General features: G+C 34.3%; 2 long non-coding RNA genes across 2 annotated transcripts; one reads left to right on the top strand and one right to left on the bottom strand.

The window, feature by feature from the left end:
• Window positions 1-67423: 67423 nt before the first annotated feature.
• Window positions 67424-99796, bottom strand: LOC141451378 (uncharacterized). The gene is made up of 3 exons (XR_012456729.1): window positions 98974-99796; window positions 97588-97775; window positions 67424-67793 (listed from the first exon to the last, which is right to left on the bottom strand). It is a non-coding gene; the product is annotated as an uncharacterized lncRNA (long non-coding RNA).
• A 1892-nt stretch (window positions 99797-101688) lies between these two features.
• LOC141451372 (uncharacterized) lies at window positions 101689-109351 on the top strand. The gene is made up of 4 exons (XR_012456728.1): window positions 101689-102027; window positions 105112-105222; window positions 105699-105791; window positions 109014-109351. It is a non-coding gene; the product is annotated as an uncharacterized lncRNA (long non-coding RNA).
• Window positions 109352-144179: the final 34828 nt, after the last annotated feature.

The following is a 144179-nucleotide window of genomic DNA, read 5'->3' as shown; positions in this document are numbered from 1 at the left end:
ATTTTAAGTATTTTTTTTTTTCTTCTTAAAACGTCCTAGTTAAATAAATTCTGGTTGCGTTCACCATCTTAAGGTTGGACACGTTTACCGCCTAAGTACATGAGTATTAGCTTCACAGCGCAAGGCGGCATTCCTTTGAGAAATCCAAGCTAGAAGGAGTTAGAATTGAGAAGGGGATTAATGTAATGAAGTTTAGAAGCAACGCTATCTGTCAGAGGGATGCTGTACTGGAGCTCTAAAAAAGAAGAAGGAAAACAGAATGTACAAGTAAGATAAAATGAAAGAATGGAGGGAGTAAGAAGACAGCGGCAAAGAAATCTTTTCTTATAAAATAAAATAAAACCAATCCTCGTGAGATAAGGATCAACAGAGCTATGAATTAACAGGTGGCGCGCGTTGAGTAAAAGCTATGTTGCCAGGCTCAACTTCATCTCGTCACAGTTACTTTTATCAAAATGTATGTCAACTGCAATTTGACATTTGAGACGTGACGTCATAAAGATTAATATACAACCCGTCGTGAATCCTACATGTTTCTATGTGGCTTGCTTTCCCTACCAGCTTAGGTATCACATTTAACTGACAGAAAGACGCCCCTTTCTGTCGGATCACATTCAGATAGCTGGCCAACTGTACACTTTGTATTCCTTTTACAAATTAGTTTATTTTCTTCTCCACTCACTCGGTCTCTCCCCTGAAAGAGGTGAAATTTTAAGATGATCATCTGCTGCATTAAGCTTAACACCTTTTGAATTATTGATCTTTAGAATAAACCTGAAAAAAATAGGCGATTACTTTTGTAAAAGAGGCGTGTTGATAGAAGCCAGTCTGAGCTGGACTGGAATTGTCTGGAGAGGAATCGGAAACCAGGAGTTTAGGACAGGATGCGCAGGCAAGATCGGTTTAAAGTAACAGAGGATTGTCAGGATGAGTAGATGTAGATAGGTCTTGTGCAAATTCAAGAAGCGAGAATGGATTAGTTTGGTTAACGAATGGGATATTAAGAGCTGAACTGGAGACAGAGAGCGTCGACAAAAAGGACGAAGAATTTTAGATTTGAACTATTGGATTCTCTGAATATTGAGAGTATCGTTTTGCTTAACATTTCGGTTCCATAAGTCCAGATCATCTCAAAAATGTTTTGTACTCAGTTTGTATGCTTTTTTTACTTACATGGTCGATCTTTGTCCCAACAGTCGTCTAAGTAGTTCATGATCTAAAAGTGAACTATAGGACAAAATTAAGAAAATTAGCAATTAAACAGCTATAACTTGAAAATATCTGACAGCTGAAGTGCAAATCTATCGCCATACAATAAACACATTTAAATATAGGTATAACATTTTAGCTTTAGCAGTAAACATACGCAGTTTAATTGTAATAATAATAACAGTACTCCCGGATTCGAATCCATCTGGCGGGCTCTTGGATTTTCTTTTTCTAGACGTTTCTTACATTTCCGGTGATAAAAAACGCCTGTTAACGTCAATTTGTTTAAAGGGTGTTAGTCGAAAGATTAGAAAGTTGGTCGAAAGCGCTTGATAACTTTAATTCGTTTAAATCGTGTGATCGGGTTCCAAGTCAATGCTTTGTTTAAATATGGCCCAAGATAACGGACTACATTAGCAGGAGGATTTGAAATTGAATCATGGAAGATTGAGTGAAGAGGAGAGTGAAAGTAATATTTTGAGATTTGGTTTCGTTTAACTTGATTTTTCCATTTTTTGAACCATTCCTCAAGAAAGAAGAAATTCATTAATTAGAACGGAAATTTGAAGCACATTCACAAATAATGCTTTAAAGGGAACCTAAATTGACTGCAAGTGTGTAATGTACATAAAAAGTTACTTGACGATCGTAATAGGCATCTTTATTTTCAGTTATTTATCAAAATTTGTTAGCGAATAGTAAACATTAGCTCCAAGAAGTGGAACGAAACTTTGTGAAAGCACCTGTTAAGTTGGATTGCATGAAGTGCAATTAATAATCAGCCAGGGTCTGGAGAAAAGATTTTTTTTTTTAACAAATATTGATTTAACAATTGCCAGTTTAGTTTTTTATTGCGCTTTTTTAACAGTACAGCCTTTGTTAGATGTTAGATCCTAGACTTTGTTCAGCCTTAAATCATACAAAAGGGGTTGTTTATTTAGCTCCATTGTGATAGCACATGTTACTAATTGTTAGACACAGGTATACACCATCAATTCAGGTCAACAAAAGAACTGCTATTGTTTCCTTTTTACTCCCTTTCACTGGACCACAATCACCGACTAAGGTTGGTTGCGGCTAGATGAACAACAAGAAGAAGCTGAGAATGAAACGAGCCGTGTACTGTTCACAGCGTTGGAAACAATTTGGGCGGCCGGAATCACGCTGTTCAATCAACCGCATTAAAACTGACCTTCCGTCATTACTTTAATCCTGTAATAGTCTTCAGATTGGTGTAAATGGAAAGTTACTCCAGCATAGACACTAAAGTAACAAATCGCTTTTAGAAATACTTCACTCTGCAGTCATTTGATTGCCCCATCGAATACCATCCCACATTCTTTGCTCCTCTCGTGAAAGCACATTTCTCATTTTGGCTATGCACTTTATGTAATTTTTTCATCCTTGCTGCCACTCTCTATCCTGGAACAAGATTAATATACTCTACTCACATAAACATAAACTCGATAACTTTCTCGGTCTTTTGTTAAACCTTTCAAATTTATTCAAATTTTAATTTTTTTAACAGGTATTTTTATTTCATATTTGATTTTTAATTATTTATAATGTAAAGTAGTAAAGTAATCGCCTATTTTTTCAGATGGGGCTTAACGTCCAACTACCAATAAGGTGTCGTGGACGGAGGCGACTAGCAAACATACTTTACTGTAAATTTCTTTTATTAACTATTAAATAAAATCCAAGGCCTAAGACCGTGAATCGAACCCAGTACCACAATACATATTAGCTTTACAGGTCTCGCCTCTAACCGCTCGGCTACCGTGGCGCCTTTTATTTATTTATACCTAAGTTGGTTAATTTATCCAATCAGATGCAGTGCATTTCTTTAAAGTTGATTCTTCAAGTTCTCTTCTATCCATAACCATATTTCGTAGAAATCTTCACAAGGGTAGAAAACTAAAACAAAACCCCTAGATTTTTGAAAAAAAGTATGAAACATATTAGTGTAATTTTTTACTGCACAATTTAAAACTATAGAAAAATATTGCATTTTCTGAACTATCTTCGTGTGCAGAGAATGTTTTCCATAAATAAAGCTTTAGTGTACTATAAACAAAGCTTACTATTGTAGAAATGATGTTTACCATCCAAGCAGGCGTTATAATACAGCACAAAGGGCTATCGAACGATGGACCGTGAAACAAAGCGTCATAATTATTGTTTCTATAATACATCGATACCACCATGTTCCTAGCACCATTACTACGTAGTATTTACAATGTTCTTTGATTTATCGCCTCTTAGTATTTATTAGCCAGTGTACCTAATAAAACGTAATTTATCTCATTATAGTTCAGAAAGGGCGGCAATGTTTTTTGTTAGAATGAGTTAGGTAACAAATAGGTTATTTAAAAATAAAATAAAAATGCTTTTCGATAAAAATGGTTTTGAATTTTCATTTTTTTTATTCTTCCTTAATAATAATAATAATAATAATAATAATAATAATAATATAAGTCTTTATTTACATTTTTATTACACTGGTTTTTCAATATTGAAAAATTATTAATTCGACAAGACATACTCATGGTCATTGACCGTCTGAGGGGTTGTTGTATTAAAAAACAAAAAACAAAAATAAAATAAAATAATTGTACTGAGATATGACAAAAAAATAGAAATAAAAAACCTAATGAATAACCAAAAGAAAGTAAAATAAACTAATCCAATAAAATATAAACAAAATAATCATCTTAATAATTAAATTCTGATACTAAAAAGAACCTGTACTTCCACGCATGAATACAATAATTTATTAGACCAGCCCAATCTTTTCCATCCAAAAATGAAATAAATTCGGCATGGTCTAATGTTGTCTTATTTAAAAATTTTATTCTAAATTCACATAAAATTGGGCAGGAAGCTACAAAATGAAAGACATCTTCAACCTCATTTTTGTTACATAAAGAGCATAATGCTACCGGCTGATTAAACATATACTTATTCAAATACAGCAGCTCACCCCGCACTTTTATTAGCCAACCAATATGGTTAGCCGGCAGATTGCCGTAAACAAATTTATTGCCTGGCTGTAGCTGTTTGAATAAGGTATATCTGCTGCTGTTTAATGCTTTTACCTTAAACTCTTCAGCTGTAATTGCTCTTAATTTTCCTATAATATCTGAGGTGGATACATCGCCATTCAGTAGATCATCTATTGCAACATTACATTTAGTACACAATACCTGCCACTCTTTGTACCAGAATATTTTCTTTTTTATAATTTCTCTGGTTAGCATATAAGGATATCTGGAATGTGGTAATTTGAGACACTTCTTTATGTAATTCAAATGCAATTTGAAAGTATACAGAAATATTAAACTCAGATTTGTTTCCAAATAAATGTTAAAATCTGGAGTATGTCTAGGTAATCCGAAACACTTCTTTACAAAAAATTTTAGAAGAATCTCTACACTGTCATATAAACGGAAACCCCACACCTGCGCGCTATAACACAGGATTGCACGCGAAATTGCCTTGAATACACTCAACTTAGACCCAAAAGGTATTTTTTTTTGCGTTATTAATTTGTTAAAAGTATTCAAAGCAAATTTCGCGCACTCCACTTTCTCTTTAAAATGCTGTTCTAAAGACAGTTTCGATGACAGCGTGACACCCAAGTATTTGTAGGTATTAGGAACCTCGATTGCTTCATTTTTATAGTGCCACTTTTCTCTTCTAGCTATCCTACCCCCATTTCTGAAAACTATAATTTTGGATTTTTTTAAATTAACAACCAAGTTCCACAAATCGCAGTAATCAGAAAGGCAGTTTATCATTTTCTGAAGAGAATACCTACTCGAGGCCAGTAACACCAAGTCATCTGCATATCCCAAAACTTTAATTGTGCTGCCCTGAATTTTAATTCCACCCTCAAGGTTGTCATAAATGTCATTAATAAACAAGGAAAACAATAATGGACTCAACAAACATCCTTGTTTCAGCCCCATCAATGTCTCGAAAGGTTCTGATAAGTTATTCTGGCACCATACCTGGGCCGAGCTACTCTCATGCATATTTTTTAAGACCCTTATCATCCTTGTGGACAGTCCTAAGTTAAACAACTTGAAATACAGAGCATATCGGTCAACACGATCAAATGCAGCAGCCAAGTCAATGAAAAAAGCAAAGACCTTCTGCTTTTTCACACTTAAATTGATTTTAATAATGCTCATCAGGTTATAAAGGTTGTCAACCGTTGAGTAGGATTTACGGAAACCCGCCTGAAATTCTCCCAAAAGATTTTGTTCGTTAACCCATAATGTGATTCTGTCCAAAATGAGACCAGTAAACAATTTGCCTACAGTATTAGAAAAAGAAATCCCTCTATAATTTGACACCTCATCAGTTGGCCCTCTTTTATGAATTGGGAACAAAATAGAATTTTTAAAACATTCAGGTATTTTGCCCGTACGATATATTTCGTTAAAACATTCCAATAATTTTTCTAAAAAACTGTTAGGGCTACTTTTCCAAAATTCATATGATATCCTATCTGTCCCCGGAGCTTTGTTATTTTTCGCTCTATTTAAGACTAATAATAAATCCGTCATTTCAAATGGGGAATCTAAAAAGTCATTAACAATATAGGGTTCCGCGTAGGCAACTCGGGTGGCATTCAGCGGTGGATTTAAAAGATTTTTAAAATAACTAATCCATTCTACAGCAGATATATTTCTGTCGAAAATGTACTTCTTTTCTTTAAAGTGACGTACCATACTCCAGAACTCGCTCGTATCTTTAACTTTACTAAATTCATTAATAATATTCTCTGTATACTTCTTTTTTTTATCATTACACAAAGTTTTATATTCATTCCTGATTTTTAAATAGTATAGTTTCATCGTAATGGAATTAGTATTTCTGAAGATATTTAACAAACTGTATAAATGTTTACGGACTTTAAAACAATCATCATCAAACCAACATTGTTTATAAATAGATACTGTATCTTTATAAATCATATTATATTTTTGCGCCGCACTGGTTATTATTTCTGTTAATTGGTTTACACGTACCACTGGTGCATTTGTTCTTATAAACATTCCATTCATTTTATTTTCAATTTCCTTGCAATAGACCTCTTTAAAACTGGGCCTCCACTTTAATTTAGGAAGTACAGGTAATAAATCATAATGTTTTATACCTTTAAATACATATTTTAACACAATGGGCATATGATCTGAGAAAGGTTGCTTAAAAACTTGAAAAGACTCAACATACGATATTACTTCAACAGATATAACGCACAGATCTATTACCGAGCTACCCCTTGCCCCTATGAAAGTGCAATCGCCATTAGTGTCTCCTTTTACGCGGCCATTTAAAATCATTAAATTAAAATCTTCGAAAAGATGCAACAATTGCTGCCCATTTGTATTGACTACCTGATCTTTAGAATTTCTACAAATGTCTACATTTGAACCAGAAATTAGTTCTTCAGGTACTGTTTGTTCATTACTAATTCTCCCATTAAAATCTCCGATCAATAAAAACTGCAAATTCTGAAACCTGTTTAAAAAATCATAAAGTAAGTTAAAATCTGATTGCCACGAGTTACAATTTAAATAGACCGGCAGAATATAATGGTTTTCAGACTCATTATTAATTTCAATTAAATCGGTACCTGAAAATTTAACAAATTTTATTTTATTTCTAGTATATATACTTTTTTTAATGCCATAGATAGCTCCACCACTTGCTCTTCCATATCTACTTTGCTTAATAGCTGGTACAAAAACTAAATCATAATCATCAAACTTCTTTTTAAAACTTAAGAAAACATCTTCTTCAACTACAAAACATTCAAATAACATAAACAGCTGAAATTTCCGTAAAAATTCTACAAATTCTATATTAAATATTTTTGATTTTAGACCCGCCACATTATATGCAACAATATCTAGACAAATGTTATTTTCCTCACCTTTACCATTGCATTTAGATTTTATTGGAGGATGCGGATGAGGTAGAGCCGCTTCTCGGACGAAAAAGCTCCTTGGCCACAGATGATGGAGGTGTCCGACCCTTTCCATTTCTCTTTCTTTTCTTCACATCCTTTTTATTCGAATTTACTCTGACTTCTTCTTCGCTGGCCTCCGCCCCACTTTTAATCTTCATCAGTTCATGGTAAGGGATATATTCCCCATCAACAATCAATCCATTTCTTCTCATCTTACAGTCTTTGGCCGACTCCCTGAATCGATTTCTCATCTGGAACAGCTCTTTTCTTTGCAATTGGGACTCTTTATCATAATCCTCTGCCAAATATATTCGGCTACCCTTCAGCTTCACTCCATTTTGTAAAATCATTCTTTTTTGTATATTAGACACCAGAGAGACAACTACAGGCCTATTCTTCACGCCAATCTTTCCTATTCTCCTTATATAATTCAGATGATCTCTTGTTAATGACACAGTTAAGACCTTATTACATAAGTCTAATATTGTCTCCTCTAATCTGTCAAAATTCTCACCCTCCATATCCTGAATCCCATAAAATATTACATTGTTACTTCTGCGAGTCATTTCCAGCAATTTTTGTTGTTTACGGACAATTACCTTTAAATTTTCATTCTCTATTCTCAACTGTTCATACTTGTTTGTATGTTCCTCCAACACAACAGCAATATTTAAATTACTAATTTCTTCTCTGATAGCGTCTCTCATTTCCTTAGCCATTTCTTTTTTAAAGTTCTCAAACAATTCCGACAATTCGCTTGCCATATTTTTGTTTGAAACTTAATTTTATAATAATAAGAAAAATATAAGAAATAGCTATTAAAGGTCAGGTTGCTACATAAGAACGAGTACAGTCTATTCATAAGACAACATATTTACAAACAAAGATTAGTTTAAACTTTATGAGAACTCCAATGTTATTTATCAACAATTAACTTAGCACTGCTTTGTATTACTCTAGCGTATAAATACTGAACTAATATTTTCATTAAAAATTGAGTTATTTTCTTGATTTTTCGAGTTCAAATAAAGAAAAAATCAGTAAATAACTACTCACATTAATTTATGAAGTTCTTTTAAGTACAAGTGTCACAAAAATTTATTACGAAACACTGTTAATCACTGCGAAAAAGACAAAAATTTGTAGAGCAAATTACATACATGTTCACTGTTCGAACAACATACCCCTTAATAATAATGGCTACTGCAAAATATAGGACATTTTTTTAAACAGGAACGTAGAACTTAAATATTGTTCAGAAAATGAAGGACAGAAATTTGGTTAAATGATTGGTTGAAGTAAAAACATTTTGTTTTTTCAGGTTACAATTAAAGAACATAATTAATTATATTAATTACATAGAATGTTTCAACCACCCACATGTCTGATGTCTGTCCCACCCACATGAGCATAAACCTTTCACTACTATTTGGAATATCTTTTCGGAAAATTACATTTTGGGGAACGTCCGATACATTTAAAACATTCTAGCCAGTGTGTGCAAATTAATAAACACAAGCTTAATAAGTTTATGAAAGACTATATTTGAGGGAATTCGAATTGTAGAAAATGGTATTTTATTTTATTAGGTCCTTAAATATTTTTTGTCATTTTACTGAAATACGAGGGTCGTTTGAAAAGTCCGTGCAAAGTCAGAGAGATAGCACTACTGGCGCGTATCGAGGTTATGTTTAGTTAGTAGCATCTCTTGGAAGAACACACACCAAGTTTCAGCCAGATCAGTCTATTTCTTTGTGTTTGGCATTCGTTTGAATCGAGGAAGTCGAGTGATTTTCAAAAAATGGACGAAAAAGAATTTCGTGTGTTGATTAAACACTACTTTATGAAAGGCAAAACGCCTCAGGAGACTAAAGAGAAGCTTGATAAACATTATGGTGACTCTGCACCTTCGATTAGAACAGTTTATAAATGGTTTCAAAATTTTCGGAGTGGCCATATGGGCACAAGTGACACTGAACGTTCTGGACGCCCTGTTGAGGTTACTACTCCAGAAATCATTGATAAAATCCATGATATGGCGATGGATGACAGAAGAGTGAAGGTGCGTGAGATTGCTAGTGCTGTGGGCATCTCGAATGAACGGGTACATAATATTTTGCATCAACATTTGGACATGACAAAGCTATCCGCAAGATGGGTGCCGCAATTGCTCACGCTTGACCAAAAACGAAATCGTGTGAAGTGTTGCAAGGACGTTTTGCAGCTGTTCCAAAAGAATCCGCAGGACTTTAAGCGTCGTTTCGTTACTGTGGATGAAACATGGATACATCACTACACTCCTGAGACCAAGGGAGAATCTGCGCCAAAAAAGGCGAAGACCGTTCCTTCGGCCGGAAAGATTATGGCGACTGTCTTTTGGGATTCGCAAGGAATAATCCTCATCGACTATCTGGAAAACGGTAAAACTATTACAGGTGCATATTATTCATCGTTATTGGACCGTTTGAAAACCGAGCTGCAAGAAAAACGCCCACGATTGGCCCACAAAAAAGTCCTTTTCCATCACGACAACGCACCAGCTCACACCTCAGCAGTTGTGGTCGCAAAATTAATGGAAATAGGGTTCCAACTCGTTTCACATCCCCCCTATTCTCCAGACTTGGCTCCCTCGGACTACTATTTGTTCCCCAATATGAAGAAATGGCTGGCGGAAAAAAGATTTTATTCAAACGAGGAGGTGATTGCAGAAACGAATGGCTATTTTTCAGACTTGGACAAATCCTATTATTCGGAAGAGATCAACAAACTAGAGCAGCGTTGGACGAAGTGTATAAGCCTAAAAGGAGACTATGTTGAAAAATAAAAAAGGTTTACCCTAAAAAATTAAGTAGTTTTTATTTTTGCACGGACTTTTCAAACGACCCTCGTAGATTAAAAAAACTAGTTATGTAGTTTTTGCTTGATAATTTATTTCGTGTAGTAGATTGTTTCGAGCTCAAGGAGAGATACGGCATTATCAAGGCATGAGCTCAAGGTATGATAAGAAATTATTTTTGGCTCGATTAAGAAGGCAAGATGAAAGAGTTGGGGTACGAGATAAGAGATACAGTAAGAATTCAACACAGATTCTCAAATTATTTACAACCTACAAACTTGTTTTGTTTAAATAAAAGTTTAAATGAAGGTATTAATTTGTCTGGATTTTGGAATAATCTAAAAGTTTAAATATATGGTATTATTATCAGAACGGTAGCGCACTGCGGAGAATTAGAATATAACTGTTTGCAACTGAACCCAGATTTAAATTTAACCAATTTACTTTGAGGTAGGGTAGGCTGCTTATAACTGCAGACAAATGCTACAAACTGTGCTTATTGGTCTGGGGGGGGGGGGGTTATTTTAGAGATAATGTGGAAATTCCTAGTTTACACTTTATATAAGGCTGCAATAATAAAAGTTTTAATTCTTCTAGCAGAACTCATTACTCTGAGAATTACTCCGAAAAAATTATGTTTACGATAATATAGAATTAGTTCTTTGTTGCGCATGTAATTCCGGATAGGAAATTGTAATTTACCATCCATTGTAAGGCAGAAGAATTGTTATTTGTTAGGCAAAAGAATAAAAGTAATTGTTTATGAAAAGCAAACAAGCCGTAAGCTGTAAGAGAGGTGTTCTACTTCTTCATAAACACAGCATCTACAAGCATGTTGTACATCTATGACGGCTCTTAACGATGGCTGCACAAATGAAAATCTAAATTGATTTGGATTCCAAAAATCAAACAATTTTTCACGATATTTTGAAGGGTATTATGTTATTTCATAAATAAAAAACATATTATTTTTTCAAAATCTTCTTATAATCTTAGTCTTTCAAATATTTGTAAAGGACATTTCGATCGTGTAAACAATCGCTGAAAAATTACAAAAACTTTCAATTTATTTCAAAAAATTTTCACTTCTAAACTAGATTTGTACACATTGTCCATCTTTAGGACCGTAAGTCAGGTTTCTGCCTAGCGGTTTACTATTGCTATGTATGTATATTGATTGCATATATCAAGCAGTCGCACCGGCACACTACTACAAAACACAGGACAAAAATGAAAATTTTTGGGTTAAATTCGTGGTTTTGAAATTTGATAGTGATTGGCTCATAGTAGAACATTATAAATGATTGAAAGAAGCCCAATTAAAAACTAAAATATTGTGAGACAATAAAAAGACCCCCATTTACCCCAGAATATAAGTGTTGAAACGCTTTAATGTCTTCAATGTTGTACTGCAATAAACTTCTTGAATGATTTAGGAGGTTTATTGCCGCGGCTTAAATGATGCTGCTTTTGAGATTTAAGTCAAGATAATATTAATTGGAGAGATTTAAGATTTAATTAAAAGGGTAAAAAGAAATATTACCCTTTACAATCTTAAATTTATATGTTTGTTCTTGTTTTCTACACAACCAAAGCTAAAAGAAGGGGGGTCTTTTTAAAGTATTAAGGGGTAGCAGGTGCTGTCTGATGGGTACCTGTTTATTAGAATGTATGTAAGTATATTTGGAAGAACGGAGCACACTAAAGCAATGAACAGAATAAAAAAGAAAATACTACGATAGGATAGTAACCATTAGTTATTGTTCTGGCCCAAAAAGAGCCGAATACTTGGTGTACAAGGCGTTCTCCCTTGGCTAAATTATACATTAGATGTAGCGTTGCCAGCGCTTGCTGTAAGCTAGAAACCCCCAAGAGAAAAGTAGCTTTTCCATCTGTTCGCTTCAACCTCCATAAAAACCAACAATAATGATCAAACAAAAAACAAAAAACCTTATTGTACCTTCCATTTTCTTTTTACTCATTATTCCATTATTTATGCAAACAAAAAGCAAAAGCTAGAGCTAAAAACAGAATATCTTATGAACAATAGTTATAAACTTGTTAAAGTTCAATAAAGAAGTCTCGAGCAGCTGGCGAGTGTAAAAAAGAACTTCAAGTTTCAACTCAACATAAAATGATATTACTCGCCACAAAATAATTGTTGCAAGTTATGAGATCAGTTATCAGTAACTACTTATAACTACCTAATTAAATTAATTATTTTCATTGAAGTAACATACCCACTTAAAAGACGTTTCGAACTTTGTAGCACCTCTAAAAGCGGAGAGAGAAACAGTCAAAAGTTAAAATATTGTAGAGATGTTTCGATGCTCGGAGTTAGTTAAAGTAGAGGTAGTGAAAATAAGCTCAAATTTATGCTCTGTGAAGTAGTAAGGCTTCTAAGGTAAATGGTTAATGCTGTGCCCATATGAAATGTTACTTATCTGTGAACCAAACAATAAGCCCAATCTAAGGTAGAAATTCTGCAAGGTTTTTACCTGAAATTAGCCCCTAGTGTTGTGGTTAAAAATATTGTATATAATTATTATTATTGTGTAATAATAATTATTTTCAACTTATTATTGTGTATAATTAAAATCAATAGAATATTTTTAACCCTGGCTATGTAAATATGCCGAATAAAAAGCTTTGCAAACTAAGATTAATTCAAAAATGATTATTAGAAAGATTTTACAAAAAAAACGCAAGTATGAATTTGCAATAAGTTTTTTTAATATCAACAACAGCATGACAATCAAGATCGGCGCCATGAGTACAGAATAGCTGTCTTACAAAGCACAGTTTGGGCTCCAATGCAACTGAGGCAGTAATAATATGTACCAACTTGTGCGCCCAGCTGATCAAAATATATATCTCTGTACTTTGTGTCATACCAACCAGTATCTTGCTATTGGACAATTGACGACAGAGTTAGTACTTCTATAACCGACAGATGTTCACTGTGCATAGAACTGTGACTTTTCTATATCTATTTCCATATTACTTTTACACCTTGGGACGAAGAGAAGTTTTCATGTACATAAATATATGAAAACCCTTTTAGATTTTGTAAAATAAAATATATCTTAAGATATAAAAATTTATCTTATGATTACATAGTATGAAATTATGTAACTTGATATATGAAAGATCAAAATACATCCTACAGAAAGGATGTTGTTTGAGAAATTTATAAACTTGAATACAGTACGTGATGTCAGTACGATTAGGTAGGACTGAAATTACATTGTAGTCGATTAATTCATTATAGTAATTCAGAAGAATATCAGGTCCTATCACTTGAATATTTTAAAGAGGCTTTAATTTTTTGCTAAAAACCTCAAAGTCCAAGTCAATTCCTTTGAGAAGATTTGAAAAGATGGGATTCTCTTTAATTTTGAATAGAATTTACTTATATTAAGAAAGCAGAATTAATCTGTTCTGAGTTGGCATTTAGACGAGAGCTAATCTTTCCGCTTCCAAATCCAGAATCCTTGAAAAAAGGTTGTAATTAATGTTATTAATTCTTCCATTACAGACTTAGCTCCATAATATAATATATTTTTAAGACCTTTTTGATAACTCTGCCCGAGTTTAAGAAAAGCCAACGTTTTTCTTCGAGTGAAGCAGTTTGATCCGTTTCCTCCCATCTCTTAATAATTTTGAACCGTAAAACAGTTTCTCAATCACTTTCAATCTAGTTCAGAATCAGAGAAAAAGCTCTAACATCAGCAAGTAACCAGAAAACTTAGCAATTAAACAACACCTACCAAAATTAATAAGTAATGAATACTTTACTTGGTTATATATCATCCGTCTGCGAGAAGACCAAGGTTAGATATGATGTATGTGCAAGGGTGGCAGAAAGGGAGTAAATTTAATTCACTTAACTGTCGTATTTAATTAAAATAATCTGTACGTATTAAATTAAACTCATTTGCATTTCCATTTACCGGATAAACAAAGGTGTGTTGTTATATTACCAACTGATTTAATTAGTGATAACAAATATCCCTTTCCGATAATTGGATTTCCACTAAATAATCTAGATAAATAACTTTCCCTCCTTAAATAAATGGCAGTTATTAATCACTGTAAGCTGAAGTATAATAATGTATTTGATAATACAGTGACCCTGAATATCAAGTAATGACAGGCTGACAGATATAACATTTCGGATATTCGCTTATAAGTAATAATTAGAGATGTCATTTCTAAAATGTATGATTTAATAAATTGGATGTACATGTTTAAGGCAAAAAAATTCAAAAAGTAGACGGTTACGTACACTCCTTTGTTGGTGAGGATGCAAAAGTTTTGTTCTCTAAGTGAGAGAAGAATTTCCAGACTACAATGACTTGTTGGTAGACAATTAATACTGTTAATACCTTTCAACACCTTTTGATGGACTCCTAAGGAACTCCTTCACTGTCTTAACTCCATTCGCTAAGAACTAAGTCCATGATATTGTGATCTACCAAAACTTAGCGCACGCCGGACTACAAGATGATTCATAAGGTTTTCCGTCCGAATCTTTTGGCTTCTTAACTTGCATACTTTCCATTCTACATAGTTTTTCTATAATTTCCTTTTAAAGAAGACAAAAAACATTTCTGGAACTAGTGGTAGAAGACAAGTTCGATTCCATTGGGGAAATCTACTTTGAATCATCCTACCAACTGATCATATCTCTTATCCTAATGAATTTATTTTCTTAATTTCTAGAAAATAAATTATTATTATCATCATTAATTTGTAAAAAGGAAACTCTATTCAAAAACTCTTAAGAATAAGGAACAAAGTTTCGGACAATTTAATAAAAAGTTTCTTGCAAATAGAAAAACTTTGCCAATGGATTAATTTCCATTAAAATTCTTCACTCTTTCATTCCATTTGTATCAATTACTGACTGCGGCGAACTCGCAAACAATACAGATGGGAAATGCTACGCTATAAAGCTGTAACGAGTGTGAATTCAAAATGGCTTCCTCATTGTAAGCTTCTAAAAGTGGGGAATACAGACATCTTACCCTAAATAATTATTGTATATCAACTAGATAGGAAGTGTACTTATTCAGTGCACTGAATAGAATTTGCCTATTGTGTAGTGGAAATTATGTATTCTTTTAAATTTATTATTGAAGACGTGGATTATTAGAGTACAAAGCGCCTTATTATTAGTGTGAACCTAGTCGAGTTTTAGTTAATAAAGAACTCACTTGCACCACTAACGTCTGTTTGGTGCCATCCATTACTCTCTCAGATATGAATCAAATTAAGAAATTTTTAGCTGGTTGAAAGTGCTACGCTGCTAAAGTTGGAGATGTTCTTCAAATTTAAATAATGTTTTGAATCTGTAAATTGAGTTTACAATTGATAAATTGGTTGTTATTTTATAATAACAATTATGAAAATAAACGAGAAATGAATTATGATTATATTAGTTAGTCATAATCGTCAAGATCCGCAGAAATAATGCATCTATCTAGGCCCTTTAGTTGATTTAAGAATAATGTTTTCGAAGGCGAACATCTCCGTTATTGAAAATCTGGTCTCGTCACCAAAAACAACACAGACAAATTAATTTTGTTTGTTTATTTCAGAATGGGCTACAATTGGAATTAATGAATCCTTGTTTATGAGTGTCAGAACTCCCAAACAGTTTCTAATAGCCAGTTCTTTAAGGCAGTTAATAAAATAGTTTAACAGTACCATTTTATTGTAATTAATTTATCTTCTTTCAGAACGTAAAGCTTGGAGTTGGGTTAAAATGCGTTTACCTTTAGAGTTATAGGTGGCCTATTTGTTAGCCTAACACGATGGATGTAGACTCATGCAGGTTCATTGCCATGCAGGTTCTTTTCTCCGCTCAGAACGTTCTGGGTTACCAAAGATAGTTAATTTTTATTGTATTTGTATGTTTGACCATGTATCACTAGTATTAGACACTGTATTGTGATATGTGTAAACGTTACTTGTCTTCAGAGTCAGTAAAAAGCAAGAATCAGCATTAACTTGAAAAATGTAAGTTCATCATGAGCACCTTTTCCATCATGAACAGTTATTTATTTCTATCAATTATCTCCGGAACTGAATGTTGGCTTTTACTGGGCACTTTTTTGGGGGCAAAAAACATCGTTTAGAGCAGAAAAAGCCGTTCAATCGCGTATAATGTTTCTAAGGGTGGGCATATTTCCGCAATCGTAAAACTATAATAAGATCTGGACTAGGAAATTTACTGGCGACTAAAGCTACTAATCTTAATTCAGTGAGATCATCCGCTTGTCGCCTACAGTTGCCAGCAATGGACGCGTTATATTGTCCACCTTAAGATAAGGTCAGTCGCTTGTAATGACGTTGTATACACTCTTTGCATGAACTGGAGTCCAACTAATTTAAAGCAGTGTTGATGAAATTAGAGACACGTTAGTATTAGTATTCCATTTCTTCTGTAGTCTGTCGACGAGGATGACTTTTTGAATAAATTACTGCAAGTCCGGTCCTATGTAGAAGGAAGGAATACTACGTGAGGGAACGCTCCAAGCACTGGACCAACCTTTCATTAGTCAGTCTGCCTACTGTGTAGATAGCCTCTTCAACTTACTATTTTACACGTTTCACTTTATTACAGGTAAATGTCCAGCATTAAAAAACGTAAAAAAAAGCAAACCTTCTTAAATTACATGTGATTGGAAGTTTTAACTCCTCTTCTTTTAGTAATCAATTCTTTATTTCTGTTCAGTTTCGTAATGTTTTTCTTATCGAAGATTTGTGTCATTTGCTAATAGTTCTCTCAATAAAATACATAATTAAACAAAATTCCTTCGTTTTATTTTTTAATGTATTTTTAATTGTGATTCTACCAGTGGGATTTGGAGAAATTTGGGTTTTAAATTTTGATGGCCTCTTTTAATGCCTTTAAATTTAATGAAAATAATTATGCGCCTTAAAGTTTTTATTTATTAGTTATTCTATTTTCTTTCTAAATATTTTTGTTTAATCCAAGGCGCGTCCACATTTGAAGTTATCAGCGCCCAGGAATTTTCCCAGTTCCCTGTCACGGCTTTTAAACGTAGTATTAATTAATAATAAACATAATTCATAATAGTAAAGTACGATAGCAGCAACGCTAGCACTAATAACATAACATTGTAGAGCCATCAATAGTTCATCCCTTTTCCTGACAAGAGACAACAAAGTAGCCGCTGAATTGAGATCAGCCGTCAGCTCGGGTTTTTGCCGATTTCCCGAGTTAAGAACGCCATCACATTCTAGACTTTCCACATAATCGCTACTCAAGACGAACAGGCTCAGTAATTTAGCTCAGCGAACTCAATTCGCTAAATGACCGTAAACCCAGTACATGGTAAAATTGTGATTCATTGTGACAAATGAAGCTACAGTTTTTGGGATAGATCGTCCTCATAGATCGATTACTTCACCTGTATTTTTGTTGAAAAGTAGGTAGAATTGCTGATGCAAGTATTCCAATCAAATTATCTTATGTTAGTATTTTGTTTTCCACTGCCAAGCTTTTATTCATGGCATGATTTACGGTTGCGGATGCCCTAAAAACAATCCACGCACAGATTGTAAAACAATATTGGATTACAAGCTAACAAGTTGTATACACATTAAGTGTAGAGGTGTTCAACTTCTTGGAAATGTTAACAACTGCCAGATATACCTTCTTTAAATAAATTATTTATGCTACTTACATTATTTTTCTGTTACCGTACTTACCTTCAGTGTAAGCTTAAAAAGAAACTTCAGACTTAAACTTTCAGTAGAAACTTTCGCTTACAAAAGTGACAACTTTCTTGTCGAGTTCATTATTTATTCTGGCACCGAAACTCCTTTAGTCTAACTTCACACAAACTAGTAGCCATACTTTTGTTTGTAAATATTTAACATATTAAAATAAACATATAAGTTAAGTATATAGCATTTACACTAAAATTTTAAATAAATTAAACAAAGTCAAAGTTCTTCGGAAAGCTAGAAACTAATCGACTGTTGCGTTTAAAAGGACAACGACTTTTATAGTTGGTTTTAGAAAGATAAAAGATTCGGGTTACTCTATTTTGTTTTGTTTTTTATTTGTGTTATTTTAAACTAGTATATTCTTTTACCAAATATAACCATACTTAAAATTGATCTACCACCGCTTGGTTGCAGAAATAAAAATCTATTTCTCCCGAAGGAATTTTCACCAAAGGAGTAGTTAGCAATTTCGTTTAAAAGAAAGTGCTGGGGATTTATTGAAGAAAATTCAGACAAAAACTTGCTAAAATTTGCACTTCTGTTCGATTAATTTTTTTGAAAAATCCTTAATTTCAGCAATGCTTTAACGAGAAGAATGGAGAGTAATTAGGGCGAACTGACTGATTCGTTTACATGTTAAACATTTGGGGATAGCAAGGGTTTAGGTTTAGGATTTTATAATAAGGTATATTAAAGGTCCCGCTGGAATATTACCTGCAAAGGGTTCAGTTTACGTAAAATAAATACAATAGTTTTTTTTTGGCGTTTATTTTTGCTACAATCAGCGCGTTGACGCTATAAGTAACAGTGATAACAGTAACAATAAATAACAGAAAATACAATAGTTAAAGTTCATTATTTCATATGGCTTCACGAGGGTCGTTTGAAAAGTCCGTGCAAAGTCAGAGAGATAGCACTACTGGCGCGTATCGAGGTTATGTTTAGTTAGTAGCATCTCTTGGAAGAACACACACCAAGTTTCAGCCAGATCGGTCTATTTCTTTGTGTTTGGCATTCGTTTGAACCGAGGAAGTCGAGTGATTTTCAAAAAATGGACGAAAAAGAATTTCGTTTGTTGATTAAACACTACTTTATGAAAGGCAAAACGCCTCAGGAGACTAAAGAGAAGCTTGATAAACATTATGGTGACTCTGCACCTTCGATTAGAACAGTTTATAAGTGGTTTCAAAATTTTCGGAGTGGCCATATGGGCACAAGTGACGCTGAACGTTCTGGACGCCCTGTTGAGGTTACTACTCCAGAAATCATTGTTAAAATCCATGATATGGTGATGGATGACAGAAGAGTGAAGGTGCGTGAGATTGCTAGTGCTGTGGGCATCTCGAATGAACGGGTACATAATATTTTGCATCAACATTTGGACATGACAAAGCTATCCGCTAGATGGGTGCCGCGATTGCTCACGCTTGACCAAAAACGAAATCGTGTGAAGTGTTGCAAGGACGTTTTGCAGCTGTTCCAGAAGAATCCGCTGGACTTTAAGCGTCGTTTCGTCACTGTGGATGAAACATGGATACATCACTACACTCCTGAGACCAAGGGGGAATCTGCGCCAAAAAAGGCGAAGACCGTTCCTTCGGCCGGTAAGATTATGGCGACTGTCTTTTGGGATTCGCAAGGAATAATCCTCATCGACTATCTGGAAAAGGGTAAAACTATTACAGGTGCATATTATTCATCGTTATTGGACCGTTTGAAAACCGAGCTGCAAGAAAAACGCCCACGATTGGCCCACAAAAAAGTCCTTTTCCATCACGACAACGCACCAGCTCACACCTCAGCAGTTGTGGTCGCAAAATTAATGGAAATAGGGTTCCAACTCGTTTCACATCCCCCCTATTCTCCAGACTTGGCTCCCTCGGACTACTATTTGTTCCCCAATATGAAGAAATGGCTGGCGGGAAAAAGATTTTATTCAAACGAGAAGGTGATTGCAGAAACGAATGGCTATTTTTCAGACTTGGACAAATCCTATTATTCGGAAGGGATCAACAAACTAGAGCAGCGTTGGACGAAGTGTATAAGCCTAAAAGGAGACTATGTTGAAAAATAAAAAAGGTTTACCCCAAAAAATTAAGTAGTTTTTATTTTTGCACGGACTTTTCAAACGACCCTCGTATTTCATAGTTTTTCTTTAATACTGCGCTTGGTAGTTGAATAATTTATGCATTATGAACGTAAAATACTCTTCCTAAGCTCAAAACGGGAACAGAGGAACATCCTTAAGCAGCCATTTCAGTGCACGATTGTTTCCATCAATTCTACAAGTAGCGATTTGCTGCAACAATGTATGCTTAAAATGGCAGTCGTTTAAAGAACGTTTACGTCTGACATGGAGTTCGACATGAGTCACGGATTGCAATTGCTGTGCTTTCTCAGGTCAATAGAACTTTAGCTCATCTACCAGCTATAATTAAAACAACTTAAGTTTTATAGGGGGTTATTAACAGAAATTGCCTTATTTTTATTTAAAAGTCAGTGGCAGCCATATTTTATTTTTTCAAGCTTCAAACGAATGGCGTATATAGGCACTCGGTGTATAAAAAGTACACTTTCCTTACTTGTACAGTAAATATTATTTTTTATTTTTTTTATTTTATTATTGAAAAATCCACAATTTTCCTTAAGCGTTTTGGTCTAGCATCCGCAATTATTTAGTAAGATCAGCTATGACTTCTTTTAAGCACATTTACTTTTAAGTAAAGGAATTTCGCTAAATAATCGCTAGAGACAATTATGTAGTCAAGAGCACCTGAATACTAATCTCCTGCAGCATTAATTATATGGCCGTGTATATAAGCAAGAAGTAAAACCTTTTTTATTATTGATTTTTTTTCTTTTGTAAGTAGTATTTTTGCGTGTCTCATTTATTTTTAGCTGCCATGATTACAGCTTTATTCTGAACTAAAGTTAAACATACGCAGGTAGAGAGGTAAATGATAAAAGATAGACTGTTAATAACCTTTTGACAGTTATTAATTTGTACTGCTTAACTATTGACAACTAACACTTATATTGACCGTTGCCAAGATCTTAATCATTACCTACAAGAATACCTGGCTGTTGATATCTACTTGCTTGACTATTCTTCTCGCTCCAAATATTCCAACAAGAGCAACGCTATCACAAACTATTAATATCAACCCAGCGCACTGGATTATACTAACCGTACCTTCAGTCTGTTATTACATCAACTTTGAATATTATCATATGAAATTACAGCTTAGATATGTTAAGCCCATCTTTAAGGGAGTGCTTTCCTTAATTATGTAAAGTAGGTTTATGTTGTTACGTCGTCACCGCAGCTTGGCATTGCCTACAGACCAAATTATAGCGACAATTAGTGGACATTTTCTTCTGTGTTTTTCAACTTTTATATGTATTTATAAAAATAGAACATAATTCTTTTAAAACGTTGCTGCCGCTTCCTTGCCCACAAGATTCTCTCATTTTGTGTTACAAGACCTTAACCAAAAACGTTTCCCCGCCTGACCATAACATCCACACCAGTTCACAAATCTAAACCACTAAAACTACCTCACTGTCTAAATTAAATGTTCTCCCAAGTCATTGAAACTTAAGCTGATGGCCAGACCCCAGATGGGATATAATTACTCTCTGGAATGGAAATTGTTAGTAATTACATACAAGCGAGAGTGGCCGGTTGCAGCTGAAGCTCCCCTCCAAACGCAACACCCTACAGACCAGACAGCACATTGCTTGATTTATCTAACACAATTATTAAATATTTGACTTTACCTATAATTGAGAAAAAATGAATAATGTTTTTAGGTTTCTGGCAAGAGATATCTTTATATTAACATTGTAAATATTTAAAACATTTCAAAGCTACATTTTGAAAAAGACTTATTTATCTTTCTTATTTATAGAAACTCATTCTTTCCGAAATGCATAATTGATTTATAAAGTTGTACTTTCGTACATTGTCCAAGATTTGAATGTCCAACTGTTACCATAATGTTTGGTAAATAAGACTTCTTGCGCTCAGTTACGAAGATATTTTGTTCAAGAGATTTATTTCTATTTTATAACACTGAGAGCAATTGCTTTAAGCTCTACTTAGTTGATGGGTTTTTTCGTCGTTGATCCTTCTACTGGCTACCCTCAGACTATTGTATTCAGAGTGTTGGTTAGCGTACAGCCTTGAGTAAATACAACTGTCCTACCGGACAGTTTTAATATTATGTATCAAGTATATATGAAAACGTGTTTGCGATCTGCTATTTCCGAAAAGTCCCTCTGTTATGTGTCTTAGTATAATCGAGAACCATACTTATACTTTGAAAAGAGAGGTGCAATAGATCCAAAACTCTTTTCAGATTTGGGATTGTAAAGACTGAATTGGTAATTGCTCTGGTTTGAGCTGTTTTCATCGAGTTTCATCTCTCTGGTGACAAGCGGATGGCTCTTATTTGACTTCTCTAACCTTAGCTCATTTATTAATTGCAAAACTTATCCTGTGGAGATACAAGTTTGCTCTTGAAATGGCGTCTAGTTGCTGCGACTTCTTACCAACATTGCAACCTGTCATTATCGTGTAGCAAGTAGTGTACCTTGTGAAATTCAAAACTTTTAAACATTGTTATTGAAGTAGAAACATCTGTAAAGATACACTAATGACGCTCTCTAATGAGGTTGTTAACATGAATGGCGGTTTTCCCAAGAAGTCATCTATAGATGACACTTCAGCCATGTCAGGATGTTTAGTTGCCATCCTCTTTCTCAGTTTTTAGAGATAGTCTGCTTAGATTTCAAATTAAAAAAAAAATGGCGTGGGCTGGACTTTATTTCTTGCTTTCTACAACTTTATGTTTTTGTTTTTAATTTAGTGCAGTAATTTCAATAGTTGAAATAAACTTTTATTTAAAAAAATTAAATACAAGAAAGTATATCGTTAATGTGGCATATTACTTTAGATCGGAATGTCTGTATCCTTAAAAGTTTGAAACATTTGGCACATCCCAAATTTTACAATCGAAGAGCCATTTAGGTTATCTGTGGCTTTGCAAAAATTGTTCGTTTGTTTCACAAATCAAAATATCATTCATCCCAAAGAATCTCTATCTGAATTGCATGAAGCGCTGGCATTTCCCAAAGAAGTGCATCACAGATACTGTTGACTCCTTAATTTAACACCATTGACAAAAAAGACCTGCCGAATTACCTTCGTGTTGGACAAGTAGAGAGCCACAGGTGCATATTCGGTAATCAGCGTCACTAGGTTTCTTAGATCATCACTAATCCAATTGTATTCCAACACTACAGAAATGTTTTCTGACAGGAATAAAAATCTGAATAAGGATTAGAAGATTGGGCCATCAGCTGGTAATTCCATGATTCCGGCAGTACTGTAGCTACCTATAGGGGTAAACACTAAGTTTAGGTCTGCGAAGGGATAAGAAGAGTCCACCTTCGCTAGCTGATCAACTGTTTCCTCACCTAGTTCGAAATCGCTCACTGATTTCTTCTGTTCAAATTCATTCAGTTTTCCTTTACGTTCCTGCACCAATACTCTGGCTTTCTTAGGGCTTTCAAAAACATTCTCGAGTTAAATAAAGCGAAATACTCTATAGCAGCGGTTCCCAAAGTGGTCCCTACGGATCCCCAGAGGTCCCCGGTATCATTCAGGGGGTCCGTGGAAAATTAAAAGCGATTTGGGGGTCCCTGATCAACGTCAGGGGGTCCGCGCAAGGTTCAATATAAAATAATAAAACTGTGATCCATTTTTATTATTATGGAAATTAGAAACTATCAAGGTGACCAATTAAATTTAATCAATACTAAAAGGTAATATCTCCGTTTGTTGCGAAACTTTTTCTGTAAAAACAAAACTTGGGAAGAGCAGAACGTTCTCAGTTTCCAAATCTTTCGAAATTGCAAAATAGAGATGAAGATTTGCTTGCTCACTATCGAACTCTTAACCGGCTCTTCACGCAGACCTGAACCAAAGATTACTCGTGGGGATTTGCGGTTGCTACTCACAAACATTGAGCCGGATACAAATACACTCATAACATCTTATTACGTTCATCCAAATTATTAATTTTTTTAATTTTATCTTAAAGAAAAGTTATAATTTCAATAAATACTTCTTCCACAAAATGCTTCTTTAAATTTGTAATTTTTAGACTATGCATTTATGTAGCTTTTTCACTTGGGGTCCGTGGGCAAGTTTTGACTATAAAAAGGGGTCCATGGGTCAAAAAAGTTTGGGAACCACTGCTCTATAGGGTCGTCATGACCTCTACTTGTTCATCAATAGTCAAATACCGCACTGGTAGGTTAACTTCTATATTCCTACGTTTCGTCTTATTGTGAGAACTCGATTGTCTTGACTTGATCTGCCCGAACCCAGTATATCAACTAGGCGTTCATAGAAACAACTTGTAATGGCAATAAACATCAATATAAAACAATAACTTATAAAAAATTGAAATAAAATATTTTTTTAGCAATTTTATTTTGTTTCCCGATGTTGAAACTTCAAAAACTTAACTTAATGTAATTGCTAAATTCAAGAACCTATCCTTCAGCTGGTGCCATTTTTTTCTAAATGTAAAAGTTCGTATTATGAATTATTGAAACTATTGCAGAAACATTTATCAAGAAAGTGATAAATCTTCCATCTTTTTTTTTATCAATTATTTTTGAAAATAGAGAAGAAATGTAATCATAAAAACAAACTTAATTATTGATGTTTTATTCTAATTGATTAACCACCAGGCATGGAAACAAAGAACAAAAAATGGTCTGATCTAGGCGTGACTGTTCCATTCAGTTTATATACATATCCATTGAGTGAATGCCTTCAATTATATTGCGTGCACAGGTCAGTAGTCCCTGTTGCTCGCTTTTACATCATTTATCAATTGAACGATATAATAAGTTAAAATTCTATCCGATGGTATAGTTTTTTGTTTGTTTAATTTGTCCTGTTTTTTTTTTATTGTTTATTTATTTATATCGTTGAATGATTAATAGGTAAAATGTTGGACCTGTATTAAGGAAGATGGCAGCTTTAGATGGGCAGGTAACAGGTGTGCCTTAAAGAAACGTTCGCTTCTGTATCGGCCCACTAATCGACCGCACTTCGCTCCCAGCAAAGACATTAGCGGTCCCACAACATTCTTCTTGTTTAAATTGTTTATGGAGTACAACACCAGCGTACTTTGTACGTGAAAGGGGGACACGAATCCCCCAGGCTTGGCCAATAAATCATGATAACAAACAATTACGCACCAGTCTATCCCAGACTTTAAAATACTTACCGTGAAAATAAGTGCGAAGTACTTGGGAGTCTTTTTTGTACTTCCGTTTGTGTGAAAACAATTACTCCGCGAGTTCCTTCACAGAAGGCCAGTGCTTCTGTTTTCTCTCCTCTTTGTTTTTATGGGACATCAAGGGTTAAATTGTTCGCAGTAGTAATAAAATGTTAGGCACGCTTATGATTTCCTGTTTCGTTCATTATAATATACCTTAAATTTCTATCTAAAATGTGAGATTGCTTAGAGCTCACGGTCCTTTTACGAACTGCAGAACCTCTGTAAAGTGTCTGGATTACACAAAAATGACTTTTTATAAATAAAAGAGCAATCAAGTAATAAAAAATAATAACTTTTATAATTTTAAATAAAAAATGATGTAAACTAAATCTTAGATTAATCATTTAACTCATTTAGTAAATAAAACATTATTATTACAATTATTAAAATTAATAATTTTATTTATTTATTTAACAAGTGTGGAAAGTAGTACTTTTCCTCACGCGAGGCAGGGTTTGCACGCACGAGCGAGCGAAGCGAGGCAAGTGCAAGTGCAAATTGCTGAGTGTGTGGAAAATACTTAACACTCGAGTTAAATATTATATTTTTTCTGCAACCATTAGATTTATTAACTAAAATAATTAAAAATTTCATTTTTACAGTCTACAAAAAGTAATTTATTTATTATAAACATTTATTGTTATATTACAATTATTTACATTACTTATTACATTTTCTGCTGTTTCTTTTATTGATGGAGGAGTGTTTTCTAAACAGGAATCACTAGAATCCATTTTAAATTTCTCTAAGGTAACACTATAATCTTTTTAACTGTTATAATTAAAAATATCTAATTATTTATTAAAGTATTATTTTTATTTATATATACCTTTCAATTTTTATTTTATTTTTTAATATTCGTTTTTTAATTATTTAGTTACGTTAAATAAGCTTATTAAAGTTTTACAGAAAATATTTATGTTAATAACAAAACTTCTTATATCAAGGAAGCACAATAAAGTTTTTCCACACACTAGTGCGGAAAGTGACAATAATGGGAATTTTTCCCTACTAGTGTGGGAAGTTGGGCATTACACAGCTGATTTTAATTGAGTAATGAGAACTTCCCTACATGGTTGCAGAAAAAGATATTATATACATTATTAATCGAACGTTATGGTAGAATATGGTTCATCATGTTTGATGACTGATTCAATTATCAAACAATAAGAAAGGTAACTGCCAATTTTAGTTAAATTTCTATTTTTTGCCAAACCAAATGTCTAATTCATCTTCAGGGCTGTGGAACTTATTTTAGAGTATCAGATTATATTGTAATTTTTATATCAAAAAACTAAAAAATTAATTTACATTATAATCTGTTACTCTAAAATAAGTCCCACAGTCCTGGAGATGATTTATTCTTAGATCGAATTTGGCCAAAAATAATGGCAGAAATTGGCAATAAACGTTCTTTCTTTTGAATATTGTTTTAAGTACGCCTATCTTGGTGTTCATAATTCGTGATCTAAATTATTAATAAATAACATTTTGTTATTTTGAAGATTAGGCTCTCCAAAATATGCTTTAACACGCACCATTTCTTTGCGCACTCACTTCCCTGGCCGGTCACGTGATTGTTTTTTACTTTCCAATATTTTAACTGCATTTCTCGTTTCCTAATTACAGCCAGTTTACTTTATCCTCCCCCTAGTGAAGGGACACAGTGGAGTTTTGGATACAGGCTCATTTAAAAAAACAATAAAGCTAATGGGCCAACCTTGTGAATGAAAAAAAAAAATTCCCTCTAATTTCTTAGCTTATCTTAAAGATAATTGCAGACTGTTACCATCCAGACAGACTGTTCTAAAATTTTCATAATACTTTGGGATCTTGTTTAATGCTAATTTGAAAAAGTACAATTAACTAAACTCCATGACAAACGGCAATAATAAACTTAATTACATTTATACAATTGCCAGGGTTATTAAAAAAATTTGCATGAAATTACTTTCTGTCAGATGAGAGTGTCGAATTCTAAATGTAGGATAGAGGAATTATGTCACCCTAATGTATTTGGTATTTAATAAAGGGTCTGATGCCCTATCGCCACTTTTCCGATGGAAAAGTTATCTGCAGTTTTGTCTCTCCGTCTCTTGTACAGTCTCTTTTACTTTATTTATTAATTTCTTCTTTAAATAATTTGTCCAAAGGTAAAAATAAAATCTGACCCTGAAAAAATAAAATCCATTTTCGTAACGTATGATAGATAAAACTTCTCGGAAGAAGTTGGTTTGGATATGATCGATTTTCCTGCATAGTTTTTCAGAGTTAGATCCTGTAGATTGTGTATGGAACTTGCAGAAGAGCTCGTGATCAGCCTCCGACTATTCTGATTATTCCCCTGTATAAAAAGAATTAAAAGTTATCCATAATATCCATAATCGTTTTTATTGTTAGTTATTTTGCTTTGAGAGGCACATCCGAATTCTTGGTATTATCTCCAGATTATCAAATTACTATCAAATTGAGTTGGACAACTTAAAATCCCTATAACAAAGAATAATTTAATGATACCCTTTCACTGAATAGTCATTTTACTTTATCATATTATGAGGACTCAATGAAAATAAAGAAAGATCGAGCACATTTATTGCAGTTTGTCAGAATATTGTTGAGCTTATTGTCAGAATATTGTGTAGCTCTGTTCATCGAATTTGTTGAGGAACAACTGAAGAACTGTATCACTTAGAATGCGTTGGCAATCGCTAGATTAATGACAGTATCTTTTATTTTATTTATTTATATATTTCTTTTAATATAAAGCGTGCCAACATCTGGGGTCACTGGCGCCCAGAACTTTCTTCAGTCTATGTTCTCTCGTTACAGACAACATTGTCCATCACCGGAAAGTGAGCTGTAAGAAGCTCCTAGGAAACGAAAATTTAAAGGCCAGCTGCTGGTTTCTAACCCGGGATTCCCGCGTGGAATTTAGGGCACCTTTTAGCTATTCCCTTCCATTACTATCTCTTACTAATTGCGTTTCCAGTAAAACTATATTCATTAACAGTCACAGAATGTTCAGAAAAGAGAATTCCTACAAATGTTGACGGTACTTTAATAATGGCCAAGTGATGGTACTCTAGTTCGCACAAGTATGATAATCAAAGCAGGCGCAAAAAAATATTGCCATAAATGTGAAATAATATATAGTTTTTCTTTCTTAATAACTTAAGATTTTACAAATATTGTGAATGGCAAAAACATCGCGAACATGGTACTAAATGAACCCTGTTACAAACAGGACAAGAAGCGAAAAGGTGATAAATGTTCTTTCCTATTCATGCCAATACTGCCACGAAATGGGTCATCATCTTTAGAGTTAATTCATTTTACAAACTATATTTCATTTTGAATAATGCTAAACGTCATGTTTAACTCAGTGAGGTCGTAGATTGCTATATTGAGCTTTTGTGTAAAACGTTTTCTAATAGTTTTCAAACGTCAAGAGTTAAAAGGTTTTCAATACAAGGTTTATTTCGAATAACTATCTCTTAAAAGGATTTGGAGTTATTAATTTCAGATAATATTTTCAAGCAAAGTTTCTACGGATATTTTAGTTTGAAGAATTGAAAATAACAAAGAAAACTATGCTAACTAAAAAACGTTTAAAGCTAAACTAAACCACTTTTTTTTTTCAATTAGCAAATTTGAAATCAAATAACGGAATTAATTTCTTAGTTATCGGTGAAGCTTTTTCAGTTTTCAACATTTTCATTTACTGGCAGCTTCATAAGGATGTTCGGTTTGGCTAATGCACTGGGTGAACCGTGGAAGTTCATGAGAAATTGAAAGCAATTTATTACAGAAAACATTTTGAAATTGTTCTGCAAACTCTTGTTCCCATTTTAAAGTACGGGAATTTCTTTATTAAGTATTAAAAGAGTATTTAGCAGTAATTTGAATAAGAAAACAAAGTAAATTGTATGTTCATTTTGCTGGATGACTTAAAATTCAACAATTGAATTTGGAAACTGCACATACTAATTCCATCACACGTTTACTCCTATACGAGGGTCGTTTGAAAAGTCCGTGCAGTCAGAGAGATAACACCACTGGCGCGTATCGAGGTTATGTTTAGTTAGTAGCATCTCTTGGAAGAACACACACCAAGTTTCAGCCAGATCGGTCTATTTCTTTGTGTTTGGCATTCGTTTGAATCGAGGAAGTCGAGTGATTTTCAAAAAATGGACGAAAAAGAATTTCGTGTGTTGATTAAACACTACTTTATGAAAAGCAAAACGCCTCAAGAGACTAAAGAGAAGCTTGGTAAACATTATGGTGACTCTGCACCTTCGATTAGAACAGTTTATAAGTGGTTTCAAAATTTTCGGAGTGCCCATATGGGCACAAGTGACGCTGAACGTTCTGTTGAGGTTACTACTCCAGAAATCATTGATAAAATCCATGATATGGTGATGGATGACAGAAGAGTGAAGGTGCGTGAGATTGCTAGTGCTGTGGGCATCTCGAATGAACGGGTACATAATATTTTGCATCAACATTTGGACATGACAAAGCTATCCGCAAGATGGGTGCCGCGATTGCTCACGCTTGACCAAAAACGAAATCGTGTGAAGTGTTGCAAGGACAGTTTGCAGCTGTTCCAGAAGAATCCGCAGGGCTTTAAGCGTCGTTTCGTCACTGTGGATGAAACATGGATACATCACTATACTCCTGAGACCAAAGAACAATCTAAACAATGGGTTACCAAGGGGGAATCTGCGCCAAAAAAGGCGAAGACCGTTCCTTCGGCCGGAAAGATTATGGCGACTGTCTTTTGGGATTCGCAAGGAATAATCCTCATCGACTATCTGGAAAAGGGTAAAACTATTACAGGTGCATATTATTCATCGTTATTGGACCGTTTGAAAACCGAGCTGCAAGAAAAACGCCCACGATTGGCCCACAAAAAAGTCCTTTTCCATCACGACCACGCACCAGCTCACACCTCAGCAGTTGTGGTCGCAAAATTAATGGAAATAGGGTTCCAACTCGTTTCACATCCCCCCTATTCTCCAGACTTGGCTCTCTCGGACTACTATTTGTTCCCCAATATGAAGAAATGGCTGGCGGGAAAAAGATTTTATTCAAACGAGGAGGTGATTGCAGAAACGAATGGCTATTATTCAGACTTGGACAAATCCTATTATTTGGAGGGGATCACCATACTAGAGCAGCGTTGGACGAAGTGTATAAGCCTAAAAGGAGACTATGTTGAAAAATAAAAAAGGTTTACCCCAAAAAATTAAGTAGTTTTTATTTTTGCACGGACTTTTCAAACGACCCTCGTAATTAATCAGTGGAACTTCCTTGGCGAATACCATTCAATAAATATTTTGAGATCATTCCATCAATTCAACCAATATTTAGATTTTTTTATTGATTAAAATGTCTCTTGAACTTCTAATTGGGTATAAAGCGGAGTAATCAAAACACTTACTTAAATCTGTAGGGCAACGGTTTTCGAGTTCTACAACTAGTGATGAAGAAACCCCCTGATAGCTGGGACTTGGTTAGGGCCGGCCGGCAGCCCCCTAGTTATATTAATTAGAACAAGTTTTCGACTCTATTTAAATGTAATTTGTGTGCATTGAGAATTTAATTCGCCAGCGTGAACATTGTTCGATGAAGTCCGGCAAATTTTGGGAGACTTCAAATGCGACAGGATGTTAGGATAACAAACATTATTATTATATTGTCGTGTTCTATTTTACTATCAAATGATAGCTTTGTTGCACAAACAAGGTCGCGGACGAATTATGAATAAATCTTCAAGAAGCACTGCTTGAACGTAATCCTAGAAAAAAGTATTTGGTTAGGAATTTGAGATGAAGTCAATCAGTTAGAGCTCATCTAGACCTACACATATAAAGTGTAAAATTTAATATGCTTTGCAAGAAGGTAATAATCAAGGTAAAAAAAAAATTAAATAATTATTGATAAAAAACGATTTGAGTGTTTATTTTTCAACATTTTAATGGACACCCCATTAATGCATATTGAGTTCTATCCCACAAACCCGTCTTCTACGTTTATAAGTAGTTATTTACTTAATTGCTGCTTTTGGTGCTCTAGCTACGTAGTAGCTTCTTCTTTTCTTTATTTTCTTTAAGTTAATGATTCTCCAATTTTCTTTAACAAAAATCAATTCGTGTTAAAATTACAGCAAATAGGTGCGCATCTTTAGTCTTTGACGTAAAGTATAAACTTATTATAACAATAATTCTGGAATAATGATTTAATTTGCTGTAAGAGAGGTACTTTAGAGTTAAAATTGATCTTTCAATAATTTTTATTTTTATTTTTTTGGGTACAAAATCTAGTTAATATATTAAAATTCCTAAAACAATCATTATTTATATTTGATTTAAAAGTATACACAAAAATTATCAATTTTAAAACCTCCAATATTTTAAAAATAGACATTACAAAGATTTAATATTATTGGTGAGAAATTAATACGTATAGTTGCTGCAAACAATTTCTTATGAAACGCTTTTCTTTCCCTACAGTTTGTCAAATTTCATTAAGATACGAAATTTTGAAATAACATATTTGAATTGAATTGCCCAACAAATTCCAAAAATGGGTTTGCTGACCAGTAACAAATATTAAATAGAATAGACCAGTGTCACTAAATAGAAATTTAGGTTGTGGATTTTTTTTTTTTTTTATGAGAAGTCAAAATTAATTATCCACAAAATGATTTTTCATCTTCCAGCTTATTCATCTGATTCTGCAACTAAAACAGAATACAATAGAACTGTATGATTTGGTATGTTGGTCTCTCAGTTCCAATACCAAAAGCTAAGTTAGCAAGGTTCGCAATTGAATTTAGGTTAGTGAATGGAATCCCTTACAAAACTTCTAGAAATTATACATAGATATCGTCGAAAGTACTTTAGTAAATTCTGAAAACCTTTTAATCGATATTTTAAACTTCATTTAGGCTGATGACTAACCTGAAACACTCGCTAGACTTAAATGTAAAGGCTTTGGATTACAGATTTCGACAGTCAAAACGATTACTGTACTGAAAACCCTAAATAAGCCGATTTAGCATGATACTGATATACGGAACGATAATTTGACTTAAATCACTGTTCGACTGCGATTTTGGAGTCCTTCAAACTTAAACAGAAACAACTAGACCAGGCGTCCCCAAAGTACGGCCCGCGGGCCCCCTGAGGACATTTATCCGGCCTCCACCGCACTTCCGGAAGGGGCATCTCTTTCATTGGTGGTCAGTGAGAGGAGCACTATATGTGGCGGTGCCGTAAAGCGCTGCGTCGCTCATGTGCAGTACTACTTCCGATGATGCGGGACGGACGCGTCATGGCTCCGAAAACAGTGTAAAATAACAGCAGAAGTAGGAAGAAAGGCAAAGCACTATAACTAAACCGGACATTGACCATCTCATTAGCCAAAAGCAGGTCCATAATTCCCACAGAAATACTGGGCAGTTTGTTGATTTAAATTAACTTGTTCTTTATTTTGAATATTTTATTTGTTCCCGTTTTGTTTTTTTTACTTTAAAATAGTTTTTTTTTATGTTCTGGCCCTCCAACGGTCTGAGGGACAGTGAACTGGCCCCCTGTGTAAAAAGTTTGGGGACCCCTGAACTAGACTTAATAATGAGTTATGTTTAGTTCAGTGAATTCAGTTAATTTGTAGAATTAGCTACGTTATATCAGGGAGGTGTGTGTGTGTGTATATACGATGGTGATGCGCATTTTAAGCCATAATCTTTAAGCTTTACGCACAAAACCGTTTTTTTGTGGTGTCACTTTCATGCAGTCAGGCTGGAATTCGCCACATTTAGTTCTTGAAGTTAGCGGTGTCCACACCAAATACCATCGTGGGTTCGCGCAAATCATACCCAACAATCTCCCCTCACAACTGCCGTATCTCTAAGTACCCAGTATCTCTATGGACATGAAATTAGGTGGCAAACATTTCTGACTAGAAATCTATCTATCTATCTCGTCTAAATACTAATTTGTACTGCCATTTCGCGGCAGCACCTAGGTTGTGGCAACTCCCACAGTAATTGTAGGAGAAACTCGAGTAGCTATTTTACGCCAGCAAAATTACTTTTCTCAAAAATTGAATAATTAGAATAAAATAGAAATAATTCCAGAGTATATTTCATAACTTAAATTAATTTAATTGAGAAACTGTTAAATTAATTAATAGCGTTGCTGGTAGATGATTAACTAGGCATAATCGAGGTAACTGGAGAGAAATTGGATCTTAAACCAGATAATCCCTTTACATACACTACTATGAAGTATTCAACCGTGTGTATATTAGCCAGATTAATTAGCAATAAAATAATTGAATTAATTAAATAATAGATATACCTACACGTATTTGAAATTGACTGACTAATTGTTGCATTTTGGAACCTTCACTAGCGAGAATTCTTTGCGACTTACTAACGTACTTTATAAAGTTGAAAACATATAGAAAATATTTTGAATAAATAGTTAATATTATAACTTTAATATTTAAAAATAGAATGAAACAATCGCAGTAAAATAGCGATATAGCTACTTGCATGGGCTGAACGAGTCCTCATTATGTGCCAACGTTACTGTGGGAAATGCGATAAAACTGGAAAGAAGGAGAGCAGTTTATTGACACCTGTAACCTCATTGACATCTGTTTAATTATTCTGCTCTCAAATATAACGCTAATCAGGCTAGTGAAGAGATCAGGGAAGGTTCCTCAGAAGGATTAGATTACCCAATTGTCCCTGACCTACTTACGTAAGTACGTACTAAGGTTTCTTAACAATGTGGTCCGAGTTATAATTGAACAAAATATTTAACTGAACCGGAACTATTTTCTTGAGCGAGTAAAGGGTAAAATTATTAGTGTAATGTGCATATTTATTATTTTCTCTGGATTTAAGAGGTAGGCCACGATAGTCGGCGGTTTATAGCGCGGCTCAAATAGTCAGATGTCTTTGACAGCAGTGGCTCAGGAGACACCTTCTTAATAAATACAAAAACCTCTCGGTCCAGTGATTGTACTCTTATTTCGCCTGAGGCAGTAAACATCTTGCTTGCTTAGAAGCCATCACTTCATCACACAATCGAAGCAACCCTTACCGCTAAATACGCTGTGATTATTCTTAAGATCCTACTTCAAAATCCTCTTGAGCACAATTACAACGGAAAAGTAGCAGTAGAAAAATTGGAGTGTCTCCGAAGCCTCAGAACGTCTAAGCAGGGCATGATTTACTTTGCTGACCAGACAGTACTATCTTGCCAGCCATCTGCACCGTGTAGAGAAGCCGAAAGCTCTATCTGTGTTCTGTGTTTTTTTGCAGTGATTTATGCCAAGGTCTTAGACCCAAGCATTGCACTCTAGAACATCTAGGAATCTCTTAGATATCTGATGATGGCATTTCCAAAAAAGCGAACTGGCATGCTAGTTGCTGGAACCCAGATGAATGCACAGACGAAAAGAAATAAACTCGCGGATTATTAAATATTTAAAAAATATCTTTATATTAATTGATAAAATGGACTGTCCATGTTTGGGTAATTCTTCTAATTAATCCCCCCGCAATATCTTCTTCGTTTTAACACGCACAAGACTCGCTTTACCGTTCTGCATTCCATTTTGACACGATTCCAATGACATGTAGGTATATACAATAGAAGGGAGAAGGATAAAATAAACTTCCTAAAAATTAATTTGATTGTTAAAAAAGTTGTTGGGTTCGAAGTGCTGGGTAATATCCGTCGTAGCAACAATATTTCTTGTATTCCAAACCGGTTTTGGATCTTTATCCACCATCAGAGGTTGATTAATTAGAGATTTTCACAAAGAAATTAATTTATTTGATCCAATTAATTCAATAAAATGGTTAATAATAATATAATGTTGCAAAATAACAAGTATAATTGCATAATTGAAAGGATAGAAAATGGACGAAGGTGAAGCGTTTGAGATAAATTAAGGCTAGAAACTATCCAAGTTTTACTCTTCTTCTGGTATTTTCCCATCACAAGAGCAGAATGAGTCGTGCTAGATTTCAACGTTAAAAGCTTGACATTATCTCTCTAGAAAGCATATTCATCTCCTAAAACTTTCCTATCCTTTCTACTGAATATAAATATGGTTGAAAAAGCTTCCAAACGTAGTTGGAGATAAGAACTATCAAAAAGCGGGGATGACTTAGGAAGGAGTAGAACGTCTTCTTTCCTTCCGCGGTCGATCCTATCTTCTCATACAACACGTATGTACTTAGGAGTATATATATACGAAGAACGTGCAGTGTTATCTAATTCCAAATAATAGAAATTTCACACCATAAACACTGTTTAGAGAAGATGTTTAACAATCTTCTTCGAAACGTTCTAATTGTTTAAAAAACATTTTGCTAAACTTAAACAGTTGATGATTTGGCCTAGTTTTCTTATATTGTAAATTATGCTAAAAAATAAAGTTTAATTTTATAAATGTATCTATATTTAAATAATGAAAACGTTTTCTTGATTACACTTGGATTAAATCTCTAAACTTAGTTTAGAATTAGCCTTAGAATTTACATTTTCTGTTACAGAGTGCACAGAATCGTATTATTGAACATTTTTATTTTGTTTTCTACAACTTTCAAGTCTTCATAACAGCTCTATATCAATAAACAGTTGGTACTTTACATTCATATCTACAATTTTTTAATTTAAAATTTTTGTGTCAATTGTTAATATCTGCCCCACTGGTGGGGTACCTTTGAACACAATATAAAATAGAAAGAAATGATATTACTTTACTCTGAATCTACCTTCTATCAGTTATTTCTCTCACTACTACATTACTTTCTCTTTTAAACCACTGAAATCTAGTTCAAAAATCAAGAATGACTCAGTTCGGGATGTTTACCCGAAGTGATGTGTTTAGGAAGTGTGAACAAAATATTCGGTTTGTTGCGCTTCTTAATGTAGGTTCGGACCACTTACCCCTTCTCTGCGATTAAACAAAAAAAAAAGTCACAAACTTGCAGGTCGATAGAGCACATTTTAACTGTGATGTTGAAATGTGCCCCCTTTCCTTCCATAAAAGAAAATATAATATCCAGCAGTTTTTGCAAGCAAATAGACTTTTGTAATTACTAGATTTAAAAATACGAATTCCAAATGTTAATATGGACTAACAATACTTACACCTTGTCCACTACAATCTTCACAATACACTTCCAAAGCTGCAACAAAACTTTTACTTCCACCTTACAAAATAAAACATTCCTTAATTCTGACTTTACCAAACAATGATTATACAACAGATCTACCACAAAATATGGAGAAAATTACCAATCATCAAAGTTTTAAATATTTGGCGAGAAATTAAAACTGTTCAAAGATGCCCCTGTTCAAATGTGCCCCCTAATCGTGTAATTGGAGAATGCTATATAATCTTCACTTGGTGCTTGAAGACATTATGATGCTCGCATCTAATAGTAAATCGAAGAAATCCTTACTGAGAACAGGTTTTGTTTTAGGGATTTTAGCATTTCTTCACTTACCTTCTCACTTGCTACGCCAATAGCTCGGCATTTTCATCAAATAATTTGTTAATCCAGCTTTAACTGTAATCATTTTGCCGTTTCTTCACACAAGTCAGCAAGTAGTGCGAGATGGAATCATAAGTGTGATAGAGATATTCTATGAAGATGGATGAACTCCGAAAATTGCCTGGGATACAATAAACATGAATGCTACAGGCGGATAAAAACAAAGGTATTACGAATACCTCGTAATTATCCACTTCTGCCAACCTAATATAGGTTCTGGGAAGCGTAGCAGAGGGACTTTATTTTTCCTATACATTTTTGAAAAATAGATAAACTCTACGCGTTAGCGTAAATTAGTTATACAATCCGATCTGATTCGTTTTGGGCATGGTCGCCAATTACCAGACTCTTCGAGCCCAGGAACTTGATGGCAGTGGAAGTGCTCACCGGACCATGTGCAGTTATCTTCTTAGGCATGCTCCGATTGTGGAGGAGAATAGGTGAAAATTGAAAATAAGCTCTCGAATATTTATTAACAAATTATCTATACTCAATACTCAATTGATGTATAATTTTGTACATTGTCGGAATATGGCCGATACTAGCCCCTTACAGGCGGCAATATCTAGGGAAAAATGTGCTCTCAGCAGAGGAAATTTGCAAATATCTTGATGGCAAGGACTGGTCTATGCTCTATAAATATCTAAAAGATGCCCTACATTATAACAAATTGTTGTTGGAAGAGTTTACATAACTAACTTCCATGTTCACCTCCTAAAGACTAAATTTGTTTTACATTCTATTTCTTTTTTCCTTTGTTAATTTCTATTAATTATGAAAAGTAACAAAAAATTAGCAACTCGGCAGAAGGATTCTATCCATGCTGATAAGTGCCACAGCTTTATGTTTAACTTTTTGCCTGTATAATGTATACTTTTTCTAAATAAACGCACTATTATTATTATTAACATTATTATTATTTTTAATGATTTAAGGGCCGTCAACATCTCAGGTTATTGGCGCCTGCAGTTTTTTTTCAGTACACTGCCGGCCTCCGGACAGCGTTCTCTCGTTACAGACAACACTGTCTATCACCGAACAGTGAGCTGTGAGAAGCTCCTAGGAAGAGAAAATCTAAGGATCAGCAGCTGGAATTATTATTATTATTATTATTATTATTATTATTACTCTTCACGGAGCAGGAGCTGAGCTTAGCTATTGCTAGCCTGAAAAGTGGAAAGGCACCTGGACCGGACAGGATCCCTGAGGAGATTCTCAAGGTGGCTGTTGACGTCTGCCCTCGGCTTCTCTTAGATATGTATAATGCATGTTTGAAGGTAGGGGTTTTCCCCCGGAGGTGGAAGAAGGCACGGTTAGTGTTGCTCGATAAAGGTAAGGGTTTGTCGAGCTGCCCATCATCATGGAGACCTCTCTGCTTATTGGACACAGTAGGCAAAGGCTTCGAGAAGTTACTGCAACCTCGACTGCAGAATGCTGTGGAAGAAGCCGGTGATCTTTCCCCACGACAATATGGTTTCAGAACAGGACGTTCCTCAGTAGACGCGTTATCAGATGTCATTAAGGCGTTGCAAACAACGAAGGAAGGTAATCACTTTTCTCGAAGAGTTGGGCTTCTTGTTACCCTAGATGTAAAAAATGCCTTTAATTCGGTGAGATGGGTGGACATACTAGGGGCTCTCGAGGACATTTTTCATGTACCGGCCTATTTGATGAGGATCATGAAGAGTTATCTTCGAGATCAAGAGTTAGCATTCCAGACAAAGCAGGGACAGCAGAGTAGGAACGTCACCGCAGGAGTGGCTCAGGGGTCGATTCTTGGCCCGATGCTATGGAATCTGGCGTACGATGGGCTACTGCTTATGAACATGCCAGAAGATACTTTCCTGGTGGGCTATGCCGATGATGTAGCGGCTGTAATACCGTCGGAGTCCATAGAGCTGGCTCAAATGAAATTAAATCAAGTGATGAGACGGGTGGAAGCTTGGATGGAAGAGCACGCCCTACTCTTGGCCTTTGCTAAAACAGAAATAGTACTGTTCACGACGAGGCGTATTCAAACTTCAGTAACACTGAAAGTGTGGCAGTACGAAGTGGAAACTAAACCCGCTGCGAAGTATCTAGGAGTGACATTGGATACCAAGCTCAAATTTTTCGAGCAAATTAAGAGAAGCGTGGAGAAGGCCGCTAAAATGTCAGCAGCATTAAGCCGGCTAATGGCTAACTGCAATGGGCCGCAACCTTGCAAAAGGAAGCTGCTAATGTCAGTGGTGCACTCCATTATGCTATATGGGGCAGAAGTGTGGGCAGACAGGTTAAGCACTGCATATTACCGGAAGAGACTGACTGCAGTGCAACGAAGAGGAGTCCTTCGGATAGCTTCCGCTTACCGAACAGTTTCGGAAGAAGCAATTATGGTAGTGGCCGGGGTTATCCCGATCTACCTCCTCGCTCAGGAGCGAAAGGCCATATATGAAAGAATAGGAGAAAACCGATGGTTAATTAAAATGGAGGCAAGACAAGATACTCTGAAGAAGTGGCAAGAAGAATGGGAATTCTGTAACAAAGCAGCATGGACAACAGACTGTTGATTCCCAGGATTGCGGGATGGTATGTTAGGAGACACGGTCAAGTAAATTTCTACTTGACTCAGTTTCTAACAGGTCATGGCTGCTTCAGGAAGTATCTGAACACCATGAGAAAAGTGGTAAGCCCTTGCTGAGTTTATTGTAAGGATGTTCAGGACGATGCACGGCACACTTTTTTCGAGTGTAAGAGATGGGATCAACAAAGAATGGAACTGGAGTTGGAGATAGGGAGCATTACCCCAGAGAATATCGTGGGCAAAATGTTAGCCGCGAAGTCCAACTGGACTAAGGTGGACAAGACCGTCAGCGATATTTTAAAAAAGAAGAAAGCTGAAGAGGAACACTTCAGCTGAAATGAGGGAAAAATGACGGAGTGCATAGTGTTCCTGGTCCAGCCCGAAGTAATGTGATAAACGGTCCCGGGCTGGTTCCATCCAGGAAATCGAGGAAGTGAGGTTTTTTAGTGGGTAGGAATCCCACATAACCGAGCGTATGGTACCTTTATGAAGGTTTTCCTCACTTATAAAAAAAAAAAAAAAAAAATTATTACTCAATGTTAAAATCATAGAGGCTTATAAACTATATGGTAACCAACTGTGATACTAAATTAATTGGAGCAACTAACAGTTATTACAAAACTCATGAGATTGAATTAGACGTAAAGGGTTAATTTCTCCTAATTACGGTTACAAAAGGCCATAATTTGCCGGCTGGACTAAACAATATTTCGAAACTGGTTTCCGTTGTTGAATTGTTATGTGCTATATGTGGCTGGAAGTAAACAACAAACAGAGCTTGTGAATATCTATTGGTAAGGGAGGGAATTCCCCGGGTAAATGTTGTATTTTGCTGGAGGAAGCTGGCCATTATTGGTCTGCGAGCCAGTGTAGTATGTAGGTATGTGTGTGGTGGAGCTTTGTTGACCGTGAAGCAGAGACAGAGAGAGTGGTTGGAGGAATGTTTTTGGCAAGGAATAGGCATGGAAAGTGGGTGTAGAGTTTAAATGGGCAAAGTTGAGCGTTATGCCACCAGTCCCAGACCCAGCGGGAGAGCCCACTGTTAGCGCACACTGTATAAACAAAGTTTTAAGCCCTGTCTGGGAAAGTTTGAGACGGCTCGTTATGCTCACAGTCCACTGCTTCCTATATTATTTCTCTTCTTGTCAAATACTCACCAACCAAAACTAACGTCTCTCATTAAATTCCTAAATGTATGGACTGTATTCACTGCCTTATCAATGAAATATTATCTATAGGGAGAATTATAATTTCTCTAATATTAGAAAAATCACTCGCATTGATAGCAACATTCACTTTCTAAGTAATATTTTATTCTTTTCTTAATAAGCTAGTCTTAGGCGTAGTCAGAAACAGATGCAACGCCAGTAAGAAGAAAATTTCAAATACTTAGATTCTGTGTATTTTCTACTGATCACAATTCCAGTTACATCTTCCATGGTATACAAATACCCCCTTATGCCCAATTGTAACTCTCAGTACAAATAAAATCTGGCAATTCTGTACCCAGAGCCATCTCTCCACCGCCCCCACTTGAGATGCCTAACAATAATTCTCTTCTTAACACAGACCTGGACCCTTTACCTTTTAGCGTCATCATAATCATGTCCAAACGTACTCCATAATGGTGTGAGGCTCTAGACCTCTTCCAGCTTACTTTTCCATCGGTTACTCCACGTAACTCTCTTCTATTCGCATACTTCTTTTACACCATCCTCCCATATTGACCATGAATGAGCTAGTCTCTCTCTTTTTATGACTTGTATTTTGTAGCCTAGCCTTGCCGCCTTGTCGTAGTCTAATCTAGTCTCCTTTGGCTAGACTCCCAGGTTGGCTAATTTGTCTTGTCAAGTATTGCTGTCAAACTTTTTTTAAATATCTCATCTCAGTAAACTAAAAACTGGCTTTTAAGTTTGTTATTTTGTCATGGACATCGATGAGATGCTGAGCAAGCGAGATACATGCCAGCAGATGGAGTTTCCTTGTTGTCGAGGAAATCCTTTATCATTGCATTGAATATATTACCTAGACCTTACTTTTACACGTCCGCCAAGTCTTAATGGAAAAATGTTTAACCGATTTTTTGGGAAAATTTTACTTCAAAGACATTGCACCATTGACACTACATTGTGTTGAGCCTTTCTCTCTCTAATAAAGATTGACAGAAGACTTATATTTATATTTTTTTCCTACAAACATTAAATTTAATTACCAACTGTATTTAAATGTTACTAAAGTTCAAGTTTGAACTAAATTTAATCAAATTGATTATAAAATCGAAGTACGGATGAATTTTTGTGGACCAAAATTAAAGAAAAACAGTTAAATGAAATACTCTTCTAAATTTTTTAAGACAAATAACATTTCTGATTATTAATTATCAACATTTTTGAACAAAAATAGATGTTATTAATTACAGAGAAAAATAACCTATGAAATTACAGCAGCAAGATCTGTAGAGAAGGATAAGGCCATGTTAGAAGCTTGAATTAAGTCTGACTTAATACAAACAATCCAAGCGCTGATAGGGTACGCCTACAAATTAGGGCACTTCCTCCAATTTGTTGTCAGAAGCTGCTCATAAATTTCAGTAGCAATTAGAACAGAAGCTCTTCCAACTTAGTAGGTAACCAAATTAAAAATGCAGTAAATAAATTGTTTTCTAATTTCCTTGTTCACTGGACTGAAATTCCTCTTTCTTTTAGTTAAAAATTCATTAACTATTTCTTTAACATTGTTCTATTTTTTCTCTCTTAAATTTAGGTTTATTTTAATGCTCTCCAATAATATGGATTCATTTATTATTCAATGGTCATATATCAAATAATACGCTTCTTTGTTCTAATTTTCAATCCTTAACCTCTTGTTCAAATCTCTCTTTTCCTATTCAGCTTCTTTTTATCGCTTTGGAATCTATTAAGTTCACTGCTTTGTCAGAATCATCTTCCTCCACTAATTCATGCACTGGGTAGACGATTGCCCAGTCGAAATCGTTAAAGAAGGAGCATGAAGAAGCACTAACTTGTACAGTTCATGCCGTATTCCAAATTTCTCTTAGTATTTTGACTTCTATGCCTATTGTGTTTAAATTTTAAGCGCAAGTTGGTCCTTTGAAGGTACTTTGAATTCCTATCATCCCAAATTACAGGAAGTATTACAATTTTGTTATAGAGTTTTCACCGAAAATTTTAAGGAACTAATGGCTGATGTCAAAGCCAACTCTAATTTTAATGTTTTTCTTTTCTGTAAAAGTGAAAAGCTATAAATCGTTACTTAGAACTTTGAAAGTTCCAGCAGGAGATAATTGCCATTTTTAGAGGATCCACAATTATTTTATTTATTATAATTAGTGAATCATAATTGTTGAATAAATCGGCCCCTGTGAGAGGTTAACTGCAAAAGTGTCTGCTGTAATTTTTAACTACAAAAAATACGAACAAAGATTAAAAAAAGTTAAAATATCCAAAAAAGAAGTCATACTAACCATTAAATGCGTAAACATGTAATACTTTTGCGATTGTAAGAGAATAGAAATATAATCGAACAGTAATCACAAGAGCACTTACAGACAAATAAGAAAGAAGAAGAAGAGGGACAGATTGTAAAACAAATCTAGGTGTACACTTGAAAATGACAAAACCTCAGTTCACCAGAGCGGTAAATTGCAAATGAGTAAGAAGCTTTGACAACCACTTGAGGTTCTGAAGGATCGAATATCCAACCGTCCCTTTAGGTAGTAAAAAGCTAACCCCTCACTTTGGGATGTTGTGTTGTCTTTAGGTTAAGTACCAGGGGGGTGCTTAATGGAAACAAGGGTTGAAATACTGTGCCTAACATAACAAGAATGTTTGCTCCAACCTCAACTTTTCAATTGTTTTTAGAAGGAATTCTATTTTAACATATTAACATAGTAATTACAAATTAAAGGCAGAGGTTTTTGACTTTCAAAAAATATGAATATTATTAATAAAATTAAGCAAAACTAAAGAATGTGATTTATTATTTTACAATGACGGTAGTGTATATTCCTTAAAAGTTCAACATTAAGTTTTTTCTGCAATAGTTCAAATAATTCAGGAGGCTAACTGTAAATTTAGACGGAAAGACCTGATAGCTAAAGGCTAGGTTGGTTACTAAATTTAGGCTGCTGGATTAAATTTAGCTTTAAAATTGGCGATTCATTTAATTTTAGGAAAGATGTTTTCAACAAAAATCATTATTATCGCATGAAATGGATGTAATGTTAAACGATATCTCTCAGAAGGTTAGAATAGGGTCTGTTTGAACAGTCTAAAATTTTATTAATATTTAAGGTATACTGTGCTTATAATGTGAATTTTAAAATTAAATTTACTATCACTGGATTTAGTAATCAATGATATTTACGGTACGCTTATTGTATGATAAATGTATATAAGAAAACTTACTAAATAACACTGCATTGCCAATGCTCGAATTTAGTCAGTTATTGCCAATGTGGAGTCACATTGATTCCATAACTTATTTTTATATATTTTTACATAGATTTCAATTTTAATAATAAAATTTGCATTAAAGAATGAGAATTAATAGGAATTAAGAATGAAAAAACTAATTTTGGCGCTGTCCATAAGTCGGTTTTAACATTTCACGCAGAAGGAATTAACTTCAACTTAGGATCGCAATAATTTTAGCATTTTCTAAAATCCTGATTGACTGCCTTCTGATCAGAGAGTTTTTCATTTTTTTTAATTACCTTCACTATTTTTTCAATTACTGTGCGCTGTTGACACGGATCGGAAATTACCCAATTCGCTACAAGTTTTTCATGCAATTCGGACAGAAAATCAATTCTAGAAAGAGGCTCTTTTTTTGTGCCTTGATACTTTCTATGAAAATTATGTAAATTTATCACACAAGCATTTAGGCAATAATCATATTGGTCATATTAAAAAAAAAGAAACACAATGACTACCTACAAGTTTTAAGATTAGCACACGAATTCGATGCACTGAATCATTATGTAAAGATAAGTGTAGGAACCCAGTTTATTGAGCTTCCCTTTGTACGATACCGCTGTATAGCTCAAAAAAGAATAAAAATGAATGAATCTTGCTTTCGATTTTCATAATCTATGGAAATATAAATTTTATGACTCTCAAAAATATCAAGAGGAAAATCTCAGAATTCTTCGCGAGGATGACAGCAGAGGGTTTGATGTAGAAGTAAATTTCCCTGTATGGGCAGACTAAATTGGTAATATTGAGTCAAGTTAATAACAGAAAATCTACTTGTATTACCAATCAGCAGTCGAAATGACTCCGATATATCGTATTTACGTGTAATGCCAATCTGGAGTCAAAATGACTCCTATGATTCAAGTAAACTAATCTGCAAGAAGAAACTAAGAATTCCATGGTCTTCAGCTCGTGACTATCAAATGGTGAGAGAGTGGGGATAGCATATTTAAGAGCATTTTGGGATAGCTATGATATGTGGGGAAACAGAGACCAATCCTATTTTTTTGGGAGTCAAATTGACTTCGGATTGGCAATGCAGTGTTAAGAACATATAGTTTACGGAAACAAAAATTATTTTCATTTAGGGAACCGCAAAATAGTAATTTTCGCTAAAAACTTGATACCGAAAATGTGACACGCTCGCAATTGAAAGTATGAAAGTTACTTTAGAAGAAAAAAATTGCGGTAGACATGCAACTGATCCAGTGGAGGAATGGCAGAAGCACAGCTGGAAATTCCTACATCTATACTAAGAATTCTCGGGTGCTTAGTAACACAATTACCAAGTCTCTCTCTGGCTCCCATACTTGTCCAGCCTACTGGATTACGCTCTGCTTGCTACTGGAGCGCCCTGCACTTCTACTTCTTCCTCTATTCTACAATTCTCTTTTCCATTGGCTACCGTTTCTTAGATTTAAAATTACTTAAAAATTAATAAGGATTTTCTATAAAGCTTTTAAAACATTTTTGCTCACTAAAATTTTCTCTAAAGCGCAACAGTAAAATTCTTTACTCATCGAGTGTTCAGGTAAGTTTAATAATTAAATATTTTAGGCAAGGGATTTTTACAATATTAGAATAGTTAATTATAGAATCTCAGGACGCTACAAAGAAAGAAGTTTCGTGAGGTAGTCAGTGTTACACTTCTATAGACAATATTGAAAAGAGTATTTCCCTTAAGTATAAATAAACACATAATTGAAAATGATAATTTGCATAAAATTCAAATTATAATAATTTTTGTAAAACCAATATCGTATAGGAGGACTTATTTTCTTGTAAAAAAACTTGGGCTTATGTTTGGTTTCTTTGTCCGTCCGAATAGTAACATTTCAGCTACTTAGCGATCTCACCTGTGTTCCGTTTCGCACTACACTTGCTGACTGTGGGAGGGAGGTTACACTGTTTATGAAATTGTTTCCCAGACTATAACAAAAAATAATTCACTCAACATACCTAGATCTCCCAGTAGTTAAATTTAGGTTAGAAATAAATTGGCTAAACCAGTTGTTACAAAATGTTCTTCATTGACTTTTTGTATATTCCCAACCTGAACATTGAATAAACAGCTGAAAATAATTATTTGAATAAAGTTACCGTTTTCTTCACAGTGTGCAGTCATAGATATAATTCTTTATAGTCTAGATATAATTCTTTTTTTTTAATTTGTAGTCGAATAGTTTGATGTTTTTGTGAAACCAGTAGCTATATTTAGAGGTTATAAATCTTCAAAAATCTCTGTAAAAAAAAACTGTAGACATCTTGGAGCCATTTGTAGAAATCTTAGATCAATTTGAAGAAACCTGAGGGAAAAACTGTAGAAATCTTGGAGCCATTTGTAGAAATCGTAGATCAATTTGAAGAAACCTTAGGGCTAACTGTAGAAATCTTGGAGCCAGTTGTAGAAATCTTAGATCAATTTGAAGAAACCTGAGGGAAAAACTGTAGAAATCTTGGAGCCATTTGTAGAAATCGTAGATCAATTTGAAGAAACCTTAGGGCTAACTGTAGAAATCTTGGAGCCAGTTGTAGAAATCTTAGATCAATTTGAAGAAACCTGAGGGAAAACTGTAGACATCTTGGAGCCATTTGTAGAAATCTTAGATCAATTTGAAGAAACCTTAGGGCTAACTGTAGAAATCTTGGAGCCAGTTGTAGAAATCTTAGATCAATTTGAAGAAACCTGAGGGAAAAACTGTAGAAATCTTGAAGCCATTTGTAGAAATCTTAGATCAATTTGAAGAAACCTTAGGGCTAACTGTAGAAATCTTGGAGCCAGTTGTAGAAATCTTAGATCAATTTGAAGAAACCTGAGGGAAAAACTGTAGAAATCTTGGAGCCAGTTGTAGAAATCTTAGATCAATTTGAAGAAACCTGAGGGAAAAACTGTAGAAATCTTGGAGCCATTTGTAGAAATCTTAGATCAATTTGAAGAAACCTTAGGGCTAACTGTAGAAATCTTGGAGCCAGTTGTAGAAATCTTAGATCAATTTGAAGAAACCTGAGGGAAAAACTGTAGAAATCTTGGAGCCATTTGTAGAAATCTTAGATCAATTTGAAGAAACCTTAGGGCTAACTGTAGAAATCTTGGAGCCAGTTGTAGAAATCTTAGATCAATTTGAAGAAACCTGAGGGAAAAACTGTAGAAATCTTGGAGCCAGTTGTAGAAATCTTAGATCAATTTGAAGAAACCTGAGGGAAAAACTGTAGAAATCTTGGAGCCATTTGTAGAAATCTTAGATCAATTTGAAGAAACCTTAGGGCTAACTGTAGAAATCTTGGAGCCAGTTGTAGAAATCTTAGATCAATTTGAAGAAACCTGAGGGAAAAACTGTAGAAATCTTGGAGCCATTAGTAGAAATCTTAGATCAATTTGAAGAAACCTTAGGGCTAACTGTAGAAATCTTGGAGCCAGTTGTAGAAATCTTAGATCAATTTGAAGAAACCTGAGGGAAAAACTGTAGAAATCTTGGAGCCATTAGTAGAAATCTTAGATCAATTTGAAGAAACCTTAGGGCTAACTGTAGAAATTTTGGAGCCATTAGAAAAAATATTCAAAACTTTTTTAAACAAAACGATTGTGTCATGATGTTTATTTGTATGGCGGGTGTTTAAAAATCAAAATGCGGGATCTCTTCTAGTTAACGCGATAGAAAGAACAACCTTTCTATTTTCCAGATTTTTTTTTATCCCTTTGCATATTCAATTAAATTTAAATATCCAAAAAATTTATTATTTACAAATGATAAATACACGTTATACATATTATTCTCTCGAGTGCTTTCAACCACATACAGCACACTCATGAATAAATAACATAGAAAGATGACGGATGTTATAAAATTATAAAGCGGAATTCCTTCTGAATGTTGTAGGAATTACACACCACAGGCGGCGCGCTAGAATATAGTGACGTCGTACATGTACAAAATACAACTATAACTTATGTGTAAATGTTATACGCTAAGATTGAGCGACAATTTCTCTCGCTGATGTTATCACTCCTCGAGCTAAGATAAATATTAACATTATGTGAACAAGTAACAAAGAGTGATTTTGAAATTACTGTTAACCTTTCTTGTTCACTTATTTGTCATCTAAAATTATTATTTTATTTTTTTAACTGTGAAAGTTCCTTAATTGTTGCTTCAACCTAGAACAGAGAATGTATGGAATTTTTTCTTTTTTAACAATAACCGTTTTAAAAAGTTAAATAATTTTCTGCTCACGTAGAACCCACACACTAGACTTAAAAGACAAGCAATTACGAAACGTGCGAAACTGCTTTACAGACTATTTGGACGACACTCTAAATTGCCCATTGAACTCAAACGTTTAATATACAGTACTATTCTTAAACCTATGTGGACTTACGGACTAGAGCTGTGGGGTTCAGCCAAATCAACAAACCTACGGACGGTTCAAACATTTCAATCAAAACTCCTCCGACAGATAGCTGACGCCCCTTTCTACGTGACTAACCTCACTCTTCACACCGACCTCAACATTCCGTTCATAGACCAACTCGCTAAGACTAAATATCAAAAATTCCATACTGCTCTCTCTACTAGCTCAAATCCTCTTGTACAGTCTCTCGCCTCCTCTGACATCCCTAATACTCCTCGCCGACTGAATCGCCAGTGGCCCAGCGACTTCCTTGAGGTCTGAAGAACTAAACCTCTCCTCTCTCCCACTCATATTCTCCTCCTTACATTCCCATCTCTCATACAGAGAGTGCTACCGCTGGGTAGCTTCTCTCCTTCTGCTCTTCCCGCTCCAGTTCATCTCATTTACCTCCTAAAAAAGAAGGAAAAAATGTAATTTATTAATGAGGGCAAGGAGTAATCATTAGGTAAGCGGTTAGCGTATACTGAATTCCAACGCGGAAACTCCGGATTCAAATCCAGCTACTGGCCCTTAGATTATTTCTTTCTTAAGAGCTTCTTACAGCTCAATGTCTGTTGATAGACAGTTTTGTCTATAATGACAGTCTAGATCAGGGATGGCGAACATTTTTGAGACGTGGGTCAAATTTTGTACTAGCTCTTGGGTCCCTAATGCCCATTTGCCCAAGAGTTAAGTTTAAAAATTTTAAACTGAATATTTTCGGTTTTGAATTTGAATATTTTCAAAATTAAACATCTTTAAAATTCAGTTGGCTTAACGGGTAAAACGGGACGAAACAAGTGCTATGGAAGTCTCTTTTTACAAACATAACTGAACAAATCTTTAAAAAAAGTGTGTTTTATCTGAAGAAAGATCTAAATTTGGTTATTTGCTTTGGGTTGTCGATTTTTTTAACAAACAAAATATGAGTAAAATTATACATTTTATTTGATATTTTAAACACTTCTGCTTTATTTCAAACACTACAAAAGCATTTGTCGTCATTGGCGTTTTAGAACTGTAATGATCAAACTAAAGGTTATAGATAGCATTTAAATTGCTTTTGTGTCAATGCGTGATTGAAAAAAATACAGATAGAATACCAATTATCCACACAATTAGAAAATCTAAATCAACCCGCGTAAAGATACAATTGCCTAGCAATTATGGGTCAGTGAAAAAGCTTGCACGGGTCAGTGTCTAGGACCAGCGAGTCATAGATTCGCCATCACTGGTCTAGATGCTGGCAGAGCCCTGAAAACAAAGACTGGGCGCCAATGGTCTCAAATTTGGACGCGCCTTAACCAAAAAAAAAAAGGAAAATCAAAACAAAATTGTGTAAGTGATAAATGTTATTAGCTGATAGAACTTTGGTAGATCTAGCTGAAGTTATATGATGGAAAATTCTAACTTGTTGGGTAATATTCTTAAAAATAAAAAAATAAACCTTCTGAAAATAAGATTTCCTCTTATTGCACATTTCACGCGGTAAAAGTAATTTTAGCAGTGCCATTTGAATTCGTTAAATGTACTTTGCAGCCCATTCTGTGTGCAACTTATCAATAATTCTCGCCGAGTAAAAGTACGTGAATGAAATTTCTTCTCCACTTTCTGGCAACTTTATCACCATTTAAAGGAAAAAGAATCGCTCGTGTAACGATGTGAACAGATTTATTTATATATTTATTTATTTATGTTACTCTGATAATTAATTTATTTACGTATTTATCAGTGTGATTTGTCAGTAAATATCGAACATGTGCTTGAACACAGTACAGGTGGTGGACAATGCGAAAAAACTTATTTTTTTTCTTTTTTTTTGTGACCTTCTGTGCTAAGACAGCTAGCTGGCCATTATTATTTTTCCCTTGATGTTGACCATTTGGCTGGCAATCGTTGAATTTGTCAATCATTTCTACATAATTTCAGTTATTAAATATATCTTTTTCTTTTTCCGCGAAAAATCTTATTTATATGCCTAAGATCTTGGAATAGATGGCCTCAAAATTAATAGTTTATTTACTTGAACCGAAAAACTGCTGATAACTTAAAAAAACTATTAAAGTAGCATTCCGATTCAAGCGATTTAGTAAATCCTTATTAATATTTACTAGGGGTCTTCGGCAATCCAAATTTCCTCTGAACCGATGATGGAAAGATATTTTCTTAACTCCAGCACCCAATATTAAAAGGTAAGTTAAATGTGTCGGCGAGTTCAACAAGGCGTTTGTAACATTTCTTTCATACCCCTATCTTATCTAAGAAAATTATAATAGTTTAGTACAAAAATATTTAAACCATTTGATCTCTAAAGACATTTATTCTGCTATTAATAGTAGTTTCAATGTTTTTTTTTACAGGGATATGTGCTCTTTTGGGAACCTCCCAAGTTACCTTAGTAACAAAATTCATATCAATAAAATTAGAATATTGGCTCAGCTAAGGTTGTCTGGGAAACGTCACGCCCGGGTCTATCATTTAGAAATTTCACAATAACTTCTTATGAGGAATCCGAATGCCCTCTTTGCAGGAATAGTCAGGATAGTTTAATACATACTTCATTATGTTGCCCAATTCTTTCCTCTTTTTGGAACACATATTATATCGATAAATACATAGTCGGACAACGTTCAGAAAGAGAAAATTTTCTGGATCTACTGTCAGCTGAGAATGACATTAGTAAATTGAATAATATTTATTTCTTTATGACGAAAGCCTAAAAATTATTGTTAGACTTTTATTTATAATTTTTATTGTTAGCCTATTTTTAATTAGCCACCTACTTGCCTGCCTTATCGCGCCTGGCTACTGTTTAGTAGAAAATTAGTTTGATCCTTCATGTAAAGTTCTCCGTTTTATTTATTTAAATAAAGATTTTTGTTTCATTTGTTTAACATCTCGTACGCCGTTTCTCTTAATTTGTATTCACTATTCATTTATATTATTGTATTGGAGAATATTGATTTCATTTATTATTTTTTCTGTTATTCCCTCCATATAAACTTATTAAGTATCAATCACTTTAAAATCTGTTATATATCGTAAACTATCTTATATTTATTTTATATTACATTTTTATATTATTGTAAAGAAGCTATGTACTTGGTCAACTCATTGCTATGAGCTGTGTACTCTTAAAGCAATACAAAATTAATTAATTCATTCATTAATATTTACTAAGTCCCTAAATTAAACTGAAATAGTACTTTGGAGGGGTGTACAATCCATCCACGTCTACGCCCAGAAGTGTTAGCAACGGAATTGCCCAGGGAAAATACTTATTTAATAAAAGTTATAGTTCATTGAAAGGAAATCGAATGGAGCCGTTTTCGAAAAGTATTTAGAGAAAATTGAAAAATCCAAATAAAGAAGTCGTATTTCCGGTATTGACTGATTTTGAGCAGCACTTTTATTTTATTTTTTAGTTACGTTGAACACATATCACATGTACGAACACCAAAAACCCCCTTTTACGTATACATTGGATTTGAAAACGGTGTAACGCGCCACACAAAATAAATTAGTTCGATCACAACACCTCCTTCTTTAGTGGTGTGAGAGAAATTAAAAAAAGTTATTTTGTTTTTCTTTAGAATGATAAATGGCAAAGTATTAATCCATTCAACCCACATTTATACATATTAAATAGAAAGCGTGTATATTTTGTATGGAGTGGATCTTACATAACTCAAAAATTTGTCAGAAAAGATTTGTCTGCTGGAAGTGGCGGTGTAGGTAAGAAAAGCGCGATACCATCGGACTAAAATATATATATATTATATGGCTTAATCCATCTAGAGTGTTCACGTAGCAGCCGGCCGACCGAACTCTCTGGGGGTTCGCCAGCCAGTTTGACTTATTGGGCCAAGTACAGAGATCTCTGTCCGTCCATGTCCCACAGCTTGTACTCGGACACATTATTACCTTGGACTGAGACCGATACAAGTATCTGGTTAGCCATTATATTATATAACTGGTCCATTTGTTCCAAAGTGTTTGACATCCGTACGGGCCCCGCTATTGTTTATGATCATCATCCCATTTCTTTCTCCTTCATATTCTATCTCTCTCTCGTCAGCAGACAGGAGATAAATAACTGAACATTATAATATCTTTTTATATGCACCTCTCCCACCCTTTGCCACTATGCTTCCAACAGGATACAACCATACCTATTCACTAATTTATTATTTATTTTATTTTTTTAATTTTAATTTTATCGGCCCGTCTGCAGGCACACAGGTTACAATAAAAAGAAGTTCATTCTTTTAAATAAGAAGCAAACAAATTAATAATTAATATGGTTTACAATGACAAACCGAATAGACAAATTGAATATTTTATTATACTGGCGAACCATTTTAATAAACAATTAACCCTAGAACTGTGTTACAAAACAAATTGAACTTATAGCTTTATATTTAACAGAAAAGTAGACTCTATTTCTCCCTGTTTTCTGTCTCTTAAATCCTCTTCCATAATTATATTCTTCTTCTGCGCTTATTTAATTGCAGTAAATAAAAAACGAGGAACTAGTGTTGACCTTTGCAAAAGCCTATCAAGATATGTACACAGAAACTAGCTCTATGTGCACTATGTGCGAGGTCAGTGTAAGTGGAGTTCTTCTAGTGAAGGCAGTGCCTTCTAGATACCTGAAGTACTGTATATATTACATGTAAACATGCGCCTGCGTGTGTGAATGTGTTTAAAAATAGAAAAAACAAAAAAATTAGAGGAATCACTCTCGTCTTGAAACCCATGGGTTCCATAAGCAAGGTTACCTTCCAGATGAAGACCCACACTACTTTCTCGCACTACTACTCCCAAGGTTCTATCTTAGAAATCTTTTTAATCTCCGGAACTTTGAGTCACATTTAATAAAACCGACCTTCCTAGCTACCCCTTGGCTTGGTCCTTCAAGGTCCTGGGCCTTCTCCAGCACCTCACATTGAGTCTTTGGAGGACTTCCTCCAAATCATCCAGCCATCTTTTAAGTGGGCCTCCTCTGATTTTACTTCCTCCAGGCTTAGATTCCAATAACTTTTTTTTGGATTCTTTCAGCTGGCATCCTCTCCACATGTCTCTCAGCCAACTCAACTGATTCCTTCTTACGAAAGAGACCATAACAGGCTCGCTGTACATCTCTCAGAGTTTGGCATTCTTTCTCATCCTCCAAAGTTCACCCTCACAGAAGGTCCATACATTCTTCTGAGTTATTTTCTTTCCCATATATTCAAAATCGTTTCGTTGTCTTTGGAAAGTACCCAAGCTTCACAGACATTATGCAGTTTGTAAAATCACTCCTTAAACTGAAATTAAACTTTAAATTACTCATCGAGAAATACTGAGACGTATTTTTATAGAAAAATAATAAAATTAGAATTTATTAATCTGTATGAAATTTATACTCGAAGTTTAGTGAAAAGCCCAGGAAATCTGAAAATACTAAAAAGTCTGTTTTGCACATTCGGTTTGTAGATTGCTTTTACATTCGCAAGTTTACAATAGCTTTAAATTAGTTTCTTAATATTATTTTACAGATGGCAAGACAGTACCCTGCTCTTTAGAAGAAAATCAAATTACCTCTCATCACCAGAAGTGCCTTCATCAAATTTTTCCAGACTAAGTCAAAATATAAGTTATAGATTTGCATAAAACATTATCTTTACACTTTAAATATGTTCTTAAAACTCTTTCTTTTCCTGATAATAGACTTACTAAAAAAATAGCTCTCCAAATTATCAATAAAAAACTTTTTTGGTTCAAGCATTGGCTCTCTTTGGCAAGGTTGTACTCCCATGGCTTTGAGGGTTGCCTCGCTGATCTTCCGAACTGGCGCAGTCAGCTTTTCTCTCTTGTTTCTGCGATCAGGGAATCTCTTTCCGAGCAGTCATTAAACAGAGCGGTTATGTCCGAACGTTTTCCTTTATATAGTTTCTTAGTTCGTGAACATAAAGATTGCGTAACGGCCTCTTTTCATGACAAACTAAACATCCTTGACCTGCGTTGGTTTTTCAAGCTCCGAGGAGAGCTTCTGTATTTGAACCATAGGCCTTGGTTAGATAGAGACTTTGACGAAGAAAAGTGTTCTCTGTGTAATTATAATGTTCGCGAGGAGATTTACCACTTTCTGGGGGAATGTCCTCTACTATCTGAGTTTCGTCAAATTTATTTCAAAAAGGCTACTCTCTCCAGGGAGGAGATCATTGGGTTCTTGTCTGGCCAGGTCCAACCTTGCCCGCTGCTACGCTATGCTCGCCATGCCTGGAGGGTCAGGTATCACTGGCTTTCTGACATTATTTAGAATAGACATTATAAGATAATTCTAGAATTTTTGAATTGTAATTTCTTTATTTATTTTATTTTTTCCTTCCTTATTTTTCTTTTTAAACAAACGTGTTTTTCCTTTTTGATTTTTCTTCTCAATAAGTTTGCTACAATTTCTTTTTGTGTATAGTTTAATGGTAGTAGATAATTTATTATTGTTTAAATTTATATTGTTTATTTGTACTCTTTATTCACTTATTTTACTTATTATTTACTTATTTTTTCTTTAATTGTTCATGCTGTAAACTCTGGCAGACGGCATTTGCCATTGCCTATATATTATGTTTTTTTCCATAATTGTACTGTACAAGTCTTAAATAAAAATATAACAAATAATAATAAAATTAGCGCACCATTTTTAGCGGAAATTAGAGGAGCTGTTTTTGGAAAAAAAATCTCAAAAAACAGTTTTTTTTTTTTTTTTTTTTTTAATCTTTTATTGCAATTTACCACTGCAACAGTTGTTGCAACAAGCAAATACGGTGAAAGGGAAAAGAAATAACGGGAAATCATGATTGGAGAAGGCACCCAGTGGTGCCACTCCAGTAACGTGCTTAAGATAAGAGAAGATCACGAGGCCATCTTCTCTTCAATCTCCTTAGAGGATTACCTGTTAATGTGGAGGAAGATAGGTGATCTATGAGAGGGTTAGGATGAGCTGCTGTAGAGTGGAATGAAATTTGAAGAAACGAGTGTTAGCAAGATCTGTAATGAAAGGGATTTTGAGGTCATTATGGATGGTGAGGTTAGATACATAGAACGGAGCGTTAAGAAGTTTTCGAAGTATTTTTGACTGTAATGTTTGGAGGCGTAGTGAGTTGGAACGGTTTAGTCGATCCCCCATACTTCGATGCCGTATGACCAAATGGGTCGCAGTAACATTAGATATAAGAGTCTTTTGTTATGTAGGTTAAGTTTCGAACGTTTGTCAAGTAGTCTGGCGAGAAGTTTGTAGCGTAAACAGAGTAAAGCGAAACTTTAGATTTAGTTGATTTCTACTAAACTCTAATTGTGTTATTACGGTGGTAACAAAACCAAATATTTGATTTCAGCTTGATGCTTATTCGGGTGTTTTTTTTTTTTTTTTTTTTTTTTTATTAGAATTTTACAACTGCACAAATATATATGCAACAAGTAAATGTGCTAAATAAGTATAGACATGGCGTGATTGTCGTGAATGACAGTCACCCAGTGGTGACCATCGTTAGCTCCTCAGGTGATCTCGGGGCCAGCGACGCCTGAGCCGTCGTACGGGGTTTCCGGGAAGTGATTGGGATGAAAGGAGTTGTGCGAGTGGGTTGGGATGGGATCTGAGGAGTTTATGGAATTTAGTGTAGCGGGATTTAGCGAGGTTGGTTACAAATGGAATATTGAGGTCGGTATGAAGGGTGAGGTTTGACACATAGAAAGGAGCGTTCGTAATACGGCGGAGGATTTTAGACTGAAGGATTTGTATGCGGTTAAGGTTGGATTTTTTGGCAGCGCCATAGAGTTCCAGTCTGTAAGTCCATATTGGCATGAGGAGAGAGATGTATAGTCTTCTTTTGTTTCGTAAAGTAATTTTCGATCGTTTGTCAAGTAGTCTGGCGAGAAGTCGATATCTTGTGTTGAGGTCTTTTCTTTTTAGTCGAGTATGAGGATTCCAAGTAAGTCTTTTGTCGAGGAATAGTCCGAGGTATCTCACGTGATCTGCAGGTAGTATAGGGGTGTTATGGGTGTTTTTAAAAAATAATAAATTATTGAACAGCCAGATAGTTTTCTGTTATAAATATTCAAAAGTGCAAAGTGTAGAAGGTTTAATAGAGTTATTTTTGAGATTTTTTTTTTTAAATCTCTTCTTCGTAATTTAAAGAGTTGGCTCTTAAAGTGTTAACTTCGGTTGAAGTGGAGTGTCTTAGAGGTGCTGAAGAACGATTGATGAATTTGAGCTATCTGCAATTATTTTATCTTAAGCTAAAGTATGGAAACACTCTAGAGAAGGCAAAGTAGGCAAGTTTTTTTGGAACAAAATATTTAAAAAGCCAAATTTTTCTTCGGCTAAAGTATCTAAGGTAAATTTATAAAATTTAATTTGTTTATTATGTATTAAATGCAAAAATTTTTAGTTGTTTGCACGTAAAGTTGAATAATTTACCGCTGTCTTAGTGAATAATGCACGACTGCATTTTAAGAACGATAAGGCCAGAAATAACATTGCCCTTAATCCATCTTCTAATCAATAACTTCTTTTTCTTGACAATATTTTATTTATTATATTATATTTTATAAATATTAGGCTTTTTTTCATACTAGCAAGTGAATATTAATAATTCAATTGTACTTACGAAGCTTTCTGCATAGCACTTTAAGCAGCAATTAGACTTTGTAGAAGTTTCAGGAGAAACGTCCAAAAACATCACTTCAAAAAGGTAGCAAAATCGAGGAATTTTGATCAAAATCTTAGGTACAGAAGCGAGAACAGTACCAAAACAAAATACCTTTGAGAATTCTAGGAGTCTCAGTTTTTGGTGCACACAGACAGAGATATGCGCTGAAAAATTTGATGCTGTACATCTTGAACCAATCTCCTCTCTCGCCTCTTGAACCAATTTAGTAAAATTGGGAAAAATTCTAAAAATTGTTTATTTTCTACAGCCGAGAGCAAATTACTTATTGAGGATGAGATTTTCCTTTGGCCTCGACCTACTTTTCTTGCTAACGCCTTGTTTGTTTCTTACATAACTTTACATTTAGGGAAATATTGATTTGGTTTATTTACAAACTGTTAAGTTTTTCTATTTATAAGTGTTTGTTGTAATGGTTTTCGATTTTATTATTAGTTAAACGTATGCATGTAAAACATTACCCGAGGTGGTTATGCCAAAGATATGGAGACATACTGCATCCATGTTATCGAATTGAAACTGGCTCACCCTTGACCCAGATCCACGACATACTATTTTAGAAAGTTCTCTCACCCTCTGCTGACTCCAGAATAAATCATTCTTTTATTATAACAATAAAACACAGAAGCGAATACTGGAAGGAATAAAATGTTTTATACCCACTACTCGGGGGGCTATCACCCACTAGAAAGAAAAGTGTACCGACAGTGGCGGTTTGGAGACGGTGAGGACAGTGACGGTGCTTTGTGTGAGTGAACAGGGAGATAAGGCGGGTGAAATGAGGGCGCCACCTGGCTATAGCCTAGACTAGGCTGCGATTTGTCTCCTTTATTGAAGCAGAGCCGACTGTTTGTGACTTACTGTTCAACCAATGCATCATACGAGCGTGCTACAGCCAAGCTTTGTCTGCACAATCAGCCACTCCTGCACAAACTTGCTAAGTCTGCTCTCTTACTAACTTACCTTTCTTCTTCAACAAAAATGCTTCTACAATTCGTTGTTATTGTTGAGGTGAGCTCAGTCTTCTACGTTCTACTGCCTCTAATTTTCTTCTACAGATTGATGAAAATTCTCAAACAAGGTGATATAATTCTTAATTAAGTATAATACTGATTAATTATCTGTCTATTCTTAGCGATAATATTACATCCTGACAAATTTGAGATTTGAATTTTTCTAGAAGTAAGTGTATCTACCTAGTACACAGTTTGAGCACTTATTATATTAGTAGATAGATAGATAATGTCTTTATTATCACAACTAAAATTTTAGTACTTACCTATATTCAAAAAATATAAACAAAACCTACGCTTAGTCACTGACCATCAGAGGAGTTTGTGTGAAATATGAAAATAATGTATTAAACATACTTGTAAAACTAAAAAAGAGAAATGAAATTTAAATATAATTAGGTATATATTTATAAAAATAAATAAATATAATTCCAGAGGTGATTCACATTTTCCGTTCATTTATTTTCCCTTTTATTTACAATAACTCATGTACATACAGGTACCCTAGAGATGTTACCCTATCCAAAAACTTAATCTGCACCCAGAATGGGCCACACTATCTAAAGCTATACAAAATTCCAGGCACAAATCAAAATCCGAAAAATTATCAACCATTGAATTCAGAAACGAATCAATACCTATATTTCCTCGCATCTCTGCAGCATCTAATGAGAGGTAACCATCCTCTGTATCCGTTTAAATATTGCACTAACTCTTCCATGGAGAGAGTGCTCTTATTAAAATGTAACACTCAGAATTCCTTGAGACAAGGACATTCAGCGATAAGGTGATAAACATTCTCTACCTGAGACGTATTACAAAGGGAATATAAATGCCTTGACGGCTCTTTAAGTGCACTGCACTTTATAACAAATCTCCCCGTGACTTAATTATCCAACTGATGTGATTTATTGGTAGCTCGCATTCATATACGAGGTGTGGCTATTAAATAACGAGACTGATGCTGCTACAGAAGAACTATGCATGCGCCAAATCTTAACGACCGACAGCTCTGCAGTGTAAAGCCTTTTCTTTCGATTGCAGCGTCTCACGTGTTTGTAGAGAAATTTGTCTGACCGGAACCGTCGTATGTGTAAGAGGTATTAGTTTCGTTTTGCCGAAAATATGATATACTACACATGTAGTAGAGCAATGAATTGTCTTGAAATTTCACATGAAACTAGGTAAAACTGCAACTGAAACTTATATTTTATTAAAAGAAGTTTATGGCGATAAATGTTTATCACGTGCGCAAGTTTTTGAGTGGTTTAAGCGTTTTCAAGATGGCCGAGAAGACGTCGGAGATGATGACTGCCCGGGTCGCCCTTCCATGTCCAAAACGGATGAAAATATCGATTATAATTAATCAACATTACTACCGTAAGATACTTGCTCAACTCCGTGAAAGAATAAGGAAAAAACGACCCCATTTGTGGAAGAACCAGTCATGGGTTCTCCATCAAGACAACGCGCCGGCTCACACTGCATTGTCTGTCAAGACGTTTCTAGCCAAGTACAACATCCCAGTTTTAGGCCATCTGCCTTATTCGCCTATCCTGGCCCCATGAGAGTTTTATCTGTTCCCCAAAGTCAAACCTGCATTAAAAGGAACATGATTTCAGTCCGTTGAAGCTGTGAAAGAAAAAGCGGCACGCGACATGCAGGAGCTCACAGAAAAAGACTTCCAGCACTGTTTCGAACAATGGTAAATTCGCTTGGAGCGTTGTTGGGATAGTGGAGGGGTGTATATTGAAGGTGATAACAACTAAATATGTATAAAATTTAAAATAAAATGTTTTATAGCAATAGTCTTATTATTTAATAGCCACACCTCATATTGAACATCTAAATTCAATTCTTTGTAAATTATATCTGATAAAGAACTTAGGGCTTTAGATATACAATTCTGACGGAAATAGTCTTTAAAGCGAGACTGAATAATTTTCAAAATAGATAACCATAAGTCTACGTTATTTAAATTAAGTTCTATTCCCAGTTCATAGTCTGAAACTATGCTATTTAATTCTTTGAACCAGAGACTATTGCATTTCATGATTTCTAAAGTGCCTAATTTAGGATTCCTAAGTTAGGAATAATTAATATTTTGAGTATGTAATTTAAGTGGAGCTGAAAAAGGTGAAGTTAAATGTGAATCTAGATAAATTATACAAGCTGGGTAATTTTATTTAATATATTAGTAATAAAACTATTATATGAAAATTAATTATATACTATTAAAATTTGTTCCCTAATTGCGAGCGTAAAAATTGTTATTTTCATAAAACTAGGGTGGACATGACTCTTTCTTAAATAATCAAAGTTCTTACTTATCTTTAATGAAACTTGAAATTTTAGACTTATGTCTTACTCCACAAAATCATTTGTTTTTCCCAGTAATTGAGAATGAATACCGAAACATTGACATGTTTCGTAGCCAGAAACTTGGTGAATTTTATTTTATGATCATTTCCTTTTAGAAAAATCACTTCAAGTCTCGCCAGTATTCCCTCAGGGCTTTTTCGTCCTTTCTATGCTTCATTCCTTGACGAGCGGAGATAGAGAATCCTTTCTAATTATTTCCTTTGTTGCTAGACCTGCCACAATGTTGCCAGGAGCGCAGTCAGGTTGACAGACTGACGCTCTATTCTAAACTAAAGAAGGACAAACAAACGAAAAATAAAGAAAACTGACTTTTTGTATTTTTTTCCCTCTGTTGCTCAATCTCAAGATATCTCCAGAGTTTTTGCTATTTTGTAATTTTTTTTTTCCTTTCCCTCTTCCATTACGCTAACATCCATATTTATTAAAAAAATTTTTCTTCACGAGTAGTAAGATAGGATGTAACTAGAATAGCATTTGTTAAATTAGTTTTCTTTCCGTTGTCACCTTTCTTTTTATTTTAGTTGTATTAAAGGAATCATACAAAAAATGGAATTTTGTAATACTTTGCGAAATGAATATCGATTTTTCAGAAACAGCGCTACACTACCTTACGTCCAAACTGCATTCTAAACTGCAATTTAGGAACGATATTTTAATAAATATAAAAGATCTTTACCGTGCGTTCATTAGTATTTTCCAAATTAAGTTTTAACGGCCACACACTAGACCTAAAAGACAAGCAATGACGAAACGTGCGAAACTGCTTTACAGACTACTTGGACGACGCTCCAAATTGCCCACAGAACTCAAACGTTAAATATATAATACTATCCTCAAACCTATGTGGACTTACGGACTAGAGTTGTAGGGTTCAGTCAAACCCACAAACATACAGACAGTACAAAACATTTCAGTCAAAACTACTGCGACAGATAGTTGTCGCTTCTTCTTCACAACGACCTTAACATTCCATTCGTACACTAACTAGCCAAGACGAAAAATCAAAGGTTCAATACTGCTCTCTCTACTTGCTCTAATCCTCTTGTGCTGTCTCTCGCCTCTTCTGACATCCCTAACAATTTTCCTCGCCGACTGAATCGTCAATAGCTCCGAGACCTCCTTGGGGTCTGAAGACCATCACCATCATAATCGGTTCCTGTCAATAGTGCTTCCGCTAGGTAGTTTTTATCCTCCTACTCTTCACGCAACAACATTTTCTCGTCCACCTTCTAATTTACTTATTGTATATGTTTACACAGATTGTAAATAACTAAATAAATTAATGTTCTTAAATTGATATGCATTTTGAAACCAATGGGAGAACTTTATGGTGATCAATGTTTGTGAGTTTTGGGAAATCTTTTGGCTCCGAATTGGCGTGTATAGAAGGCGATCAACCCAGTGCGATTCCTCTATTTACATTGGCATTGTAAGCCCTAATCTCGTGGATGCTTTCAGAACTGCTTGGAGCCGAACTTATCCGTGCGCGATGTAATTTCTTTCACTATAGTGTACACAAATACCTTTCCACTACACTCTAAATGGTTCTACACTATGTAAGGTACCCTATTTGATAAGATTTGGGTATTTCTTTTAAATATAAATTGAAGTTTGTAGAATAAACATAAATAGCAATGGGCTAAGTCTTCAGATACAAGAGGAATTTCTCTGATGTCGTTCTTAAGTTAATTTTTATCAATCCCTTGTGAGCCTCCATCTTGTATTTGTTTCAATTTTTAGATCCCATTTTGCGACAAAAACAAATCCGGTCCACTTCAAATGGTATGAGGAATCGTGCAAGAAATGGCCGTTACTACTCTACTGCTGTGCAGAGTTTAAAACGCATTTGAAAGATAAGAAAGTCCGAAAAGTGGATGATTTCTAATATGTGCATCAATGACGACTTACTTATGGATGGAATCGTGACTTGTAACACAGGTGAGGTATTTTGGAGAGTGGATGGTCTTATTCACTATTATTTTTTGAAAACATTAAGCCAACTGTGCAAAAGAAAGGTTTTGATTTTTTATTGCGTTACTTTGCCCACATCCACGTTTCAAGAATCACCGCCTCATTGAATGAACTGGAGCGATCGAAGTTGTGCCTCACACACAGTACTTTCCAGACATCGGATTCGCCCACGGATCATCACCTTTTCTAGTATTTGTAAAATTGCTTGCTGGCGGATCCTTCATCTCTGTGGCATTCGTAGAATAATATTAATCCTGAGGGTCTAATTTTGTTCAGTGATGGGAAAGATAGACTTCTTTCTAACTGTCATTGATGTGCTATTGCTAATTGTTCTTATTTAAATTAAATTGAACCAGTGGTAGTCGAGTTATACAATTTTAAACCCACAACACTTTCCTTCCAACCATATAATTGCACAGAAGTTTCACATTATTGTAGAAGGTGCTGTCTAGGAAGAGAAAAACTGCCTCTGCTGTTGCGGTTGGGTCTTCTTGCCTTCTTCTTTCACAGTACCATCCTTCCAAGGGGTTCAACAATTTTATACCAGAGATTTCTTTAATGAATTGCTCGGGACTGGTGGCATCCACAGTGAATGCTTATCAATATTTATGAAGAGAGGGCTTACATCAACATTACAAGATACGCCCATCTCTGGGGTGCACTTCTGACTGCCTTCATCGATTGGAGATGTTAAACATGTTTCCCTACTTCTTCTCCTCATCCTAACTCCACATTCAAACTATAAACTCTGGAAATTAATTAACATCCAATTACCAATTAATTACATTTATTCATTAACTGGGTTGCAAGTGGGAGAGATGGGCCAGAGGTCCGCAATAGAAAACTTGGCAGCATCTTATCTATCTGTAAGATCAGATCCTGCTAGATTAGAAAGTAAGTAGGTGTCAACCTGTTGCAATCTGCTTTGAATGTTCAGACTTCAGAACATATAATGACCAACGAGGTAGCAGAAGGAAAAAGTGCACCAGATGTAATGATAAAGGGAGTTAGTATAAGAACAGATAAAACTAAAGACAATCTTGCATTCCAAGCATAAAATAAAATAGATTGTGTTAAATACCAGGCACTTACCTTATCAGCAGTCAATATAATAAATATTTCCTTTTGAAACTCATGAACATTTCAAAATGAGAAAGAATGCGCTACAATGGTACGAATTGGTGGTAACAGTGGTTTAACTTTTGTGAAGAATCAAACAATCATAAAGAGTCTTACGTGTTGTTAGCGGGAAGATTGGTGGTCATTCAGCGAAAATTTGTGACGATGATCAAGACGAAGAATGTTGTTGGCTGTTAGGGGCAGTAGTTCAGGTAGTGTGGCAGCCATTAGAATGCTTATAGTCTAACAATAAATACAAGACCAGAGTTAGTTAAAGAGGTAAAAAAAGAATATATAAATACCGTCACATTAACTTAAATTAGAGAACCTTGTGAAACTAGAAGATAAAAAAACGAAAAATGTAATAAATGTGTAAATAAAAGCTGCACCTAACAATAACACAAACATTTTATTGTAATAATAAACAAAGCAATAAAATTATATTGGACGAAAACAAAATAAATAAGGCTACCTGTTTAATGTTTTTGAAAATACGTTTTTTTTTAAAGTTAGACTAACATCGACGGCTTTGAATAAAAATAATGTGTATTCAAAATAACGATTTTACACGATTATTCTAATTTTAGTAGAAGTCGGTAAAAATATCCAATTATTCTTACCCAATAGGAAATGAGAAGGTGGAAAGCAGACAAGGTCTTCAGTCTAAGACTAGGAAAAGCTAGGTATAGTTCTCGGTTTGTATAGTTTTAGTTATAGTTATAAGCAATATAACCTTAGGTTTTTTTTGACGCGCTACACAAAACATTTTAGTGGTATTGTACACTACTTGTATACTAGTTAGATCACTGCTTGTTCTCCAATCTGTTTACATGAGCCATACAAAAGCAATCTAAAACAAATTTTTGTGACTGATTTTTTTGTGGACAAACTGGACATTAAAAAGACAGTTTACAACTGATCACAACTTGAAGACTCTCATAATGGAAGAAAAAAACTTGTACTCAGGAGTAATTCATTTCCTTATTGTCTGACAGCAATTACTTGTAAAAAATAAAATCACATGTGGCCTTCTGTTAATTGCAGGCAACAGATTACATTGTCTATTAAAAGCTACTTTATTGTTTCATAAAATTTAGTTTTATCTCAAACTATTAAAAAAACTAAATTCATGTGTACAATTAATAATTTTCATGTAACATTAAAAGATTTCAAAAACTAGCTCTTAAATTAGTATTAAAACCCTTTCCAATGTAAATTCCCTTTCCTAATGTACTTCAAAGTAATCCAAAAATCCATCTTAAAGTACTCGTTGGGCCCTGAATATTTTTCAATGCTCTGCCAGCCTGCAGAGTTCATTTGTAAATTTATAATTATTTCTTTTATCGTCTTGGTTCATGATTTGCAAATCTAGTATAATTCTTTTCTAATTAAACCATTATTAAGGTCTAAAATCCAAGGCTACAAAACTCGCTGGCGTCTCTCTGCCTCTTCATTCATTAGGCATTTCAGGTCACTTTATTTTTTGCTTCTTGTCTTCTTACACGTGGCAATGCTAATTGATAGTGAAAAGACTTTCTTTAGAGCCCTGCATATATATCGAATGAAAAATAATAGGATCTGCTTCTTGAAGCATAATTTTACTGAACATTTCCTACATTTAGATTACTGAAATTAATCTATTTCGCTGCTGGCGGAAGGCACTGCATTTTAGATGCTAATTCAATTTCAATTACCGAATCAAGGGAAAGGATTAGTCGAATGGTTTGGGCACTAGATTCCCAGAGGAGAACTCTGGCTAGACTCATGGTTGCCATTGTTTCTTTTCTCTTTCTAGGGCTTCTTGCAACTCAACAATAAGTAATAAGCCCTACTCAGACCAACAATCGATAAAGAAATTATTGTGGTTCCAGGATCCAACATGTTGTCAAAGAAAGAACAAATACTTAAAAAGATTCTTGTAATGTTTCTAGGATTTTTATTTATTTTTTTTATAAGAGAGATTTTTTTACTCTACTTTCATAAACAGCTCCTGAACTTTGAAAATTTCCCAAGATGTCGTCGGCCTCTTATCTATATTTCCGTACAGGAAACTTAGCTTGTAGAATTTAATCATGGTGACTTCATGCCCTCGAAAGTTCATGTTATGTTTTTTTTTAAATTCGTGTTATCAAAAATATCTTCTAGGTAAGCTAAGTCATGGATCAAATCCTTTCGTTCACAGATTCAAAGAGGAGATTGTCGCTTTTTACTAAAAAAAAATTAAAACTTTTCTCTTCAAAGCAAACATGCATTTTAAGGTAACCCTTTTTATCACTGCAGTTTTTACTAAATACTTTTTTTTTTCCTTTATTCTTAAATTCGCAACTGCATAACACATAAACGCAACAAGCAAATATGATAGCGTATAGTACATCATAAATGTGAGATATAGGACAAAAAATAAAGTAAAAACAAAATAAAATAATAAATAAATAAGTAAATAAAATAAAATCACTGGAATGGCGTGAATGAAGGCCATCCAACGATGACCATCATAAGTCGGTTAAAGTAAAATACCTAATGGATTGAATACGAAGGATGGACCATTTTATCTCTCAACCAGGTATTCGCGAGGCCATCGGCGCCTCAGTCTGCGAGGAGGATTTGACGGGAGTTTAGTGCAGGACAGGTTGCTGATTAAAGGATTACAGTGAAGGTAAAGTTTGGAATGGACTTTGATGTAGCGGGACTGGGCAAGGACAGAAACAAAGGGGATTCGCAGGTCGGTGTGGATGGTATGGTTGCTCACGTAGAAAGGTGCTTCAGTGATGGTTCGAAGGATTATTGACTGGAGGGTTTGGATTCTGTTTAGCTTCGAACGCTTAGCTGTTCCGTACAGTTCAAATCCGTAAGTCCAGATAGGAGCGAGTAGGGCTGAGTATAGTCGTTTCTTGTTTGTAAGAGTCAGTTTTGACCGTTTGTCAAGTAGTTAGTCTTTGAGCATTCGATATCTCTGGTTTAGTTCAAGTCGTTTGAGTCTAGTATGTGGATTCCAGTGAGTCGCACTAAATACTCAAAGTATGTTTCTGCTTTGCACTGCTTACGTCTTGCTCATAACGAATCATACAGGACTCAAAGGCGAGTAATGTTATGGAGGAGAGGTTCGGGATATAGTTTGAAGGCACTTCACTGCTACGCCAATAAACTTCTCATTTCACAAATACATTTCGTATGTTTGCTAATATAGTTGTAAATTTGACTGTATGACTGAAGCAGTCATTAAATCCACTTTATTTTAAACTACTACTTAATAAACAGCTTACATATAACATAACCAATGAACAGTTTGAAAAGTTAAGGGCATGATCGCTAGACAGAAAGGTAAATAATAAAATAAAATTAGCTAGCAGAAAGGTTATACCCTACAATGTCCCACACTTTACGGTTTGATTTAATAGTGAGATAAAAGTGGGTGACGAGTCTCAATGTATTTATATCATGAGCAGTCTTTACTCAAGTCTTACTAACTGGCTCTTATTTACGATCAAAACAATGGTGCTGTTGGAGCCAACTCCGTGAGTATGTATGTCCCGTACGTGATCTGTTACACGGACGCGCGCGGCTTTATTACCCAGCATAAATTAGCGATTGACTTTCAAAACATTTATTACACTACCTTTACATCCTTTCCAAAAAGAAGAAGAACTAAGAATGAAAAACATCACACTTTATTTTCAACTTTATTTTTTTATTTTATTTTTCCTGTTGCATGTTCAATGTTGAGTTTAAGATAAAAGATTTTGATTATTCCGTTGTGGTTATTCACGAATTACTTGTTCACATTACAGCTGGTAAATTTGTAAGTACACATGTAGAAATAATTACACGGAATCACTAAATACTTACAGTTTTTTCAAAAGCAGTTTTATAGAAAATTTCTATTTATATCAGAAATGTGTGACTGCTACCAAAATCCTGTTTCGTTAACGATCTAACTTTACCCTCACTAGCTCTACTCCGCAAAAGAAGTGAGCCTGTGATTCCCAAAATTTTTAAATAAACTACTCTGTGCTAGAGCAGAGATAAAATCATAATTAAAAGTAAGTAGACCCTTAATTAACAAACGAAAATCTTTTGTTTTAGCGGTTAGAATACCGCCTACCTAATTAAAGTTTTACAATTTTATGGGCTAATTGTTTTATTTTATTTAACTCGAAGTTAATTTCCGTGATGTGCACATGAGTAGTTCGTAAACTTGTAAAACGGCACATTAACATGTCTGTAGGGAGAAATAAATCAAATATGCAAATTATTTTCGAAGCTTTATTAGCCCTGTTTTAGTTTTTTATTGCCTGCCAAGATGTATTCCAAAAAACAATGGACAATGAGAAGTTGGAGCTGTCAGCCGTAGTTTGTGAGAAGTGTAGATCAAATATCAAGGCGGAGTTTGCCAACATACAGTCCTAAGACAAAAACAAAAAAAAAATATTATCGATTACATAATCAAGAGTCTCAGCCATATCCGGCGCACAGGTGTTGAGTAGCGGTTGGCCAGGCTTGTGTTTGGTTGGATGATCACGGTTTCCTCTGCAATATACTTTCTTACCTTGTAAAACCAGACGCCATCTCTAATTACACTTCGCCTCCCACCTTTTACTAATTGATTTACTCATGGTACTAGTTCTTCACAAGAACTAAAACCACTTGGCCACAAAATAATTCCTTTTTCTTCGTTCAATGTAGATAGCTGGAATAGCAAAGTCATTCTATCTATAAAAACTAATGTTACCCAGTAAAAAGAACCTTAATGAACCACAGGACTGAATGTAGGGAATTTGGTAGCATTAAAATCAAACAGATGGTACATTGTTTTTAGCTATTGTATCTATTGTTTCAGCTGTTTACGATAAATAATTTTAAGTAGATTTAAAATTTAAGTAGCCTCCAGGGAAATCGGACCTGCTTACACAAGAAAAGAGAGCTCGGCCATTAAATGACATTAAATTTTGATAGAATTCAAAAAATATAAATATTTTTGGATTGGTGGAACATATTGATCGCAAAGAAGCGCCTGTATGTAATATATAGGTCATAAATACGTTAGAGACCTAAGCACTCGAAGCATGAAGTGTACACTCAATTTTATATTAATGTACTTAAGAACAAAGTTTTCAGTAAGTTTGATGTAAACTAATCAGATTTATGAAATTATTATTAAACTACCTATAAGGTTAATCGGATTATGTACCTACTACCAAAAGTTTAACCATAACCAATTTATGCACCTAAATTTTGGGTATACATCAAACAAAGCAACAACAATATTAGGATTCTGGCGGAAATTGGTGAGAATAATCGCTTACTACCTGAGTTTTAAGCTCAGCATCTTTCTTGTTACCATGTCATTTATTTAAGACTATTGAAAAAACTTTCCTTATTTGGTTTACAACTGCCCAATGGCAACAAGTAAATATGATTGCGAATAATATGTAAACAAAATAAATTGAAAGATGAGTGAGGGCCATCCAACGGTGACCATCACCAAACTCAAGATCCCGATAGGGTGATTTCGGGAGGATGCTCTTTTCTATCATGCGATCAGGTGATCGCTAGGCCTTCAGCCTTTGGGAAGGTGTGTGTTGAAATGTTGGGGAAGTTTGGAATGAAATTTGGTGTAACGGGTTTTGGCTACGTGTCGCTAAAAACCTTTATGGATCTGGCTTCCTCAATAACTATTTTCCAGCCCTTGGTTGCGGATTCTCTCCATTGCAAGTACCAGAAGATTTCAACACCATTCAGCCACCTGGTTCTGGGTCTCCTTCCAGAGTTTTCCTTGGCACCCTTAATCTAATCACGTGACCTCCACACCTCCTTCTGCACAGACTAATCTTCTTCTCTGTTCAGTCAAAAAGCTCCTTGTTCTTCCACCTTCTACACAAATTACCTTCTTTAACTGGACCAAGATTTTTTCGCTTCCGAAAACATGGAGGTAGTTTTCGTATGTGTTCGGAACGGTCTAGGTTTGAGTACCATTTGTTAAGAAGCACTACAAGCATCTTGTAGAATATGCTAGGATTCTTGTACATTAGGTTGCTTTTCATATTCTTATTCCAAAGCATCGATTTGCTGCTACAATTCTTTTATTTACCTCGTATGAGATGCTAAATACATATGTATGTAATTTACCTTTTGCATTATGGTAATTGAATTCGTATACCCTGAAGAAGACACAGGAACCGATGCAATTTCTCTCCCAGGGAGCCAGTGTATCCTCCAACCTACATGCGCTTCATCTAGTTTCATTTTTAATTTTACCCATTGAAGATACTGCTTTTTGAGGAGAGGCGTAGATATTCTTCAAAAATGAAGATAAGGAAGATATTCAAGCTTTTATAAGTAATTGAAGTTAGCAATTATCATTCAAGTTGCAAGATATGAAATATAACTATGTACTGTATAGCCAAAATTTAAATTTAAATTGCAAAAATTGTTATTTCTCTAATAAGACTTTCAATTCGTAAATTGTTAGTTAGTTGAGATGTTTAATTTAACATACATCCTATTTGCACATTATGTCATAAATATGTTTGATAATGAGGAACTACAACTTTTTTTGTTTCTGACGCAATGCTTGCTGTTTCGCGATATCGGATTGCGGTTATTTGGGAGTTTTCGCCATTACTACTCAAAAACGTGATTTTTTTTTTTTATTTTCATTAAAATTTAATAAGTAACTATAATTCTTGAACTCATCTGAGGTCTGTGACCATGGGCTACATGTTTCTTAACACGATTTGTAATGCTGTACTAAGAAATTAACAGTTTATTACTAATTACAAGCTACTTTTGATGACGAAAATGTGTATAAAACTCCAGATGAACTGGACTTAATGTCCCTCATATTTTAGTTAAAGACAAAAAGTAAGTATCGAGACTTAAATAATGGTTTATATGTTTAGAACATTGATCAACAGTTAGAATAATTTCTTTATAAGAGTCTCATATACATGTTTAACAACTTTTTGCAACAATTTTATGCAATTTAAGACAAGAATTCATGTTGCTATGGAGTATATCAAATGTTTCGAGGAAATGCCAGCGGGCTACCACATTAAACAACTGAGAGCCTACCATCAGAATACCAACCTTTAGTAACGGAGATGCCCACAATCTAGTATCTCTTGAAGAGCTATGAGAATGCTACTTGTATTAGTAGTGTATGTATATTATAATTAATAAAATGGATCTAAAGCATATAACTTTACTCCTGCCGCAAAATACCCCTTTCAAAGTAAACTTTAATATATTTGGGTCATAATTTCAAATAAAAGGTCAGATGTTTGAAATAATGAGATTTCTTCTTGGATAGAGGAATTTCGGGTGAACTTCAAGCACAACTTTAAATCCAGTACTGATTTCAAATTGAAAACCAAGCTTTAGAATGACATATTAGAATGACTACCTGAATTCACTTACGGTTTTAATGCTGGATTCCACACTGGACCATTGTAGGACAATGGAACGAAATATGCTAGGAGTCATCAGGATGTAAAGGAAATCCATAAAACAGCAAATAGACAAGAATAAGATACAGTGCAAAGTGAGGCAAGAAGGAAATGGGAATCTTTCTCCAAAATTGCCCCAAACTAATTCCTCCGGTAAAATTATTTAATTTAAAGATACTGATCTAAGTGCTTGAAATATAAGTTCAAAGTTTAGATAAATTTGTTGAAGCCAGAGTCTCCAAATCGGGCACAGTGATCAGAGAACTGCACCTACAGACTCTAAGGCAGGTCGAGTCGCTGAAGCTCACTATTATCAGTTAAAGATAACATGTCCAAGTTGTCATATTACAGTGTCTTAGTGCAGCTGCTAAAGTGGTTGCGACTGAGGGTTTATAATTAGGTGCTTGCATATCTGATGGCTTATTATTCCCGGTGAATCCATAATTTATGGCCTCCGCAATATTGAACAAAGTTCTTGAAGAGTTGTTCATTCTTTTTGGTGACTGATTCATAGTTTCAATAGGATGAAAAAATAATTGCCATTTCAGTCATGATACATTTATTCTGCCGAAGTCTTGTCTTGAAGTCCATGAACAGACAAGACAGAAGACACACCCAACCCTGTAATGTAAAAATATTACTTTGTAAACTAGCCCTAAAGATGACCTAGTCCCTAGGTCGAAAGCTCGGCAGAATAAGTGTATCACGACTGAAATGGCAATTATTTTTTCATTCTTGAAGAGTTTTTTTCAAATCTTGAGAAACCCGAAGTCATTTTTGGAATACCGTTCGAATCAAACCAAAAACCCCATACCTGAAACTCTCTCCAATCTGTTTCCGGAATTTCTCTGGTATGTCGAACACTTCTCATAATAAATTTCTTCTCTAGAATGACGTTCATAGCTTAGTGCTAAACGTTGATTTCATAGCAAATTGAAAGGTTGGCTTCAGTGCTCATTGGTTTTCATTTTGAACGCTGTTATTTCAGCATACCTTGTTGATTCCTCAGTGACAATGCCATAAGCCACTTAAGATTCGTATCATCTACTACTTAAAGATTCCATTAGAGTATGGTTTCATTGATAATTACTTGCTTGACGCGAGAAGCAAGTTATCTAGTGATTCATTCTCTTAGAGGGGTCCAACATCCATGTCCAGCTTTACCCGTTTGCCAACACCATAAAAGAGAGCGTAGTTAGCTTTATGGCATAGATCCACATTATTACAATGATATTAAGACATCCTCTCAGCTTAGTATTTTTAATTTACATAGAGTAAAAGGCTTTCACTTTTTAGTTACACATTTCTTTCAAAGATTCGTGACTCTTAAAATTGTATATATTTATTTTCTTTGCAAAGGACATAAAATTTAAAGAATGAATTGTTTAAACTGATCAAGCGTTTCAAATATATATAATAGCGAAAACAATGTAAACTCCTTAAACATGTGTCGCGACCTTAAGGACATATTCCCAACCAACCAGGATCAGTTTAAATTGTTTTGAGTATCAGATGTAAATTGGTTTTTCCGCTCCACCGCATTGCTAGATAAGTTGCCTTGGGAACGTAAAAGCGATCTATTTCACAATGACGGTGGACAAATTGAATTAGTTTCCTATGTGATCCTATAGTTTTCTCCTCCATTGGTTGGTTCTTATGAAGGTTAACTTCCAATTGTTACCAGCATTCACATGGAATTTTCTTATTTATTTTGAATTCACTTTATATCACCTAAAGATTGTGTGAAACCTTAAAAAGTTTCTTTATAGTTATTTTCAAACATTTTTAAATTAAATTTAACAATTTATTTTATTAGTATTACTTTTATTATTTTTTATTGCTTTATAATTTTATAATTCGTAGCAAAGATTTTTTATTTTTATATAATAAATCAATATTTTACAGCATATTTTGCTAGAAATTCTATTTTTCCTGTTCTTTTAACGCTGACCTGTGATGCTAAAGAACATTCATTTTCGCTTTAGAAGACGCCAGGCCTATATTTGAATTCTTCCTCTAGACGGTCTGCGACACTCTATTTACGTATAGACAGAAATGTGCAAGAAATCTGTTGATTCCAAAAAATAAAAAAGAAATAAATTCGAAGAAAAGTATGAAACTTTTTCTCATTTATATCAGATAACATTTGCGAGCTTCAATTAACCTGAGATTGAATACTAGATAGGTACAAGCTATTTTGAACGCTCTAGAAAAGTCAAAGTCTTTATTAAGGCTGGTAAAGGAATGTAGAAGAAGACTTAATGAATAGGACGGCAGAAAATAGTAAAATTTTAAAGTGTCCAAGGCGTTCAGGATAACAAAAAAGATTTGATAAAGATGGATATTCTCAACCCCTCGTAGACTCGCAACTCGATGTTTGTTCATCACATTAAAGTATTTACAAAAGACGTACATGAGATGGCAGAAACTTAACCAATAGCACCCCGTCATAGAGATTTATTCAGAATTTTTAGACTAAGGATTCCCTTGAAATTATTAGCTGGAAAGAACTAAGTTATATAGTGGCACTGTTTACCGGCCATGCACCAGAGCATCGCCATTCGTTCAAGATGAAAATAATACAGGTAGGAACAGTGACCCTATGGGAGTTAGAATTGCAAAGAGTCTGTGGCGCACTGCTTTGGAAAATGTCCACGCTGAACCTGGAGAATAAGGATCTAGAAGGGGATATAGTACAGAAGAACGAGCTTATAAACCTGTGAGTAATGCATTTTAAAAGATACTACATAGAGACCTGCAAATCATCTGATCCATCATCTGAGGTAAATCATCTGAGATATCTGGATTTTGAGAGAGCACTCAATTCTAAAAATAATCTTTGTTTTTTTCATTTAATACCGATAGATACCTCTTATTATATAACCAGCCGATCTAAAATTAGACAAAGAAGACTAATGGCACAACTTAGTTGTCAAATATAAATACAATAAGAATCTATATCTAGGAATGTAGTATCGATGCAAGCATTAATTGTCAAGTATGCAATTGAATGAAGAATAAACATTGGTTCACATCTTTTAGAATTGCTCCCAATATAACAATTACAAAGAAATATTTTTGTCAAAGTATTCAGTTCATAAAACAAATAATGATTAATTTGATCTGATATAAAATTTATTAAATATTAAAAATGATTTTAAAATTAAATATTTTAATAGTTTTTTGTATCTTTTCTTACATTTATTTTTTATATATAATATTTATTTGTTTATAGGTTACAAAGAAGTTCTTTTTTTTATTTATTTTTTATTTTATTTTTTATGGTGACTAGAAGTTATTTTAGCTTTTGGATTTCACGTATTTATTTTATAATAATGCACGTACGTTTTTAAATTGTGCCAAACTTCCTGTAACATGTATAATACATAAACATAGTTTGTTGTTACTATAGAGACTGACAGATTTAAAGGTAACCAGTGAAAAAGATTGAATGAGGGTGCGTCAGAAGTCCATTTGAGACCTAAGATCCTATACTTTAAGGCACCCATCTTGAATAATAAAAATATCAATTACTTTTCTTTTCCTTTCACAACTTTCAGATAGAAAGACAGGATTTAAGGATAAAAAAATATTTGAAAAGCTAGCAATGATAAATATCAGTTGATGTAGGCTGATAATGATGGAGAATGAGTCAGTTTGATTACCATAATGACCAAGAGGAATATCTTCAGCGCCCTGATGATGGTGATTACAAGGTCCCAAGGGAAGCGTTCAAGAAATCTACTTTTAGAAACAATGGCCCATGAAAGCCGCAATGAGAATATTCAAGTTTTAATTACTTTTGTTTCTTAATGTGCTACCTTGGATTAATTTAAATATTCATTGCATCACTCATCAACAGAGGATATTAAAATGTATCTTTCTTTTATCTGATTAAATAAAGAATTAACTAAACAAAAATCGCAAAATGTTTTACTCAAAATAATTTGCAATAGAATAAAATAAATGAAAATTTTGAAATTAATGTCCTTTTTCCGTGTAGTCAGTCAGATTGAAGAAGAAACAGTCCTTTTATTTACAATTGGTACAAATATAAGGATAAAAAGTGCATTTCTTAATTAGTTTAAACAGTAAAGAAGTTAAAAAAGAAACCTACCTTCTTGTCAAAAGGGATGGTGCAGAAGAATACCTAATTTATAATGTTCCCTTTATAGATATAAGACCCATTTTCTTACTGAATGAAAAAAATATATGGCAATGGGAATATGATTCTGTTGACAAAGGAATATTCTATAATAACAGGTACAATCCAATTTACTAGTAGCTTGAAATTGTGGTTTTCATTTACCAAGTATAGTAACGTCAAGGTTATTAACAGAATCACAGGCTCCGTGGAAGCTACTTCAATAAAATACTAAGAGAGTTGATACTAACTTGTGTGTAACAGTCACAAACGTGAGCGTTCGGAATACATTTAATTAAATGTCAAGAGTACAGAAATAAATTGTTATTTTCTACCATAAGAAATCAGTTCTTTCAATGCATCATTATGATTCAAAAAGTCAATGTTACAAGTGTTTAAAGAATAGAATTTATTACCCAGCTCTCAAACAAAGTGTGTTTCTTAAACAGTTTATGTGTTAGAGTTACAAATATATTGTAACTGCAAATATTGGCTACACGTAGTTAGTAGGTATATAATATTGAACATAATGTTCATAATCGTCAGTTAATGGCTCAAGCATAGGCAAAAAAAAGTTCGAAGAACTGATTACATAGTAGATTCCATTACAATCAAGTAAAAAACATATATTTAATCTATGCTGTGTCGGAAGAACTAAGCATTGAAAGCAACATGCAATTATGATCTTACTATAATTTTAGATCATTATTAACAAAGAAATATGTCTTTCCAATTAGAAACGTAACGCAGAAACGTAAGACGAAGTGGAAAATGTCATCGTATGAGTACATTATACAGAACACTGCAGGGTATTGTGCGGTATGTAGAAGGGTTTAAAGACAAGAGATGTCAGCTCCAGGTAGGGCCCAGATAGCTTCATCTGTCGCCACCATATGGCCACTCTATATCCACATCCCTTTCAGTTTGGCTTCCTTGCATTTGCTTTCTCTTTGATGGAGAAACAAAGATCTCATCACCAGTAAAGACCATTGTCTTGCAATAATTAGTTCTGGACTAAAATAACTCATTCATTGCCCAATCTTCATGATCTCTCTATTTTTTCCACTTGTAATTCCTATTTTAAAGCTAGAGTAATTCCTATGCAATAAAAAAGCTAGAGTGAATTAATGAGTACCTAATATTCTTTTATTCGAATCTCGAGATACTAAAATACCTTAACAAAAAGAGATGTTAGGACCCGATTAACAGTAAATTAGAATAATCTGATAGCACTTAAATCGATCTAGTGATCAATGTTCTGCACAATAACGGAATCAAATTAGCAACGACCAATCACCAGCCATTCGTAGTCAAAACAAAGCTAGTGAAATTAATAGAAAAAATAAATTATTAGTAAGAACGGACGTTCTAAAATTGCTCTTATTTAAAAATTTTCAGAATTCCTCTTATAATTATTGGAGATTAAATCAGCACAGATAGATAATTTGAAAAGTAGAGTTGATCTTAACTTAGGCTCTAATTGATCGGACATGGAAAAGGTATTTAAAATTGACTACTCTATTATGAAGTATCTAAAATTGTATAATAACTATTATTCACCTAATAGTATAAAAGAAGAACAACTCAATAATATTAATCAATGAACATAATCCCTTTATTATTTTAGTTATAACACATTTAAGACAAGCTTAACTGAACAAAAGTGTGCGTTATTATTAGTTAAATAAAATTTTAACCAACTTTTGTATGTGTGCTGCTTGTGGTCGAACCTGTTGGATTCGATTCACCAGGGACATTACAGTAAACAGACGTTGTGGTCGTTTTAGTTGTTTTGTTTACGCAGAGGGTTTCCATGTTAGCACTAACTACCTAATATGACCGAACATTCTCCACTAGCAATAAGATTTTCCCGGCGATTGTTTTAATTGTAATTTTAATTACTACAAATGTCCCCTTTTAGTGACAATTAAACTGATTTTCATCGGGACATTTTTCAATAGGTCAGTTTATTTATAGTAATCTCAACTAATGGATCTGTACTCAAGAAAACTATAGCATACTACTCAGTAAAACAGAGTTTGTAAGAGCATAAAATTTCATACGAATAATCTGTTGTTTACTGTGTGAGTTATAAGGGCCCTATTTCACAGCAAAACCATGACCCAAAAAAATTTCATCTCTCAGTATCTTCTCAACTAATGGATCTGTACTCAAGAAAACTATAGTATACTACCCAGTAAAACAGAGTGTGTAACAGCACAAAATTTCATACGAACAATTTGTTGTTTACTGTGGGAATTATAAAGGCCTAATTTCACAGCAAAACCATGACCCAAAAAAATTTCATCTCTCAATATCTTCTCAACTAATGGATCTGTACTCAAGAAAACTATAGTATACTACCCAGTAAAACAGAGTGTGTAACAGCACAAAATTTCATACGAACAATTTGTTGTTTACTGTGGGAATTATAAAGGCCTAATTTCACAGCAAAACCATGACCCAAAAAAATTTCATCTCTCAAAATCTTCTCAACTAATGGATCTGTACTCAAGAAAACTATAGCATACTACTCAGTAAAACAGAGTTTGTAAGAGCTTAAATTTTCATACGAATAATCTGTTGTTTACTGTGTGAGTTATAAGGGCCCTTTTTCACAGCAAAATCATGACCCAAAAAAATTTCAACTCTCAATACATTCTCAACTAATCGATCTGTACTCAAGAAAACTATAGTATACTACTCAGTAAAACAGAGTGTGTAACAGCACAAAATTTCATACAAATAATTTGTTGTTTACTGTGGGAATTATAAAGGCCTAATTTCACAGCAAAACCATGACCCAAAAAAATTTCATCTCTCAATATCTTCTCAACTAATGGATCTGTACTCAAGAAAACTATAGTATACTACCCAGTAAAACAGAGTGTGTAACAGCACAAAATTTCATACGAACAATTTGTTGTTTACTGTGGGAATTATAAAGGCCTAATTTCACAGCAAAACCATGACCCAAAAAAATTTCAACTCTCAATACCTTCTCTACTAATCGATCTGTACTCAAGAAAACTATAGTATACTACTCAGTAAAACAGAGTGTGTAACAGCACAAAATTTCATACAAATAATTTGTTGTTTACTGTGGGAATTATAAAGGCCTAATTTCACAACAAAACCATGACCCAAAAAAATTTCAACTCTCAATATCTTCACAATTAATGGATCTGTACTCAAGAAAACTATAGCATACTAGTCAGTAAAACAGATTGTGTAACAGCACAAAATTTCATACAAATAATTTGTTGTCTACTGTGGGAATTATAAAGGCCTAATTTCACAGCAAAACCATGACCCAAAAAAATTTCAACTCTCAATATCTTCTCAACTAATGGATCTGTACTCAAGAAAACTATAGCATACTAGTCAGTAAAACAGATTGTGTAACAGCACAAAATTTCATACAAATAATTTGTTGTCTACTGTGGGAATTATAAAGGCCTAATTTCACAGCAAAACCATGACCCAAAAAAATTTCAACTCTCAATATCTTCTCAACTAATGGATCTATACTCAAGAAAACTATAGCATACTACTCAGTAAAACAGAGTGTGTAACAGCACAAAATTTCATACGAACAATTTGTTGTTTACTGTGTGAGTTATAAGGGCCCTATTTCACAGCAAAACCATGACCCAAAAAAATTTCAACTCTCAATACCTTCTCAACTAATCGATCTGTACTCAAGAAAACTATAGTATACTACTCAGTAAAACAGCGTGTGTAACAGCACAAAATTTCATACAAATAATTTGTTGTTTACTGTGGGAATTATAAAGGCCTAATTTCACAGCAAAACCATGACCAAAAAAAATTTCAACTCTCAATATCTTCTCAATTAATGGATCTGTACTCAAGAAAACTATAGCATACTAGTCAGTAAAACAGATTGTGTAACAGCACAAAATTTCATACAAATAATTTGTTGTCTACTGTGGGAATTATAAAGGCCTAATTTCACAGCAAAACCATGACCCAAAAAAATTTCAACTCTCAATATCTTCTCAACTAATGGATCTGTACTCAAGAAAACTATAGCATACTACTCAGTAAAACAGAGTGTGTAACAGCACAAAATTTCATACGAACAATTTGTTGTTTACTGTGGGAATTATAAAGGCCTAATTTCACAGCAAAACCATGACCAAAAAAAATTTCAACTCTCAATACATTCTCAACTAATCGATCTGTACTCAAGAAAACTATAGTATACTACTCAGTAAAACAGAGTGTGTAACAGCACAAAATTTCATACAAATAATTTGTTGTTTACTGTGGGAATTATAAAGGCCTAATTTCACAGCAAAACCATGACCCAAAAAAATTTCAACTCTCAATATCTTCTCAACTAATGGATCTGTACTCAAGAAAACTATAGCATACTACTCAGTAAAACAGAGTTTGTAAGAGCTTAAATTTTCATACGAATAATCTGTTGTTTACTGTGTGAGTTATAAGGGCCCTATTTCACAGCAAAACCATGACCCAAAAAAATTTCAACTCTCAATACCTTCTCAACTAATCGATCTGTACTCAAGAAAACTATAGTATACTACTCAGTAAAACAGAGTGTGTAACAGCACAAAATTTCATACAAATAATTTGTTGTTTACTGTGGGAATTATAAAGGCCTAATTTCACAGCAAAACCATGACCCAAAAAAATTTCATCTCTCAATATCTTCTCAACTAATGGATCTGTACTCAAGAAAACTATAGTATACTACCCAGTAAAACAGAGTGTGTAACAGCACAAAATTTCATACGAACAATTTGTTGTTTACTGTGGGAATTATAAAGGCCTAATTTCACAGCAAAACCATGACCCAAAAAAATTTCAACTCTCAATATCTTCTCAACTAATGGATCTGTACTCAAGAAAACTATAGCATACTACTCAGTAAAACAGAGTGTGTAACAGCACAAAATTTCATACGAACAATTTGTTGTTTACTGTGGGAATTATAAAGGCCTAATTTCACAGCAAAACCATGACCAAAAAAAATTTCAACTCTCAATACGTTCTCAACTAATCGATCTGTACTCAAGAAAACTATAGTATACTACTCAGTAAAACAGAGTGTGTAACAGCACAAAATTTCATACAAATAATTTGTTGTTTACTGTGGGAATTATAAAGGCCTAATTTCACAGCAAAACCATGACCCAAAAAAATTTCAACTCTCAATATCTTCTCAACTAATGGATCTGTACTCAAGAAAACTATAGCATACTACTCAGTAAAACAGAGTTTGTAAGAGCTTAAATTTTCATACGAATAATCTGTTGTTTACTGTGTGAGTTATAAGGGCCCTATTTCACAGCAAAACCATGACCCAAAAAAATTTCAACTCTCAATACCTTCTCAACTAATCGATCTGTACTCAAGAAAACTATAGTATACTACCCAGTAAAACAGAGTGTGTAACAGCACAAAATTTCATACGAACAATTTGTTGTTTACTGTGGGAATTATAAAGGCCTAATTTCACAGCAAAACCATGACCCAAAAAAATTTCATCTCTCAGTATCTTCTCAACTAATGGATCTGTACTCAAGAAAACTATAGCATACTACTCAGTAAAACAGAGTGTGTAACAGCACAAAATTTCATACGAACAATTTGTTGTTTACTGTGGGAATTATAAAGGCCTAATTTCACAGCAAAACCATGACCCAAAAAAATTTCAACACTCAATATCTTCTCAACTAATGGATCTGTACTCAAGAAAACTATAGCATACTAGTCAGTAAAACAGATTGTGTAACAGCACAAAATTTCATACAAATAATTTGTTGTCTACTGTGGGAATTATAAAGGCCTAATTTCACAGCAAAACCATGACCCAAAAAAATTTCAACTCTCAATATCTTCTCAACTAATGGATCTGTACTCAAGAAAACTATAGCATACTACTCAGTAAAACAGAGTGTGTAACAGCACAAAATTTCATACGAACAATTTGTTGTTTACTGTGGGAATTATAAAGGCCAAACCATGACCCAAAAAAATTTCAACTCTCAATATCTTCTCAACTAATGGATCTGTACTCAAGAAAACTATAGCATACTACTCAGTAAAACAGAGTTTCTAAGAGCTTAAATTTTCATACGAATAATCTGTTGTTTACTGTGTGAGTTATAAGGGCCCTATTTCACAGCAAAACCATGACCCAAAAAAATTTCAACTCTCAATACCTTCTCAACTAATCGATATGTACTCAAGAAAACTATAGTATACTACTCAGTAAAACAGAGTGTGTAACAGCACAAAATTTCATACAAATAATTTGTTGTTTACTGTGGGAATTATAAAGGCCTAATTTCACAGCAAAACCATGACACAAAAAAATTTCATCTCTCAATATCTTCTCAACTAATGGATCTGTACTCAAGAAAACTATAGTATACTACCCAGTAAAACAGAGTGTGTAACAGCACAAAATTTCATACGAACAATTTGTTGTTTACTGTGGGAATTATAAAGGCCTAATTTCACAGCAAAACCATGACCCAAAAAAATTTCATCTCTCAATATCTTCTCAACTAATGGATCTGTACTCAAGAAAACTATAGCATACTACTCAGTAAAACAGAGTTTGTAAGAGCTTAAATTTTCATACGAATAATCTGTTGTTTACTGTGTGAGTTATAAGGGCCCTTTTTCACAGCAAAATCATGACCCAAAAAAATTTCAACTCTCAATACATTCTCAACTAATCGATCTGTACTCAAGAAAACTATAGTATACTTCTCAGTAAAACAGAGTGTGTAACAGCACAAAATTTCATACAAATAATTTGTTGTTTACTGTGGGAATTATAAAGGCCTAATTTCACAGCAAAACCATGACCCAAAAAAATTTCAACTCTCAATATCTTCTCAACTAATGGATCTGTACTCAAGAAAACTATAGCATACTACTCAGTAAAACAGAGTTTGTAAGAGCTTAAATTTTCATACGAATAATCTGTTGTTTACTGTGTGAGTTATAAGGGCCCTATTTCACAGCAAAACCATGACCCAAAAAAATTTCAACTCTCAATACCTTCTCAACTAATCGATCTGTACTCAAGAAAACTATAGTATACTACTCAGTAAAACAGAGTGTGTAACAGCACAAAATTTCATACAAATAATTTGTTGTTTACTGTGGGAATTATAAAGGCCTAATTTCACAGCAAAACCATGACCCAAAAAAATTTCATCTCTCAATATCTTCTCAACTAATGGATCTGTACTCAAGAAAACTATAGTATACTACCCAGTAAAACAGAGTGTGTAACAGCACAAAATTTCATACGAACAATTTGTTGTTTACTGTGGGAATTATAAAGGCCTAATTTCACAGCAAAACCATGACCCAAAAAAATTTCAACTCTCAATATCTTCTCAACTAATGGATCTGTACTCAAGAAAACTATAGCATACTACTCAGTAAAACAGAGTTTGTAAGAGCTTAAATTTTCATACGAATAATCTGTTGTTTACTGTGTGAGTTATAAGGGCCCTATTTCACAGCAAAACCATGACCCAAAAAAATTTCAACTCTCAATACCTTCTCAACTAATCGATCTGTACTCAAGAAAACTATAGTATACTACTCAGTAAAACAGAGTGTGTAACAGCACAAAATTTCATACGAACAATTTGTTGTTTACTGTGTGAGTTATAAGGGCCCTATTTCACAGCAAAACCATGGCCCAAAAAAATTTCAACTCTCAATACCTTCTCAACTAATCGATCTGTACTCAAGAAAACTATAGTATACTACTCAGTAAAACAGCGTGTGTAACAGCACAAAATTTCATACAAATAATTTGTTGTTTACTGTGGGAATTATAAAGGCCTAATTTCACAGCAAAACCATGACCAAAAAAAATTTCAACTCTCAATATCTTCTCAATTAATGGATCTGTACTCAAGAAAACTATAGCATACTAGTCAGTAAAACAGATTGTGTAACAGCACAAAATTTCATACAAATAATTTGTTGTCTACTGTGGGAATTATAAAGGCCTAATTTCACAGCAAAACCATGACCCAAAAAAATTTCAACTCTCAATATCTTCTCAACTAATGGATCTGTACTCAAGAAAACTATAGCATACTACTCAGTAAAACAGAGTGTGTAACAGCACAAAATTTCATACGAACAATTTGTTGTTTACTGTGGGAATTATAAAGGCCTAATTTCACAGCAAAACCATGACCAAAAAAAATTTCAACTCTCAATACATTCTCAACTAATCGATCTGTACTCAAGAAAACTATAGTATACTACTCAGTAAAACAGAGTGTGTAACAGCACAAAATTTCATACAAATAATTTGTTGTTTACTGTGGGAATTATAAAGGCCTAATTTCACAGCAAAACCATGACCCAAAAAAATTTCAACTCTCAATATCTTCTCAACTAATGGATCTGTACTCAAGAAAACTATAGCATACTACTCAGTAAAACAGAGTTTGTAAGAGCTTAAATTTTCATACGAATAATCTGTTGTTTACTGTGTGAGTTATAAGGGCCCTATTTCACAGCAAAACCATGACCCAAAAAAATTTCAACTCTCAATACCTTCTCAACTAATCGATCTGTACTCAAGAAAACTATAGTATACTACTCAGTAAAACAGAGTGTGTAACAGCACAAAATTTCATACAAATAATTTGTTGTTTACTGTGGGAATTATAAAGGCCTAATTTCACAGCAAAACCATGACCCAAAAAAATTTCATCTCTCAATATCTTCTCAACTAATGGATCTGTACTCAAGAAAACTATAGTATACTACCCAGTAAAACAGAGTGTGTAACAGCACAAAATTTCATACGAACAATTTGTTGTTTACTGTGGGAATTATAAAGGCCTAATTTCACAGCAAAACCATGACCCAAAAAAATTTCAACTCTCAATATCTTCTCAACTAATGGATCTGTACTCAAGAAAACTATAGCATACTACTCAGTAAAACAGAGTGTGTAACAGCACAAAATTTCATACGAACAATTTGTTGTTTACTGTGGGAATTATAAAGGCCTAATTTCACAGCAAAACCATGACCAAAAAAAATTTCAACTCTCAATACGTTCTCAACTAATCGATCTGTACTCAAGAAAACTATAGTATACTACTCAGTAAAACAGAGTGTGTAACAGCACAAAATTTCATACAAATAATTTGTTGTTTACTGTGGGAATTATAAAGGCCTAATTTCACAGCAAAACCATGACCCAAAAAAATTTCAACTCTCAATATCTTCTCAACTAATGGATCTGTACTCAAGAAAACTATAGCATACTACTCAGTAAAACAGAGTTTGTAAGAGCTTAAATTTTCATACGAATAATCTGTTGTTTACTGTGTGAGTTATAAGGGCCCTATTTCACAGCAAAACCATGACCCAAAAAAATTTCAACTCTCAATACCTTCTCAACTAATCGATCTGTACTCAAGAAAACTATAGTATACTACCCAGTAAAACAGAGTGTGTAACAGCACAAAATTTCATACGAACAATTTGTTGTTTACTGTGGGAATTATAAAGGCCTAATTTCACAGCAAAACCATGACCCAAAAAAATTTCATCTCTCAGTATCTTCTCAACTAATGGATCTGTACTCAAGAAAACTATAGCATACTACTCAGTAAAACAGAGTGTGTAACAGCACAAAATTTCATACGAACAATTTGTTGTTTACTGTGGGAATTATAAAGGCCTAATTTCACAGCAAAACCATGACCCAAAAAAATTTCAACACTCAATATCTTCTCAACTAATGGATCTGTACTCAAGAAAACTATAGCATACTAGTCAGTAAAACAGATTGTGTAACAGCACAAAATTTCATACAAATAATTTGTTGTCTACTGTGGGAATTATAAAGGCCTAATTTCACAGCAAAACCATGACCCAAAAAAATTTCAACTCTCAATATCTTCTCAACTAATGGATCTGTACTCAAGAAAACTATAGCATACTACTCAGTAAAACAGAGTGTGTAACAGCACAAAATTTCATACGAACAATTTGTTGTTTACTGTGGGAATTATAAAGGCCAAACCATGACCCAAAAAAATTTCAACTCTCAATATCTTCTCAACTAATGGATCTGTACTCAAGAAAACTATAGCATACTACTCAGTAAAACAGAGTTTCTAAGAGCTTAAATTTTCATACGAATAATCTGTTGTTTACTGTGTGAGTTATAAGGGCCCTATTTCACAGCAAAACCATGACCCAAAAAAATTTCAACTCTCAATACCTTCTCAACTAATCGATATGTACTCAAGAAAACTATAGTATACTACTCAGTAAAACAGAGTGTGTAACAGCACAAAATTTCATACAAATAATTTGTTGTTTACTGTGGGAATTATAAAGGCCTAATTTCACAGCAAAACCATGACACAAAAAAATTTCATCTCTCAATATCTTCTCAACTAATGGATCTGTACTCAAGAAAACTATAGTATACTACCCAGTAAAACAGAGTGTGTAACAGCACAAAATTTCATACGAACAATTTGTTGTTTACTGTGGGAATTATAAAGGCCTAATTTCACAGCAAAACCATGACCCAAAAAAATTTCATCTCTCAATATCTTCTCAACTAATGGATCTGTACTCAAGAAAACTATAGCATACTACTCAGTAAAACAGAGTTTGTAAGAGCTTAAATTTTCATACGAATAATCTGTTGTTTACTGTGTGAGTTATAAGGGCCCTTTTTCACAGCAAAATCATGACCCAAAAAAATTTCAACTCTCAATACATTCTCAACTAATCGATCTGTACTCAAGAAAACTATAGTATACTTCTCAGTAAAACAGAGTGTGTAACAGCACAAAATTTCATACAAATAATTTGTTGTTTACTGTGGGAATTATAAAGGCCTAATTTCACAGCAAAACCATGACCCAAAAAAATTTCAACTCTCAATATCTTCTCAACTAATGGATCTGTACTCAAGAAAACTATAGCATACTACTCAGTAAAACAGAGTTTGTAAGAGCTTAAATTTTCATACGAATAATCTGTTGTTTACTGTGTGAGTTATAAGGGCCCTATTTCACAGCAAAACCATGACCCAAAAAAATTTCAACTCTCAATACCTTCTCAACTAATCGATCTGTACTCAAGAAAACTATAGTATACTACTCAGTAAAACAGAGTGTGTAACAGCACAAAATTTCATACAAATAATTTGTTGTTTACTGTGGGAATTATAAAGGCCTAATTTCACAGCAAAACCATGACCCAAAAAAATTTCATCTCTCAATATCTTCTCAACTAATGGATCTGTACTCAAGAAAACTATAGTATACTACCCAGTAAAACAGAGTGTGTAACAGCACAAAATTTCATACGAACAATTTGTTGTTTACTGTGGGAATTATAAAGGCCTAATTTCACAGCAAAACCATGACCCAAAAAAATTTCAACTCTCAATATCTTCTCAACTAATGGATCTGTACTCAAGAAAACTATAGCATACTACTCAGTAAAACAGAGTTTGTAAGAGCTTAAATTTTCATACGAATAATCTGTTGTTTACTGTGTGAGTTATAAGGGCCCTATTTCACAGCAAAACCATGACCCAAAAAAATTTCAACTCTCAATACCTTCTCAACTAATCGATCTGTACTCAAGAAAACTATAGTATACTACTCAGTAAAACAGAGTGTGTAACAGCACAAAATTTCATACGAACAATTTGTTGTTTACTGTGTGAGTTATAAGGGCCCTATTTCACAGCAAAACCATGACCCAAAAAAATTTCAACTCTCAATACCTTCTCAACTAATCGATCTGTACTCAAGAAAACTATAGTATACTACTCAGTAAAACAGCGTGTGTAACAGCACAAAATTTCATACAAATAATTTGTTGTTTACTGTGGGAATTATAAAGGCCTAATTTCACAGCAAAACCATGACCAAAAAAAATTTCAACTCTCAATATCTTCTCAATTAATGGATCTGTACTCAAGAAAACTATAGCATACTAGTCAGTAAAACAGATTGTGTAACAGCACAAAATTTCATACAAATAATTTGTTGTCTACTGTGGGAATTATAAAGGCCTAATTTCACAGCAAAACCATGACCCAAAAAAATTTCAACTCTCAATATCTTCTCAACTAATGGATCTGTACTCAAGAAAACTATAGCATACTACTCAGTAAAACAGAGTGTGTAACAGCACAAAATTTCATACGAACAATTTGTTGTTTACTTTGGGAATTATAAAGGCCTAATTTCACAGCAAAACCATGACCAAAAAAAATTTCAACTCTCAATACATTCTCAACTAATCGATCTGTACTCAAGAAAACTATAGTATACTACTCAGTAAAACAGAGTGTGTAACAGCACAAAATTTCATACAAATAATTTGTTGTTTACTGTGGGAATTATAAAGGCCTAATTTCACAGCAAAACCATGACCCAAAAAAATTTCAACTCTCAATATCTTCTCAACTAATGGATCTGTACTCAAGAAAACTATAGCATACTACTCAGTAAAACAGAGTTTGTAAGAGCTTAAATTTTCATACGAATAATCTGTTGTTTACTGTGTGAGTTATAAGGGCCCTATTTCACAGCAAAACCATGACCCAAAAAAATTTCAACTCTCAATACCTTCTCAACTAATCGATCTGTACTCAAGAAAACTATAGTATACTACTCAGTAAAACAGAGTGTGTAACAGCACAAAATTTCATACAAATAATTTGTTGTTTACTGTGGGAATTATAAAGGCCTAATTTCACAGCAAAACCATGACCCAAAAAAATTTCATCTCTCAATATCTTCTCAACTAATGGATCTGTACTCAAGAAAACTATAGTATACTACCCAGTAAAACAGAGTGTGTAACAGCACAAAATTTCATACGAACAATTTGTTGTTTACTGTGGGAATTATAAAGGCCTAATTTCACAGCAAAACCATGACCCAAAAAAATTTCAACTCTCAATATCTTCTCAACTAATGGATCTGTACTCAAGAAAACTATAGCATACTACTCAGTAAAACAGAGTGTGTAACAGCACAAAATTTCATACGAACAATTTGTTGTTTACTGTGGGAATTATAAAGGCCTAATTTCACAGCAAAACCATGACCAAAAAAAATTTCAACTCTCAATACGTTCTCAACTAATCGATCTGTACTCAAGAAAACTATAGTATACTACTCAGTAAAACAGAGTGTGTAACAGCACAAAATTTCATACAAATAATTTGTTGTTTACTGTGGGAATTATAAAGGCCTAATTTCACAGCAAAACCATGACCCAAAAAAATTTCAACTCTCAATATCTTCTCAACTAATGGATCTGTACTCAAGAAAACTATAGCATACTACTCAGTAAAACAGAGTTTGTAAGAGCTTAAATTTTCATACGAATAATCTGTTGTTTACTGTGTGAGTTATAAGGGCCCTATTTCACAGCAAAACCATGACCCAAAAAAATTTCAACTCTCAATACCTTCTCAACTAATCGATCTGTACTCAAGAAAACTATAGTATACTACCCAGTAAAACAGAGTGTGTAACAGCACAAAATTTCATACGAACAATTTGTTGTTTACTGTGGGAATTATAAAGGCCTAATTTCACAGCAAAACCATGACCCAAAAAAATTTCATCTCTCAGTATCTTCTCAACTAATGGATCTGTACTCAAGAAAACTATAGCATACTACTCAGTAAAACAGAGTGTGTAACAGCACAAAATTTCATACGAACAATTTGTTGTTTACTGTGGGAATTATAAAGGCCTAATTTCACAGCAAAACCATGACCCAAAAAAATTTCAACACTCAATATCTTCTCAACTAATGGATCTGTACTCAAGAAAACTATAGCATACTAGTCAGTAAAACAGATTGTGTAACAGCACAAAATTTCATACAAATAATTTGTTGTCTACTGTGGGAATTATAAAGGCCTAATTTCACAGCAAAACCATGACCCAAAAAAATTTCAACTCTCAATATCTTCTCAACTAATGGATCTGTACTCAAGAAAACTATAGCATACTACTCAGTAAAACAGAGTGTGTAACAGCACAAAATTTCATACGAACAATTTGTTGTTTACTGTGGGAATTATAAAGGCCAAACCATGACCCAAAAAAATTTCAACTCTCAATATCTTCTCAACTAATGGATCTGTACTCAAGAAAACTATAGCATACTACTCAGTAAAACAGAGTTTCTAAGAGCTTAAATTTTCATACGAATAATCTGTTGTTTACTGTGTGAGTTATAAGGGCCCTATTTCACAGCAAAACCATGACCCAAAAAAATTTCAACTCTCAATACCTTCTCAACTAATCGATATGTACTCAAGAAAACTATAGTATACTACTCAGTAAAACAGAGTGTGTAACAGCACAAAATTTCATACAAATAATTTGTTGTTTACTGTGGGAATTATAAAGGCCTAATTTCACAGCAAAACCATGACACAAAAAAATTTCATCTCTCAATATCTTCTCAACTAATGGATCTGTACTCAAGAAAACTATAGTATACTACCCAGTAAAACAGAGTGTGTAACAGCACAAAATTTCATACGAACAATTTGTTGTTTACTGTGGGAATTATAAAGGCCTAATTTCACAGCAAAACCATGACCCAAAAAAATTTCATCTCTCAATATCTTCTCAACTAATGGATCTGTACTCAAGAAAACTATAGCATACTACTCAGTAAAACAGAGTTTGTAAGAGCTTAAATTTTCATACGAATAATCTGTTGTTTACTGTGTGAGTTATAAGGGCCCTTTTTCACAGCAAAATCATGACCCAAAAAAATTTCAACTCTCAATACATTCTCAACTAATCGATCTGTACTCAAGAAAACTATAGTATACTTCTCAGTAAAACAGAGTGTGTAACAGCACAAAATTTCATACAAATAATTTGTTGTTTACTGTGGGAATTATAAAGGCCTAATTTCACAGCAAAACCATGACCCAAAAAAATTTCAACTCTCAATATCTTCTCAACTAATGGATCTGTACTCAAGAAAACTATAGCATACTACTCAGTAAAACAGAGTTTGTAAGAGCTTAAATTTTCATACGAATAATCTGTTGTTTACTGTGTGAGTTATAAGGGCCCTATTTCACAGCAAAACCATGACCCAAAAAAATTTCAACTCTCAATACCTTCTCAACTAATCGATCTGTACTCAAGAAAACTATAGTATACTACTCAGTAAAACAGAGTGTGTAACAGCACAAAATTTCATACAAATAATTTGTTGTTTACTGTGGGAATTATAAAGGCCTAATTTCACAGCAAAACCATGACCCAAAAAAATTTCATCTCTCAATATCTTCTCAACTAATGGATCTGTACTCAAGAAAACTATAGTATACTACCCAGTAAAACAGAGTGTGTAACAGCACAAAATTTCATACGAACAATTTGTTGTTTACTGTGGGAATTATAAAGGCCTAATTTCACAGCAAAACCATGACCCAAAAAAATTTCAACTCTCAATATCTTCTCAACTAATGGATCTGTACTCAAGAAAACTATAGCATACTACTCAGTAAAACAGAGTTTGTAAGAGCTTAAATTTTCATACGAATAATCTGTTGTTTACTGTGTGAGTTATAAGGGCCCTATTTCACAGCAAAACCATGACCCAAAAAAATTTCAACTCTCAATACCTTCTCAACTAATCGATCTGTACTCAAGAAAACTATAGTATACTACTCAGTAAAACAGAGTGTGTAACAGCACAAAATTTCATACAAATAATTTGTTGTTTACTGTGGGAATTATAAAGGCCTAATTTCACAGCAAAACCATGACCCAAAAAAATTTCAACTCTCAATATCTTCTCAACTAATGGATCTGTACTCAAGAAAACTATAGCATACTAGTCATTAAAACAGATTGTGTAACAGCACAAAATTTCATACAAATAATTTGTTGTCTACTGTGGGAATTATAAAGGCCTAATTTCACAGCAAAACCATGACCCAAAAAAATTTCAACTCTCAATATCTTCTCAACTAATGGATCTGTACTCAAGAAAACTATAGCATACAACTCAGTAAAACAGATTGTGTAAGAGCACAAAATTTCATACGAATAATCTGTTGTTTACTGTGGGAGTTGTAAGGGCCCCATTTCGCAGCAAAACCATGAACCGAAAAAATTTCAACTCTCTATATTTTCTCAGCTTATGGATCTGTACCCAAGGAAACTACGATACAGCATATATCTTATAACTCAGTAAAGTGTAATATATAAGTGAACAAAATTTCATGCCAATAATGTGTTGTTAACTGCGGGAGGTAGTTGTAGGTCAAGGAACATCAATTAGTAAACCTGCTAAAAAGCACCCAGTCGCTCGAGTTACCCTACTGTACAAAGTGAAAGGTAAATCTACAGTCAGCAGACGAATGGAGCCGTGTACAGTACTCTCCTCTGCGAAAGAGTATTTTTTTTTAGTTTTGTGGATCACGTCCGTTGCTGGGTTTCCCATCACTAAAAGCCTTTTACTGATGAGTGTGTGGCCAATTATTAATAATCTAGATATACCGAACCCTTTCAATAATAACCTACCAGGTAAATCTTGGTAGTAAGCATTCCGGGACCGTCATCCTATCATTGCAAGAAGGATAAGCGAACTGTTTCTTGAGCCAAAGTAACCAATACTAGTTTGAACGTTTTGTATAATGAAATTTCTCGATAATTGAATGACGCAGATGCCCTAGAAGGTTTGAACGAAATTAAAACTCTCCGGTAGGATAGTTGTATAAGGGTTGATCGTCAATAACTGCATGAAGAAGCGTAATGTTGAAAAATATTACTTTATTTAGGTAGGCCAATTTAAAAACCGATTGTTATTAATTATGAATGACTGATTTTTTTGTTAAAAATCTAAGTGGAACAGTGATTTAGGTATTTTGAATTTTTTAGGTCGTTTCAGGAATATACTTGTTGTCAATCACTGGTCCCACCCCATGTCAAACACTGGTACCACCGAAAATTCGGTGTGTCAATCACCGGGTCATTGAAATACTTTTAAAAAAGTAATATTTTTTGGTTGACATAAAAATTGAATTTACTGAATACATAATACAATCTAAAGGAGCGGCACAATTGTACCAACCAACACCTGGGGCCAAAATAACGGAAGATATTCTAAACGAAACTCGAATTTTTTCTTAAGCTCTAAATTACCGGTCCCTTCACCCTATTTGTTTTGTGTGAGTGTTTTTTTAAACTCATTTTTCGAAAAGAATAAGCATACGCTTAAAAAAAAACCTTTAGTCTGTTGTTTATTTTAAACTTCTCTGTCATAAACCTATTTATTTCAAACATTACTCTGAACAAAATTATTATTTAACAGTTCTGAGATCTGAGTATATCTATACCGTTTTAAATCTTTTAAATCTTTAGATCTTTTAAAACGATTCCTCTTTTTTTTGTGATGGTGCGGATTTCAGCCTCGTCAAATTCGATGATAGGTGGGGGTAGAATGGTGCTGATGGATATGGCTTACAGCTTCGTTGAACTCGATGATTACCCGGTCAGATTTGGACGTGTTTGGATCTGGCACAATTTAGGTGCGCCAGAACCGCCATTTTTCCTCTACTCTTATTGCATTTATTTTCCTACTTTTCAGCAGTGTATCCGTTTAGAGTAAATCTAAATATGTATGTAGACGACAAATATACTGAGACTATCTGATTCTAGAAGCTGTTCGCAGTTGGATCTAACTCGCAGATAAATTGCTGTTAACGAATTTGTAATATGCCTTAGTGAATACGTAATTTTATTCTCTCCGAAAACATAAAATTATTTTTCGTTTTAAATTTTTGAAAAAATCTTAATTTTTCACTACACTTTTTTCCAGTTTTATTGACTAGAAATATTTATGATTCCTTGCTAAAGATTTGTATACAATATTTTGAAATTACGTAAACAAAAACTTAGTTTAAAAAAGTTAAGTGTAAGAGTTGACTAAACGACGAAAAAACACAAATTTCTAGTGAAATTAGGAGATAATTAACGCTTTTTCTAGTATTGGCCTTAATATTAACTATCAAACACAGAAGAAGCATCTTTCTTTTGAAATTAGCAGAAGATTTCCACTTTTTCTGAAGATTTTTCAAGAAAAATCCTACATTGATTTTAATACATTGGTATTATCTTTGATTAAAAATTAAATATTTAATATTTGATAATATATTTTTTACTGCTATGAATTACCACTTTTCACTAAGAAAAAAGGTCCACATTGTGAGGTATTTATTTAATTGTAATTAATATTAAGTTTATCAAGTTCTATTAAGCGGCTGATTAAGAATATTATCATTTAGTATTGCCGTATGAAAACGAAAAAAATTATCCAATTAGAAAAGTTAAAATTATAGAGTCCTTAATTATAGACACAACAGCTACTGGACTTAATAAGAGACAAAGCAGGATTTCGTAGGACAATGGGAGGAGCTGGAGGTTGTATTGTTGCAGTAGAGTGGAAAAAATGTATAAGTTGCTCATAGGTAAGTATATATACACCTTTCCGGCTAGACTAATTAGATGAGTAACAGTTGGAAATTAAACTCTGAAGTTAGCTGTAGAGAGTGTTGTTAGAATGAAGCTAATGACCACGTGTTTTCTTATAATGGACACCTTTTCCAAACCGAAACACTCATGACAATGATTGTGACTGGGTGAAGTAGGGATGACTTCCTCCAGCGTGTCAGAACTTTGTCTCAACTAGATGAGCTCCGGTCTGCCTTCAACAGTACAACGTATATTTACATTCTAATTCTTATTTCATTAAAAAGTTAATTTACTACTGAACAGTAATTACAGCTAGTTTAAGGAAACCTTATATTTATTTATTTTATTTTTTTTTTTGTATCTACTTGCGTACAGTTTCTGTTCATTGGTTAAATCAGGGAGCACTGGCCTGATAACGATTGTAATATCACTAATCATTGAACACCGTCCACATTGAAGATCACTGTGTAAAGGACTCTTTACTCTTTACTCTTTATGTAAAGGCGCCCTTAGAGTAATCAGTTCATATCGGACAGTATCGGAGCCAGCTGCCTTAGTTCTGGCAGGTATGACCCCAATAGATCTAATGGCCTCCGCAAGGAAGAAAGCTTATCTACTGAGAAAGGAAGAAGGCGTGGATGCATGGACTGCTAAAGAAATAGCCAAAGCCCATGTAGAACAGGAGTGGACTGCCCGATGGGCCAACGAGAGCCGGGGAAGATTGACGGCCAGATTGATAGCAGATCCATTACTATGGGCCACAAGGAAGTTCGGTCAGGTCGACTTTTACATGACCCAAATCCTAACATGGCATGGTTGTTTCATGGTATACTTAGCCCGCATGTGAAAACGCCCTGATGGTGCTTGTATATACGGAGACTCACCCAGAGACGACGCTGAGCACACACTCTTTGACAGCGTGCGGTGGAAGGTAGAAAGGAAAAACATTATGGACGTTACAGGAGTTATTGTCCCTGAAACGCTGATGGTGGCAATGCTGGGGCGTAAAGAAAATTGGCATGTCATCGCCTTGAATATTAGGAGGATTTTAATGGTAAAGAGGAAGGATCTGGAGAGGATCGAATGATAAGAACTATCTGTTTGTAAAATGTGGCGAATAAAATACGAGGTGCCTCCCCGAAGAAATACCTTATGGTGGTGCCGTGGAGGAAACTCACCTGAAAACAGAGGGGGTTTTTAGTGGGTGAAGCTAAAACTGTTCGACGCTAAACTATTTTATTATTGATAAAAGGACTTTTGAAAAAATACAAAATATTTATTTTCTACTCTTTCAATTCTCTCTCCGTCAGAATGAACAGATGTTTTATTTTTTTGTATTGAAAATATAATTTTTGTAGTTCGTTAAATTCCGAAATGTGCGTTTTACAAATTGGTTTGTTTATATGTGTTTTTCTAGCATGACTCAAATTTGGGAAATTGCAGAAAAATTGATAATTCGGATGAACATTAGCCGGGTAATTAGAGTTTGTACAAAAATCAACCAACCAGAGTGCCAAAGTATTAAATTGATTTCAACAAGTTGCCGGAATTTCAAACACAGCATTCTTAGAAGAACCGAAATAGCCAATCACAAATCTCTGAATCGATATGTTACATAGTCACTCTGAATTCAAGCATCAGGTCCATTTGTGAATTCAATAGGACTAAAACACAAAAATAAAACAAAAAAAGTGCAATAGTTCGCCGGAGGTAATGAATAGTGTGGCCCCAGCCAACTGATGCAGTTTGTATTGCAACAACGGTCAAATATCCCACGCAATCACCCACTAAAAATAATAATAAATATAATTAAAAAGCATCCAAACTGTGACTGTGAATTCATTGACAATATCCAGCATTACGAATCCAATGTATTTAACATTAATCCAATTCATTTTATGCTGATGCATTCAGTAATCATTGTTAGATTATTTAAATTTTACTACATGAATTTTTAGAACACATAAATTTTTATAGAATATTTCATTGTATTAAAAAAGAAATCCTAGCCGCTGCGGTATTTTAAATTGAATAGTTTAATAAATGGAAAGAAAGGAGCAGGAAATGTTGGTGCAATGCGGGCGAATTATGAGAATAATACAGGACTTAAGCGAGCCAACACTGCATACGACACCTTAATCTAGCCTTACTTAGCGCCCAGGATTACTTGAACTCCTTTTTGAACATAAGCTTCCTACCTAGATTATGCATACCGCGGTATGTCGCATTACAAGTACTGAAAACACACTGGTAATGCAAAATGGGTATAAATAAGCTCTCTTCTGTGTTCTATGCTTATTTCAAGCAAGTAGTTACTTTTAGAAATCTGGTTTCTATACTCACGAGAATTTTACTCGCTAACTTGCACACTTTGTAAAACTCTTTCATTACTGTTAACTAGATTGTAATGCTGCTTATCACACCGAAATATTTGGCCACTTTTATTTAATCCCTCCTCTCCAAGGAATGGAATTAGAAATAGAAAACTGGAATTAGAAAGAATACAAGTAGTTTCACGTATGTGTAATGTAAATATACGAATTTAGAGATTATCGTAAGAGGTATTAAAAGATATATGTTTATATTAGAAAAGTGGAAAAAACTTAGCAATGTTTTGTAAGGCTAGAATGCGCTTGAATAGATGTTGTGTCCTGTGAAAGCACAAGAAAGCGCATTAAGTCGGCTCTAAGTTTTAGAAGTGATCATCAAGAGAAATTACATTTTCTTTTCTTAGTAATGAACGTAGACTTGGATAAAACTCTGAGTGAGGAAGTAGATGTTTGTGGTTATAAATTCTAGAAGATTTTCCAAATCTTTTTGAGCATTTGGTGTGTTCATTTGCCACTGCTGAGTTAGGGACAGATTCAGAGGGAGAAATAGGTTGATCTCCCCCCCAAATTGGTTCAATCCAAGCTTTTTAAAAAAAATAAATTTTGATGAAGTAAAGAGAATCTTCTCCTCTGCATTCTGGGTAATTTTAATAAGCTCCTTTGAATAAATACATCAAAATGTAATAAAAATAAAAATGGATTCGAAAAGTTTCAAATAAATTACATTAAATGAAAAAGAAAAGATGGGCGATTAGCTTTCAAAACGTTCATTTAAATGTGTGGGTTCCTCTTATTTTATGTACAACCCAATACAGTCAAACTGATTGTCAATCTTATTGCTATAGTCAAATAATTATTTTTTCATTTGATGATAGTATTGTTCTAACTACCATAAAATCATCAATATTTCTGACTTCACTTCAATGTCAGTGACATGTACATGGACAATAATAACGACCAACTGAGGGAAGGGATTAGCCATGCAGTTAGCGTAATGGATTCCCACGCGGAGGTTCAGGGTTCGAATTCAGCTGCTGACCCTCAGATTTTCTCTTCCTAGGAGCTTCTTACAGCTCTGTCCGGTGATGGACAGTGTTGTCTGTAACGAGAGATTACAGTCCAGAGGCCAGCAGAGCACTGAAAAAAGCTCCGGGCGCCAATAACCTTAGATATTGACACGCCTTAAATAATTTAAAATTATAATAATAATTATGACCAATTAGCTACCGCACCTCCGACTCCCTCCACTATCTTACTTGATAAATAGTCTATCCCCTAACGGAAGTTTTGTATCTTCGTCAGTTCAAAGAAATTGACGTGTAATGCATTATAGCTAACATAAAAAGCCAGATATAGCTTAGCATACAGAATCTCTTTACAGAAGAGACTTTTAATTCTTTACAATGCTTTGGAAAATAGCACTAGCGATTTTCCGACTCCATCACTGAGCTATGAGAAGCTCCTTGGAAGAAAAAAAACCTAAGAGCAAAATCATACTTATTCCTTTGTATACAAAATCATACTTCTTCCTTCCTTTTTTAGTGCGATTCCTCATAGATAAAAGGAAAAGTCCCACTATAACTTAAAGCTAAATATACTATTAATAAATAATTCCCTCCAATTTTCTTGGAAATTCTAGAGATGGACCAAATTAAATAATTCTACAGTTTACATCCTTCGCTCATGTTAAGTCTGTAAATAAAAAGAAAAGTCACCTTTATTCAACGTAAGAAAGGAGAAGAAAGGCCATAGTGAAGAACTAAAAGACCAAAGTTGTCTCCCATGTCCTAAAGAAGATTGATCCCTTACCACGACGGCCGCTGAAGGCTGAGGGCTCTACTGTTCGCCCCCAGCCAAACACCACCATTAAAGTAGAGCGCTCTTTCTGTAGTCTGCAAAGATCCTGTAACAGTTTACAGGACGGGTATATGACCGATTAAACATACAGTTGTTACATGTAAAGTAAGAAAAGTTAGGTTAGACAGCTACGATTACTTGTTAAAACATGCTTGAAAGTTTTACAAGAACCTGAAAAAGTTTATCTTTTATTTAAATAATGTTCATCATTTATTTTGTAATCCAATGTTACTCTTCTTATCCTGCTCTGCGTTCTTCTCTTTAAGCTGTATATTTATGAAATCGGCTAGACTTCAGTGGGCTGGGCATTTGGTTAGAATGAGGGACGAAGACATCCCAAAGAAGGTGACGGATGAGCACCTCTATGGAGTTACGAGAGTTGGGAGGCCGAAGCTGCGCTGGGCGGACGGTGTTGCAGGTGATGCTAAGTCGTTGTTGAATATCACCAACTGGAGAGCGGCAGCAAAGATTAGGACTGACTGGCGGAAACTGGTTGAGGAGACCAAGACTCAGCAATGAGTTGTAGCGCCATTGGATGATGATGATGATGATGCTCTAACCTGGGTGCTGGCAACGTCCATGGGCGCGGAAATAAGGTTTTGGTGAAAAGCAGTCAATGCAGAGTTTATTGGATCAATTCTACAATTTTTTGTTTAATGATTTGCTCAAACAGCTCTAAGATTCTCTTTAAACATGGTCTACTAATTAAATAACAAAATCCTACAACTTTTATTAAAGCCATTTTCCAGGTAATTGGACTGAGGACCATTTAGCGAGTGGAATTCATTGTTAATAAATGAAATTGATGACAGAGTAAGTTTGCTAGTCGCCTCTGTCCACGAACCTTAGTTGGTAGTTGGACGTAAAGCCCAGCCTGAAAAAAATAGGCTTTACTATTTTACTAATACTTTCTCAGTTAAAACCTGAATAATTGTAATGGTAATTTGGGACTAAATCACCAACTTGTTAGATATCGGCTCACAGGAAGGACCATTTACGTCAATAGATTTTTCAAGATTTTCTGGACAACGTATTAAGAATTAATTTGGCTCAGATATTTGCAGTTGGAAGAGATTTTTTTGAGTACAACCACGAGAAAGTGGTAAGAGATAGTCATGGAGTGTTCACGAGAGATTTATGACAGTGAGATTTGTTACAGATTTACTGTTGGACAAGTGAGATGCAGAATATAAAATAATAAGCTGATATAATGTACAAAGAGGTAACGCAGTTGAATACATTACATTAAGATGGTAGTATGTGTGTGTGTTGGTGGATGAGGTAAATAACGATGTGGCAAGAGGTCCCTAGCAGATAGTGATCACTGGCCAGTACAAAGAGCTGGCGGTGTTTATTATAGGAGTGCTGCTACACACTCCGCATGGTGCTGTCCGGGTAGGATCGCCTCTACTGATGGGACAATAGACTGACTCGGCCGTCCTCCACTTCCTATAGGCGCACCCTCTCTCGCTAACAACTCAACACTTATTTATGTCTTAACTCGGACAAATGGTCCCGTCTCATCAGAAGCTGCGCCACAGTTCACTGACGGTGAGCATAAATCCGCGCGCCAACCATACAAATAGATTATCCTACTTGACTCCATCCTTATCAACTTGGACAGTGAATAACATTAAGGCTTTTATAAAAGAAAGAGATTCGTTACGTCTTACAAGCTTGATGGGCAACCTTTCTTTATTTCCATTGGCTTCTTTAACATATAAATAGGCAACCATTGTATTTAATTTATTCTTTATATTGTGGGTAAACTGAAGTTTTAGCTCTAATATTTATTTCCCAATAAAATTGTCTTTATATCGTTTAGGTTGTCGTCTTCTTTTTGACCGTATAGTATTTAATTACGCCTGTTTCCAAACTTGATATGTAGACTCTAAGAAAGCATTTAAAAAATAAAAAATACAGTTTTATTTATCTTTTTAAACGCAGTGACAAAATTTTGCCTTAAGTGATGCAGTTTTTCTAAACAATATTGATAAATTCAATTTATTTTAGAATTAACTCCGCACATGAGATTTAATTAATCATATACTCACTCATATATAGCAAATCCTGAGGCCTTGTGCTTAAGAGGTCTAGGAGGATCGCCTGGAATTGTTTGGGAAGAAAAGCGTCTGACTATAGGATTCAGATGTGCAAATAAGGTGTTGACGAATTTTTTTTTTTTTTTGTAGCGGATTGAGGTGGTCATGTAGGAAAGATATATTGAGGTTTCTATGAATGGTTTGGTTCGATACAAAGTAGGGAGCATTGACAATTATGCGAAGGATTTTTGGTTGCCAGGATTGGGTGTTTAGTAGGCTGGAACCTACGATTCCGTAGGTTAATGTAGGGTTAGACAATAGACTTTAGTTATAGTTTTAATCGGTAGTTTAATAGTCTTTTGAGCTGTCTGTATCGTATGTCCATTTCTTGTCGCTGAAGTGGAGTGTATTAGTATTTTAAAGGGCAACGAAAGAACTGATTAACTAGGAAGAGTATGTCTTGCAAATTATTCCCTAATTGGCTTTAGCAATCTCAATGATGGCGACGGAATTATCAAGACTTGGAGGCTGAAAGAACTGGAGAATGTTTAAAGGTTACAGGAGAAAGAGGAAAAAAGAATTAATGCGGACATTACCAGGAACTTAAAGGATCTGAGAAAGAACTTTTAAAGAGTTCTGGCTGTGGTTCCATACCATCGGAAGAGAGACCCAGGTGATCTGTACACATGATGTAAGAATAGGGTACAAGACACTGTGCAACTCTATTTGGAATGTGCACTCGCTACCTGAAGGCCAGCGTAGGACATTTAGCACTAGCCAGAAATCAAGGGATGATTAAGGACAGTTAATTAAATGATACTCTGGAATAATGCATTGAGACTGTCCGAAAGAAACTTGCTGAAACATTAAGGGTTTTGGGTTTTTTTCTCCCAAGGTTGGTTTAACGACCTTCACGTCAATCGCTTCTCATTTTGCGATCCTAAATAATTATAATAACAAATAGAAGTGATTATAGGCGCCGCGGTAGTCGAGTATGAATATGTATGAAATTTGTATGTAGTTTAGTTAAGTATCTGGGCGCCACAGTAGCCGAGCGGTTAGAGGCGAGACCTGCAAAGCTAATATGCATTGTGGTACTGGGTTCGATTCCCGGTCTTTAGGCCTTGGATTTTATTTAATGGTTAAATGAGAAATAGTAAAGTACGTTTGCTATTCGCCTCCGTCCACGACACCTACTAAATGGTAGTTGGACGTTAAGCCCCGCCTGAAAAAATAGGCGATTACTTTACTTTACTTTACTTTACTAGAAGTGATTATACATGTCTCTTCGAAATTTTCATCAAATTTGCCAGATACTTTTAAGTCATTGTTTTAAATTTTGATTTAAAAAGAAAAGTGAGAACTTTTGGGCAAACTTAGACAAAGAGATGTGCTGTTTTTTTATAATAAGTAAAGAATATATATGTATATATTGTTGTCTCGTTTTATTTTAAAACTGTAAGAGATAAAGAATTTTCAGAAGCATAAAATAGGACTTGCTTCCACAATTAACTAAGCCGACTTTATAAAGTTTGCAGTGTATACATCGGGCAAAACTGCCAGCAATGTTTTGTTTGTGACGTCCAAGAAAGGCTGAAAGTGAATGATACAGTCAGAGACGGATTATATTTTATTTTCAACTTTCATCCTTTGAATGTGTACAGCTAAACATGAGGAATAAAATTTATTTAAGACCTGGTTAATAGAAGTAAAATTTAAAATAATATTAAGCTATTAATAATACGAATTTTCAAATCCCACAATGGTTAATAGAATCAAGGGCTCGAAATAATTAACTATTCAAAATTACTTGAAAAATGATCATTATACAGATGGTAAAATAATTATGAAATAATAATTTTGGCAATCAATTGATCAGAGCATGGTAATTACTTATTAAATGTTAACGTTTAACAAATTCAATACTATTCAAAGTAGAAAATATTAAATTTATGCATTTCATTGACTTGGCGTCAGCGCACGTATTCTGGGTTGATTTCATGAACGACGGTCATTCAGTAATGAGAGCCGTAATAGACCCTTAAGGCGATGAGAAGTACTCTTTGGATAGCCGACGTTCAGATGGTCGCGCGGCCAGCGGCGCCTTAAACGTCTAGGAGGGTTTGTGGGATGATTTGAGGTTGAGAGGGCTTGAATGAGGAGTTAGTTTGGACATTCTATTTTACTTTCTGTACCTCAGAAAGTCTGGCAGTCGTGCAGATCTACTAACTTCATTGGAAATATCCTTGTAGAGAGGTACGTACCTCCGGAAGTCCGGAAAAAATACTTTTTTTATTCAGTGTGTTTGCATGCGATTCTAAAACTGAAATTTATAAAAAGTTTGATATTTGATATTTCTAATCGGTGCTACGCAATTTGGAATACAGCTTTAGACACAACCTAATCAAAGTGACCCTTTCCTGAGTCATAGTTTCAGTTTTCGGGGATTCCCTCCAAAATACCTCCAAAAATGTTTCTTAAATTTCATACGCTCATTTCACAAACGTTTAGTTGATTTTTTTTGTTTCAAATATTTTCCACATAATTCATTTATCGCACCACTAATCCATTCTTACTTGTTTCATTATGGAGAAAAATGTTTAGATTCAACTAATGTATCGCAATTTTCCTAAGATTTTAAGAATTTAAGAACGTAGTACTTTCTAAATGTGATGGCTCCAAAGAGTTTTTGGAGGAACGTATTGTGTTCTTGTTGTTTCAGTGCCCTCAATCATTACTATTTATCGACATTACACTCGTTGTAACTGGTATTGGAACATATTTGGTACTTTCTTCCGTTACAATGTTGGTATTGACGCTGACCCTCACCTGAAACCTAACCAAATTTTCTTGATACTCAAATTTTGACAGATATTGTTATTGAATTTATTATTGCTATTGTGTCGAAATATTTCTTGTTTTAATTTGTGTGACTTTATATAGTCAGAATCTCAATCTTCTAGTCGTCAGTCTACAGCAAATAATAAAGTGATTACAACGCCATATAACTTGCCCTTATTTTTTATATTATTTTTTAAATACATTTAGTAGCATTGACACTTTTTGGATGTTGCTTGTGAAAAGAGAACACTGCCCGGAGGCCAGCAATTTACTGAAGAAGTCTACTTGCCTTATTTGGCGAGTGTTTAAGAATGTAAAGTGCCTTAAATTAAAAGAAAAAAGGAAATTCCAATGTCGATTACATATCAATAATCGATACTTAAAACTAAAATTATTATTTCCTATCTAAGAGAAGCTAAGCAGGGTCACATGACGTAACAATCTTCAGCCGATTATAAAAGAATTTAATCGAACATGTTTTGACATAAATGTCAAAAATAAGATGTCTTCCTTCTTCTGATCCCTCTAAAACAGGGGTCGCCAAACTTTTTTGATCATGGACCCTAATATAATTTTTCGAAATATCCATCGACCCACCATAAAAGTAATTTTCAGTTAATTAAAATAAAACTATCTAGCGTTTAGGCGCTACGTTGTTTACAAAAAAGGTAACAACAACAAGAAGAACAAGAACAAGAACATTTTCTGAAAATGCGGTTTTTGCCCATTTTCAGACTCGTATTTCTCGAAATCTATTTAATATATGTTGTTACAAAAAAAAAATACAGTTATAAAGGAGGATTTGCACTTTATTTTAAAGAAAATTTGGGAGTTTTATCTTTTATAGAAAAAGATAAAAAAATGGTCAAAGTTGGATGTTTTTCAACGTTACGCTTTTTCGTGCATTTTTTGATGATCAACCCTTATACAACTGTCCTACCGGACAGTTTTAATTAGAAATTGTACTGTTTGTACATTTATTTTATGATTTTAACCATTTATTAAAGTAATTTTACTCTGTGTAACAATAGTTTTATGAAAAACATCTTAATGTTGAAATTTAAATACCTTAATATTTATTAAATAATAAGTAATTATAAATAAGACCCCCAATCGACCCCCTGGCTCAGATCGATTCTCTACTTTTGTTAAGCAGACCCCTGGGGGTCTATATAGACCACTTTGGCGATCTCTGCTCTAAATGAATGATACTTAGAAGAAAAAATTTTGTTTAAACTGAGTTTCACATTTGTGTTTATTGACAGATAGAAATTGAAAGATGGAATAGTTTTGACAACCACCTCAGTAACTAGAGAAAAGCCACATTATAAATAATAATAAATTTTTCTATAAAAAAGGGATAATTAATTTAAATAAACTAATTTAATAATCAGTTATTAATATAACGAATTTAACAAAAATATGACAAAATTATTATATAAAGTGTATTCAGTTAATGGACATTAATTTGACGCGGTAATTGGACAAGGGCGGTAATGGAGCGCTAGTGTACACGAAGCGACTGAATATTCATCGCAAATTATTAGTTACGACATCAGTTCTCCAGGGAAAGGGTGGGTGACAAATTGATTACTGCGAGACTTTCGCCTACACCCAACACACAGACACACTCACAGTCACTGTAGCTAGTCAAATTAAATACACACGTTTGTGTTTACCATACATACGTAATACCATCTATTTGATAAATATCAAAGTGTCTCTCCTCTTGTTTCTAAAGTGTCAAATATAATTTTGCAATAAAGATATTGTATTTGGTTGGACATTTCGCAATAATATACACGAATCATATGGTGAGAGCTTCGCTCTAAATATTACAGTCAAACATTCAGTAAGACTGCTCAAATTTTGAAAGTTCATCGCTAATTATTTTTTCTTAATGTAGTTAGAAGTATTGATACTTTTCAGGTATTGTAAGCAACGAAAGAACTCTGTTTGGAAGTCTGTAACACTGATCCATTTGGATTATAATTGTGGGTGGGTGTGTGTGATTGAACAATATCTAATCACTGTTTTGTGCTCTACTTAAATTGTAGTTTTTTAACATTAAGTAACCAAAAGAGAGAGGCAAAATGGGGAATAAAGCTCCAGAGAAATAATAAAGTAAAAAAAAATAACGAGTTTATTTCTGCTAATTTAAAGGAAAAGAAATTTTTCAGTTAGTTACTATTGGACCACGCAAGATTGGGCAGGATACGGACAAACAGGAAGAACCCAAGCACTGACTTGGGTGTTAAAACCACTATTTCCCTGCTCAGGAGACTACCAAACGGATATTAACGGTAAAAATTCACTATCGAAATTCTGTACGATTGCAAGAGTTCCTCTTAGTAGAGTAAGAGAAAGTAAAAAAAACTTACTAAATCTGACCCCCTCCCCCAACATAGGACAGAAAATTCCCAGAATTAAATTTCTTAAATTTCTATGAGTCACTAAGTATTCAAATAGGTTTACTTAAATTTATTTCTTTTCACACAGATCTATTATAGCTGCTACAATCCTTCTTCAGTTCAGAGAACGAAGTACGCTCCTAACTGGGGATGGAGATCCAGTGTTCCGAAGAGGATATGCGGGTTGCTAGTTAATTTGGTAAGTGAGCATTCTAAAAATTTAAGCTTTAACTGCTGCAAAATTTTAATTACATCCTCACTATATGTATAGAGAGCAAAATGTAAACCAATTTAATAACTCTTTTTTTTGAAAAGTAATAAAAATAAAAATTAAAAACTGTAATTAAAGTTCAGTCTAAAGAAAACTAATATTACGAGAGGTATGTGAAAGTAGTTAATGCACTTTCCCATTAGTTTTATACATTTTTGCATCTTTTCATCAGGTTAACACCAATTTAAATTGATTTTGAAAGTGGTGCATTTATGGAGGCAGAAAGCGTTTTTCGCTTCCCTTCATTCAGTTATATTTCACACCAGCTGCAACGAAGCCAGCGCTGTTTAGCTTGTTGATTTTATTACCTACAGCTAGGGAGCCATAAAATCTTGCCATTTCCATTCCAGTTCATCACTGTTAATCACTCGTTTTTATTTAACGAATAATTAACTCTGTTACAGCATACAAGCACGCAAGCCGGGGAAAATGGTGGAAATTAGCATACAGTACAATTTCGTTACTCTTTGATCCTTTCCACGTAAATGTGCATTAAGGTACTATAAAATTATCGTCACATTCACTACATTCCAGTTAAAGTCCATATAGCTTTGAAATAAACGATTTATTAAGATTTTATAATCGTGCAAATTCAACAAAAGCGTAACTGAGGGACAAAAACTCTCATTTCCAACTTCGGTGCTCTATAGATAGCATTTTTCTAGTGATTATAGGTAATGAGAATTAGAATTTTATATTTTGGAAGTTTTAAACTCGTTCAAATTTCAAAGCTTTATACAGGTTGTTCATTTTAAGACGGCTCAAATGCAATTCATGCTTAGACGGTTGATCTGAGCAAAAAACGGTAGAGGAAAAATTTGTTGCCCATCACCTCTAGTTTCAGAATATGTGACTTGATTTTAGATTCCCGCCCGCATACGCGGCTGACGCGCGACCAAAAGTAAAGGTTTGCAGATGACCTCCATTTTCGTAATCACAGTTTTAAAGAGTATACAAAGTTATGAAAGAAACCGGAAACCGCAATTCGATATCTTCAAAATTAAAGGTGCTAGAACATTTCAAAATCTGGTATTTATTAAACATATTTCAATTTTTTAACTTGTTATCAAAGAGAAAGAAGAGCACGCGATAGGTCATTTTTATGTATTTTTTCATACCCTTTCTACTAAAAATATTGCCAAGGCAGTAAAGCTAGTATTTTTCTTAATATCGGGAAATAAGTTGTTTTCCGAGTGATTTTTCTAAGGAAAATCAAATGTTAAGAGCTTTAGATGTTCTCAAGCATACACAAAATGGCTAAAAACTAATTTTACGTCTGTTACAAACAAGAAGGTTTAATAATTATTTGGTAATTTTTGGAGAGTTGCGTTAAATTACCAAAAAAATTTGAAACCTCCTGCCGCATATTTAAGCATTCAATTTCTTTCATTTAAAGGATCAAACTTAGTCCTTAATTTATCAAATAATACACTTTACTCAACTTGTGCAGCATGTACTGCGCCTTCAAAGGTGCATCATCTGGCTCGCAAGCCAGGTTAGCCAGGAGGTTATCAACTGCTCTCAGTAACTGCGGGCAGGAATAAAAAATCAAGTCACATATTCAAAAACTAGAGGTGACGGGCAACAAATTTTTCCTCTACCGTTTTTTGCTCAGACTAACCATTTAAGCATGAAATGCTTTTGAGCCGTCTTAAAATGAACACCCGGTATATATCTTCTTATTGATCAGATTTTAATGAGTACTTTACCAAATTGGAGAGAAAGTTTGTTCTATAACTGGTATAAATTGCATTGTTGTAGTGATAAAGGTGCGAACGACGCCTAGCGGATATCACTACCATGAATGGGATATACCAAAGCGAGATTGAATGCCTAGAGTATCTTACTGTTAGAAAACCGTGCGTTACAAGTCCATCACAGTCAAGGGGAATAATAATTTTTTTGGTGGCAAAAGTATATCACTGCACGGCTACTTTTAAGATCGATTCGGTCTCTCCTTACTGGTGCCTGGTGAGTTCTTACAGGATCTCTTCCAGTCCAAAATGCGAGGAAGATCTCAGGATCTGAGAGAGTTCCAGTGTGAGTAGGTGCTTCTACTGCATCTATTAGTTGAACCATGGGGTGTTTTCTTTCTTGAATAATGGTGTTCCAATCAGTTAGGAGGTGTAGTGGAGTTTTCTCTGTCTCCCCTTAAAGTATGCAAAAGTGCTATCCACGTTTTAGACCCAGTTTTATGTTCCCAAATCAGGCAGATCCCTTATCAGTTTCAGAGTTCCTGGCAATACGTGTCAGTTTATCAAAAAGTTTTTTCAGTTTTTGCAATTTTCTGTAAAAATAATGTACGAGGTGTGTTCAAAAAGTAACGGGAATTTTCGTTTTTTGAAAAAAAATATTTATTTATTCATCTACATTAATATTGTCGCCTTCAAAGTAGTCCCCTTCGCATACAATACACTTGTGCCAGCGCTTTTTCCAATCCTCGAAACAATTCTGAAACTCGATCTTTGTGATAGCTTTCAGCTCTTTCAGCGATTCGCTTTTAATGTCATCTATGCTTGTAAAACGACGGCCTTTTAATGTTCTCTTTATGTTTGGAAATAGAAAAAAGTCACATGGAGCCATGTCTGGCGAATATGGAGGCTGGGGCATCGTTAAAGTTTTGTTTTTGGCCAAAAATTCACGAACAAGCAATGAAGTGTGAGCAGGTGCATTATCGTGGTGCAAAATCCATGAATTGTTTTGCCACAAATCCGGGCGTTTTTTTCGGATTGCTTCACGCAAACGGCGTTGAACTTGTAGGTAGTACTCCTTATTGATTGTTTGACCTTGTGGCAAGAATTCATGATGCACTATGCCATTAAAATCGAAGAACACAGTGAGCATAACCTTCATTCGACCGCACTTGTCGAGCCTTTTTCGGTCTTGGCGATCCAGAATGCCTCCACTGGGACGATTGAGCCTTAGTTTCGACATCATATCCGTAAACCCATGTTTCGTCACCTGTTATAACACGTTTCAGTAGATCCGCATCGTTGTCGACTTCATTGAGTGACTCTTGAGCAACTTCCATTCTCCGCTGTTTTTGTTCGAAATTCAACAATTTTGGAACAAATTTTGCTGCCACACGTTTCATACCCAAAACATCCGAAAAAATTTCATGGCATGAGCCAATTGATATGGCAACATCATCAGCGACTTCTCTGATTGTGATTCGGCGATCGTTCATAACCATTTCTTTCACTTTTTTCACGTTTTCATCGGTTGTTGATGTGCTTGGACGTCCAGGTCGTTCGTCATCTTCAACGTTTTCGCGGCCCTCTTGGAAACGCTTATACCACTCGTAAATCCTTGTTTTACTCATAGCAGACTCACCATATGCCTTTATTAACATTTCACACACTTTATTTCATTTTTTACGCAAAATTTAATACAAATTCTTTGATCCATTTTTTTTAACAAACAAAAATCGCCAAGCTCGAAAAACACGTCTAACCTTAACGGCTGCCACTTAAGAAGTAAACAATGAATATTACTGAAAATTTTATCGTACTTCAGGGGCATGTGTACCAACATAATAAAAAAAAAAAAATTACAATCAGACTCTCCAAACCCGCGAAATTTAAAAATTCCCGTTACTTTTTGAACACACCTCGTATTTATTATTAATATTAAACTGAAAGACCAATTTTATTCGCGAATTTTGGACCGAGACGTTGAAAATTACAAATTTGTTTTTAATTTCTGTTTGTTTAAAATAGCGGCTTGCTATAGCCTTGTATCTACAGTTGATGACTCCATTGCCGAACTTGTATCAAGTGCTCACTCAGTATGTGCCCCCGGTCTGACCTTCACCAGATAGAAGATTGGACTGATGCTACTAATTTGCGACATTAAGAAGTATTCCTTCAGTTTTATTTTTTATTTTTTTAAATTACCAATTTTAAAAAAAATTAAGGTTGCTACTGTAAAAATATATTTTCGACGACTGGCGACTGGGAATATAATAAATTTACATTTTTATTCGCCCTGCTTTTTTTTTTTAATTTCATTTAATTTCTTGGAACCCCCACACTAGACTTAAAAGAACAGACGCTATCGACTACTTAAAAGACTCTTAGACGATAGATGAAAACTCTCTCTGGACAACAAAAGACTGATTTATACTTCTATTTTCAAACCCATCTGGGCGTATGGAGAACTGTGGGGTTCAACCAAACGCTCCAATCTCCAAAGGATTCAATCTCTTCAATCTAAAATACTTCGAACTATTGTACACGCTCCATTTTATGTCTCCAACCTGACTATACACATTTACCTTAACATTCCTTTTATCACCGAAGTCGCCCAAAACACGATACAGAAACTCTACTTCAGCCTGAAATCTTATATAAATCCTCTTTTTCTAAATCTTTCTTCTAGAACTCTTCCTGACAAACTGGAGAAGACGCCTTAAGAGACAGTGGCCTCGTGATCTCCTCTCCAGTGAAGAGAGTGACTAACCGTCTAATATTTGGGAGTGTTACCATTGGGTAACTTCTCCAGTCGTTACTTATCATTTGTTACTCGGTTATCACTGTTACTTATAGCGCTAATGTGCTGATTGTAGCATAAATAAACGCAAAAAAAAAAAAAAATCATTTAGAAAAAATTAGTCAACCTTTCGAGCGCAACACTTGCAATTAAAATGTAAAAGTAATTAAATTCTATTTGATTGTAATCAATTTTGTGGCGTCCAAGTTTCTCGTTTAGTATTCATTGAAAAATCTTAATTAATAAAATAATTAGATTGTTTTAATTGAAAATTTTTAATGAAAAACTTAAAAAAAGAGAGAGAAATGAACTAAGTGATATTTAATAAACGATTATGTATAATAATATTTTAAGTATTTACTTCAAATTGGACGAGTGTCCCATTTCGGGAACCTGGTAATTTACGGAGTAGTCCCCAGTAATTACCGTTCCCATAACAAAAATTTACGACTTTGAAAATCTGTGGAGAATGGTAAATATATATATTTTTTTTAATTAAGGCTTATTAAAATCTGGCCATTGATAATTGGCTTCTTCTTAGGGCAGCTTCTTCGTACCACGTTTCTTTTACTTTTAGAAGATGACGGAGGTGATCGCTTTGTCGCATTACTTCTTTTGTAAAGATCATCAATTTGTTCATGAAATAGTTATCATATATTAGTGTTTCATGAAAATGATAGAGGATGAAATCCTTCCTTTCTCTCGGTCGAACTTGCAATAATTAAAATGGTGGAATTTGCTGAAACCTAGGAATAATCTCTGTGGTGATTAGTTTGCGATTCATTCTACGGAAGAAGCGCAACCAAAATCAGCCGCCATCAACAATTTGAAGTCCTTCAGCTTTTAATATTTTTAAGGCAGTTGTCATACTCAGTGATAGAGTGTTTATTTGGAATTTGGCATCTTATTCCTTGTAACATGTTGTAGAAATCAAGGTATCACTTTATCAGCCATATTCTGCCATATTTTTAGGGACTTCATTTCTTTTTGTACTTGCTTGGCCCAAAATTGGGTTGGCACGGATTTTCCATTGATTTATTTGTTTAGACTCAGTTTAAATTAGTTATTCCAACAGGTTACCTCATAAACGGAAATGCTGGTCAGTAGCTTACAGTATCCTGCTGCAGGAATTTTAATCTTCAACACGCTTCAAGCATAACCTCTATTTCTATGTCGTCCTATTTGGTACTCGACAGCTTACTAAACAGAGATAACTCTTGTTTCTTGCGCTGTAAACATAAGTAGAGTAATGCTTCTTCTAACTCATTTTGCTAGGACTCTGCATACCTCATGAATAGTACCTAATTCACCAGCAGTCATTTCGCATACAATAAATCAAGTAAAATATAATATGAAACATACAAGATGAATGAAGATCAAGTAGGCACGTGTGAAGAACATATATCTATTTATATTAAAATAAGTTAGTTACACCTGCAATATATTATGAAAATAGAAAAGCGGAAGGAAACTTGGGAAATCTAATAAATCACTTTTATATGACTGGCGCACTTCTTATATGCTGCACAGTGAAGAGTGTTCGTGGCACCAAAGCTAAATTATAAGGAGAAGTGTACTAGATAATGTCAAATACATAAAGCCAATTTAATTAAGGCATCTGAAATATAGTGTACTTTATTGTTACAATACGAGATCTACAAATTCTATCTCTCCTCATTAGCTTAATTAAAATTACGTGAGTTCTTTAATTATGATTTACCCCTTTATATTTAGATACTTTTAATAAACCCCAGTGTTCTTGCGTCAGAAAATTAGCATATCATTGACCAAATTGGCAATAATCATTGTCAAATGGCCAACAATTCTTTTCTTTAAGTTCTGTAAGTTTACATGTTAACCGAGAAACTAAGTATTGCGGACTTTACACAATTATTTATAGTTTTGTTAAAAAAAATCCTGAAATTAAAAGTGATACATCTAGTTGAAGTTACAAACAGTTAAGTTTTAAACAGGTAACTCCAATTACCGAACCACGCCGCGTTTTTTCTAACAGTAACTTCCCATGGTGAAGTAGAATAGTACTTTTTAAAGGTACATCTAAAACATAAACTACCGATTGTCTGTACAGAGCAGCCAAATGATGATATAGTTCTGTTGGAACCCTCAGAAATAAGGCGGAAATTCTCTCTCTATACGGAACGTCCGCCCTCAGACGAATAAGGAGGATATAGAGCTGGAGGCGGCATCCCCTCGTGAAGATATATATACCACCGTTAGATGGTACACACTATCATTTGTTTGCGACGCTCACCAAATCTCAAGACCAAACTTATCTTAATCTGTTAGGATTTATGGTTTGAAAAGGCAAAAGTAAATATTTCAAGCATTTAGGAAGAAAGAAAAACATAGCCAAATAATGAAGAGAAATCGCTATTTAGCTCATTTAATTGGTCATATTGAATGTATCTGATCTCTCGACTTTGTAGCAATTTAGGCTCGGAAAGATGGATGCACTAAGAACGTTTGTTGTTTTGAAGTATGGAAAATTATGGAACATACGAAGTAGTTGTGTACCATATGGAATATCTCGAGATAATTCTGGATTCTTTGTAATCAAGGACACCAAAGAACGTGCGAGCAAAGCCACTTCTGCAAGAATAAGGAATTTCCCCTAATCTTGCGTACGGCTGTAGAGCCTCATGGTAGTGTTTCTTAAACCAGGATTTCCTTTCTATAGGGAAAGAAGAATGGTTTCTCCAATTCTTTTGGACTTGCCATTTTTCGGAAGGAGGTTCCTGCTTCATTCATATCGATCATTTTTCACCTTTCAAAGTCAATTTAACAACGTTTTGCGCTGTCTTTTGGAAATTCTTGGCACAGAGCAAGTTCATTCCTATTCTTTTTCATAAAATTCTAGGCAAGAACTGATTATTTTTTTTAAAAAATTTAAAAGTGTCCTCAGAAACTTATTTTTTTTTTTTGTCCAATATGCCTTTTGTACCATAAACTTCTTTAATTATTATCATTTTTTGTCCCAATCGAAATGATTTATCAGTGAGTTAATGTAAATAAAGTGTCAAATTTCCAAGCCTGTTACCTCACTGAAGTTACAGTGAATCTGGGTGGAGTAATTTTTTCGACACGTAGTTTACAAACCAATTCATTAAACACAGTTTGAAGTACACTTTTACATTTCCCAATTAATTGCAATTACAAAATTTATTTGTCTAAATTTAACTAAATAATAGTAGAGTAAATAGCCTCCTCGGACTTAGTATCAGTAAAGCCCAAGCAAATAGTAAACATAGAAATTATAATACTTTTGGTTTTGCCTACAATAAATATAATAGAAAACATTTAAAATTATTAATTCAGATTTAGATATGTATTATAAAAGTTAGTTGATTTAAGGGATGACACAATTATATTCCACACTCCCCCTCGTCGACAAGGTCGATGAAATAAGAGGGGATGTGTGGAAACAATTTTGCAGACCCAGGCTCCACCCTACCTTGTTAAGCAAGGTGTTGTGATTGGAAGCTATGGGTCTGCACATGTCATCCCAGCTCCAGTAGTATAAGGAAATAAGAAGAGCTAAGAAAGTGGGCGCTAATGACCAAGAAGTCGATGCGCCGAAAAAAAGAAAAAAAAAAAAAAAAAAAAAAATAGCTGCAAATTGTAATTAATGAAACTTGCAAAATGCAATTAGCACATCAATCAAGTTTAGTTCAGAGCAACAGCTGTAATAATAGAAATAGTTTTAGTAGAAATGATAAGATTTGAGGTTGTCAGCTACAAGAAGTTGTTTGTAGTTAAAGTAGTTCGTACTATCCTATACATCAAAATCTTTAGGTACAAAGATAATTGGTTATTGACAAGTTCTGGGGTACTAGAAAAATACTTGTACCGGATAACCTCAAGTCTTACTGTATTAACATTGTCCAGCCTACAAGCTTTCGGCACTTTGTTTAAGGTACTGAAAAGAGTTTATAGTTCATTTATTTTGGGACTGTCATAGCTTAATGTTCTTTGGAATCACAGAGTTTGGACAAAGAATTGTATTTACGAATGTTTACTATAAATTAAAGCAAAGCAAGAACTAAAAGTGGTTTTGGCAAGATTCACCGAGTTTTCGCTGAGATCAGCCACAAGGAAATGTAGAGTTATTTAAATAAGTTCAAAGAAAAAAATAAAAAACAAAGAAGGCATCGCCGGAAAAAAAAAGTTTTGCCAATTTACGAGACGCTTATAGCAGATTGACACTTAAAAATATGAAGCTGTAGAATCCCCAGAGCTCCATGCAATTATTAACTAAGCGAGGATAGTCAGGTGGCTAATGTCTATCCCTATAGAACCAAAGAACTCGATGTAAGCCATTAGCCATAAACTTCGAACTCTCTATAAAAGTTTTCTTGAAGAAAACTGAAGCAGTTGCTGAATATTGTAGCCTTTTTCCGAAGTTCCTTTAGATTTTGTCTGAGATCGCTCGGCATATTTAATGGTCGGCTTTCTTATTACAGACCACTTCGGCGCTCGTTTCTGAGGAGTCATCAGCATCGCCGCTAAATACTTCTCAAAAAATCTGATGTCCTTTTCCTCCAACAGTTCTATCAGGTGTTTGTTCACGTTGTGATGATGCCAAGTAACCAGAAACATTATTATGCAGTCACTTTCCGAACACATGGACAGAAGTTTCGGTCCCTCAGCAGCACTTGCATTCAGAGAGTTTCTGCTTGTGATGTCTATTTTACAAAATAAGTAGCTAAATTTAGGGTCGCCAAGGCGTAAATGTGGTTTTTAATTATACCTAAAGAGTCTTTCAGAATTCTCAGTTAAAAATGGGTAGATATTTCGGGTCAATGCCCAATTCCTGAAGTACGTTGGTGAAGATGTCACATTGCAACTACTTTAGGAATACGTCATTAATATGGTAACATGTGTTATGTGAAGACGCACATACTCACCTACATCGTTACCCATATATACTAGTATATCATATGTATAATTGTGCCATTCCTATTGCATCCATATTATCTACCATTTGGGCAAAAACAGGCTCATTTTGAAATAAGAATGAAAGTCACATCTCTTTTCAACTTTTAATCCGCCCAGCGTACACCTGAATCGGAACGTGCCTTGGGTCTCCATCTTGTTCCCGAACTCTTTAGATGAGGAGATTTGGTCATCTACTGAGTTCACTTCTTGCTTCATAAAAATGCTTAAAATTCAGTAGGGTATTTGTTGGGAAAGGATGGAATACAAACGAATTAAAGTATCAAATATATTATTAAATCGATTGGTTTTGTGGGCCCGTATGGGTGAGTTTATATTGCCTAACTTGACTTTATTTCTACCAAAAACCAATAACATTATTTATATAATGAAACATGACATACGTCACAGCTCCTTGCATTTAACCCATAAATATTCGTTCTATATTTTATTTATGTAATGGTTTATTTTATAGTACTGCCCAATTTTTAACCTATTCCTCTCGAAGATTTTCATTCTGGAAGTAAAGTAAATAAAATAAAATAGACACACACTTTGAGAGTAAAAACGACGACTAATATCTTAGCATGTAGCCGTCTAATTACTTCCAGAATGAAACAATAGTAAACCTAAAACTACAAATCTTGCAACAAATGGAATCTACGCAGCGACCATGACAAGAAGGAAGCCATTATCTTCACAAAACGTTCATCAACCATAACATTACCGTCTCGAGTACCAGAACGCTTTGAATGACTCCAGACCGCAGACTCTCTACACCACTGCTCAGGTAGAATTAACAAAGACTCATTGCTTTGTCATCAGTTTTGATTTATATATTTATTTATTCTTCACTTTTTCCGCACTTGTTGAATATCTGTCCGAAGTAATCTAATATTCTTTTTTTGAATAAAGATATCTATTGTTCTGCTTGGAGCCATAAGTATCTGATTAGATTATACTTCTCTAGAAGCGGCTAAAAGCCAAAGCATTGCGAGATCTAAAACATCTATTGCTGCTACTATAAGTGATGTTCGCTCACAGATTGTGGGTGACAGTAAAGAGTACAAAGTGTACTCTTTACTAGACCGAAACAGTTGCACATATAAACTACCATTATAGGCCTAATCATATTGTGAATGTCACGGTTTTCAGTGTAACTATTGTTAGGCAGAAATAGGAGTGCTAAGATCTCTGCGAACTTGGCTAAGCCTTATCCTCCTACAGGATAAAACCATAATTCCGGAATTCCTTTGGAAAATTTTATGATTAATTTAGTTTCCTGAACTGAATTCATACATACGTTTTGTTTTTTGGATAACTAAAAATTCCTACTTAGGAGTTTTCTGTAAATTTTTCACTTATTGCCAACGAGAAAAGTTAAAACCCATGGGAAAGAAAAAATAAGTGAGTAATAATAGTCTGCCGTATCAATAAAAGTAAAACAAACTTTAATTCGTTTGTCCTTTGATAAATGACGCTAAAAACTAGGATCTAATTTGGGAACTAGGATGGCTTTAATGATCGTCCAAGGACTCCATATTAATCTATTACTAAATGCATTTTTGCCTATTCTAATACATGCAACACTTATTGCAATCTGCAGATTTTAGATTTAGAATGTTAACCGAAAATACGAACTTTAAGCTGAGTGAGCCAGAAAATGGTCAATCCAATTCGTCAGTTTTTTTTCAGGTTTTAGTAGAAATGAATATTGGAAGGTTTTTTTTCGAAAAAGGCTCCTGTCAGGTTCTTTTAGCATGTGCTCATTGTGGCTCCCACAAGTTTTCATTCAAACGTTTTTCCAACAAAATTCTAATGAAATTAGAATTGATGAAAGTTCAATTCCAGTACAATAGGATGACGTATATAAGGTATATAATAATAATAAGGCGTAAATGAATTTAATTCTAATTAATTAATCTAAAATTGCTAACTTTCCGAATGGATTAATAATTTTTTTAATAATCTTTAGTATATTAATTGCTTTTAATTAAAGCCCTCTACCTTCTATTTTAAACCCCTTTTTTTGGAAACTCCATTTTCGGGGCGTTGTGGCAGAAATAATGTTTGTAGGCTTTAGGTGTCCACCGAAATATAACAAAATCGGAAGTGGTGGAAGTAGTTTCAATGTATATCTTTACTTTGCGAGTAAATCCACACCACTGATGTTGCAAAAAACTAGAAAACTGATTAAAAATGGTGGTACGGAGTTTGTTTATAAGATCAGTTATGCTTACATCTTTTAAACGAGTTAACTGTAAGTTTTATTTACTTTTTAAATAATTAGTCTTAGCCTTTATTTTAAAATTTTGTATCAGTCATAAAACAAACAAACAAAAAACGTACCAAACTTTTTATTTCTTTTATTATGCAATTAATTACTTCAACTCCAAAAAAAATAACCTCTAAAACTGTGGACGTTTTTATGAGATATAGAGCAGAACACATAAAACATTTACTACAGTCGGGACATGAATACGAAAGAAATACTGTCAGTGTAAATATCTTTGCCGCTAGATCTTCCGCCTTCAGTGTGTAACAAGATTAAATGGTGCCGCATATCCTGCCGCCTTCTTAGACAAAGAGGCTCAGGTTGCTTTGATCAACGTAAAGGTAACAACTCTCAAGTCTAGGCAATTCTTTTACGTGTAATTAATAAAATTATTCGTAAAATAATTACTATTCCATTAAATTCGTGCATTTTTAGAAATTGAATTAAAAAAAGACTGGGTACCCATCACACATCCAAAAAAGATATAAATTTAATCTGAAATAAGAATGAATTCTAGTCTTATCGTAGCTTACGTATTTAATTTTCTTGAAATTTTTAGTATAATTTGTATTTAAAAGTAGTAAACTTTAGATTAGATAGCCTCAAGGCCTACGCCACTGCGACCCCTTTGGATCTATTGTGGCTCCCCTCACTCTAAAGTTCACCCTCCAGACCTGTCCTTTTAATCAGACTCCGCTGGAAAGCGGCTCTTGGTTAAAGCTCACCAGGCCTTGGTTTTTCCTCCCCGAGAAGTAACATCCTTAGCCATACGAGCCCCAAAGCACTGACACAACACGTGCAGTACCGTTTCCTCCTCTTCCTGACAGAACCTACAGAGGCTATCATCTGCCAGGCCCATGCGATGTATGTACTTTCTGAGCCTGCAGTGGCCAGTTAATAGACCTACAATCATCCTTATAGCCCCACGGCTTTGACGGATTAATTTTGCAGTAGTAAACTTTAGTATGATATGTTCACTCTAAAGGTAGTGTGTTTCGGAAATATTGCTGAAAACTAAAAATACCCAATTTGTAGAAAATTGGTTGACTAGAAATAAATTTTAGTAGTTCTAAGTGAACATATACTAAAGTTTACTACTTTTAAATAGAAATTATACTAAAAATTTCAAGAAAATTAAATACGTAAGCTACAACAAGACCAGAATTCATTCTTATTTCAGATTAAATTTATATCTTTTTGGATGTGTGATGGGTACCCAGTCTTTTTAATTCAATTTCTAAAATTGCAAATATACCCGCACGAATTTAATGGAACGAACAATTTTTTTAATTACACAAATAAAAGTCCAACCATCCTGATTTGCCAAAACGTTCCCTTTAGCTAATTTTTTCGAGATAGTAATACGTACACATCTAAAGACCTAGTAGACTTTTTAAAAATATTTTGAGTAGATGTTGTTTCTAATATTGGGAAGGTGCCTCACACCAGAATAGTGGAGCGATTGATTAATGAAAATACTTCTCTTAAGAAAATGTATCACAACAGCCACCCAGCCAAGGTTTAGAATACCCCAGATCTCTCACTCGCCCAATCGTATGACCAAATCTTGTAGATAAAACTGCAATAAATTCACTGTAGTCCACCAGATAATCTTGTACATTTTCTTAGATTGTGAATAAGTCTTTTAAAACTTCGTACAATTAGCTTTAAATTTAAAATGTTTGTAATAAGACAGAATGATCGTTGTTGTAACAGCAAGACCAGACAATTTTTTTTTTTTAATGTATAGAGAGGCTTTGCTTTCTAACAGAACACTTTTAACAAATATAGTAGATGAAATCTGTCTGAAGTGGATAATGGAGGAAGGAAATGAGCTCTGTTGGAAAAAGTAAAAATAGCGGCAAAGCAGAGTGGTCTGGTTAATAAGGAGCAAGTTGGTAGTAATGCAGACAGTATACTCGGTTAGGTACATGGAAGTTCACTTAGGTACTCAGGCCCAACAATGGCCACGTGACGTGAGCAGGCTGCAGCTTGTTGCTCAACATGTAACTACAGCTTTTTGTACGTTTACATCGCATAAAAAAACAAGGGGAGGGAGAGTATGAAATATAAATGCAGAAAAGTAACTTATAAATCTTTCGAGCGGAAAATTCTATTTTGTTATATAAAATGGCATGACGTGGCCCCCCCCTTATAGATGAGATTTTTTGGTGGAATTTTGACAAAATATTTTATTGATTTTCATAAAGTTGGTTATTTCTTGGACACCTTGACCTTTAGACGTGGTTTAAAATAAGATAATCTGGTGTGTGCCACTCCTAGGGAAGGAATTTAGCCATGTGGTTAGCATATTCGGTTCCCACGCGGAGATCTCTGGTTCGAATCCTGCTGCTGGCCCTTAGATTTTTCTCTTTTTAGGCACTTCTTACAGCTCACTGTTCGGTGGATTGACCAGTGTTGTCTGTGACGAGAGAATACTGTACGGAGGCCATCAGTGCACTTAAAAAAAAAAGCTCCGGGCGCCAACCTCTCATATCTAATAACCAATAACCTCTGATGCAGACACGCCTTAAATTTATAAAACATTATTTTCCATTATTACTGTTTTCGAGGCCCTGAGTTACAAAGATTATTCAAAAGCTCCGAATATCTGAGTTACATTTAATTCGTGAAACAACATTTTGCAGTGTGTAAAACCGTACATTAAATTGAAATCTAAGAATTAAGAGTAGCCTATGTATCTTAAGCCTCTCCCCAAACGCGTGTCTAAAAAGTAAAAAGTAAAGTAATCGCCTATTTATTCAGGCGGGGCTTAACGTCCAACCACCAATTAGGTGTCGTGGACGGAGGCGACTAGCAAACATACTTTATTGTAAATTTATTTTGTTAACCATTAAATAAACTCCAAGGCCTAAGACCGGGAATCGAACCCAGTACCACAATGCATATTAGCTTTGCAGGTCTCGCCTCTAACCGCTCGGCTACCGTGGCGCCTTAAACGCGTGTCTAAAATACAATGTTAACCGAAAACTCTACGAGTTATTATCGACAGAATCTCAAAAAAAGTGAACAGTTCCTTGAGTGATGAAGTTTGAGGTACTTTGAGTTGAGGAAAAGTTGACAAGTTAAAACTTGAAATTTTAACAACACACTTAACCCACTTGAATTGTAAACTAGCGCAACTATAATATCTAACACAATGCTGATCCTTTGAAGAAATATCTACCGTTTAGCTCCAGGTTTGTCTATTTCTTCGGGAATGCAACCGTAATTTCTTTTAGTCATAACGCTAGTAGTTCTTTTTTAGATTTCTTGAGCCTCCTAAAGTGTATTTCAACATTATTATTATTTATTTTTGTGGTGCCTTATGGATGTAACATCTATCTGATTTATTTGTTACCTCTGATATACGATACCTCATATTCTTAATTTGATTTAACAGCTGCGAATAAACCCTAAGATTATGTGGCAAAAGTTCGTTTGTTAATTGATTCATTCCAAATGCACCAACACCGTCTAACTCAAGTTTTTTTAGTTTCTGAATTCTTTTTTAAATTTTTAGCTTTTCATCTGATTCTACTGTTTTGAATATTGTTCTAAGATCAATATTCTCCTTGATATGAGTTTCAATTCATTAATCCAGAGTCTACTATTGCGCTAAATCTACTAGAAATCGTTCAGGTGAATGGATTTATGCTTTATTCAGATAGAAAAAAAAGAAGAAGAAATTAAAAATGTACCTAACGACAAGAGCGACCATTTGTGGTTGTTATATGTTATATGGCAGTAAATAGATAATAGTTCTATTATTTAAACAGAGATATTAATGGTATACGTCGTTTGTTTGATATCAAACTATACATTAGCAACGTTCGCGAGATATTGCTAGCTATATACATTTATGTGTTTGTATATCAGCTCTCACAGACGCTGCGAACAGGAGCGAGAGAGACGGCGACCTAAAAGAGCGATAGAGAGCAAAGGGGAGCTAGTGGAAGGCATTTGTCCGAGTCGATAGCCATGCTGATCGCTTTAGTTAACTTAACTTTGATATTGTTACAGTTGAGCGCACCAATAAACCTCATAAGCTCCCCCTATAGAGGAGAGAGCGAACCCAGCATAGACACACGCACCCGCCCCATTAACCAGCACAGAGTGAACTGCACAAATATCACTACTTTGATTACAAGTCCTTTGCATACTCCTGCAGGCCACAACATCTACGAATTATTTCAATAACATTGCAGAACGGTTTTCTTGGTTTCAACGTTCAATAATCAAGCAAAGACTGTTATTAATTCAAAATTATCTTTAAATTTACGATGATTTTCAATCCGATGAAACCAGAAATCATTCAAAAAAAGACAGAAAATTGTTGCAAAAGATTTAATAATTGCTTATTTGCATTCTTCTTCTTCATAAAACACTACGTTTTAATTTTACTTAAAATTCCTGGACATTTTCCAAACCAAAATCTGGTGTTAACTTTTCTTATTTAAATTCTTGAGGAAAAACACCAATTTTTTTTTAAACAACATAATGTTATTATTACCAAGTACTCGATTACAAAACTGCCCATTAAACTAGAATAGTTCTTTAAAGCAAATCTACTTCCACGATCCTACCAGGTCAAATCAAGGCTGGTTTGGGACTGTCTGGGTGCCCTGAAGGAAATTAGTGACCAGAATAAGGTCTTTCTAGTTTGGGTACCTGGTCATTCAGGACACAAGGGAAACGAAGTGGCAGATTTATTGGCCCGGGAAGGCTCTGCGGGACAATTCGTTGGCCCGGAGCCCTTTTTTGGGGTTTCGAAGTGTGTTAAATCTGCGGCCATTAACTTATAGGTGCAGAGTAGGTCTTAGGAGTGGGCAGAGACAGGCGAAGGAGTTCATTAGCTGACTGTAGAATTAATCCATCAAGGCCTTGGAGCTATAAGGATATTTGTAGACCTATTAACCGGCCACTGCAGGCTCAGAAAACGCACGCATCGCATGGGCCTGGCAGATGATAGCCTTTGTAGGTTCTGTCAGGAAGAGGAGGAAACGGAACGTGTTGTGTCAGTGCGAGGGGCCTTATGGCCAGTGTTCCCTCTAAGCTGTGCGCTTGTGCGCGCGCACATAAATTTTAAACATGGCGCACATGAAAAATATTTGCGCGCACAAAATTTTTTTTGATTAAAACGAAGCAAAGAAATCGATTGCAGGAACATATGGATATGCTGATGAGAGTAAAATCATATATGAATGACGGAAACAATGTAAATTTAAGTTAAGTTTATGCAGAATGGTTAAAACCAAAAGGCTGGAGAGAGAAGTTATAAAATAAATACTATTAATAAAAAATGTAATCCTTAATTCTAAAATTGTTCAATAATAAGTAATCGTGAATTGCCGTTCTTGTTTGTTTGATTTGACGAATGTGTTAATTTAAAAAATTAGAAGCAGACAACGTTATTACATTGTAAGTATTTAAATTTTCTTATTTTCCGTTTGAATGGAAAAGGGAAGCCACAGTAATCAACTAAATTCTGTCTTCACGAACTAATGATTTGACTTGATTTTAGGGTAGTTTTTTCATTGTGTTCCGTTGTAATGTGTGGTATGCTGTACGATCGAGTCAATGCGTATAAGTAGGTACAAAATTTGGCTGAATTTTCAGACTATTATTGTATTGTCTTTTATTATTATTATTATATGCGCTTTTTTAAATTGCCGCACAAAATTTGTTTATTTTGGAAAAAATTGCACACACTTAAAAAAGTGCGCACACAGGCCACCAAAAAATTAGAGGGAACACTGCTTATGGCTAAGGATGTTACTTCTCGGGGAGGAAAAACCAAGACCGGTGACGTTTATTCAGGTGTCGCTCTTTGGAATTAAGAGTCTGATTAAACGGACGCGTCTGGAGGGTGAACTCTAAAGGTGGGGAGCCACAATAGATCCAAAGGCGTCGCAGTGGCGTAGGCCTTGTGGCCGCCCTAATCTAATCTAATCTATTTCCACGATGCCCAGCCACCTCAGAATGCCCTAGTACCTCAGAATGCCCTAGTACCTCAGAATACCCTGAATTTTCCTAGGGATTATTCAAACAGAAGTTTTTTTTCCTCTCTCTTTGATCTACTTTTGCATATCTAGATGATGTATAAAAAAATATTAGAAAAGAGAAGAATAACACACATAGAACAGTGGTATTTCTTTAAAACTAGAAATATTATCAGTACAATTGAAAAAACTGTAACGAGAAAATACGTATCCAATTAAACTTTAAAAATCTCAGATTTTTCACAAACACCGGAAGCATCAATATATTAGATCGATTTATTTATTTTCTTAGTTCTTTAGTAGAACAGTTCTCATATTTGGCTCCTGTGATTTTCTTTACTTTGAAACGTTTATTTGTTAAAATAAAAAATTATAGTGTTAACTAGCATTTTCGCTCAATTGTTTCTTTTCAGTTAATTGCTATTAGTATTACACTATTTATTAATGACTGTAGACCAGTGCTTCCCAATCTTTTTTGTGCTATGCCGCACCGGAGAATTTCTAAAATCCTTACGCCCTCCTAACCTACACATAATTTTTAATATTCTAAAATTGAAATGTTCACTACAGAAACCTGAGTAATAGGTTTCTAGGAAGAAATAACTAGGAAATTATTAAGCAAACACATTGAGTAAATTTTCAAAACATGTAATGGAGAACTGGGATGATTTCTACATTATTTTAATTATTAATACTTATTTATTATTTAAATTTAGTGAGATCCTTGCATTTGAAGCTTGCTGCAATGAAATTTTATGTCACGGTTAACTTATACTCTGGACGAGTTGATTTTCGCATTGCCCCCCTGTGAGGCGTAGGCCCCACGTTGCGAAACACACATTGTAGAAGGATGCTTAGCCCCAGCTGTCCCCTATAACTGGCATGAGAAAACTTTAGCTGGGGAAATCAGATGTTAGTTGTTGATCTATAGGTGTGTTAAAGGAAGATATTAAGCGAACTCTTCATTAATTCTCTAATGATCTCTGTACATCCCATCTGTACGGGTAAGAGAACTAAAAATAGTACTATATAGTATCTATGTTTCCGTTACCAACAATGTCCGCAGCAATTTAAGTGTTGTCTTTTTTTTTTCTTCATTTTTATAATCAAAAAACCATTACACAGATAGCAGCACTTGATTGCACAGCCTCATAGATTACAACTTAAATCACCAGCGGTACTTCTTCATACAAACTGAAGAGTTACACATACTGTCAGAGAGATAAAAGTCAGTTTCCCCTGTCATTGCAGTTGATGTAAGAGAGAGCTATGTAGTACTTTCATGGCTACCAAAAAAGTAGGACAAGCAACTACGGGATGAAATTTTGTACCACAACTCTGTGCCTAGGACATTAATTCTACATTATTATTGTCACTTGGATTATTCACTTATAAATTATATGACTCAATGCAGTAAATCTTAAGTGATATGAAAAGACTCGATTTACTGCTATAATTAGTTAAAAAAAATAAATAATAAAAATGATAATAATAAAGAGGGAAGGGATTAGCTATGCGGTTGCATAGTCCCATGCGGAGGTCCCGGGTTCGAATCCAGCTGCTGACCCTTAGATTTTCTTTTCCTAGAAGCTTCTTACAGCTCCTAGTGATGGACACTTTTGTCTGTAACGAGAGTACACTTCCGGAGGCCGGCAGTGCACTGAAAAGATCTCCGGGTCCCAATAATCTAGATGGTGATGCGCCTTAAATACAAAAAATAAATAAATAAAATAATAAAATATAAAATTAAGTATTAAAATTTTAAGTATAGTTAATAAATGAATACAATAGTTAATAAAAAAAGAAAAAAAATCTGATTGTTTTTGTTATTATTCGTCATCTGATTCATCATTTGTAGGCTTCCATGTCTGAGGAGGAGGTATGATTATAAGTTTAGATTGATCAGTTTTTAAACGAGTTTATTTTATTCTATCGTGGGCAACAAGGAAAGTGAACAGAGGATCTTCTGGAGTTGGCGGCGGTAACCACCCAACAGGAATATCAATTTGCAAACCTAATTGGAAAGCCGAGAGGAACCAGTCAAAGCCCAGCGTTGGAAAAACAAGTTTTTACCATCAAGTATTGAGAAAGTGGTAGTGCATCGTGGTACATCAAGATGGTGTCACAGCTCTGGTGGAAAGAGAGAAGAGCCGGATGTAAAAGAGTACCCAACTTTCAATCAAGTATTCTAAAAGGTAATTTATACGTTGGTCTTTTTTCTGTCTTGCTCTAGCATAAACCATGGTCACTCTAGAGAATTAGCAATATCGAACAAAATTGAGGGCGGAAGCCGAAGTGTTGTAGAGGGAGGAGATATCACGAAGCAACTTCACTGTGTCGGTGTAATTCTAAAATCACCAATTCAAACAAGTTGGCAATCTTTAATACTTGAATATGCATTGTTCTTTTATTATTTTTTTATTTTAGAAAATCTATTTCGTTGATTTACAATGCTGGGAAAAAAATATATTTATATAGTAGCAGGAGTTTAAATGGAAGATCGGGATGAGTGGTTAGGGGAAGTGAACCCCCCTCTCCTTTCTTTTTTGTAAAGCAGGGAGTATCTAGCGGCTTTAACGTTGGTGAAGAACAACGGGGAACGTTGTAAAAACACAGTATTACACATTGTGGCGGAGGGCCTTCAGGATTTGATTTCCCAAGAGTGGCATACCTCCTGCAGCCACCTATAGGCGCGCTCCTAACCTACCCAGGTATTCGGGTCACTGATACAATATGAATGCATGAATGGCTAACACACATGGGATTCGCTAGAATAAGAGAAGGTTGGTCAGAATTTTTGTTTTCCAATATTCAACATTCAACGCAATTAGGCCTGGTCAGTGAACAGGAGACTTTAGAACGGCCATTATTGCTCTAAATATTAATAACCGTATCCAGTATTTATTTTTTAATGAAGCCATGATACATTCCAAGGGCAAAACTTTAACTAGAATTAAATTTTCCTTTATTCTCGCTAAATTTTGCAGACTGTAACTTTATTTTACATTCGCCTGAGGCTTCAAATAAATTTTGAATGCTCATGTTCTTTTGGAATATTTTATTATTTTAGGCTCCTAGGCTAAGTATTCCGCACAAACTGTTTTTTCATTAATTATTGCTGCCAACAAATTGAAAAGCTTGTTTGAATTAGAAATTATAGAGGAAAGTGTCGTATATTTGGCCAAGAATTTAACATTGCAGTGATTCTTGTGTATCGCCTGAACTGTGGCGCCCTCCTTTAGTTCTATTATTTCAATTTGGTTGGTCCTCAAGTAAGGACTTCATTTCTTTTTTAAATTATTATATTTTACCCAAAATTCAAGGGATTTTTTTGCAGATGAAGATCGAGGATCAAATCGATATAATCTAGGAGAACTCAGCAAGGTTAGAGTTTCTTCTTCAGTCACTTTTTTGGTTCTCCAGATCTACACACTTTGTCTTTCGCGCGAGTCACTTTTAATGCCATGTTGTCCCAGTAACATCGGCCTGTGGTTTCATTCTCTTCTGCTAAATTTATCAGTTTCCCGGAGGTACACAACTCTAAGTCCATTTTTTCAAAATTTATTTTTTTTATGTTTCTAATACAATATTTCTGTTTTTATTACCCAATTATCTGTTAACGTGCATCTATGTTACTTATTATCGACCAAAGATTTAAGCAAAATAACTCCTGTGGGCTTACAAGTAAGAAAAAATCGCGAAAAAACTCTTCCATTTGCTCTCCTGTAAAAAACTTAAAATTGGACATAGTGTTGTGTACCTCCGGGGTACTGATATTTATTCTTTAGGGTACGTTTACAAAGGAGCTGTGAGTGTAGATGATAGCAGAGATGATAACTGATAGAGTAAAATATAATCGCTGATTAATGTGCACAATGGAGCTGTGATACATGCAACATGTCGAGTAGTGAAGAAGAGTTTTTATGTTCAGCAGTAACGAAATGGTATATTAGGCAGCACTAAATAATTTTTCTACGTCCATTTTGAAGCTCCGATACTGGAGTTCAGCTAGCAGAAAAATGAAAAATTTAATTCTATCATCTATGCTCGTTTATACCAGCGCGTATGAGTCACTAATCGCAGCTTCGTTGTGCACACTCACATTCGAATGTATCATGTTTTTCTTTAAGCGCTGATGCCTCACTGCTACCATCTCCGCTATCATCTATGCTCACAGCTCCGTTGTGAACGTACTCTTAGGCACCACGGTAGCCGAGCGGTTAGAGGCGAGATTTGTAAAGCTAACATTATCGTGATACTGGGTTCGATACCCCGGTCTAGGCCTTGGATTTTACTTAATATGAGAACTTTATCGTAAAGTATGTTTGTTAGTCGCCTCCGTCCACGACATCTAATAGGTAGTCGGACGTAAAGTCCGCCTGAAAAAATAGGCAAATACTTTACTATTTTATTTATTCTTTAACATACCCAATACTCGAAGTTTACTGGACTTACAATATATTGGTTACATCAAGTCTCAAGCTTTTTAATCACTTCTTCCTTCTCCAATCCTTATCCTGAATATTATTGTATAATTCACCTAAATTCATTCTAAACATTCCGTTTTGGTGAGTTTAAATCTGAAATTCATTATTGCTAGGATTTTACTAATACTAATATGTTTTTTAAATTTGCTTCTTTTAGAATGTCACGTCAACTAATTCACTGACCTGTAAGAACTACGTAAATTGGCCTGTTGTACAATGTACAGTTTTCTTTTTGACTTTAACATTTTACAACTAGCCTTGAGGCGATTCTTTATTAATTAAATATTTTCCAACCGTTTCAGCGACGCTAGTCCACCGCAATCATTACTCTTAATACTGCCTAGCACAGCCTAAGCCTGTACAGTCCGATTGAGGTCAATAATTACAGGTTCCTTGAATTAACACAATAGTTTTTTTCTCTATTATTTTCCGTTTATACCCTTAGCGAGTAAATGATTAATTACGGTTTTTTGGATACCTTAACTGCTCTGTTCTCAGTCTCAAGTTATAATATTGTTTTTGTTTGGTGATCTAATGTGAACCCATTCATTTTTTCTGCTACCATTAGCTCCTTAAAGAGTTCAATTCTATTTATCATTATTCTACATTCAGTAGAAGAGATGGTGTATAACTGTGGAACTACCTACTCTGTTTGATTAGCGTATAATTAACGAATTGCGGTTTGTTTTCTATTTCCGCTTCAGTATCATTCTGACACAAAATGTTTAAAAGTAAAAAAATGATTTTATCAGTTTTAACGCGCATTTATTGTTCCGTCAGTTTTAAATAGTTTGACTTAGACAATTTTGTTCTATCACATACTAGATACAAAATAAATTGTAGATGTTAATTTATAGGTTAGGATTGCAAAGATAGTAGCTCCACAAGATGTGTGACGTAAGGCGCTATGTTTGAACGGCGAATTCACTCTTGGGAATAATCATTCATATGAGTATAGCACTTCTGAGCAAGGGTTTATCGTGCTGGAAAGGGCAACCTTCTGCTGTTTTATAGTAGATGAAGAGTCTGGGTGGCGTGCGCTGAATTCTGTATTTCCAAAGTTCGGATTGGTGATATGAGAATGATTGAGTTGAGGTGGCTGTTCGAACTAAGGAATGAATAGCTTAACTTGAATCCCTCTCGCTGGGAAGAAGATAACTCTTACAGAGAGACACTCCTTGGGTGTTCTAAATGTGCAGGAAGAACTCTACCAATTTTTTGTGTCCACAGACGCATCCCATATTAGCGGAGTGAATTTTGGCGTAAAATTTTTGGTTATGTACTCTTGACAACACTATCCATAATTAATTGCCTAACTGATAAAACATTGAGGAACGCCTCCTATAAAGTTCGCCAAAAGTGCCCGGAAGTCCAGGTATGAAATTAAGGAATTCAGTTTTTGAAGCTGAAGATATTCTCATTATTCTGTTTAAAAGATAAAAAATATTTCCACTTTAAGTTTGTCATTTTAATGGTACAAAGGAGGGATATCTTAGTTGTTCTTTCGGGTTTTCTATGCATTTTATTTAAGTCAATTATTTACACATTTTGGTTTTCTTAGCCATCGCACTTCTCGTTCATTTATTGAAATTTGTTATTACATAAATTACTACGCGTGTATTTATGTAAATAAATAAAAAATTAATATTGATTGTAGATTATAAGCAGCGTAATAATTAATTTTTAGAAATTTCTCCATGTTTCAAATTTTTATAAATTTAAAATTAATTAATTAATATACGGGCTACTAATTAGCAGTATTTTAACAATGAAAGTTCGCTCGCTTTTTATGTAGTGTTCAAAATCCGGCGGCAAAAAAAAAGCCATCTGTGGTGGTTAGTTTAACCAAAACTCGCCAACTCTTTTGGGTACCACCAATACATTAATTCACACATCTAAATTTAAAATAAGTATTACTTAACTAACATCACTCTGATGTTCGTCTAACATTTTTTGATCCTATATAAACTATAAAATTCTTTATTTTGTTTGTTATTAAGCGGATAAATTAATTTCGGTGAAAAATGAAATAATTTCTTACTTAAAAACCTTTTCTACCGATAGAGGTTCTGTTAGAGATATTAGTTTCTATTAGAGAAAGTAAGTACAGCCCCTGCCATCTGTATTTGAGATCCTACACAAGTTTGAAAAGAATTAATCCTTTTTAAATATCTGCAGAGAAGGGATTAGAGTTGTTAGTGCACTTGATGGCGCATCCAGTTGCTTGCCCTTAGTTTTTCTGTTCCTAAGAGTCTATTCAGCTCATTTTCCCATCACTGACGGTGCCTATAAAAGTGATGACTATCCGCAAGTAGTCTGAAAAAGGCTCCGAGTGCCAGCGTCATGTTGACACGCCTTAATTCTTTTATTATTATTTTTTCCACATCCATTTTTTTAATTTGCAACTGTAAAATTTTGTGAACGTAGAATAAAATGACATGAATTATATTTGAAGAAGATAACCCAGTGGTATCACTTCGTGGCGTTGGAATTTGTGAAGATGATCATGAGGGCCATTGGTGCTTCAGTCGCCTGAGCAGAAAATTGGGTAAGGTTAGGCTTGAAAGCTGTTGTACAAGAGGATTGTGATGATAAAATAAGAAGGTGTGGATTCTTTGATAGCGGTATACGATGAGATTGGGCACGAATCGAATATTTAGGGTTTCATTAGAGACATAATGAGAAGCATTACTGATTTGTCGAATGATATTGGATTGTAAGAATTGGATTTGATAAAGGTTGGCATGCTTAACGGAACATCTAATCGATAGGTCCATATAGATCGCAAAAGTTTCGTACAAAGCAAGTTCGTTTTGTTATGAAAGTATAGAACGTCTTATTGGCGTGCAAAATTGTCTGTGAGTCTCCATACCTTAAAAAAAAAACTGTATTTAGAGGAATTCATGAGGGTATTTTGCATTAGAGCTCAAATTTATGTAGACTAAATATGATTAAAGATTAATTTCCAATGTTAATTAAGAGATCTTGTTCGTTTGATTGTGTATAATCAAAGAAAGAAGCTTCATTTCCGTTTTTATGAAATCTATTAAAAATTAAAATAACAGGTAATAGAGTAAATGAAATTCACTATTGTTATAAATGATATCCACTAATACAATAATAAAATTCTTAATTCAGTTCTTTTTCTACACCAAACATATATTATATTCATTTAAAATAATTTACATAAAATACGCGACAGCAACTTTATTTTAAATAATTATAAACAGGAGCTTAAGACAACCATCTTGGTCGTAGACTGTCAGAGGATTAATAATATCCTGTATTTATGTATTACACATATTACGGTACAATTTAAAATATACCAACAATATTAAAAAATAAATGCATACCTAAAATACAAATAGTATTATCATTAATACTTAATTATTATATACTTAATATTATTAATACGTAGTTTGCGGATTGTGAATATATAAAAATTATTATAATAAATGTTTTGCTATCATAATAATTTTCCATTAGATTTTTCGTTTTTTTGCTTCGCTTTCGCTCAGGGCTTAATAAAAATGCACCCCAGTATATTGTGTGCTGAAGGGCAGAGAACAAAACCCAATAGATTACGTAATTTCCCAAGGGGAATGTTTATGGAAATAGGAAAAAAAAAAAAAATCTTAAGTTGCTTGCAAGTTCTCAGGCAATGTGCTGGAGCAGTGTGGTAAAATGTGGTTTCCACAAAAGTGTCACACTTAAAGCAAGCGCTATATTTTTTATACATACCTTGTACAAAATATTACATTATGCGATGTACATACATGTATTTAGGTAATAAACTAAATGTGGTTGCAGACTAGTGTGCAAAGAGTACAGTGGTATATTTTCTGAACGTAAAAACAGTATACAGATAATAATAAATTACTGGCATAATTTATTACTTTCGACTGCTGAAGTATTTACTTAGTTATCTACTTAACCTAACTAAGTAGATTTGGTCATAAATTATTGTTTTTTTAGATCAGCATTGCGAACCATACCAGTCTGTGTGCTCTAATATTATTAAATTCACTTGATTCTTACTAACTCTTACAGGGGATTGAATGAATTGAAGAGCTTGGTGCAAAAAGGAGTTATCTACAGTTTTTTTAAAATTTTTAGTAGGGACAAAAAACTAAATATGCTTTAAGATGTATTCCTTATATTGTGTCTGCTGTAAGGATTAGTTAATATATTGTGATGGGGTCATTTGGGGCTCAATTTGAACTTTCTAGGGCATCTTATAAGCTTGCTATAAGCAAAAGTTATTTTACAGCTCTTTTTTTGCACCAAAATCATAATTTTCAGTAAAACTTGAGTTCATATTAAGTACTTTAGTCAACAGATTTCTTGTTTTTGAGCTTTTAAGTGGCATTTTGTGTCTTGTCGAAGCGAATGTTAGATATACTCGTATTATTGTGCCTGTCAAAAAGAAAAATAATAATATCTACCTAATATAAACATTAAATAAACCTAATATAAAAATTTTTGTTTGATTGATTGTGTCATCTTTTCTGTTTGGAGCAAAAGGAAGTTATCTGCTATAGAAATCTCATTTTTGCTCCAAATCTAACCTAGGTTAGAGAATAAGTAATAATAAACGAGTCTGCGTAAAGACTCGTTTATGCACCAAAAGTAGTAGAATTGAACATACAATAGGGGGCGCCACTAAACACATTTTCTGAAAAAAAAAAAGTGTAGATAACTCCTTTTTGCACCAAGCTCTTCAATTGTTGAAATACCGAATTTGAAGGCAATCAGAAGTAACCACATTAAATGGATTCTCCATTGTCGGTGTGTCTCTATCCTTCGCAAAGAAATAAAAAAAACAAACATTTGCAGGAAATTCAATTTGAAATTTCGCTTAAGAGTCAACAGAGGGTGCGACTATGTTCTGGTAAAGAACGAACAACTCTAAATCTAGATCGAAAACACATCTTGATCGAATCAAAGTTTCAGGTTTACTTTCAAGATTTCCTCTAAAACCACTGCAACTATTCTCTGTGAATTTGGCGCATTATTTGTGAATTTGTAGATCTATCTATAGACTGTGCACCCAAAATATAGAAAATATTTCTAAAATTCAAAATACTACTGAGAGAATCTAAGTAGATAAACGAGGTCAACCAAGAAAACTGAACGACTATTTTGCAGAATAATTTAAACTTGTGATTGTCTCTCTTACATGACTGACAAAAGCCATAGAAACCATTTATGTACGAGGTGTGTTCAAAAAGTAACGGGAATTTTCGTTTTTTGAAAAAAATATTTATTTATTCATCTACATTAATATTGTCGCCTTCAAAGTAGTCCCCTTCGCATACAATACACTTGTGTCAGCGCTTTTTCCAATCCTCGAAACACTTCTGAAACTCAATCTTTGTGATAGCTTTCAGCGATTCGCTTTTAATGTCATCTATGCTTGTAAAACGACGGCCTTTTAATGTTCTCTTTATGTTTGGAAATAGAAAAAAGTCACATGGAGCCATGTCTGGCGAATATGGAGGCTGGGGCATCGTTAAAGTTTTGTTTTTGGCCAAAAATTCACGAACAAGCAATGAAGTGTGACCAGGTGCATTATCGTGGTGCAAAATCCATGAATTGTTTTGCCACAAATCCGGGCGTTTTTTTCGGATTGCTTCACGCAAACGGCGTTGAACTTGTAGGTAGTACTCTTTATTGATTGTTTGACCTTGTGGCAAGAATTCATGATGCACTATGCCATTAAAATCGAAGAACACAGTGAGCATAACCTTCACATTCAACCGCACTTGTCGAGCCTTTTTCGGTCTTGGCGATCCAGAATGCCTCCACTGGGACGATTGAGCCTTAGTTTCGACATCATATCCGTAAACCCATGTTTCGTCACCTGTTATAACACGTTTCAGTAGATCCGCATCGTTGTCGACTTCATTGAGTGACTCTTGAGCAACTTCCATTCTCCGCTGTTTTTGTTCGAAATTCAACAATTTTGGAACAAATTTTGCTGCCACACGTTTCATACCCAAAACATCCGAAAAAATTTCATGGCATAAGCCAATTGATATGGCAACATCATCAGCGACTTCTCTGATTGTGATTCGGCGATTGTTCATAACCATTTCTCTCACTTTTTTCACGTTTTCATCGGTTGTTGATGTGCTTGGACGTCCAGGTCGTTCGTCATCTTCAACGTTTTCGCGGCCATCTTGGAAACGCTTATACCACTCGTAAATCCTTGTTTTACTCATAGCAGACTCACCATATGCCTTTATTAACATTTCACACACTTTATTTCATTTTTTACGCAAAATTTAATACAAATTCTTTGATCCATTTTTTTTAACAAACAAAAATCGCCAAGCTCGAAAAACACGTCTAACCTTAACGGCTGCCACTTAAGAAGTAAACAATGAATATTACTGAAAATTTTATCGTACTTCAGGGGCATGTGTACCAACATAATAAAAAAAAAAATTTACAATCAGACTCTCCAAACCCGCGAAATTTAAAAATTCCCGTTACTTTTTGAACACACCTCGTATATGAATTTAAAAACACATTTATTTTTTTTGTAGATTATCTAGCTAATTTTGTCCAACAAAGTGCCACATCCAAAATATCTGAAGCGTCTAAAATTGAAAATGCTTATTCATGTTACAATCTCGCTAAGTCAGGTAAGTACTCTCCAGTTTTGTTTTTTTTTATCATAAATAGTGGGCGAGTGGCTTGCAAAATTGGTTAAATTAAATATGTGATGTACAGATATATGTTCTGTATTGGCGGCCACGGTGTTATTATTGCTGTATGAAATGAGATAGAAGCAGGAACAACGATCGGTTCGTCCAAAATGGAACAAACTTACAACCTGCAGAACTGAGAACAATAGTTGTTGTACTGTTGGAGAATGAGAAAGGGTTTGCGGTGTATGGAGAGAGAATCTGGAAGGGATAGAGGATTGAGGATGTACAGGCAGCGAAGAAGGAGAGGAGGTAAACTGTACGAGGCAACAATTGGATTGTGGAATTGGCGGATAGTGTGGGGTACAGAAGGAGAATGGAGATGACTACAGTGAGGCTGTAGTCCTGATATTGGCTAAAGGGAATCGGTAAACGGTGAAGCTGCAGGGGTACACCGGGCAGAGTTTTGGCTGCAGGCTAGAGTAAGGGCATAACAGCCCTTTGTACTGTCTCACTCTAGCACATGGGGAAAAAACCTGATGGTCCAAGCCAGCCGCTGTTTGGTACGCCACAGCCTCCACCCTGGATCTCCGTCTAACAATAGCTGGCCATAAATTTTGTATATGGTCCGTTGTCATAGTGACAATCTCAAGTAAAGGAGCATCTAACCTCGATTCTCTATAATATCTGAAAGGGCCGGCCAATGTACTCCAAATAGCCCTTTACCGATTCAATCCCTCACACCTCCTACACATTCTCCATTGTTGCCACTATTATCACCTTATCAAAAGTCATTTTTTAATTCTTATATCTCAATAATAAATTACTTAAATTGTTAGATTAATGATTCCTCATATTTAATTTTATTAAAAAGACAAAAAATTTAGAATTAATTTCTTTTTGTAAGGATTTGGGAAGAATTCAGACATGCGTCTTCAATTCTGGAGGAAAATCATCACAAGAAGAAGTTTTCCAAGATCATTTAAAGGTAATTTAAGAATTAAAAATAAAAATAGTATTCAATTTCGAATTTTACGAACTTGTAAATCATTTTAATAAAATTCCATTCAAATTTATAATTATTTATTGCGCTAGAAATAAGCATTCTTTTCACGGAAGTTAGCTTTGATTACAAACATATTTTTATATGTTTGTGTATTTAACATATATGTTATATGTATATTTTTTGTAATATAAAAAATTAAAGAGCAATAATTTCTGAGGGTCATTTTGCCCCTAGAGTATATTTCAGGGCACCAGGCAGTGTTATCTTGTTATAGACATAACTGTCCCTAACCGGATAGTGAACAGTTTAGAAGCTCCAAGAAAGAGAAAATCTAAGAGCCAACAACGGGACTCGAACCCGGAATCTGCGCGTAGAAATCTAGTACCTACTGTTTACACTGTGCTAATTCCTTCCATAGAAAGAAGTTGTTCAAATTTCTTTTTATCAGCCGAGTTTTAAGTGAACAATTTGTTTTAGAAAAAGAATCTGATTGATTCTGGGAATCTATGTTGCAAAAAGATACTGTCTGGAGATTTTAAGTCTTTCACAATAAAGATTATTAATAAAGATTTATTGACGCAGGCAAGTTTTATGTTGAAGAGGCGCAGCTATGAAATAATTCTTTTTTGGTTATTTTAAAACTCATTCCTAATTAATCATTCATTGGCCCCAAAATTTGTTACAACTCTAAATAGATTGTTGTATTTCAATTTGTTTGTAAAGTTACACCAGCGCTAGATGCTATAAGTAACAATGACATAACTGACATCGAACTAACTAATTGAGGGGAGAAGTTACTCAGGTGTTGTATTTAGTGTTAAATATGTTTTTCACATCCTTATTTTATTAACAAGAGTACTTATTGCATAGTTTTTACTTATCTGAAAATATATCCAAACAGTTTGTGGATTCTAATGTTTAAATTACAAAATTTCATTAATTTTCTTTTATTAGTAAAGTAAAGTAATTGCCTATTTTTTCAGGCGGGCTTAACGTCCAACTACCAATTAGGTGTCATGGACGGAGCCGACTAGCAAACATACTTTACTGTAAAACTTCTTTTATTAACCATTAAATAAAATCTAAGGCCTAAGACCGGTAATCGAACCCAGTACCACAACACATATTAGCTTTACAGGTCTCGCCTCTAAACGCTCGGCTACTGTGGCGCCTAATTTTCTTTTATTAAGTGTAGTATTAATTTTATATAAAAGTTTAGCAGACGCTAGGATGTCGGGAATCATCCATTTATTGTGATGGAAAGTAGAACTTCAAACACAGTCACTAGTACGGAAGTAATCCCAAATTGTAACCCAACAAAAGAGAGCCTATTTTTTTAAACTTCGCCAGCAAGATGTTGCAAAAGTATATTTCTGCAACTCAACTGACAGCAAGAATAGAATCAAGATTGAAGACATTAAAGGAAAGAAGGTATCAAAACTGTACCTCAGATCCAATTGCCATACCTCCAATCATTAATATCCTGAGGGATTTTTTTACACATTTTAGTTACCCGTTTAAAATACAATCATTATGGATCCCTGCATTAAAGAGTAAATTAATTTAATAAATATTAATTGAAGAAATGATCTAAAAGTTCTTCAAATTTCCAAATTTTATTGTAAATTAATTTTAAAACAAAGTTATACAATATTTATTTTTTAAATTATCAATTTTATGCGCAATGAATTATGTTGGAGTAGTCTAATATCCTTACTTAAACAATTAAGTCTTTAATGGAATTAAAACTTAGCGTCATTTTTCATTAAAACAACTTTTAGAAATCCATCTTACTTATAAAGTTTCAAGTGTCGCCTAGACGTAATTATGAAATGAATGCCATTAATTGCTGATTTAAGGCAGTTATACAGTTGATGGTTTTGGTGAAATGAAACCATTAAAAAGAGATTCAATTAATTTTTATAATTAATCGATTTCTTATACTTAAATGGTTTATCGATTTTTGTGCATTAACCCATAAAAGTCGTTGATATGCGGTCACCTAGACCACATTGATTTTATTGTGTCATTTATTTTAAGAAATAATGTGTACTTCGCTAACTAAATAATAAGAAAGATTATTTAGTTTTACAACTAATCTCTCAGCGGTTAGAAAGTAATCAAATATTAAAAGGTTTCAATGGCAGAATCAGTGAAAGTGGCACAATAAGTCAAAAAGCTCTAATACTTGTTTAAGCTCAAATAACTATGCATGGGTCACTTATAAAGATATTTTATAGTTTTTGATTTCACCTTTAATGAATCTTAATTGTCTCTTTCCATCTAGACCAAGGATGAGCAACACGCGGCCCGCCAAGCATTTCTAAAATTGAATTTATTTTATCGACTTTCTCCCATCAATATATTGTTATAAAATTAATTATAATAAAATGGTAGTAAATACTAAACCGAAATCTTTTTTTATGGCGAGTTACTTGTCGACGACGTTTTTAAACATGCAATACGAACGCGCCGCGTCTGCACGATTTTTTTGTGACGAGATACACACTTGTCGGTGACTTGTTCAAACATGCAATACGGACGCGATGCGTTTCGTACGAAGTTTCGTAAATTATTAATAAGAGTTAATCTATGTGCGGCCCGCCAATAAAAATCAAAATTTAAATTGGCCCATTGATTAAAAAGGTTGCTCACCCCTGATCTAGACCATTCCGCCGCATGAGAATTGAAATCAAAATGTGGGACACATGTAGAATCTGACATTTTTTCCAATATTTTTCACCAATGTGAATTTATTTTTATTACATAAGGAATTTTAGTCTTAAGGTGGTAGAAAATTGATATCAGTTTAATTTAATAATTTTTGCAAATTACACTATCACATCGCGAATATTTAGGTTTATAGGCGCTAATAATGCTACAGATTTTTCAACAAAACTGCCCCTGCTTTGACCTATGGTTTTCGAGGAATGGAGAAGCTCAAACAATGTTTGGAATTAGCTGAAAGGTTAATGATCTAAAATAATAAAACTTTTTTACAAAAATTTGTAGATAATTTTAAAGTGAGAGAATAGTTTTTGTTACTATGATGAGTCCTTTTTTTAAAATAGTAGACGTTGTGAAATAATGGACAAACATTGTTTTACATTCCATGCTCGTTCCATATTCGAGATTTATACCGGAAGAATTGTAATCGTTTCCGTGTTTACCCAATTTCAGTATACCATCCGTTACAACGTACATCCGCAAATATTTGATGTCATACAGAGTTGCCGCTTTTCTGTGTATGTTTTCCCTTCTACTTAATATCAACCAACAAATATACTGCACGACTCTCAATAAAAGTATTTTTATATCTAAATTTTGGACATTTTAAAGCTTTAAGCAGGCTACATTAAACAATAAGTTACCTACCTAATTTGATTAATTTTAGAAAGGAGGACAAAATAAAAAATAACCCTAATGAAATTTATATTATATCTTCATAATAGTAAGGGTCAATTATTTTTGTTATCCACGCATATTTATTTGCTTAATATAAAAAAAAAGTTTCCCTTTAATCAAAGTTAATCAAAAATGAAAAGGTGAGGAAAACACAAATTAGAGGAAATGTGAAGCTCTGGTGACTTACTCAGATCACTCGGAAGTATACATTATTGATTTGTCAAAATCGCGAACATTGCAAAACCGACACATATAATTCTGTGGACGATAGCATGAGATTTTCAAGTAAATACGCATAGACATTAAAAATGTTAATGATTAAAAATGCAATATACAGATGAAATATGTATATATTTACTCTTCAATAATATACATTTAATTTTGTTTTGTACATATAGGCGGATCTTTCATCCAATGTACAAAATTTTAAACAATGACGTAAATTTAAAAAATATTTAATTACAGTTATTTTACAATACCTAATTATGAAGAAAACTTAAAAATAATAAAACAGATAGTAATATTTATTCGAATTATGTTGTACTTTTAATCTGAACAATTAGTTAAAAAATGTGTAATCATCAGTTCAAATTGGCTGGCTGCCCGCATGATCCGAAACTAAGGAAAAGTTTGTCATAATTACAGTTGCAAGAGGGGGCACTGAAAGGAGAAAAATTTCGTGTAGTGTGAGAATCGATATTTAAAGTACATAGAGCAAGAAGGTCAGTATAAGATTGGAGGACATTGCAGAGGAAAGAGTGTTCATAATAAACATTCCTGGCGGACAGACGTGGTATATTGAAAGATTGCTGTAAGTCTGAAACATTTCTGTAAACTACAAGACATCCAACGAAATACACATATCAATAGAAACTATTATGCCCTTTACAAAATTTCAAACAATTTCAAGCCGTATGTAGGTCTAATCTCTCATAAACTAAACTCACCAACTTAAAACTGAACCTAAACAGTTTCCAAGACAACACACTAACACTAACCACGGAAGACAAGTCGTCCTGGACTACTACAAAGAAAATTTTGTCGTCTGGCAAAGTCGTTTTTTATCTTGTGCTGTATTTAGAAAAACGATTGACTTGGAACCCGCGATAATGAGCCTATTTTATACCAATTCTCTTTTTAGGTTAGATTGAAAGCAAAATATTAAATATAAATCTTAACAAAAAAAACTAATGTTTACAAGTTGTATACACATCTGTACTACTGAAGAAGTGTAAAAAGAATAGGGGAGAAATAATATCCTGTCTTTTCAGTAAGACTAAATTGATTAAAAATATAAGATTAGTAGTTCGTAGAAGAACAAATGAACGCTTTTACAATCTACACACTACAATGTAAACTTTTAGAGGGTAACGTAAAGTAATAGAAAATAATAAATAGCATTCAAGATAGAAGTTTCTCTAATTGAATTACCATTACACTTTCAATTTGTCTTCATAATATTCTTGAAATTAAAAACAGGATTTTATTCCATCTAAACTTCTGGTTTTTGCCTCAATGTGTGTTTCTATAGAATTGATAATTATATTAAAATGGAACATTCTGTTTCCAAACATTAAATAAATTGTATATATATTTTGTGAATTTATTGAATACAGAGTTGAGAGATAGTTTCTGATCTTATCATCTTTCTTTGATTTAATTATAAGATGTTATTAATAAAAAAATCTCGGTGACAGAGTATCACATAAACTAAAAAATTGACGTGTATTATGGTTATGTAAGGAAGTAGTCCAAAGGTACTCAAGTCTAGTACTTTTAATTTAAGCTTAAAGTTTAGCTAAAATTATAATAGTATTGATAATGATAGCACATTAGATTGGAGCTAACCACTCAAATCTCTTAGATCATAAATCAAATTTGACTGAAAAACAATATGCAATCAAAACCAATCAAACTGTTTTTATAAAATTCTGAATAACTAGTAAAGTTGATACAGTAAAAAGGTACATTTACCACGGTCACTAAGAATAAATCAGACAATTTAAATGTGGAGAATTACTTACCCTAAAAACCACCATTAATAATTAAATTAAAAAAGCAATTTAAATATAAAGATAATTTATTCTAATAATGTAATAAAGTATCCAAATGTAGCGAGGCAATAATATTGAAATGACTTAATTAAAGAGATTGTTTACACTACTGTAATTGTGAATATTGTAAATCTAGTATTTACAGGACTGTAATTCTTGTTCTTGTCACTTTCAAATTTGCATTTTATAAAGTTATTACTTTAAGTAAACGCACGCAGTTGCTGTTTTTATTTTGCTTGAACATTGAGTGTACATTGAAATTAAGCACGATCTTATAATTATCTAGCTTTTCTTAGACGTTTAATTTAAATAAGATTTAAATAATGCTAATGGAAATGTTTGAAAATTTAAGTTAAGATGATTTATAGTTATAACTTCAGCTGCATTGGTATACACAACGTACAACGCTCTAATGAGTTATTATTTTTGATCTTGCAAAAAATCATCTTAAAGTCGGTAAACAACAAAAAAATATCCATTTTGTGGAAATGAAAATATAAGAGGGCTGAATTATATCAAGCTCGTCACCAATATCCATATGGATGGAATTTGAATAAATAAACTCGTTAAATATATTTCAAGGGAAAATTGTAGTATCTATTCTTCAACCAAAATTAATCATTTGAAATTTTAGAGGGTGCTACTACCAAGAGTCCACACTCCTCTTCGTGCACTAATCTAACTGGTGCGAAACTGCTCATCCACCTTGTGCTCCGTCGCATCTTGCTGGGCTAGATATTTGTCGGATGCCATACTTGTGGAATATTTCCCAGCTTGTAAGGGTCCTGTTCTTAGTATATAAGAGCTGAGGGCTAAATGACCACAGATAGAGATGTGCTTGGAGAAAAAACAAATGTAATAAATATTTTATTGTCCTGATAAAGGACACCAAGGACGAAGGATGAGGGTTCGAGGGATAGTGGAGGGTAAGAGAGTACTGGAGACTGAAAGTGACCAGACGGTAACCCACAAAGAGAGGAAAACAAGTAATAAAGCAATTATAAAATGAAGTAGGAAATTATTCTATTTAAATTACGAATAAACCCTCGCAAAATTAATGAATAAAATGCACAGTATTCAATGTAATTACTGTTTGTAAATTTACTGTGGACAATAAGCAGTTAGCGGAAAAGTAAACATATTTGGCTGTTTCCAAGACCGACATAGGAGGGCGGTTGGTTGAATTTAACTTGCTATCAGCGGTCCTTTGTAAGCACCAAGAGGCCATTAAAATGTCATCAGAACTTTCAGGATGAGAATTGCTCGTTGTTAAAATAGAATTCCAGGCTCTCTTTACTGAAAGGGAAACAGAAGGAGCTGAATTAAGAAGAGTAAGGAGGGCGGTCTGGGTTAAGCTGGAGAGAGTAAATAGACTTTCTTTAAATTTCTTTATTCCTTTATTATGAGTGCTCTTCATTTCCTTTATTATATATTTATATAAAATATAATATAATGTATAATATAATATATAATATAAATATGCATGTATATTTAATTTCGACGTCAAAAGAAATGCTTTAGTAGCGCTTTCTATAAAATAAGGAAAAAAGAATGGATTTTCATTTTAAGAAAGAACACTTTGAAAAAGTTCGATTTAATATTAAACTTTACCTTAATAATGTTGCCCCAATGTTAGAAATAGCAGAGCAAAAACTTAATTGTTTTATAGGCTGCAACAACTGCCACTGCTAACATATACGACAAGTATGAATATATAATCTTCGTGACCGTAAATTATCAAACTAAGGATTCAAGATTGGCGAGGAATAGGTCAAGTAAAAAACAAACTCGTCTTTTTGCCAAAGTTTCGACAAATATATTGTCTTCTTCAGGGCCTGGCTATGCGGGTTGGTTGAGTTACAGAAACAGTTTCTGGTAAAAAGACGAGTTGTTGTTTTTATTTGACCGATTCTGCGCCAATCTTGAATCCTTAGTTCATATAAAAGTCTTTGGGACAAAGTCTATCTCTTGAACCTTCTGTACATTCGAATCCCCCAAATTGATTTTCTAAATTATAACCCACCGTCCGCGTATTTATTTAAGGGAAACTGGATTTGAAGGAAGTCGCATAAGTATTTCTTATCAGATGTTTTAAAAACACACTCTAACTTCCCCTTCAAAAACCAATGAGCGAGATCTAGGTGGCCACGAAATAGCTCTCCACAATTTTATTTTTATCCCTGTGGTTTAAAAATTGTTTTTGATCTTATAATAAACCATTTAACCATAAATATAATAATTTATAATATAATATGAACACTAAATAAAAATGAAAGGTTTTTACTTGGTGAATAAGCTGATCATAACAGTTACAGATCAACCAGTTATTTAAAATATAACCCAAATAAAAGTTTAACTCTTTGGGTAACCGTTTATTAATGAGGTCGTAAATGGTGGAACATAAATAATAACTTTTATGGAAACCGCAGGATATCTCTACATATCTGGTTGTTTGTCATTAACTCTCGGCTACAAGTAGAGCTTGTTTGTTTTTACAACAACCTACTAAAATTTAAGATTTTAATATTGTCTCCCCTACTTCTTTCCAACTTGTTAAATATTTTTATTACCTTTATTTGAATTTTTCAAACTTCTTTTACATTATCTTGTAGCACTTTTTAGACTTAAATTTATTGAATTACTTTCCACACTTAAGCGTTGTGAAAAGAGAGCATTGTATTCGTGCGAAGTTTTTACCGGATATACGTATCTGTTTTGACGTCAACTGTCAAAGCTAAACTTTGCACTTCCGCTTAGATTCCATTTTATCCAAAGCAGAACGTACGTCCCCCTTCCAAGAGCCTTTCATTTGTTGGTTGATATCAGCTGTTGATGAGCAAGACCCCATTCTTCATATTCAACATTTGGTGAGTTCCTAACCTGCAGAGTGTCACCTTGTGTCCCTGCAGATGGGGATTTAGAACGCATCTTCAGTACTCCCTGCTTGACGTAAGAGGCGACTAAAAGGGTGCATCTACGCCTAAACACATTTACAGACCTCACTTACATAACATATACACCCCTACATAAACCATTAAGGCATTCTCAGCGCTCAGCCTAGGGCTACTGTCCCTAGGAAATAGCCCCTGATTGGGGAGCATGTCTGGAGATTCCAAGGTAGCAGACCCTAGACCAGACTCGGGACGAAAGGCTAGTCACCCGAACGTCTTGAAGTTTTCATGATTACGAGACCTCAAAGAGATAAAAACAGCCACGAATTGATACCTGGCAATAGACCCCGGAAACGCCTTACTCACTTAAAAATAGGATTTTGGAAAATTTTATCCCTTTACAGACTTGAAGGACTCATAGCCCTTCTTAATGAGACTGACAAATATCACATTGACCAAAGAAATTTGCTGGACTAGCAATTGAATCCTACTATATCTGCCATGATAAAGCATGCTTATAAAACTGGGTTTATAGTAAAAGCGATTACGTGAAGTCTGGTTAAGTACAAAGAAGAGCAGCATGATCTCGAAAATTACAAAACTAAAGCTTTATAAAACATAGATACGCCCTATATTATTGTATGCCTCACAAGCTTGGACAGTCTCCA

The sequence above is a fragment of the Rhodnius prolixus genome, unplaced genomic scaffold (genome assembly GCF_049639745.1).
Source record: "Rhodnius prolixus isolate KJV_2025 unplaced genomic scaffold, Rpr scaffold_1, whole genome shotgun sequence".
Taxonomy (NCBI): domain Eukaryota; kingdom Metazoa; phylum Arthropoda; class Insecta; order Hemiptera; family Reduviidae; genus Rhodnius; species Rhodnius prolixus.
This window is presented reverse-complemented; position numbering and strand designations above follow the sequence as displayed.